This window comes from Panthera leo, chromosome A1 (assembly GCF_018350215.1).
Source record: "Panthera leo isolate Ple1 chromosome A1, P.leo_Ple1_pat1.1, whole genome shotgun sequence".
Classification (NCBI taxonomy): domain Eukaryota; kingdom Metazoa; phylum Chordata; class Mammalia; order Carnivora; family Felidae; genus Panthera; species Panthera leo.
Genome location: NC_056679.1, coordinates 1,889,683 through 2,027,384, shown reverse-complemented (window position 1 = coordinate 2,027,384; position 137,702 = coordinate 1,889,683). Strand labels below are relative to the sequence as shown.

Sequence of the window (137,702 nt, the reverse complement as noted above, 5' to 3'; positions counted from 1 at the left end):
GTGGGGAGTTCATCCAAATTTCACACACCCAGCACGGCTGGCCACTCACGGAATGGCCAGGAGGACCCTTGTCCTAAGAGTTTCTAGAAGGCGAAGCGAGGGAAAGAGCAGCAGTCTTCCTTGAGTCATTTGAAGGAAATCATGGGTCATGGAGTAGAAAACGTTACTAAGGCCCAGGGATGGCAGGTGCAGATCATCACAGAAGCCCGTGTCCGGCACCTGTGTCCTCACAAGGGCAGGTGTGTCCACATCTGTAATTTACTTTAAAATACTTCGGTGCAGGGCGCCTGGGTGGCTCAGTCGGTTAAGCGGCCGACCTCGGCTCAGGTCATGATCTCACGGTCCGTGGGTTCGAGCCCCGAGTCGGCTCTGTGCTGACCACTCAGAGTCTGGAGCCTGTTTCAGATTCTGTGTCTCCCTCTCTCTGACCCTCCCCCGTTCATGCTCTGTCTCTCTCTGTCTCAAAAATAAATAAACGTTAAACAAAAATCTTTTTTTTAATAAAAAAAAAAATACTTCGGTGCAATCACGTGTGCTGATCAGCCTCCAATTGAATTTTAAGACTGTCCGGCCAACAGCTTTACTGTCAGCAGTAAAACGCTGCTCGGCAATAAAAGGAATTACTAATAACGTGGTTGAATCTCCAATGTAGTATGCTAAGTGAAAGCCAGACAGAAAAGGTCTCATGCTTTGTGATTCTGTTGCCATGACATTCCGGAAAAGGCGAAACTATCAGAGTAGAAAACTGATCAGCGCTTGCCAAGGGTTGGAGGTGTTTCCTACAAGGGGCTTGAACGTTTTATACAGGAAAACATTTTGTATAGGAGCTTGAAGAAACATTTTATATCAGAGAAAATGTTCTGTATCTTGATCGTGGTGCCTAACTATAGATATCTGCCAAACTCATAGAACTATATACTATAAAGAGTGAATTTTACCATATGTAAATTATATTTCAATAAACTTGAGGAAGAAGGAGACCACACGGTCCAAATTTCACCATATGTAAATGTTACTTGAAAAAAAAAAATCCATGACGGGGAGCCCGGCTGCCTCACTTGGTGGAGCATACGACTCTTGATCTCAAGGTTGTGAGTTCAAGCCCCACATTGGAGATTCCTTTGACGTTTATTTATTTTTGAGACAGAGAGAGACAGAGCATGAATGGGGGAGGGTCAGAGAGGGAGACACAGAATCTGAAACAGGCTCCGGGCTCTGAGCTGTCAGCACAGAGCCCGACACGGGGCTCGAACTCACAGACCACGAGATCATGACCTGAGCCCAAGTCGGCCGCTTAACCGACTGAGCCACCCAGGCGCCCCTGACGTTTATTTATTTTTGAGACAGAGAGAGACAGAGCATGAACGGGGGAGGGTCAGAGAGAGGGAGACACAGAATCTGAAACAGGCTCCGGGCTCTGAGCTCTCAGCACAGAGCCCGACGCGGGGCTCGAACTCACAGACCGCGAGATCATGACCTGGGCCGAAGTCGGACACTTAACCGACTGAGCCACCCAGGCGCCCCTGGAGATTCCTTTGAAAAAACTCCATGTGCAAGTACTGGAGTCTAGTTGATGTGCATGTTCAAGAATTTAGGGATAATGTACTGATGCCTGCAACTTACTTTGACATGGATCAGAAAATTGGATGGATGGATGGACAGGTAAGTGGATAGACGTGTGGCCACAAATATCTCGGCGTGTTCACGGTAGAACCGGGTCTGTAGTTCTCAAAGTGACGTGCAGGAACTGGCACCATCAGCATCACCTAGAAACTTGTTAGAAGGTGCACGTTTTTAGGCCAGACCCACCGAATCAGAAACCATGGGAGTGAGGCCCAGCCATGTGTGTTTTAACAAGTCTTCGAGGTGATTCTGCTGTATGCTCAGATGTGAGAATTATTGACATAGATAGGGATCACTGTACAATTCCTTCAGTTTTTCTGTAAGTTTAAAATCTTTCGTAATAGAAGGTTGAGACAGAGAGAGGAATGGAAGTCCAGGAGTGGTCAGTAGCGTCACACAGGTGGCTTTCACAGGTGGCTACTGCCAGTCCCCCCGCGCCTATGTCTCCATCAGCAGCCCAGGCCTTTCTGAGAAGCATACCGGCTATCAAAAATGGGTTTTTATCGGTAAGACAGTATCTTGTTTTTTAGAATGATAAATGCCAATAATGGGCTCCCATGGGTGACCTTAAGGCTAATCAAGTAGGCGTTGGTTAAAACAGTTTGGACTTTCTCTACCCTCGTAAGAGCAAGTTATAAGAATTTGGAGGCCTGCAGCCTGCACCCTTAAGGTCGGGCCTGGGGTCTGATGACCTTTTAGTTGGGGGTCCAGCTTTTGCACCTCGGGAACGCTGCGTCTGCCATGTTGAGGGTTTGGGCAGAGCAACTGAAGGACCGAGAGTTGGAACTTCTTGGATCTTCCAGAACCGGTTGTGTGAACTGTCTTGTGCTCGCTTTGCTAATAAATGTCTGTCTAATAAATACCTGTTTGTATCTGATTTTGGTCGGAGATTTGCTTTCATTATAACCCAATGGTGAGATGTGGGAGGGTATCTAACCCTGACCACTTCAAAACTCTCTGTCAGCTATCATCACCCATGAAAATGAACCGAGCAGTTGCGTGGGATCAAATGAACTCCGGTCAGCTATAACACCTAGGGGACAGATTATTTGGTGTCCACGTGGTTCAGGAACATTCACGTAGTCGCCTTACCTGAGGTTTAGCTGTTTACCATCAGTACTTTAAAATTTCCTTTTTAAGTATTCATTGCAGAAAAGTACACCTTCTAGGGTTCCTGGTTAGGTTCATTAACAGGAAATGTGATGTATATTGGCATGTATATTGCGATCACGGCTAACACTGAATGCTGTGTTAAGCCTTTGAAGGCTTCATATGGGGGATGCTTTCTGTAGGCGATACTAATCCAGCGTTCTTCACCTGAGGTACAGAGATCCCAAAAAGTCTGTGGATAGAGCTAAGGGGTTTGTGAACCCAGATAAGGACAAGTTACATCTTTATTTTCTCTTCTAACTGAAATTTAGCATTTCCTTCCTTTATGAATGTAGACAACATTCTCAGTAGTATGAACAGAACCTGTGACTTTGTCTCCAGTAGAAATACTAGAATCTTCCTATCACGTGGCAATTGTAGTTATTCTTGAAATACCACTTATGGTCATTACTACTTTTTAACTTTTTAATGGAAGTTGTTAGATCTGATCTTAACGCATGAGTGAAGAAACACATATATGACTAAGTCATCAGACTTTTAAACTATTTGATACTTGTATTTCAACAAAATTGGTTTCCTTTGTCATTATGTGTATTTTATTTCACACATTAGAAAATTTCTGAGAAGGGGTCCTCAGGCTTCCCCAGATGGTTAAAGAGGTTCATCCCCCCCCCCCCCGAAAAAAAGAGATTCAAAAACCCTGTTTAGCCAGACTGAGAGATAGCTGTTCCACTGAGACTTATTTCTGAAACATGCAAGCATTGGGACGTCCCCCAAGCCCGGGCCCTGCCAGCCAGATTCAACAATTACTCAGAATTCCAGGGAGCTGGAAGGAGGACGGATAGCAAAGTGCAGGCTGATGGAAAACAACACTTGCCTAAGAAACCAGACCGGCAGAGGACGCACCCGCCTCAGTTCTTTTCTGTTCCTTCCTTCCATGGTCCTCCCATCTGGGCCTGGTGATCTGCTAGTGATCCGTTGTTACGGTGACAGCCTTTGCTATTAAAAATAATAATCTTCAAATTCCTCGCTTTTGGTGTGAGCTCCGGTATTTTCAGTGGCACCAAAACAAAAGTAGATTTATTGCAAATGTATTGCATAGTTTTCAGCGAAGCTCAACCTTGGCCCACTGTACAGAAACTTACGATGAACGGCTTCTGCTCTGCCGGCTGTAAAACTCAACTAGAAGCTGTTCCCAGCTCAGGATGAACACAGTGTTTTTAATAAAAAAGAGGAGGAGGGGAGGGGGAGGGGGAGAGGAGGAGAGAAAGGTCCCTGTTCACTTCATTAAAGTCACTTGGAATGAAAGGTGCCTGCTGATTGACACCCTCTGGTTAGTGTTAATGGCGATGAAATTGTCCACTTAGTATAAAAATGAATTTAGATATGCATGTGAAACCCGGTTTAGCCACTGACTGTGAGACTTTGGACCAGTTAAAGCCTCCGAGCCGCCTCCTCCTCCCTGCGGAATGGAGTTGGTCGGAGTAGCTGCCCGTAGAGTGACCCTGAGGATGCGATGAGAAACATACTGGGAGGAATTTACCTGGCGCTGGACGTGGTGAGCGCCGATTCTCAACCTTGGGCCCCACGCTGGCTGCAGGGAGTGATGGCGGGAGGTGGGGCAGAGGTGTCTACTGTGGTAAAATACAGATGACCTAACCTTTACCAGCTCACGACTTTTAGAGGCGCAGTTCAGTAGCCTTGAGAACACTGACAATGTACCACAATCACTGCCCATCGCCGGAACTTTTTCACCTGCCCGAACAGAGACTCTGCCCCCGTGAAACAATAATGCTCACCCGAGGAGTTTCCACATAATGTCCGGGCTACACCCCAGACCCACTGAAGCAGGGCCCCTGGGGGCAAGGCCCGGCAGCAGTGCCTTTAAAACTCACAGCCATGGTGTTGACCATTGAACACAGAAGGTCCCACTCGAGTGGCTTTCCGGCTTCCCAACCTTCTTCGGCCACCTCAACTCCCCGAACATAGTAAGAGGGCAGAGGATGAAGAGGTCGCCAGGCTCTGGGACCTGGACGTGGCTGCCCCCGCCCCCCCACCCCCTGCCCAGCCCGAACCCTCGGCTCCTTTGGCACACCCTTTTCGGTTTTTCCAAACAGAAGTTTATTGCTGTTGTTCTCTGATCACAGAAGCAACATCTGGTCCCGAGAGAAAAATCAGAAAACACAGGTGATCAAACAAGAAGATTGCAGTTTCCATTTTAAAAACAATCCTGTTGCAGTCCCTGATTCCTTAAGCCGTCTGAGCTCTTTCTGCCAGCTGGCTGCCATTGCCCGTATGTCCTGAGCCTACACTGGATTTTAGTAAAGAGTGTCCTGTATAACTTTTAGTCCATGTTCACGATTTCTTGGAACGATTTTTGTAGAGGTGGAAGGTTTCTTCCCTGCCTCATTGATTTCACCCACTGCACCTTGCTTTCCTGACTTCCATACTTAGTTTGAGTGGGAAGCAAACTTAATTCAGCAACGTCAGTGCAGTGTCCACGGACGTACATGGTGAAAGGGACTGTTGACTTGAATCATTTTGCTGTTTAGCTGTTTTAGCAAAGTTTGATTGGCTAAGATGCTTTTTATAATCAATGTACTTTACTACATAGGGCAGGTAGAAATCAGCAATGATCATGGATCCTGAAGGAGCTTTACGAACCGTAGGGACACCTCTGCTCAGGAGTGGTCCGACGTGGGGGGAAGTTGTCATCGTTCAGGAAAACCGAGGCTCTGACTCCTCTTCTCGTAATGCAGGCTCAGGAAATGGAAGCAGGGCTCCTGGGCCTCAAAATACCTGGCCACACTTCCCATCAGCAGAAGAGCTATTTGAGCCAACAAACTTCAGTTTTAAAATGCAATGACCTCCTTCTAGATAATAACAATGAAGCAGCAGAAAGAGAAATTAAGAAAACAATCCCATTTACAATTGCACCAAAAATACTAACGTACCTAAGAATATACCTAACCAAGGAGGTGAGAGACCTGTACTCTGAAAACTCTAAAATGCGGGTGAAAGAAATTCAAGATGACACGAACAAATGGAAAGATATTCCATGCTCGCGGATCAGGAGATCAAGTATGGATCTGTATATGTTCACACCACCCAAAGCAATGTCTAGATTTAGCACAATCTCTGTCAAAGTACCAACAGCATTTCACACAGAACTAGAACAAATAATACTAAAATTTGTATGGAACCACAAAAGACCCCGAACTGCAAAGCAATCTTGAAAAAGAAAAACAAAATCGGAGGTGTCACAATCCCAGATTTCAAGATACACTACAAAGCTGCGATAATGAAAACGGTACGGTATGTCCACAGAAATAGACACATAGATCAATGGAACAGAATAGAGAGCCAGAAATAAGCCCACAGTTATATGGTCAATTAGTCAGCGGCGAAAAGACACTCTCCTCAACAAACGGTGTTGGGAGAACTGGACAGCAACACGCAAAAGAAGGAAACTGGGCCACTTTCTTACACTCTACACCAAAATAAACTCAAAAATGGATTAAAGACCTAAACGTGAGAACTAAAACCATAAAAATCCTAGAAGAGAGCACAGGCAGTGATTTCTCTGACATCAGCTGTAGCAACATTTTTCTAGAGATGTCTCCTAAGGCAAAGGAAGCAAAACCAAAAGTAAAATATTGAGACTACATCAAAATGAAAAGCTTCTGCACGGTAAAGGAAATGACCAGAAAAACTGAAAGACAATCTATTGAATGGAAGAAGATGTTTGCAAATGACATATCCAATAAAGGGTAAGTATCCAAAATACATAAAGAACTGAGCACCAAAAAACCAAATAACCCAATTAAAAATGGACAGAAGACATGAAAATTTTCCCAAAGAGGACACCCAGATGGCTGACAGACACAGGAAAAGATGCTCAGCATCCCTCATCATCAGGGAAATGCACATCCAAACCACAATCAGATATCATCTCATATGTGTCAGAATGGCTGCAGTAGAAAACACAAGAAACAAGTGTGGTGAGGATGTGGAGAAAAAGGAACCCTCTTGTGCTGTTGGTGAGAACACAAACTGGTGCGGCCATCGTGGAAGACGATATGGAGCTTCCTCAAAAAATTAAAAATAGAATTACCGTATGATCCTGTGATTCCACTACTGCATATTTACCCAAAGAAAATGGAAACACTGATTTGAAAGGGCTTATGCACGCCTGTGTTTATTGTGGCATTGTCTACAGTAGCCAACTTATGACAGCAGGCCAGGTGTCCACGGACAGATGAATGGATAAAGACGATACACGATGGAATATTGCTCAGCTGTGAAAAAGAATGAACTCTTGCCATTTGCAACAACATGGATGGATCTAGGGGGAATTATGCTAATAATGCAGGTGGAGACAGAAGAATGCCATGTGATCTCACTCATAAGCGGGATTTAAGAAACAAAGTAAACAAGAGACAAACCCCAAAGCTACAGAGAACAAAGAGATGGTGGCCAGAGGGGAGGGGGGTGGGAGGGATGAGTGAAACAAGTGAAGGGGTTAAGAGCACACTTATCATGATCACCGAGTAGCGTATGGCATTGTTGAACCACTCTATCATATTCCTGAAACCAATCTAACACTGTCTGTGGACTACACTGGAATTAAAAAAACAACAAAAAAGGGCCCTCCTACCAATGACTTCACAGGATCCTCGCTTCAAATTCCCGTGGTACCAAACAGCTCTTCCTAATGCCACGGTCAGCCTCACTACGGGGCTGGGGGTTCCAACGAGACTGGAAGCACCGTGGGGGCCCCCACCTCACACCGGCCTTGAAGGGACTGAAGGCTGCTTAGGGACACTTGCCAGCAAAGACCACATCAGCCTCAGTTTCTTTGTCTGCAAAATGGGGTGATGTGAGAGGGCCTATGTGAAGACTGAAGGGAAAGAGTGTTTGTCAAGCCCTTCACACGGTGACAGGCACATCGCAGGCACAGAGTAACAGGTGGCTGCTACTGTCGATATTGTCAACACCATCGTCGTCATCTACACCACCTCCTTCGGCACGGGTGTGGCAGGTCGCCGATGCCAGTGTGGACTGATGTCTCCCCAGAAAAAGAGAGATAAGTGTGAGAACTTTCATCTCTATAATTCTATGGTGTTCGTGGACACCACTAGCCAACAGCCACTACTAACACGACCCCCTTTAATTAGTCCAGACAAGCATGTCATTAGATAAAACACAAGCGATCTTGTTGAGGGTAAGTGACGTGGGCTGAAGCTGGAGAAACTACTGAGGTTCGTGTGTTTTCAACTGTGGTCCTTAGACCTCCCTTACGAGAACCACCAAGACTTGTTGAAAAGGAACTTTCCTGAATGTGCAAGGTGAACTTGGAACATCAGGAAAGCAAAGAAGCTGTTCAGAAGGACTCAGGAGGCGATGTGCATCAGCATGCGCTGGTCGAAATGGGGCAGTGTGAGAATAAACACGTCGATGGGGCAAAATACATCCTGATACTTTCAAACGATACCAAAAGCAAAACGAACACTCATGGGTAACTTTCACAGAATGCTAGAGAAACAACTTACTCCTCTGGAAACCGATAAAATAAAGGGAAAAAAAGTCAAACATGTATTCTCCCTCTTCTATTAGAACTGAACCTCAGGAGAACCAAATAGTTCTCAAGGACATTTATTTTTTTTTTTAATGTTTATTTATTTTTGAGAGAGAGACAGAGTGTGAGCAGGGGAGGGACAGAGAGAAGGGGAGACACAGAATCTGAAGCAGGCTCCAGGCTCCGAGCTGTCAGCACAGAGCCTGACGTGGGGCTCGAACTCATGAATGGCCAGATCATGACCTGAGCCAAAATTGGACGCTTAACCGACTGAGCCAGCCAGGAGCCCCTCAGGGAAGTTTCTTTTTATAAAAGAATTCCAACTGATCAATGAAGGTGGAATGATGGAATATTGCCACTGTGCAACCCCCTAATGCAGTAATGGATTAGGTACCCAGCATCAACATCTCCTAACACAATGCAAGAGAAACAATCATACTAGGTTGATACTAGGTGCCCGACTATGGGGGTATATTACATCCATCTTGCCAAAAAATCGAATCTGGATCTGATCAAGCAGCTTGGTCCCACCACCCATTCACACGATATAAAAGGGGTATCGGAACATGTTAAATGGTGCCAGGGATGCAAGCAGCCAAATCTAGACGGCAGAAGCTCTGCGGGACATGTAGTCTGGTTTCTTTAGTGAATATACTGCGAGGGGGGAAAGAAGGAAAAAGAAAAACAGCAGGGAGCAAAACTATAGATTAAAAGGGACTGAGGCCTATTGGCCCTACTGCAATGTATAGACTTTACTGGAATCCTGGTTCGACCAGAGGGCAAGAACCATATTTTTAAAGAGAAAATTAGAAATTTGAACAATGATTCTATTTGGTGATTTTAAGGGATTCATGTTAACTTCTTAGGTGGGAAAATCATATCATGGTTATGTTTTCTTTTAATTGAGGTATAATTCACACATAACAAAATTCACCATTTTATAGGGTATAATAATTCAGGGCCTTAGCATTTCACAAGGTCGTGCAAACATCACCACTATCGAATTCCAGAGTGCTTTCGTCAACCCAGAAAGAAACCCATACTCATTAGGCTGTCACTCCCCCTTCCCTTCTTCCTCTTGTGTCCTGACAACCACTAATCTACTGTCTCTATGGTTTGCCTCTTATGGACATTTCATAATGTTCACATATACGATCACATATACAGACTTTGGAGACTGGCTTATTCCACCCGTAGGCTTTGGAGGCTTATCCACGTAGTAACACGTATCAGTACTTCATTCATTCCTTTTTATGGTCAAGTAACATTCCGTTGACTGGATGATCACATATGGTTTATCCATTCCTAAGTTGATGGACATTTGGCTTGTTTCCACTTTTTGGCTATTATGAATACTGCTGCTATGAACATTTGTGTACAAGTTTTCGTATCAACATTGCTTCCACTCCTCTAGGTAGATATTTGGGGGGGGCGGGTGGATTGCTGGGTCATGGTGACTCAAGGTTTCATGCTTCATAGAACTGTCAAACTGCTTTCCACAGTGACTGTCCCGTCTTTGTTTTCACCAACAATGGACGAGGACTCCAATTTCTCCATATCCTAACGAACGCTTATATGTCTTTTCTTATTATGGTCCTCCTAGTAACTGGGAATTAATATCTCATTATGATTTTGATTTACATTTCCCTAATGACTAAGGATGTCGAGCATCTTTTCATGCACTTCCTGGCTATCTGTATAGATTTTGGGGGGACATGTCTCTTTGGATCCCTTGCTTGTGTTTTATTCGTCTTATTGTTGAGTTATAAGAGTTTTTTTATATATTCTAGATATATTATTAGATATATAATCCTTTCAGTAGATTTTTCTTTATTAAGAGAAACTTCTTTTTTTTATGTTTATTTTTGAGAGACAGCACACTAGTGGGGGAGGGACAGAGAGAGAGAGAGACAGAGAATCTGAAGAAGGTTCCATGCTGAGAGCAGAGAGCCCGATGTGGGGCTCAAACCCATGAACTGTGAGATCATGACTTGAGCTGAAGTTGGATGCTCAACTGACTGAGCCACCCAGGTGCCCCAATCCTTTTAGTAGGTATATGATTTATGAATATTTTCTTTCATTCTGTGAGTTGTCTTTTCACTTTCTTGGTACTATTCTTTGATATGCAAAAGCTTTTAATTTTGATAAAGTCCAATTTATCTATTCTTTCCTTTTGCTGGTTGTGCTTTTGGTGTCATATCTAGGAAAGTACCAAATCCAAGGTGATGAAGATTTACACCTATGTTTTCTTCTTAGAGTTTTATCATTTTAACTTTTACATTTAGGTCTTTGATCCATTTTGAGTTAATTTTTGTGAATGTGTGAGGTAGGGATTTGCCTGTGGCTATCCAGTTGTCCCAGCACAATTAGTTGAAAAGACTATTTTTGTCTATTGAATTACCTGAACTCCCTTACCAAAAATCAATTGACCATAAAAGTATGGGTTTGTTTCTGGAATTTTATTTTATTTTATTTATTTTATTTTATTGTGTGTGTGTGTGTGTGTGTGTGTGTGTGTGATATAATTCATGTGTATTTCCTTTCTCTGTTGTGGAAATGATCCTAGTTTTTACAGTTTATGTAAGGAAGAAGTAAGATATTTTTAATTTTTTTAATGTTTATTTTTGAGAGAGAGAGAGAGAGAGAGAGAGAGAGACATGGAGTGTGAGCGGGGAAGGGGCAGAGAGAGAGGGAGACACAGAATCCAGAGTAGGCCAGGCTCTGAGCCATCAGCACAGAGCCAGACGTGGGGCTTGAACTCACGAACTGGGAGATCATGACCTGAGCTGAGGTCAGACGCTTAACCACCCAGGTGCCCCTATTTTATTTTATTTTATTTTATTTAGGGACTAGTAATGATTTTTTAAATTATTTTTATTATTATTATTTTTTAATGTTTATTTTTGAGAAAGAGAGATAGAGAGAGATGGAGTGCAAGTGGGGGAGGGGCAGAGAGAGAGACACAGAATTCGAAGCAGGTTCCAGGCTCCAAGCTCCAAGCTGTCAGCACAGAGCCCGATGCAGGGTTTAAACTCACAAACTGCGAAATCATGACCTGAGCCGAAGTCACATGTTCAACCAACTGAGCCACTCAGGTGCACCTGTTTCTGGAATTTTAAATCAGTTCAATTGATTCACATGGCTATGTTTATGTCAGTATCATACTTCCTTGATTACTGTAGCTTTGTGGTAGGTTTTGAAATTGGGAAGTGTTGAGTCTTCCAACTTTTTTTTTTCTTTTCAAGATTTTTTTTAAAGTTTGTTTATTTTTGAGAGAGAGAGAGAGAGAGCAGGAGAGGGGCAGAGAGAGAGAAAATCCCAAGGAGGCTTCATGCTGTCGGCACAGAACCCCACACAGGGCATGATCCCACGAACCGGGAGATCATAACCTGAGCCAAAATCAAGAGTCAGATGCTTAATCGACTGAGCCATCCAGGCACCCCCAAGATTTTTTATTTAGGTAGGACCCACACTCAGTGCAGAGCCCAATGCGGGGCTTGAATGCATGACCCTGAGATCGAGACTTAAACCGAGGTTGGATGCTTAACCAACTGAGCCACCCAGGCACCCCAGGAGATTGTTTTATCTATTCTGGTCCATTGAAATTTAGGGTTAGCTTGTCCATATCCGTGAAAAAGACATTTGGAATTTTGATCAGTATTATATTAAATCTGTAGTCAGTTTTAACAGTATGAAATTGTCCAATCCGTGAACACAGACATGTTTCCATTTATTTAGGTCTTCTTTCATTTCTTTCACCAATATTTTGTAGTTTTCAGTATAAAAGGCTTGTGCTTCTTGGTTAAATTTATTCCTAAATATTTTCTTCTTTTTGATTCTATCATAGATTTTTAAAATTTCATTCTCAGATTGTTCATTGCTAATGTACAGAAATAAAATTGATTTTTTTATATTTCTCTTGTACCCTTTTACTTTGCTGAACTAATTTATTAGGTCTAATAGTTTTATTCATATGTATTTTTAGGGTGTATATATATATGTATAAATATATATATTTATTCATGATCATGTCATCTGTACACGGAGATAATTTTATTTCTCCTTTCTAATTCAGATGCCTTTTACGGTTTTTCTAAAAAGTGTCCTTATCTTTTAAAGATATTGAAAAATTTACAGAAAACATGATGTCTGAGATTTGCTTCAGAATAATATGGGGGAGGATACAAGAAGATAAACAAGATATGCTGCCATGTGTTGAAGCTGAGTGATGGGTACATGGGGGCTCATTATACGAATCCCTTTCTGTTTGTAAATACTTAAAAAATTTCCATTATAAAAACCAAAATGAACATGCCTAGAGTTGTCACTTTGGACTGACTTTTGGACTCAGAATCTCTGGGGTAAGTGAGTAAGAAGTCCACTTTTTTAACAAATTCCCCAGGCTATCCCTATAGACAATATTGGTTGAGGGTTTCCAGCCCGGTCTGTGAATTACAAATGAACCTGACCCCAGAAACCCTCCAGGTTTCCGCCACCTTGGTGCTTTGCCAAACTCAGGTCTGTGTTCGAGAAGCTATGATGAAGGATGCGCCTTGACTTTCACGAAAACCTGTGATTTTGCAGGTCGTTTATACGTTGACTTGGTGAATATTTTGGTTGCTTCCCACTCAGGCCACTTCCTCACAAAGAAGGTCTGTGAGGCCAAGCATACATGATCGAACCCAAGTTTTTACATTAATATTCCACTTGTTTATACGTTTTCGTCTTATCACTACCAAGTGCCAGAAGTTTAAGAATAAACGGTCTTCAAACCAAGTATCAGTTAACTGTGTAGAGTCACACAAGCCAATTTTTACATGAGAATAATTTAGCAGTTCAGTAGAAGTAGATAGTCTTATTTTTTAAATAAAATAAGAAAATATATTTAATTCTGCCTTCTAGATTTTGAAGGTGAAATGATAGCTCTCTGAGCCGAATTCCTGGGCACCGTGTAAAAACGGGGGCGCCTGGGTGGCTCAGTCGGTTAAGCATCTGACTCTGATTTCGGCTCCAGTCACGATCTCACAGATCGTGAGTTCAAGCCCCACATCAGGCTCTGTGCTGGTGGTGTGGAGCCTGCTTGAGATTCTCTCTCTCCCTCTTTCTCTCTGCCCTCCCCTCACTCGTTCTCTCTCAAAATAAATAAATAAACTTAAAAACGATTATGTTTCCCAGCCCACAGACCTGTGTTTAGACCACACGGTTTGCCCCCCGCCCCCAGAGCTGTCCCTTGTCTGCTTCATTTGTTGTTTTTCATTGCTGCACTCGTCTGAACTTTGGATTCCAACTGAGCCCTGGATTTCGGCTTGACACCCCGGGAGCACTCTAGCCCTTGCTTTGTTAGTATATTACGTTGAACTTCTTACTGTTCTGTTGCTCCATGAAAAACATGCCAGTCGTTATTCCTCTTGTCTGTGGGGCTCCCTCCGTCAGTCTTTCCTGTTCCTTCTCTTCACGGTTCCTGGCACAAAAGTGCTCAACGGAGGCTATTGGCTGACATCCAGTCCTATCTACCCTTACTGAGTAGCACACCTCCAGAAACTCAGCACTACACTACTATGGTGTCCTGGGCATTTGAAAGAACATCGGAACGTTCACTGCCCTGATTTGTGGCTCGCGTTCAGCAGCGGAGCAATGAAGGCAGCCGTAAATATGAAATTCATTTGCAGCTGAGCAGACGAGTCCTTGTTTTTCGCACAAATGAAACCCCAGTCTTGCCAGCTGTGCTTGTTTCGTGGAACTTGCGTGTAATGACTGCATCACCAATTAACGTCCAGCACCGCCGGGGAATTTTCAGGGCTGAGCCCCTCGTGTACTGACGTGTGTCCTCTGTCAGCCCGTTTGGTGTTTGCGATAATGCCCACTAGATAGGAGAACGATTTCCTGCAAGTGAGAGAGCAAATTCCTCGGAGCATTCCTCATGGTGTCAGGAATTGCTTCTCTCAAGGAAGGAATTGAAATCATTTGACCATCTCTCTGTACCCATAGTCTCAATTTCCTGACATTCAGAGAGTTTTTCAGTGACACATTCTGTTGGGCGTGTGAACTGACCAAACAGGGTGTTGCCTCACGGAACAGGCGGTGGGGAGCAGCCTGTCTGACCTCTTGTTTCCAGCTGAGATGGGGGCCATTGTGTGTGTGTGTGTGTGTGTGTGTGTGTGTGCGTGCATGCATGCTTATTAAAGGATAGGGGTTGATTTTGATCAGTTCAGGTAATTTTGTGATGAACGTAAAAACAAACCTTCAAAAAAGGTGAAATGGTGACGTAAGACTTTGGGATATCAACAAGTTTAAAGTCATCTTCTTTATGTTTCCAGTCTAACCTGTAAATCTTGCTTCTTCTCTCTGAATAGCAGCACTAAAGGAAAAGTAGGGTTATCCACGCATCAGAACCCTGAGTTTCAGAGATCCACCGTAACACATTGCTCTACTCTTGCCAAATAAAATACTTGTCAGGCCTTAAAATGGCTTAGAATTAATTCCACAGCTGGCATTTATGATGTTCGACTTGTGGCATTCCTTCCTAAGGTTAGGGAAATTCCATTCAAAGTCCCCAAATTCTTTTAGTCTTTTTTTTCAGCATGTACAGCATGTAGAGTTTAATATGGCTAAATAGTTTTATATAAAAAAAAACAATTTAGTATCTGCAGGATGTTGATCACAACTGTGCCTTACTTAAAAATCATAAATGCCTTTTTTAGATGTTCTGTTCACGATTCCTAAGAAAGCACAGCTATGGGCTATAAGTGGTAGCATATGGTGCTATTACCTTCTGTAGAAATGCATTTCCCTCCCTAAATTTGATGTTAATAATTTGATTCATTAGGCTGAAGACTCACAGAAAGATTATTGACTTTATCCTCCCTTCTAGGATGTTCTTTTACTCTTTTGAGATTTGGTAAGCTCTCGCTCTTCAAAAACTTTCCTTGAATCGAAAATTTACTTCTTCGACAACCACCTTGCATCTGCGGGGGGCTCCGCATACGTTGTGTCGTTTGGTCTTCCAATACCGTGAGACAGAAGTGAATCCCTGCTTTATAAATAAGAAAACCAAGGCTCTGAAGAGTTTTGAAGAAATTGGTCAAGATCTCACAAATAACCAGATACGTTGGCTCCACGGACAACACACTCCGCTGCCTCCTAGAGCAGAGGTTATATGTGTGCAATCCAGGTTCGGGAAAGACTCCGTGGAGGAGGATGGGAGCTCTTTTAAACCAGGGTGATGGAAGCTTTCAAAGCAACGAGTAAAGCACTAAGGATCAGAACCATTTGGAAAATAGACACACGACACAGTTACCCGAAATCGTTCTACAATATCCATGCCTCACCTCTTCTGTGCCAGCCGTGTTCTAGGTGCTAAGGACCAACGAAGACTGACACAATCCCCGTCGTGGCTCAGTTGACAGTGGCAGGGTAAGGTCTCTCCTTCCTCCCCGCCTCTATTCATTCATAGCTTTCTCTTCCCGGAATCTCAAAAGCACATCCAGGGGACAAGACTCAGAGAGAAGTCTGGGGGCAGGTTCTGGCTGGTGGAGCATCTCAGAGCTGCACTCGGGCATCGGTTCCCCAGAGTCTGTCTGGGTCCGGCCTGGGTCCCATCGCAGACCGGAGGGGACGTGCCAACAGGCCGGCAGAGGTGCAGGGGGGTCTGTTGGGAAACAACCCACTTACATCCGAACCACATCCTGGTCTTGTGGCCTCGGTCTTCACTTCCAGTCTTCTCACGCACCTGCACCTGCCTGCCGTGCTCCTCTTACACGGGCAGGAACCAGCCTGGAGGAGAGCTCTTGACGGGCGAGGAGGGCTCCACACGGGCCAGGGTGCAGGAGGGAGGGAGGGGGAGAGGCCGCGGGAACAAAGGAGCTCCGAGGCTGGGTGCCGAGGGCCTGCAGGAGAGACAAAAGGTGGGGCACGCGCGGTGTGGCTTAGACCCCGAGGTGGACAGGGGGCTGTGGGATTTGACGGATGCGAGGCCCCACCTTTCTCCCCACGGGCCCCACTGGACTCGGCGCATCAGCCTTGTAAGTGGGAGCCATGAACCAGTAAATCGGCCTGCGTTTGGTTTCCAGACGTGTGTTGTTTCACCAGCATCGTCTTCACAAAAATCGACTGCGAACTTTTAGGCGAGGCACGCCACCCTCCCCCACCCCCCCATAAGGCCCCGGTGTTGGTTCTTTCTTATGGGGGTCCACGCACAGGGTCATTTCACTCACCTTGTTGGTTTGCGGAGGCGTTTGCATATCCTGGACTCTGCGGAGATCTCTGGGGGAGGTTCCAGGAAAGCAGGACTCGTTGATCCCCCTCCCTTTCAACCCCCGTGTAACCCAATGCCAAGTTGTGTCAGTCTTGCCTCCTCCACAGCCCCATCAGCCAACCAATTTTTCATGCCCACTGCTGTGGCTCTGGGGTGAGGGTTGGCAACCTTTTCCCGTAATAAGCCAGATAGCAAATATTTAGGCTTTACAAGCCATATGGTGTCCATCAGAACTACTCAAGTCTAGTGTAGGGCAAAAGCAGCTACAGGTGGCACACGATTGCATGAGTGTGGTCGCGTTCCAATTAAGCTTTATTCGTGGACACCGAAATACGGATTCATAAAATACTCATGAATCATGAAATATTAGTCTTTTTCTGGCTTTCCCCCTATTTAAAAATATAAACACCACTCAGCTCAGGGGCCACATAAAAACAGGCAGTGGCTTAACAGACACATGAAAAGATGCTCACCGTCACTCCTCATCAGGGAAATACAAATCAAAGCCACACTGAGATATCACCTCACACCGGTCAGAGTGGCTAAAATGAACAAGTCAGGAAACGACAGATGCTGGCGAGGATGTGGAGAAACGGGAACCCTCTTGCACTGTCGGTGGGAATGCAAACTGGTGCAGCCGCTCTGGAAAACAGTGTGGAGGTTCCTCAAAAAATTAAAAATAGATCTACCCTATGACCCAGCAATAGCACTGCTAGGAATTTACCAAAGGGATACAGGAGTGCTGATGCATAGGGGCACTTGTTCCCCAATGTTTATAGCAGCACTTTAAACAATAGCCAAATTACGGAGAGAGCCTAAATGTCCGTCAACTGGTGAATGGATAAAGAAGATGTGGTTTACATATACAATGGAATACTACTTGGCAATGAAAAATAATGAAGCCTGGCCATTTGCAGCAACGTGGATGGAACTGGAGGGTATTATGCAAAGTGAAATAAGTCAGAGGACAGATATATGTTTTCACTCATATGTGGATCTTGAGAAACTTAACAGAAGACCATGGGGGAAGGGAAGAGGAAAAAAAATAGATACAAACAGAGAGGGAGGGAGGTAAACCACAGGAGACTCTTAAATACAGAGAACAAACTAAGGGTGGATGGGGGGTGGGGGAGAGGGGAAAGTGGGTGATGGGTATTGAGGAGGGCACTTGTTGGGACGAGCACTGGGGTTGTATGGAAGCCAATTTGACAATAAATTATACACATAAAAAAAACCTCAAAACAAACAGGTAGTGCCTTAGATTTGGCCCATGGACCATGGTTTGCTGGCTTTGTTATGGGTTGAGTTGTGTCCCTCCAAATTTCAAACGTTGGAGTCCTAACCCCCAGTACCTCCACTGTGTGACCTTATTCAGCGATAGAGTCTTTGTAGTGGTTAAGATATAGAGAAAATCAATGAAAAGTTAATTCGTTCTTTGAAAAGATCAATAAAATTGATAAACCTCTGCCAGACTGATCAAGAGAAAAGAGAACACAAAGCTACCGGTATCAGGAATTAAAATGTGGACATCAAAACCACAGTTGTTGTTTTTTTAAGTTTATTTATTTTGGGGTGAGAGAGAGAGAGGGAGAGAGAATGAGTGGGGGAGGGGCAGAGAGAGAGGGAGACAGAGAATCCGAAGCAGGCTCCACACTCAGTGCAGAGCCCAACGTGGGGCTCAATCCCATGACTGTGAGATCATGACCCGATTTGAAGTGAGGTGATCAGGTTGGACCTTAACCCCGTATGATTATATGTCCTTATAAAAAGGGGGAATTTGAACACAGTCGCATACAGAGGAAGACCGTGTGAAGACACAGGGAGAAAATGACCACCGACAAGCTAAGGAACGCCTGAAGATTCCAGAAGCTCCTGGAGAGGCCTGGAACACATCCCCCCTCACGGCCCTCACTAGGAACCGACTCCATTGACATGTGGATCTCAGATTTCTACCCTTCCTGACCAACCATGACAACACATTCTTGCCGTTTATTAAGCCCCCCGGTTTGTGGTAGGTGGTACTTTGTTTGGCAGCCTCAGCAAAGCCCTGCAGCCCTGCTCGGAGGAAGCACCATCATCTCTCACCTCTGCGAGCCCAGTCATGGCTTAAGCTCCTTCCCGACGGGCCCCGCCGTCTGCTCTCCACACGGTGGCCAGAGTGATCATTTTACAATCATGTCAGTCCTCAGCTCAGAGCTCCTCAGTGACTGCCCATTGCTTTGGGGTAGATACAGTCCCACAGCCTTACACTTCCCAGGAGTCTGGCCCTGCCTGCCCTCCAAACCTTTCCTTTCAACTTCCCCTCATACTCCTGCCACAGGCCCGTCCCAGGGCTGTGGTGTGGCCGCTTCCTCCATAACAATTAAAAGGGTATTTATGACTGTGTACAAAGGCAAATATAATCTCGGCTAGATTTATTATTACATTTGCGTTTTTTCCCCGATTTTAAAAGAAGTTAAGGGGCGCCTGGGTGGCGCAGTCGGTTAAGCGTCCGACTTCAGCCAGGTCACGATCTCGCGGTCCGTGAGTTCGAGCCCCGCGTCAGGCTCTGGGCCGATGGCTCGGAGCCTGGAGCCTGTTTCCGATTCTGTGTCTCCCTCTCTCTCTGCCCCTCCCCCGTTCATGCTCTGTCTCTCTCTGTCCCAAAAATAAATAAAAAACGTTGAAAAAAAAAAAAAAAAAAAAAAAAAAAAGAAGTTAAAATTAAAACGTTTTTCTGGGCCTGATGAGGAGGTTGCCCTGGCAGTGCCCTCTGCCTAGTGGTGAGGGGGACAGAAGAGGGGTTTAGGTCACCCACATCTCCTTCAGCCCCTCCAAGAAACTTGGGTGGCCCCAAAATCACTCCTATCAGCATCACCAAGAGGCGGTTGGTTTGGTGAAAACAATGAGGGTCCTTGCAGCAACAGCAGACTGGCTACAATCTTCACAAGGCATTTGTTAGCACAGCACCCCACCCCCCACCCCTTCCTCTGCCCCTGCCCTCTGCCTGGTTACCTCCCACTCACCCTTCAGCTCTCCGATGTCATTCCTTCAGGAAGGGCAGCCCTGACTGCCACCTGTGCCCAGTAGGTAAGAGGAATTAGATTATATGACACTTAATACTGTTTTGACCATGCATTTGTTTTGATGATGATTGATTTATGCCCCCCTCCTCCTCCTCGGCTGTAACTTCTATGACGATGGGGTCCTGTCTGAGTTTGGTCACCATTATGATCTCCATGCCCAACACTGGGCCTGGAATTCAATATACATGCGATAAATGAATGAATGACAAAGTATTTCTAATCCCCGAGATTCCACTTGAAGAGATTCGGCCCCGAATCTTAAAGGCTTTTCACCCCCTGAGTTCCCTTTAAAAGACAAATACTCAGTGGTTATCAGTTGCAGAGGAAATGCAGCATCAGAATGGGCTCAGACATGGCTTCCTAAGGTGACCACACCTGGGACTAGCACTGTCCTGGGGACGTGGTGACATAGCGTTGGTTGCCTTCCATGAGGACCTCAAAGGATCTCCCCTCTTTTGACTTCCTTTTAGGTCCCACTCATAAAAAGGACTTGGGCTCAGGCACCTATGTGATCCTATAGTATTTCTATTGCACTTTCTCTCGCTAGAGAGATCTTCAACTCATATATAGTATACTATCTGCTAAATAAGGGCATACTGGGAGGGTATCGTGGAAGCTTAAAATCCAGCAAGAGCCTGGTAAAAACAAAATCTACCATTCTGACCTCTCAGTGTAAAAATCTGTTAGTTCAGCTCTGAGTTGTGATTTTTAGTGGTTTCAACTGTTCAGACAATATTTGCCTTTCCTCTTGACTTCTTAGGTTTCTAGTTCTGGGATCTGTGAAATTCATGTATCCATTGTCAAGGGAGCAATCGTCTCTAATATCTGAATCTTGCTTTATGCTTTCGCAGTGATTCTTTGAACACTGTAGCTTCACATCTTGGGATTTTTAGTAGTGTGTAAATGGTCTATCCATCTTGCTATTTTCATCGTGGCATTTGTTCAGTATAGATGGATATGAACATGTCACTTGATCTGGGGGAACTTTTTTTTAACACAGTTTTCTCTTTCTAAGTTTAAATATAATTTATATTCACCATTGTACTGTTTCCTCCCTCATAATTCCACCCTGGAAAAGAAACATTAAAATGCAGACTTAGTTCTTCATAAGGAAGCCAAATACTATTTGGCGTGAATGTAACTGATTATAATCAGCAATATTAAGAAACATAATACCTCGGGGGGTGCCTGACTGGCTTAGTCAGTAGAGCACGCGACTCTTGATCTCAGGGTCATGAGTTCCAGCCCCAGTTGGGTGTGGAGCCCACTTAAAAAAAAAAAAAAAAAAAAGAAAGAAAAGAAAAAAAAAAAAGAAACAGAATACTTTGGCTGCCAGCAACCATTTACAGGTAAACATGTCTCTTTATCCATTCTTATTTATTAACTCCCTAAAGTTCCAAGGTCTGCTTCTGAGGAAAGGCATGAAATAGAACTAATCGCAATTAATTATGTGATGGGAGTAATATTTTCTGTTAACTAAATATCCAAATGGTTTTGGGGTCACTGATGATAGTAAAGGAAAGGCCTTCGATTTCCGAGTTAAGATAATAATATTTAATGTAAGGGGAAAGAGAAGAGAAAGGGTACACTTACTATGGTTACTTTTCTTCTGCCGTCTTTATAGGGTTTCCATTTGTTTAGTGATTACGTAAAAACAAAGCAAAAGAAAGCGAACGCAATGGTTGAGAAGCTCCTATGAACTGGGCAAGTGGCCACGCACTGTGGCAGCTCCTTATACACACCGAAACCCACTCACCTCGAGGAGCCAGAGGTCTAACGGGAGAATTAGGACCCGTCTGCAAATACCCAGGACGCCAGACCATTTCTCACCGAGAGAGAAGTCCCACACAGTGCTGCTGGGAGATGAAAAGAAAGGAAAGTGGTCACTTCTTGCTTAAATGGTCAAGGATAGCTTCTCGGAGACACTGAATCAGAAACTGTGTCTAATGAAGGAGAAACCCCACGAAGGAGAGCGTGGCACTTTCCTATTGCTGCCACCACGAATTCCACAAACTTAGTGGCTTAAAGCAACACAAATGTCTTGTGTGGTTCTGGAGGCCGGCACGGATCTCAATGGCAAACACCAAGGCATTATCAGGGCTGAGTTCTTTCCTGGAGACGAGGTGGGGGAGTCTGTTTCCCATCCACTTGGGTTGTTAGTGGAATTCAGTTCTTTCCAGTTGTGGGACTGAGGTTCCTGTTTTCTTGCTGGCTGTAAATCGGAGGCTTTGCAAAGCTTCTAGAGGCCACTGCATTCCTTGGATTGTGGGCCTTCCTCTGTCTCCAAAGCCAGCTGCAGGTCAAATCCTTCCCATCTGCCTTCTTCCACTTCTTAGGACCCTTTTAATTACCCTGGGCCCCACCTGAATAATACAAAATAATCTCCTCATCTCAATATCTGTAACTTTAATCACATCTGCGCTGTCCCTTCCACCATGTGGGGTGACACATTCTCGGGCTCCAGGCATTACGGTGTGGCCATCTTGGGGGGGGGGGGGCAGGCATTCCGCTACCTCCCATATGGGGGTCGGATTTCAACCAGGAGAGAAACTGGGGAGAAGACAGCCAAGCTTGGCGAGACTTGGCAAGACACGATGTGGAGCCAGATTCCAAGCAGGAGGTCTAGGGCACACCTACACGCACACACAGAGTCCAAGAGTGCAAGAGAAGCCTGGAAGCACCTTTTTCCACTTCATCGCGGAGGGCGTCGACTATCACAGAGTCTAGGCCTTGTTCGGTAGGCAGCGGGGAGCCCCTAGAGGTTTCGGAGTAGGCTGTATGTTAGGAAAACTAATGTGGCTTCGGGCTGCGAAGAATGGGTGGGAGACAGAAGAAACTGAAAGTAGGGGAGCCCATGTAGGCCCAGGTGCTGGCCTACAAAGGAGAGGGAATGGACACGCTGGGGTCTCCTGGCCCATCCTGCCCCTGTGCTGCGGGCGTCCTCTTCTGCCCCGCCAGGTGGGAAGGTAATAACCCTGTGCTTCCTCAAGTCACTAATTGTGTGCTAACCTGTTACAGCAGCAGACTTCCCCGTTGAAAACCAGCCCCGCCCCCGCCCCAACGTTCCTTGTCCTCCAACTGCTTTCACTTCCTCACCTTTCCAACTGCATGTCCCAGAATCTTCTTTGTTCTTTGCTGCCTCACTCGCGGGAAGTGCTCCCATCTAACATCTTCCCTTAGCCTCCCAGCAGAGCTCTCTGCTAAGCTTCCAATGACTGCTGGGTCTTTAAGTCCAATGGGCATTTTTCACTTCTCATTTTACCTCCCTTCTGAGTAGCTTATATCTTTGTTGATCCCTCCTTCCCTGAAACACTCTTCCCTTTGTTTCTGTGAAACCACGTTTACTTCCGGCCCTCTGGCAGCTTGTCGATTTCCCGTACAGGCTGACCCTGCTCTACATCACCGTGAAATGTTGCATTTCCTCAACGGTCAAGTCTCCTTCCCCTCTCCCTCTACACGGTCCCCGGGGGCAAATTCTTGTACACCTTGAGCTTTAGGGGCCACCCGCAGTACGCGCAAGAAACTCACCAGTTTGGACCTCCTGATCGGTTTTCTCCTGAGTTACAAATAGGTGTCTACAACTGCCTTCATAACACCTCCATTCACTTCACTCCACCTCAAAGGTGGTGTTCCTCCAACACCAAAGCCCTGATCTCAGTCCATTGGATGGACACGATGGCCCCCCAGTTTTGGAAGTTAGAAACCTAGGAGCCACTCCCTTCTCAGCTCATCCTGTCGTCCTTTCTCCATTTCATCTACTCTTTTCCATGTCCATTGCTACTGTCTTAGCCCAAGCTGTATCACTTCTCACCTCAACTAGTTTTGCCTCCTTTCTCTCAGCTCCCACTCATCCTTTCACTTGGCAGCCAGAATGATCTTTTGGAAACTAGTCAGATCATGTCATTCCATCAGGTCATTATGACCCTTTCATGACTTCCCATTGTTCTGAGTATAAAGACTAAATTCCTTAAAACGACCTGCAAGGCCCGATGTAGCCTGACCTCTGCCCACCTCTCTGTCTTTACCCCCACCCCCTACTTCTGCATTCCGATAACGATGGCGTCTTTAATGTTCGAAGTGGTATGTGCCGATCTTTCCCCCCCAGGGCCTTTGCATGGGCCGTTGTCTCTCTTAGAATGCTTTCCATCTTGTTAATTTCTTTGCATCTTTTACATCTCAGCTAAAGTGCTTCTTGATTTTTTTTAACGTTTTATTTATTTTTGAGACAGAGAGAGACAGAGCATGAGCAGGGGAGGGGCAGAGAGAGGGAGACACAGAATCTGAAACAGGCTCCATGCTCTGAGCTGTCAGCACAGAGCCCGACACGGGGCTCGAACTCACGGACCGCGAGATCATGACCTGAGCCGAAGTCGGCCGCTTAACCGACTGAGCCACCCAGGCGCCCCATTGCTTCTTGATTTCTTAGACCAGGTCACACCCCCTCTTTTATAAAATCTCACGGATACATTTGTGTTTTTATAGTACAAACCAGAATCCACAATTTCCGTTTGTTTATAGCGTGGGCCTGATTGTTATCTACCTCTCCGGCTAGACTTGCAAGCTCCGTGATAATGCCCATTTTCAGTATTTTGTCCCAGGTGCCTAGCACATCTGGGCACCCGGTGTTGAACCCTACGTTGAACAAATTAGGTACTTGTTGGAGAGGGTGACAAGCCTAGCATATTGTAAATGCTCAATAAATATGTGAATGAATGTATGTGTTCCATTTGAGACCATTTTGACTTTGAAAGGTTGTCAAGACACATACGTGGAAATGTCCAGCATCGCTTGGAAGTGTGGAAACGATGTGGGACTTTCAAATGCAAACTGTAACCTCTGTTAGCCATGAACACACCCAAAATTCCTCTTTAGGCAAAACACCAGAGAGAAATGGTAGGCAAACTCAAGATCTCATTTTTTCTTTAAGGTTACCTTTCGGTGTAGACATAAACCTTGCTCTGTTCTTTCATTGTGTGAACCCTGGGCACCGTGATAATTCCCACGAGAGCGTTATCCACTCTTCCCCTCCCTCTACCTGAGCTCAGTTTAACTTTCTCTCACCTCCCGTGATATCGCACCAATATTCTTTCAGCTCCTCTCTCCCACTCAGATATTAATTTGACAGAGCGATGCCATCTGGTCTTCTCCACTTCTCTGTTTACTTCATGGCCCTATTTCTCTAACATTCTCCCTACTCTCTTCATTCTGTCCATTCTCCGCATGCCTGGAATACCAGACTTTCCCATGACTTTGCTGCCGCCCTTCTCCCCTTCCGAGTATCTTTACCTCAAACTTTAATTCTTTCTGTCGCCTCTTCCTGAAGGGTATTAGCTCTGGGACATTTTTCAAGTTTCGACCCCAAGCCAAGAAACTCTTTTTGTCCTGGGGTTACCAGCTATCGAATACAATCTGCGTGAGTGCTTCCAGACTTTTACAGATTTCCCTTTGCTCTTTGAAATTTGGCCGCCTCTCCGTCACTGGCCTCCTTCCACTTCTGCATGTGAAATCGCCTTATCATCATCTCATCGTGGTTTTCACGATCAAAACCCATTTATCAAGCATCTGAAGATAACACACTCAATTGTTGTTTTGTTTTGTTTTTTCAGATCTGATTAATGAAACAAAATACATGGTCTTAAAAGCAACTGTTCAATAACAACCAAGATGACATTTAGTAGTTAATTTTAAAGTTAAAAATAGACCATGAAAATGTTTCTTTTACAATTACCCACTTAAATAGTTATTGTCAGTGTAGATTGGCTCAGATGTTTCCCTTTGAGAATGTTAATTTCGTTACCGAAATTGATTTTGTGGAGATCAGTTTTGAGCCTCACACTTTTAGTTCTTCCTAAAGCAAAATTTGCCAAGGTTCACTGCAAAAGATTAAATTAAAAATTTGAACGGAAGGTTTTAGAACATATCGGAGCATATAGACCTTGTCAGTGGGATTTGTATTTCAGTTACAGACACAACAACGTACTGCTCGTGTCTGCAGAGAAAATAGAAATCGCAGCCAACTCTACACGTAATGAGAAATAAGTAAATACATAGCTGGTGTTGCTGTCATAGCTCACTCGGCATGAAAAGTAAGCTAACGGGGGATGTGGTAAGAAAAGAAAATTTGTTTTAGCAACTCGTCTCTTAATAATGTGAAGTGTCAACATAAGAATTCTCTAAATGCAGAATGTGATTTTTATCTTGACAGTGTTTCTTTGAGGTCTTCTGGGAACAAATCTTCTTAAAGTCTTGAGCAATCCTGACTTATGCAATCGCATACTTCATTACTCATCTGAGCAGCAGAGCGGCTGCTATGCGGAGAATGAAGCTGTGCTCGGTGGCGTTGGAGGGCTGGAAAGGCAGGTCTGTGGATCCTGGCCAGGGGGCCACCCTGGGAGCCTTGCTGGGACCCTGGGCCTTCCCCTAAAGATGCCCTAGAGAGTTTCATCAAGTTTTCCAGGAGGTCCTGTTTTGGAAAATGGTGAAAGCAATTAGAAATAAGCCAGAATCAGAGAAGATGATTTTAATATTAGAAAACACACATAAGAATGCAAAATGAAAACTTAATACTGGGGATTTTCCCCTCTGGTATCAGAACTGTTTTCATTATTGTGAAACATAAAAGTTTGTACACTAAAAAAGTGGTGAAGATGGTAAGTTAGATGTATTTTACCAAAATTATTATTATTTTTTTAATTTGGAAGAAACCAGAGCACTCGGGTGGCTCAGTTGGTTGAGTGTGTCTGTTGATTTCGGCTCAGGTCACGATCCCAGGGCCGTGGGTTTGACTCCCACATCGGGCTCTGCACTGAGCATGGAGGCTGCTTGAGATTCTCTCTCTCTCTCTCTCTCTCTCTCTCTCTCTTTCTCTCTCCCTCCCTCTGCCCCTCCCCCCATACTATCTCTCTTTTTTAATTAAAAAAAATAAAAAATTTAAAAGAAAATAAAATTTAAAAGAACCCTGGTGGTAGAACCCATCAAGTAGGTTTGTATTAAATAAAGGCTTTTACAAAATAAGATATGAAACATTACTGGTCATTCATCTACTGCCTAGCAATCTATTACTCTCTTAAAAACAGTAATAATCTACTTGTATCGAAGTCTGACTTTCTACAATATAAACCCTTTGGGAAATGTCCAGAAACTGAAGAAGCAAATGGCCTTTTAACAGTTGAAACAGCCATCACAAAGCCCTCATTCCTCCCTGCAGAGGAAGACTTCTAGGAATAAGTTCTATCAGCTGTTTCTGTACGTACAGGTTTGATAAGCTAAGTAATCTTCCTTACCTAATAGCAGATTAGCAAAGCAATCTGCTAAAGCAGAAACCTAAAAGCAAAAAAATGAGTAAGGTATGGTACGTTACTAGAGACTGGGGTCTCGACAGCAGAGTTAAAATACAAGCTGCTCACCTAACAGAAGCAAAACAATTAACTGCAAAAAAAAAAAAAAAAAAAAAAAAAAAAATCCCTCAGAACAACCCAAACAAACAAGGAGAGGAGGAATGGGACTTGTTTAATGGGTAAGAGCTTCAGTTTGGGACGATGACGTTCCGGAGATGGGTGGTGGTGATAGTTGTACGACGTGGAGATAATGTCACTGAACAATACACTTAAAATTGGTTAAAATGATGACTTTTATATTATGGATATTTTATCATAATTACAAAAAAGGGTAAAAAAAAAAAAGAGTTCATCATTGAAACAGAGTCCCCAACTAACAGAGCTGAAATGGTTAATCCTTTCTTTGGAAGTTGCTACAAGTTTGTAGAATGGAACAATCCAACCAACAACCAACCAGAGATGTCCTTGGCTGACCCAAAGTCCTTGGTTCGGAGAAAAAGGTGGTACTTACACTTTGATATTTGAGATATTAAAGTGCATTCAAGAGCACCTGGGTGGCTCAGTCGGTTAAGCGTCCGACTTCAGGTCAAGTCATGATCTCACAGTTTGTGGGTTCGAGCCCCGCGCCAAGCTCTGTGCTGACAGCTCGGAGCCTGGAGCCTGCTTCGGATTCTGGGTCTCCCTCTCTCTCTGCTCCTCCTCCACTCACACTGTCTCTCTCTCTCTCTCTCTCCTTCAAAATTAAATAAACATTAAAAAATTTAAAAAAAAAATTCCGTAAAGGGCATTGAATACATTCAAATCAATAGTTAAGACGTTCTTTGCATGTCTCAGGGGAAGAATATGGTTCCTGTTCCTGTGGAATTTATAAACTACTCAAGGAAACAAAATACCTGGGTATAAAACAAATTACATCAGTGTGCCTCATCTTCCAGTTTTGTAGGCCTTTTAGGACCGGATGCTGCTTTCCAGGCATTAAGGCATAAAGAGGCTGAGCCATAATCATTCAGGTTTCTTGCATTCAAAGCCTGGGGAAGGGGTGGCGGGCAGGTAGGTAGTCTGATGGCATCCTCCTCGGGTGCCTCAGTGAGAACCTCTAAAACATCCTGGCCTCACAACCGTCGGGGCCGTGCCTGGGAGTGGATTGCCCCTTGTGCTCGTAGCGGCTGCTTCTCTCTGCTCTGGCTGCTGCTGGAGACATGCCTTTGAGTTCTTGTTCCTCCCTCTAGAACGCCCGCCCCTCCTCCCTCAGATGAAGCATAAGGGAGTTATTTGATTTCAGCTTCCTTCTTCATAAGTACACTATAATCAAGACTTCCTGAGACCCGTGTTTTTAAGCTTTGGAGCCAGATCTACCAAGGTTTGAATCCCAGCTCTTAGATCTTGGGTGAGTCACTGGGACTCCGTGTTTTAGGATCCTCTTCCAGAAAATGGGGTTCATAACATAGTTGTCTAGAGGATTAAATGAGATAATACACAAATTTAGGGCAACAGCTGGTATGGAGTAAGGACGCACACATACATCTATATACATGGGATGTTAATTATCTACACATTGAAACATTGCCACTGCGGTAGGCCTCGTGCTCAGCTGGACTTGTGTTCTCTCCTTCTCCTCTTCTCAGCTCGATGAATTGTGTGGATGTACTTACTTAGTTGATTATTTAATTAAACACAATTTTTGTTAACTATTCTATTTAGAAGTATTAAGAACTATCAGACAGAAACCACCTAAAAGGGTGAAATAGGTGACCGAGATTAAAGAGTACACTTATCATGTTGAGCACTGAGTGATGTATAGAATTGTGGAAACACTATATTGTATACCTGAAACTAATGTAACACTGTGTGTTAACTACACTGGAATTTAAAAACTTACAAAAAAATTTTAAAAAATGGGGAACTGGGGTGGCTCAGTTGGTTAGGTGTCCAACTTCGGCTCAGGTCATGATCTCATGGTTCACAGGTTCGAGCCCCGCGGCGGGCTCTGTGCTGACAGCTCAGAGCCTGGAGCCTGCTTCAGATTCTGTGTCTCCCTCTCTCTCTGTCCCTCCTTCACTCATGAGCAATCGTGAGCATGCACGCACTCTCTCTCTAAAATAAAAACTTAAAAACATTTTTGTTAATTAAAAAATTTTTTTAAATAAAGAAAAATCAAGTACATAAAAAATAATAAAATAAATGAAACAAAAATCACCCAAAATCACTAAATCCAGAAATTACAACTTTTAACATTGCTGCATATTTTTCTGGACTTAAAAAGAAAAAAAAATACGTATGTACGTATGTTTAAGTTTTTTTGTATTACATGTTATATAATAGATATTTTTGTATATAGCTTTTGAAAATAAATATATATACTTATATTATTTTACAAAATTGGATAGTGTACTCTATTATGTCACTACAAGGCTGTCAGCTCCAGCAGGGGATAAATCATGTGGTTTTGCTCTCCATGGTATCCCCAGTGCCTGCTTTTAGCCCATGACTCATAGCAGTACTCAAAAAATAAAAAAACAAAAAACCCAAAGGAATGAATGACTCCACATCAATAAACACATACCCAGAAAAACAATAAACATGACCATTAATCACAATATCCTCCTGCATAGGTGTGTCAGTTTCCCTAAGCAAGCTTCCATTTAGAAACTTACTTATTTCCACTTTGTTTCCCATATATATTTGAACATTTTCAAAAGATTTTTTTCAAAGAAAGGCACAAAGGATAACACAGCACGCATGATTGAACCTACTTGCCCGGAATCCACAAATTTTAAGGTTTTGACAGTTCGGCATCGCTTTTTTAAATACAAGAAGTAACACACTGGAGGTAAAGTTGAAGTCCTCATTCTTCCCTCCTCAGTCTGGTTTCCCTCCTTCCACGTAGGCAACAGCTGTCCTGAATTGGGTGCATCTTCTTGAAGTCTCCATGTCTATACTCATAAAAGTACGGGATTAGTATAGGTTCTGTGGTATTTATTTATGAATACGGTATCATAGTATATATATATATAGTTCTGCAACTTACTTTTTTCCACTGTCCAATTGAATTCTCATTCATCCTTTGAAAAGTATACAGCTAGTTCATTCACTTAGCTCTATTGTCATGTGAATATCTACCTTTTATTTTCCCACTATTCCCTATTGCTGGATATTTTACGTTCTTCTGGATTTTTCACTATTGCAAACAATGCTGTAACTAATTACAAAATTTTGTAAGGGTTTTTACACATAATTTTAAGGTCCACTAAATTCCTTTTATTTACAATATTTCTTTGACCAAAAAAACAATTTTTTTAAAAATTTAATTATGTTGACATCTTTGAAGACAGCAAGGGCGGGACCTTAAAACACACGCAAAGAAGAATGTCAACCAGCCCAGCCCGCTGGGGGCCAGGGAGGAAAAAGTAAGGTCGCTGTGGGAGTGAAGAGGTACACAGGTGAGGGCAAGAGGGATGTAATTACGGAGTATCCTTGGGGGACTTAACCGCGCAAGATGCCTGGATAGAGTGCGGGACAAGACTGAAAAATAAAATTGAATTCTAAGTTGCACAAGAATGGTTTCATTACCAGAGCTCAAAGCGGAGGGAAAACAGGAGGGCTATGTGGGAAGATCCCCTGGAAGAGCTAAGGCAGAGGCAGGGCTGGAAGCCTAGGTGGCAGTGAGAGAGGCGAGAGGCAAGAGGACAGGAGGACAGACGGGGGACTGGTAAGGTCGTGAGAAACGTCCGGACACGATGACCTTCGTTACCGTTTCTTTTCAAATTAAAATTTAAAAACTTCACAAGAGTTCGTTAATGAAAAAGGAAACTGGATTTGCTTTTACAAGGATCCTAGTCCCTACCATCACCTGCCGCAGTCTGTGGGTGGCAGGCAGGACGAGCTCTCATCTCCGCACAATCCCCGCCTAAGCCCTGTACCACATCCAGAGCTCACAAATGGAAAGGCAGTCGAGGGGCTGAATTGCACAAGTCACTGGCTGGTCTACGAGACCGTCCACATAGTCTTGAAACACGCGCATCGCGAGACACTTCCCGCAGACAAAATCGCCACAGCAGGGGGGCTGCACTGAATTCAAACTGATTACATTCGGATACACATCCGGACGTCCTTCTTTAGTACTCGATGCCACGGACAAACGGCTGTCTGTCCTCTTCTGCCCTTACTCTCAGCAGCTGGCGTCTGCTCGGTAACTCGGTGGCTCCTTCAGGCCTGTTCACTTACTTTCTCCACCAAGGCTGGTCTGAGATGCCTAACGGCGGCTTTGAGGACGGAGTTACCAACTTTTATACCAGCGCAGTCGAAGGGGCAGTACTGGAGCCGGGGGCGGGTGACAGAGGGGCAGAAAGGTCCGCGAGCGCCGGCGGGGAGGCCGCGGGCAGGTGGCGGCGGGCTGGGGCGGCCGCGACCGGGAGGCAGGAAGCGGCGGCGGGGCGGAGCGGGGCGGGCCGGCCGCCGAGCAGCCAGGGCCGCAGGCGCCCCGCCCGGGCTGGTATGCGGCCGAGAGTGACGCGGGAGGCGGGGTCACGTGACGCCCGTGGAATGCCAACAATGTAGCGAATGTCCCACTTGGGTCTGCGCGCTGGAACCTCGGCGTGAGCGCCCCGCTAAGATGGAGCAGCCGCCGCCCGCGTCGCCGCCGCCCGGGGCTCCCCCGTCCCCGCGGGGCCAACAGCAGCTCCAGCCACCGGCGCCCGGTCCCCCGGCGCGCGAGGCCCCGGAGCCGCGGGCGAGGACGCCCCGGAGGGTGTAGACCGCGCCCCAGGAGGTGAAGGGGCAGGGGCGGGGGGCGTGCGGCCAGGGGCCGCGGCGGGGCGGCTGGAAGTTTCCGCGGGCCGGCGGGGCCCTGGGGCTCCCCGCGCCCACCCTCGGGCCGCCGCGGGCCGCGGCTCCGGGAGGGGCGCCCGACTCGGCGGGGCGGCCGGGCCGAGGGGCGGGGAGCGGGGCGGCCGAGGAAGTTTGTCCCGAGCGAAGCCCTGCGCCCTGCCCCCCCCCCCCACTCCCCCGCCCCGGCCCCCGCCCGGCCCGGGCCCGGAGCCGCCTCCGCTGGCGGCGCGTCGTCGCGGGCCGTCCGGCGTCCGCGGGGCCGGGCAAGTTGCGAGCGAGCGCCCGGCCGGCGGGGCTGCGCCGCTTTGTTGTGCGCCGGGCGGCGGCGGCGGCGGCGGCGGCGGCGGCCGGGCTCCCGGCGGGGCAGGGGCGGCCCCGGGGGGAGCTGGGCTTTTACCCCCAGGCCGGGCCGGGCGCGGCCGCGGGGCCCGACAGCGCCGGGATCCCGCGTCCACCGCGCCGCCGTCTACGGGGGCCGCGCCGTCGTCCCTGCACAGGCCTCGGCGTCGTGGCCTCGCGGGCCGTGCGCCCGTCCCCCCCCCCCCCTCCTCCCAGCGGGCCGCGCCGCCCGCACGGCCCCCGGCGACGCCCGGCCGGCGCGCGCCCCGACCTCTCCGAGTGTGCCTCCGGGTCCTCGCGGGTCGCAGCCCGAGCTTCAGGGGCGCCTTCTCGGCCGCGAGAGCGGCGGCCGTTGCATAACACGCCTTTCCTGCGCCCTAGTTTAGCCGACTTTCTGGAGCTCGTCTTTTCTGATGCAACCTCACGTGCAGTTGGCTCCCCTGCCGGACCCCGGAGGTGCGGATTCTGAGTTAAGGCGAGTTTTGCCAGTCGCTTCTGCGCAAGCCTGCCTTCGGAACCTCTGGAAGAGCATCTCCCTCGGGGTGAAGTCTGGCGCGCGGGGTTGGGCGGGAGTGTCAGCCTGGAGCAAACCTGTAGTTTGTTGATTCCGAGTCCTCAGTGCCCCAGGGGGAGGAGGGGAAGGCCGGTCCCCGAAGGAGGTGCAACTCACCTGACGGCGCGGGGGGGCCCCGGTATTCGAGGGCTGCTGGCCACCTGATCTGAGCCCTTCGAATTAGAAGTGTTTTTTTTTTCTTCTTGCAAGCGTAACGGTGAAAGTACCCTTTATTTGTAGCTTTGTGATGACAAAATGTTAAACAAGAACTTTTACATTTTCGCACTATGTAGGGTATAAGTGAGCGTGCTCTCAATATAGTTGTAATCTAGACTTTAAAAAAATCGTTTAATAGTGCTGTTAAGCAGAGACTATGAGTTTGCAGGTAAAAATTCAGGGGCCAAAGAACGCATTTCCCAAAGTATTCGGCAAATACGTTACATTTTTACAGGAATGTTTACCCACATTTTACTAAGAAACTTAAATGTACTGAAATTTGACATGAAAGTCACAAAACGTGTGTTGTCTTTGTACAAGTGTTCGGTTTAAACTTAAAGTTTAGTAGATGAGGGGCCTTCCTTTAACAATGGCTTATTGTTAGGAAATTTGTATAAGTACATCTTGGTCCATATATTTAGTTGCATCTCGGGGTAAATCCCTCCACGATGGACCACCGATTTTGAGGGCTAAATCAAGAGACTAAGAGGCTTTGTATCTTTTAATTTTTTGTTTAGCGGCTGTTGTAGTAAGGTAGTAACAACAATCTTACAAAATAAGAATGCAGAGACTGTTTAAGAAAGTCTGTTTTAAATTATAATTAACAAGACACTACGTTATTCAGCGTCTCCTAAAATTTGGACTCATTATCCAGGTATATAGAACACTGTTTAATGAATACACCAGCATTCCTTTGAAATTAAAATTGCCGAACATTTAGTAAATCTCCAAATGTCAAGCCGTTTAAGATAGTATCTGCAGAAGACATCATGCAAAATTATTAAGGTCAATTACTAGAATCATGAAATTTTAGAATTGGAAAAGATTCTACTAGCCTCTGCATCTAGTTGGAAATAGTTTTGACCTGAGTGTAAATTGAAACTGTACATGTTTCTTTCCTTAGCAAATCACAGGGTTGATGGGAGGGACTTTCCTTTGGTGGGAGGGGAGTGTTTCTACAATAATATGACTTGTTATTTTAAATGCTGTGTTGTAAATAGCCAGCCCTAGGCTCCTAGATCCCACTATTCTGGGGGGGGGGGGGGAGGTGTTGAAGCTGATAAATTCGCCACAAACACTGGGTAGGATTTGGAAAGCTTGGGGGCGGGGTGTTCTGCTTTGTATTGGAAAAACCAGACCAACACAGTTTCGAAAAGCCGTTTTTATATTTTATTTCATGGTGATGATGTAAAACTTCTCAACAGTATTCCTTCCTGACCTCTAAAAAATGGCTTGAAGAAATACAGAAGATAACTCAGCGCATTTAATTTGTCTAGACTGTAAATCTGTTTAAAAAGGAGCAAGATATCCCGATAGGCAGAGTAAAGGGGTCGGGCTTGATAATCCCTAAAGTGACTGACTTCCAGCTGAAAAAAGTCTCTGAATCTCCTTCCCTTTTAAAAAAGCCTATTGCTCAGTAATTCCTCTGGACAGATCTGGGCCTCTGTGGCACAAGTCCAGGGGTCACCGCTCCTATTGGATGTCGGGTGGATGATGCTCTAGGAAGCAGGCCATTATTACACACGGCGCCTTTGAACGGCTCTTGGTATTTGACCGTAGCCCTGCTTGGACCACCAGTTTCATTAAGTGTTAGCTATTCTCTCAGGATTGTTTTTTTTAAAGCGACTGTTATTCGATTTATCGTTTCATTTGGAAGTATTATTCAAACGGGTTAATAGTGGAAATAAAGATAATGTTGGCGATACTAAAATTAGGACAGAAATGTGACATTGCTGAATGTTGGCCGGTCACCACATGAAAACAAAACCTGATGTTGCTTACCATCTAGACCATGGCCACCTAATGGTGACAAGCAGTTTTTTAAGCTAATTAAATACTTCTCGCTCATGTGCTAACGTTTGACATTCAGAGGAATTTCTCTGGAGGACAAGTGAAACATCTCGTATTTTGTAGCAGTGGTGTAAGTTTATGGACAGCTAGTTATTGTTCTATTTTGGCATAGTGTAGATTCTGTAGCCTCTAAGTTAGCAAGGATGGCAAAGATCTGACGGATGTAAGTTGGCTTTTGACTGGAGTGGGCCTTTGTTGGAGTATTGGCCTCCCTGCCTCCAGGCAGTTTTCCTGATCAGGAATGCTAAGGACCAACGGGTTCCATTACTAATTAACCTCATCCTCCCTCAGGAGTCTCACTCCTGTGTTTTCATTAAATGTACCCAGACGGTACCTGCGCCCTCCCCGACACTGTCTGCCAGTTCATCTTTCTCTTGTATGTTTGAGCCTTTTCACAGGAAGTTCCAGGCTCTAAGAATAGCTTCACACTTCCTTCATCAAATCATAGCCCTTTAGCCTTTCCAGTTTTGCTGAAATGATCCTTTCTGTAACAGATTTTTCCCAAACAGGCACATGTACTCGGATTCTTTGCACAGTCACAGTGTTACCTCTGTCCATAGCAGGGGCTCTCAAATGGGATGGGTGTCCCGACTCCCTAGCTGGCGTATGTCTGAAATTTGGAGGGGGAGGAAGTAGGGCCTTCCCAAAGATTGAAAACCCTTGCTCGGGTATGGAGTTGAAGATAAGGAGACCCATCCTGTACAGCTGCTTGCTTGCTGTTAGGAATGCTGCAAATAACGGATAATAAATTTATCTACAACCTGGTCGCTTGAGTAATCTTGAGTACAGACTTCTGTGGTTCCATTTTTTTTTATGCCGTTGCTCATAATGCATACGTACATATCCTACAGATATCGGGTGCAGAACTATAGAGAATGTGATGGTTTGTTTTTCTTCTAGATAGTAAGCTTATTTAGAGGTGAGACCTTGTTCCATCTGGGTGAGACCTCATAATATCCAGCAAAGTTTTTGGCACACCTATGGCACTTCTCAGCCCACTACAGCCTTGTGATGGCACTGTTTTGGGGGGAGTTTTCTTGGATCCCCAGAGGAATGTAATCATTGATTTCCTCCAAGACCCTCGTTATGAGGGGTATGGCCCCCGTTGTGTGGTTTCCTGGCCTGGACACAATGGAGAGGCCCATCAGCGTGGTGGTTTGTGATTCTGACGTTCAGCATCTGGTTGGAGGCCTGGCCCGGCTGTCTGATGTAGTTTCAGCTTTGCTAGTTAATTATGAGAAGGATATGATTTCAATTATAAGTGGAATTTTAGTCCCAAGAAATACCATTTAAAAAAAAATGCCAATGTTTATCATTAGTGTGGGTCTGGTGGATTCTGTGGTTGGTGCTTGACAGGCGTTAAGCAACCGTGGGTCTACGAAGCACTAAGAGAAATCAGACTAAAAGTTCGTGAACACCTTTAGCACTTTCCAGGATCGGGATTGGATTTGATGGCACCAAATTAATAGATGCTTCAGATAATCGCTCGTAACAGTTGTCTATGAGCCACCTGTACTGAAGTAGTTGTCTCAGCTCCAGGTTTGAAAATGAGGAGTTTTTGTTTTGTGGGTTGTGCTGTAGTTTTAAAATTCTGGAGTCTTATAGTTTCTTTTAAAGCATGTTCAAATCGATTGATGATACCAAACAAATTTCTAAAACCAGATCTACCTTGCCTGGTACCCTCATTTCTTAAAACCCATATCCACGAGGCCCTAGGGTCGTCGTGTTTAGGAAATTCTTGATGAAAGAAGTTATTAAAATGATATGGCGGTGTGTCAGAGGAACTAATTTCCAGCTGCAATCTTAGTTTACTGAGTATTCCCACGAAAAATTCTTTCCTAAGTTCATAATTTGGCCATGAAATCAATTGTCTTCAAACTAAAACCTAAAATACAAGGTCTCAGGCTGCGAAAATACTTTCGTTCTTTATGAGACTGAAGGAAAGTTTCCTGCTTTCCAGATTGTTCAGGCAGGAACACAGTTTACCCAGAGGTGCTATTTTACATATTGGCCTACGGAGACAGGACAGTGCCTGTGGTGGTCGCAGGGCCAGCGCTTGCTGTGAGACGATGGTGGAAGATGGAAAGAACATGAGAAGAGTGGGTGCTGACCTCCTTCCCTGCCACGCGGAGGGGCTCTCCTGGGTGGTGGGTTTATGGGGTGTCACCGAGTCATTCTTTCCACTTCTCTGTAGTTTGAAAATTTTCATAATAAGCTGTTGAGGGGCAAATAAGAAGAAAAGAAACCAAGACCTCTGATCACATTCTGTTTAAGGGTTCATCCACTTGGTATTTTCGGCTCAGGAATAAATATGGACGGCAACACAGAAATGCTGGTCTCACCTGTGCTGGTTGGCTTTATAACTGGAATGTTTGTGGGAAGCTCGAGTGCCTAAATAGCTGCCAAGTGTCTTAGGAGCATGGCTCTGCAGAAGCTGTTCCCTGTCATGTGTTTCAGCGTCCTGATGGCAGGGTGGGGGGGACGGTGGGGGAGACGGGGGGGGGTGGCCAGCATCCTGGCAGTGAGGGTGACGGTGGGGGTGACGGTCAGCATCCTGGCGGTGGCGGTGGGGGTGGGGGGGTGGTGTCCTTGCATGGGCGTGTGTGCCATCGGCAGATTAGACTTCACTCCGGGAGGGGACTTTGCCCTCCTGTCAGCGCCCCATCCTGAGGTCCAGTCTCTGCATGTGTAGCTGTGTTTAGAAAGGGAACCATTCTCCAAACGCTAGTTAGCTAAACGTGAATAGTTAGATGATTTTTCCCCATTTTTTATGAAAGTGAATTGTACATAGTACGTGTCATTTTAGCCACTCACAGTGTATAATTCAGCTGCATGAGGTACATTCACGTTGTTCTTGGAATCGTCACCTCCGTCTGCCCTCCAGGCTTTTTCATCATCCATACAAACACTCTCCGCACTAGACGGTAGTTCCCCATTGCCCTGGGCCCTGGTCATCTCCATTTCCGCTTTGTGTCTCTCAGGTTGCCTGTTCTAGATGCCTCATTGTAAGCAGAATGATGCAGTATGTGTCCTCCTGTGTCTGGCTTATTTCACTTAGCATGATGTTCTCACGGTCCAGCCATGTAGTGGCCTGTGTCACAGCTGCGTTCCTGTTCTTGGCTGACTGACGGACTGTAGTTGTGCGACTTTGATCATAGTTATGTGTGAGCTTCTCTCGGGGATGTTTCGTTGGGGCCGCGTCTTAAGTCCCGGGGCAGAGCTCTGCTGTTTCCTAGGGGCCTCCCGTGTGCACCGCCTTGTGCCAGCCGTGTTCCTGCACTGCCTGTACCCCACCGCAGGTGCTCCTGTCCCCCGGAGCCTCCCGGGGAGGTGACTCCAGGGGAGTCCCGCACTATACGCTGTGATGGCACTGTGGGAAGGCTGGGAGTGGACAGCAGGGTCTCTGAGATCGGGTGGGCAGGAAGGTCCTTCTGCGGAGGGGAGTTTTAAGCTGAGAATTCTGGGAGGCATAAGTGAATCGGGCTGGGAATGGTATTTGTTCCTAGCAGAGACAACGGTCTTGCCAGGTTCCAGATGTAAGGAAGAATTTGTTGCTTTTAAGTTGCCCAGAGTCCTATAGATTGAACCGGATTCTGGCTGGTCGGGAAGCAGTCGGCTTCTCGAAACTCAGGTACTGCTCAGAACTGAACATCCTGGGCCCAGCTGAAGGCACGTGTTTTAAACATGAAGTCAAATGACTTAAGTTTTTCTCTCTCTGTGCTTTTCTTTTTTTTTCTTTTTTTTTCTTTAAAAAGGAAGATACTTTAACTTTTGAAGCACGGTTATCGAATATTTAAAGAGGAGGCACACAGAGTGAGCATAAAATACCCGTGTTTCTACATTCAGTTTGGTGCCTTTTCCACTGAGCCCGTCTGCAGTTTGCCCTGGTGTGGTCTCTTGACTTGATTAAAGCCGTTTTTACTGATTCTGAGTCCTGAACTTACTAGTAACTCTAATAATTGGCCAGGGTGTTGTGCGTTACAGAGGAGAGTGATGTCACGGGCGGCTTTACCTGTGATCTCCCGAGCAGCCCTGTCAAGGAGACAGAGGGAGGCTTGTTGCCCAGCCGGAAACCGAAGCTCCAAGAGGGGAAGTGTTGGCCCAGCTCACGGAGCCAAGTGCCAGAGCTGGGGGCGGGAGTCCGGCTTCTCACCTCCAGCTGCTGTTTCCTTTGCACCGAACGGCAGTCTTCTGAATCAGCCTCCCCAGACGTGTCCTCACTTCCCGATAACTGCCCTCCTCCGTTCCCACCAAGGCTGCTTTCTTGACGGTGCTCCCTGTGCCGACGGTTGTCGTGGCTCAGAGGACGGTCCTGCCATCAGCTCTGGTTTCCAGACCAAAAACCTGGCCGCCTCTTCCAAAGCAGTCCTCTAGTGAACGTCACCAACCCTGCAGGTTCTAGTTCTTAGCTGCTGTTGAACCCACCCACTTCTCTCCGTTCTCCGGCTGCTATTCTGTTTCAGATCCCCATAATTCTTTGGGAAGACTTTTACTGTCACATTAGGTAAGTAACCAATGCTCCCCTCTGTCTCCCATCTTAGACTCTGAGCGCCTTCAAGTCAGAGGCTTGTCATTATTTTCTGCTTCCCTAAAACCTAGTAATAGGACCGCCTTGTGTGAGTGTTCACGTTGTGCACGGTTCAAGGGCCTTGCACGTAAAAGGGCACGCCTCACGTCGTGTAAGTGCTCACTTCCGTGAGGGCGTGTGCAGCCTGTGTGCAGACTCTGGGGCACTCGCAGATTACCTGAGCGGCAGCAGGGAGTTACCTGCCCGGATAAAGTCACGTGATGCACACGATACGCACATATTCTGGACAGTACATACGATCACATCTCTCCTCTGTCACCTGCCTTGAAGAACCACCCTCCTTGTGGTTCAGACTTTACCTGCCCCCCTCACTCGGGGTGTGTGATAGATCGTGACTTGTGTCCTCAGTATGTTTAAGAGCGAGCCGGGCCACTGTCCACAGAGCTCTGGAAAGCTCCCCAGGGCAGGAGCTGCTCGCGTTGTACGACAATACAGGCGCAAAGAACTTACTTGACAAAGGGGCATCTTTTTATGGCCCCGCAAAAGTACCGCATGAACCACCAAGGCTCTGCCCGCAGCTGCGCAAAGTACTTGATAGGGCGGTGGGAGCAGTGTCGTAGAGCGGGCCGCGGACTCAGCGCCTCAGATCTGGGGCCGGGGCCGTGGGGGCTCAGCAGCCTTAAGGCAGCAGCACAGTTTGCCGCAGCTCCAGACCGGGACCGACCCACACGTCCTGTGGTGGCAGAGTGGATGGCCAGGATGTTCACACAATGGAACACGACACGGCAGTGAAAAAGGGGCCCTCTTGCTGCATACCGGGTATGTGAATAGCCAAACGGTGTTGGCCCAGATAAGCTGGACAAAGAGTACGGAGCGTGGAATGCCGCGGACATGAAGTTCAAACACTGGCCAGGCTGATCCTTGGTGCTGGAAGTCGTGACCGCGGTTCCCCTTGAAGCGTGGGTCTGTGGGAGGCTGGGGGCTTCTGGAGTTGTCGTGACAACACTCCTTGATCTGGATGCTACGCATCAGGGTGTGTTCTCTGTGAACGTTCGTCGATCTTACGAGTTGTTTAGCTTAAGAAGTGATGTCAAACTTTACCCCCGCCCCAAACAAAGCCTTACTTCTTCCCCAGCTTTCAGCAGCTTTCCGTTTTTTTTCTAAGTTTTATCATTTTGGGAGAGAGTGGGGGAGGGGCAGAGAGAGAGAATCTCAAGCAGGCTCTACGGTATCAGCACAGAGCCTGACGTGGGGCTCCGTCCCACAAACCACGAGGTCATGACCTGAAGCCAAGAGCCGGATGCTTCACTGACTGAGCCACCTGGGAGCCCCAGCTTCCCATTTTGAAAGTAAATTCCAGAGGTGGCTCTTAAGCCTCAGGACCAGCCAGGGCCTCCCTCACCTGCGTCTGGCTCCCCTTCCCTCTGCCGGTGTGGTTGGGCAGAGAGGGCGCCTTGGTTTGGCTTTCTCACGGCTCCTTTTTCCTCAGTCTGGACCATCTCTTGCGGCCCTCGCCCTTCTTAGCTGAGTGCAAAACACCTTGTACCTTCTCCTCACTCTGCTGATATCGCCTGAAGGTAAAATGAGGCTTATTACAGACCGCTGCTCCCTAAGACATGCCAGGTGGGAGGGATACGAGCTCTCCATTCACTCACCTAACTGCTCTCTTTCGTGGACAGTCACGAGCTACGTAAATGTCCCACCTGCTGGTGGCTCTGTTGATGTCTTCAAGCCCTGACACCTGGCCAAGGTGTAGCTAGCTCCGAGCCCTCTTCTCCTCTCTCCCTGGGGTTGCTGCCTCTCACCCAGGCTTTCTTCGTCTACCTGGTGTGTGTGGTTGTCCCTTCCAGTTAGATTCCAGACTCAGTTCTTTAAAAGGGCACTTCTGGCCATGTCCCTCCCGAGCTCAACCACAGACAACGGCTCGCCACCATCTGCAAGGAGTGCAGACAACGCGTCCACGGAGGTCCTTCAGATGGAGCCCTGTGCACCTCCAGGGTCTCAAGCCTCCATCACCCTCCAGGAAAAGCCTCCACCCAGACGTGAATGTGAGGGCGGGGCCTGCACACTTCCTGTCCCTCTGCTCCTTTGCAAATGCTGTTCCCTCTGGCTGGAGTTCCATTCCTCCCTACACTCAGGTCCAGTTGTCTCTGCTTCAGAGCTTTTTCTGGCTTTCTCCTTTCTTCACCCATTTCTTAGATGGTTTCTTTTTTTTCTCCTTTGGGCATCTCTTGTCCTTTGAAGCTGTTTATTTGGCTCCCTCACCCTCACCTTGCCGAGGCGGAGTTTTGTTCTTGTTTGTCCCAGCAGTGCCTGAGAGTTCGTAGGCTTTGGATGAATGTTTGCCAGGTGGGCAAGTGGGCGGATGGCACAGAGATGAGTCGGTGGCAGAGGAAGCTTGAGTACATTTCGACTGCGAAGAAACCCTCCCTGATTATGTGTTGTGAGAAGATAGTATGATTTACGTCTTCTGTATTTTAGTTTTCAAAGAAAGGGTAAGAAGACCCTAGAGATGGGAAACAAAGTGATCTGTGTAAATTCCCACAGGAAAAGAGCTAAGTCTCCTGCCTGTCCTCAGACATATCGAATCACTCGGGACCCTCCATACGTGCTTGGCAGCTCCCTGAGAACCTCTCTATTTTTGCTGGAACGGGAACCCCTGGTTTTAGAAAGTTAGGTATTTCAAAACAGATGCTTAGACCACGAAGTCACTGAAAATGAGTGTGGTTACAGTATGCCCCATTTTACACCAATTAAGCAGAGCTCTGGGTTTCTGGCTCCCTGCCAACACTGTGGTCCAGGCCCGGGGGAAATCTCAGCAGCTCTTGGATCTAATTGTTCCCTGTCTGCAGAGTCTTACAACAGTCGTGTCAGGGACTGCTGTGTGAAACGTTGTGTATCAGAACATGAATTCCATGTTGGAAAATGTGTTGAGTCTGGTTCTTACTTCGTAAATAGACTCTTCCCTCAGTTTCATTGAGAAAGTGATAGAACTTTTCAGACCTTCCACCTTCCCACCTGTAAGAAAAGAATAGTAATTTTGATGTCGTTTCTTCAGGTTTACGGCCATGTGTGGTTATGAGGTAGATCTACGTAAGTAAATTCACATAGAACTCTCAGAGCCCAGCACCTAGTAGATACCGGATAAGTACTGGCCATCAGTTTTTCTTCGACGTGCAAGTGTCTGGGAAGCAGACTTCCATTTTGCAGTTCTAAAATTCCTCGATGAAACAAAAAGTTCACATCCCGCCGCTCCTTTCCCTTTAAAGGGTGCTCTTTTTCGAGTCAGTTTTTCTTTGCTGATTAAAATGCAAAATGCTTATCCTTTACAGTTTGCTCCCCGAGTCCTATGGGCTAAAAGGAGTGGAACGAGTGAAGGCAAAACAGGAAGGAAAGGGAGCGGGCCCGCCGGAACTTGGGGTGTGAGCCCAGCGGCCGCGCGGGCCTTCGCTTTTGCCACCGTGGGCACCCGCGCTCGGGTCGCGAGAGCTGACGACATAAGCCGTACTCACACGAGTGGCAGCCGGCGCGGTTCCCCCAAGACCGGCTGTGCCGCCAGGGCTCCGGGGCCAGACGCATGCGCGCTCTTTCTCGCGCTCTTTCTCGGCGCCCCCCACCGCCCTCTTGCCAGGCTTCGTGCTGTGCCTCGCGCGGGGAGTCAGAGGACTCGCTCAAGGTCACCCAGCCGGCAAGTGGCTTGGGCTAGATCCTGCTTCCGGGGGAGCTGGCCGCCAAGGGCAGCATCTTGTTTTCTGAATGCAACAACAACGGAGTCAATTAGGCCTGGGGGAGGTCTCGTTCACTACCGGAAATGGCTTTGGGGTCTCTGGCTCTGCGCGTGGGGGCCGCTTCTGTGCTCAGGTGATCCACACGGATCACCTTTACCGGTACAGCCGCTTGTCGGTACGGTCGCAGTGCGCTCTGAGAACGGAATCACCCTCGTGATTTTACCAGCCCCCGTCCGCGTAAGGATCAGTGTCTCCAAGAAACGTATTTTTATTTTGGCATTTAGGTCAGAATGCTGATAAGAAGGTGACCGTTTTATAAAAAAAACCCAGGGAGTTGTTACCTTCAAAGTCTCATAACACATTGTGTTAGAACTTCTTTCACTTGCGATATAGGACACTTTTAATGTGACAAGTTTGTGGCGTCTTTCAGGAAGTCCGGGAGGGCTTTACACGGCAAGCTTTGCAAAGACATGGAAGGACCACAGGTTCAGGTCGGGGGAAGGGTTAGTAAAGCCACAGAGATGAGAGACAAAGGTGTGTGCTACGAACTGAGTGGTTATTAGGAACAAGCCAGAAATCCCAGACCTCACGTGGCAGGTTTAACCCTAAATACTCAAGCTGCAGGTTTCAAAGTGAAATTCTGTTATAATGAAGTATTTCGAGTGAACGATCCGTTAATACTACTTACTGTTCTTACTCTGAGGTGAATATTTGTAAGTAATATGAGCTTGTGGAGATTTACTTTATTACAGATTACATGTTACAGGAAACATCTTGGGACAGCCCTAGAGGTCATGGGCGCGGACTAGAGCTGAACACTATTTTTATCATTTCTGAGAGGTGATGTGTTCTTTCTTAATCCTTTCAAGTGGAATATTTTCAAGATCATTGCCCGTTTCTGAAAAGTATTGTCAACAGTATGTGAAGACCATCAATGAGTATGTTCTTTCCATTTTCTTTTTCAGATAGTGATGATCTTCGGAATGAAGTCTCTGGAAAATTTTAGGTTCTCCATAGGAACTACAAATATTGAAGGAAAGAAAATTTTCAAAAGGAAATTGTTTTGAAAGTATGTTTACAACTAACTGATACTGTTGACAGTTTTTTTTTCTTTTTTCTTCTTCTTTTTTTTTTTTTTTATAACAAAACACTTTAAGAAGATTGTATTTATGGTAAAAGGAAACTGGACTAACAATGAGGCCAAAGACTTTTCCTGCCACGACTTATTCTGGAAACAGCCGCCAGCGACTGCAGGAGATCCGAGAGGGCTTAAAGCAGCCGTCCAAGTCTTCCGCTCAGGGCCTGCCGGTGGGACCAAACAGTGACGCTCCCCTGGCCGCCAAAGTCCTGGGGGGCAAGGATGCTGCCCGGCAGCAGCAGACGAGAGCCACCCCGAAGTTCGGACCTTACCAGAAAGCCCTGAGAGAAATCAGATACTCCCTGTTGCCTTTTGCTAATGAATCGGGCACTTCCGCAGCTGCAGAAGTAAACCGGCAGATGCTGCAGGAATTGGTGAACGCGGGATGCGACCAGGTGGGTGCACCCGAGGCTCCCGTGGGGGCAGTCACAGTAAGCCCGCCGTCGGAGCACAGTGGAGGCAGCCGAAGGTCCTGCGGTTGCCCCTCCAAGGCCCCGACTTAGCTACTAAGAAAAGTGTCTCCGGGTCAGAATCCAAGGCCCTTCCGGGGTGCCATTGTATTGTTTTCCGCCTTCTCTCCAGAAGGGTCTCTTGGCTGCTTTTGCTTTGCAGGCAGGATCCAGACACTTGTGAACTCGACTGCAATGGTACCACGTGCATTCTCGGTTCTGTCCGTGTAAAGTGGTGAAGGGCTTTCACACTTGCCCTTTCTTTGGGGTTTATTTGGGCTTATTCTGAACGGTCATGGGGAAGACACTGGCTTCCCTTGTTTTTGGTCTGTGCATTTTTTTACTTAGTGAAGGGGAAGGTTGATTAACATGAATTGGCTCTTCTTAGACTCTGTTTTCTCCTGGTGTGTATACTGGTAGAGGAGATATGGCTATGTTAGGGAAGTGAGCAGGCTTGAGAGGTCATCAGACTGGTGGCAACACGTGTGGTCTGACTGTTCGGTTGCTTAAGAATAAGAGACACCTTAATAAGGAAGGAGGTGGTACCGATAACATATAAGCACACAACCGACAGCTATGCATTTATGATCCTGTCGTGATTGGTATAGCTACGTAAAACCCAGGTTGAGGGGCAGGACCATGTAAAATGGAACTAGTGTCCGGCCAGGTAAAAATGCCTTTAGTAAAATGGAACTGGTAAAAATGTAATTGCCTTCTAAAGGGACGTCTGAAGGCTAATGCTTTGTTACCATCTGTCGTCTTAAGAGTCACAGTTGCATGAAAATGGAAATAAGCTAGGCATTTTTGCTGCCTTGGAAAATTAGTAAGATTTCATGCTCAAAGCATATCAAGATGGCTTGAGCACTTTTAGTTTCTTAGAAATAACCTAATTACCTACTCCTGGCCTCACAGTCACAGGAAAAGGCTAACAATGCCCTCTTATTTCCAAAAGCAATCTCAGCCTTCTGGTTGCAGGTGATTACCATAGAACTGAGCTAGAGAATTTACATTTTTCAGATGATATGTTTGTGAAACTAATCGTGCTATTTTGCAGGGCACTTCCTTGACACTTTGGGATATACTGGGATTAACTTGTGTAAAGCAAGCATTGTTGAGTTGAAAGTTGCTTTTATAAAGCACAGGATCATGAATAATGTGGTGCCGAGTGTTTTAGCAGTGGAAGCTGACAGCAGAGGCATGACCTTTCTCATTGTGAAAATATGAAGTTAAACACGCTGCCAAGTGCTATCCCCTGACAAACAGAACTTGATGGTTTTGAAAGTAGGAAGCAGCAGTCCTGGGGAAATACCAGTAAGATCGCAGAGACTTCTGAAACCCAACAGCAAAGCCTAAAATCTTCTGTAAATCGCTTGCAAACAAAGGAGGTAATCAGAGCAGGGTGTTCTTTGCAGTTGTGTTTCAGCTGTGGTAAAAAGAAACAAGTGAAGCAAATAATCCAAAATACAGGTGGGATCTCATTATGGCAGAATCCATTAGTGATAATTACAGTGCAAGAAATAATGGAGCCGGTGCTGTATCCAAGACAGTAAAATACAAATATAGTAAAATTAAGGATCGTGACACCAGTGAAGTTCCCATCAACATTTAAGTTATGTTAATTGCTGGCAGAAAGGACTCCATTTGCCGTATTTAATGCTCCCGAAATAATTCAATCACTTTAGTGTGTAGTGTTACTTTGTAAAGTGAAACAGTTCTGCCTTCACCCTCACAGTCCACTTTGGACCGTTTTTGGTCTGTATACAGGATGCATTTTGCTTTTAGAGAATTCCGGTCAGAAAGTCCTGACGGGAACCCAAGTAGCATGTGTGGAAGGGACCAACAGTAGCTCTAGAGTTCGGTCTCCCACAGCTCAGATGATCAGATCCGGTGTAATAGGCACAGAGACTTCTAGTGTTGCAGCTGTCCTTTTTCCTTTGTCTCCTACTATATTGCCTTTTAATGTAGGTTCGGTTATGTTCTCTTGTATTTTGAGTTTAAGTGTCATTTTTAGTCCTAATATTAATCAGAATGGCAGTAAACTCCAGGTTTTCCCGAGGTCTTACACACTTTTATATGCACCATTTTATCCATCGTATATGCATGCGCACACATTTTTCCCCATTTTACTTGACCTGAGACTAACTGGAAATATTTGCCCGAATGTTTATAAGGGAGTGTTTTCTTTTAGGCTTTTCGTAATAAAACAAAATTTACATAAGAGAAGTACATGATTCCTAAGTGTACAGCTGGGTGAATTTCACCCAGTGAATTACACCCATGTAACTAACTAGCATGTACTGGGTATATATTTTAAAAAATTACTTTTTTAATTTGAGTTATCTCTGCACCCAATGTGGAGCTCAAACTCACGATCCCAAGAGCAAGAGTCGCATGCCAGCCAGGCGCTCCTGGGTATGTTTTTAATTGAAATATCTTTAAATGGAAATTTCTAGAAAAAGACTAAGTATTTTCTGTGTAATGATATAGTGTATATGTCAAATGATAGTGTCTAAAATATTTCACACATACATGACTAAAGGCTTAGGAAAATTTCTATACAAAAAAAGGCCAATAGATTAATATTCCTTATGCAAGGAGCTGTTCTTTTTTTCTTTTTCTTTTTTTTTTTTTTAGAGAGAGAACACGAGCAGGGGAGGGGGGAGCAAGAGAGAATCTCAAGCAGGCTTCAGGCTCAGCACAGAATCCAATGAGGAACTTGATCTCAGGACCCTGGGATTATGACCTGAGCTGAAATTAAGAGTGGATGCTCAATTGACTAAGCCACCCTGGCACCCCTGTTCTTTAACTATAGATTTAAGGGGTGCTGGGGTGGCTCAGTTCGTTAAGCGTCTGCCTCTTGATTCTAGCTCAGGTGATGATCCCAGGGTCTTGGAACTGAGCCTCACTCCCTCTCCCTCTGCCCCTCCCCTGCTTGCACACAAATGCTCTCCTTCTCTCTCTCTAGAAACAAATCAATTTAGATTTAAGGAATTGTAAAGATAAGTTTTTTGGTTATGAGTGTCATGTTTTGTATCATTGGATACTTTTAATATTGGCATAGGTAATTAAATTTAGCATTTACTTTATCTTATAAAATTTAGTTTCAGTTTTTCTTTTAATGGTTTCAAGTGATGATATATATTTTTTTAATATGAAATTTATTAAATTGGTTTCCATACAACACCCAGTGCTCATCCCAACAGGTGCCCTTCTCAATGCCCATCACCCACTTTCCCCTCTCCCCCACCCCCCATCAACCCTCAGTTTGTTCTTAGTTTTTAAGAGTCTCTTATTTTTTGGCTCCCTCCCTCTCTAACCTTTTTTTCTTCCTCCTTCCCCTCCCCCATGGTCTTCTGTTAAGTTTCTCAGGATCCACATAAGAGTGAAAACATATGGTGTCTGTCTTTCTCTGTATGAGTTATTTCACTTAGCATCACACTCTCCAGTTCCATCCACGTTGCTACAAAAGGCCATATTTCATTCTTTCTCATTGCTGCGTCATATTCCATTGTGTATATAAACCACAATTTCTTTATCCATTCGTCAGTTGATGGACATTGAGGCTCCTTCCATGATTTGGCTATTGTTGAGAGTGCTGCTATAAACATTGGGGTACAAGTGCCCCTATGCATCAGCACTCCTGTGTCCCTTGGGTAAATTCCTAGCAGTGCTATTGCTGGGTTGTAGAGTAGATCTATTTTTAATTTTTTGAGGAACCTCCACACTGCTTTCCAGAGCGGCTGCACCAATTTGCATTCCCATCAACAGTGCAAGAGGGTTCCCGTTTCTCCACATCCTCTCTAGCATCTATAGTCTCCTGATTTGTTCATTTTGGCCACTCTGACTGGCATGAGGTGGTATCTGAGTGTGGTTTTGATTTGTATTTCCCTGATGAGCGACATTGAGCATCTTCTCATGTGCCTGTTGGCTATCTGGATGGCTTCTTTAGAGAAGTGTCTATTCATGTTTTCTGCCCCTGTCTTCACTGGATTATTTGTTTTTTGGGTGTGGAGTTTGGTGAGCTCTTAATAGATTTTGGATACTAGCCCTTTGTCTGATATGTCATTTGCAAATATCTTTTCCCATCCCGTTGGTTGCCTTTTAGTTTTGTTGATTGTTTCCTTTGCGGTGCAGAAGCTTTTTATCTTCATGAGGTCCCAGTAGTTCATTTTTGTCAAGTGATGATATTACCAGGTTTTTCCCTCTTTCTCTCCCTGACAGATTTTAATTAATTATTTATTTTTTAATGTTTATTTATTTTGAGAGTGGGGAGGGACCGAGAGAGAGGGAAAGAGAGGGTCCCAAGCAGGCTCTGTGCTGTCAGCACAGAGGCTGACACAGGGCTTGTTCCCACGACCGTGGGATCGCGACCTGAGCCAAAATCAAGAGTCGGACACTTAACTGTGTGAGCCATCCAGGTGTCCCTCCTGACAAATTTTTAAAAACCACTGATTTGATTTTGCAGTGGTGTGAATACGCGTGACACGTCTGCTTCTCAGAAGCATGTGATTTGTGTGTTCTTACTGAATTGCGGCGGGTTAGCAGGTGGAAGCGTCTGACGGGGCAGGCTCGCCACACTCCAGGCTTCTCGGGGCGCACGGATGGACGGATGGCATGGGGGCCTCGCGGTGGCAAGGTTCCTGTTCAGTAGTAGCCTGCGCTCCGTGGAACAGCGAAGCATGGTATCACCTTGTGTCGTCCAGAGGAAGACTTCGATGAGAATTTTCTCTCAGAAGCGAGTACCAGGAGACATTTTTTGCTTCTCTGCAGCATTTAGCACGTGCACTTTCTCTGGGGACCGCCCCATATCCTGACCTTCAGGCACCTCCCTTGTTGATCCCCTGTGAGGGTTGCCAAGTCTGGCAGCTTCCAAGACTCTTTTAGGGCCCTGGCTTTTTATCGCTATATTCTTCTAGGCCTGAATTTCTGTGTTAGCATCAATTTCCTAATCCTGACTTAATCCAGTTTTTCCTCACTTTATTGCGAATGTTTAAGTGACTTAAATCTTTATTGGAATGAAGGTACGAAGAAATGTAAACAAACACATTGATTGATTACACCAAATTTGGCCTAAGAAAAAAGCCCACGGTCAGGCTGTATATTCAGAGGCAGGTTTCCTGAGAATAATGATCACAGCGCCAAATAAATCTGAGGTGATCTGGTTAATAGGGAAGGGGGGGGGGGAGTGAATTTCTTTGCATTCTCAAGCCAAAAAGTGTAGAAAAGTCCGGTTTCTCAACCCATTCCACAAGTTCTTCCGGGACCCTGGTCCTTTTGCCACAAGAGTGGCGCTGCACAGGGGCGGGGCCTGGGGGGCCTGGGGGCCTCAGGGACGAAGGGCAGACACTGGTGTGGACCCCTACCTCCTGGCCAAGTACTGCTCCGAGCACTTGCACAGCTAACCTCGCTGAAACTACACAGCAAACATTCGAGATGCATTCCCGTGGACCCCAGTACTGCCCAGGACACTGTGGTACGTGATTGGAGGTCTCTCCTCTGCCCCCCTCCCCTCCGCCCCCAGCTCCTACTGACCTTGTATCTTCGGTAAGGGTTGTTAGACGTGCTTATGACACACACTGGAGAGGACAGACTTCAGTGTTCCCTTAGTGTGGTCATGCAGAGCTCTGGCTTTAACTTGCGTGTTGCTGGCCATTTTCTGTGTTGGCTCCTGTGCGCCCGGTCCTGGTGGGCGTTTCTGCTCCGTGACTTGGCCCTCTCCTTTCCCTCGTGTCCTCTTGCTCTCTGGGGCTGGCGGCACTTGCTCAGCCCTTCCTGTCCCCAGGACCCCTCGCCCACCGGCCACAGGCCCCATCCGATCCTCTCCAGGGACGCCCCGCCCACTGTACGCACCGGCCCCGGATCCCTGGCCCCCGGATCCCTGGCCTGGCCGCCGCCGCCCGCACCTTCTGCTTCGCGTGTTCCGGGGGCCTTTCCAGCTTTTCTGTTGGCTGCTGACACCGGCTTCCACCTTCCCCTGCCTGGATCCGGGCACCTGGCGGTACGGTTCAGCTCAGAGCCCTCCTGCAGCGGCTTGAGTCTTCCGCCTGGGCTCCAGCTGGTCCTACTCGGACCTCCATAGTTACGCGGGGGCTCGATGCCTACCGTTGTGCGGCCAGGTGGTCACGCTGTCGTTGCACTTGGCCTCTGGGGGCCGCGTCCGCCGGGCGTCCCGGTGCCCGGGGCCGTGCGCGCGGGGCGAGTTTGCGCACGCGCCGTGGGTGCAGCCGGGCCGCTTTGCCGAGGCGGTTCCCCCTGGGCCGGCCGCGCAGAGCCCTCGCCGACTCGGGACTCGTCGGGGCTGGAAGAGGACAAACACCACCCGGCCTCGTAGCGTGTTTCGCTCGGACGGGAGGCGTCCTCCGGAAAGCGCCAGACGTTGACCTAGAGAAGTGTTAACCCCGGAGTGCTGTTCTTTATCCTGGTGACAAGCCCTGCCTCGAGATCATTTCTCTGTAATACAGGGGTTTTGCTAATGAAAAAAGAAGGAGTTTAGATAACATGCACATTTCCTCCTTGTCCCTTCCTCTGGGAAGGGAACCACTTTTCAGGGTTACCAGCACCCACCCGGTACTGCCCAGAAAGGTCAATAAGAGGAGAAGGAAAAAAGAAACACTTAAGTTTAGGAATGCCAGTAATGTGACAGGAAATTGTATTACAATGGCTTTTGGGTGTAGCAGTTCCTTGCTTTCCCCCTCTTTTTTTTTTTTTTGCCTTTGCCTCTCAAATTAAATGTGGCCTTGCGAAAGATAAACTGTATATTTTATTAAAGTCGGCTATTTAAAATTCATTTGACAAGACGCAAGCACATCATACCCTTGTTTTATACCCTCCCCCCCAACACACCACACAGGCCTCCCCCTAGTTTTGAAAGTAGTATGTGTTCGTTGTGGAAGCTTGAAAAATACAGAAGAGTGTAAGAAGAAAAGAAAAATTGCTTGTAGTTCTGACAGGTCAGATATGATCACTCTGAACATTTTGGTATAAAAGTGACCAAGTTTTTTTCCGACTAAAGGAATTTAAGGAAAGGAGGGACGTGCCAGGTGGGAAAAACAGTATTTGCAGGATGATCCCACTTCTTCCTTTACAAAAAGCATACGGGTATAATCTGTCTCTTCTCACCCTCCTTACCCATCGTCGCGGCCAGTCAGTTCCCTGCCAGACTGTGCCCTGCGTGTGCACACACCCCCGCCCCGTCCCCCCACCTGCCAAGCCTCCGCCTTTGCCTGATGGTACTGCGGTACCTCCCGGCCCCTCCTCATCTGTTCCCTGCACAGAACCCTCCCCGTAGTCATTCTGAAAAGGAAAAGATCCTGTCATTTCCTTCTCGAAACCTTTCCACTTCACTTGGGATGAATTCCTGACCCGCAGGCAGGGCCCATGTCACAGCCTCCGGTCACACCCCGCGTCCTGCATTTGGTGCTGTGGCCCCAGGGCTTCACTGCCTTCCCTCCCACTTCCCAGCACCGGCCCTGTCTGGCCTGAGAACTGCCTACTCCTTTTGAAGCCTTGCCTTGCTGTCACAGATTCAGAAAAGTAATTTCTGACCCCCCTAGTCTAAACCAGATCCCTCTGTTTTATTCTCTGTCATTCCAGCAATTTCCCTTCATAGCGTTTATCACAATTTGTTCCTGAGTGTTTCATTGTGTATGTTGTGTAATATCCATTTGTCTCTTCAGAGTTAAGCCCCGTTAGGCAGTGGTTTTGTTCTGGTCTTCATTCTCCTGGACCTAAGACTGCAAACTCTCAAAAACATCTGCTGTTTAAACGGAGGGATGGATGATTTGTTATAAACGTTTCCATTTTCAACACCTATATTGTATTCCACTGTCCAAATGGAAGTTTTATAGCTCATTGTAAATAAATGGTGTGCACGGGTAAACCGAAGCACGTTAAACATTTTGGAAGGTGACCCGAGCAAAGATGACTCCGGTTGGCGGCCGCAACTCCGAAGTGGCTACGAGTGCTCCACCGACAGGTGCTCAGGGAGAGACTTTCGTGGGGGAAGAGGCTTTCGTGGGGGAAGACGCAGAAGCAAAGCAAGAGGAGTATTTGCGTGGCACACTTCAGCGGTTACCTTGTTCGGGAAAGCCCGGCCGGCTCTGGATGGTCAGTTGTCCTTAGGTTCCGATTCCCTCTCCTGGCGGCATCACGGGCACGGGTTTGCTTTGCTCCCATCGATGGAGGCACAGGAGCGCCTCGGTGTGATGGCTCCTCGTTCAGTTAAGGCTGTGATGAACAGCCTTTTGCATAAACCTCCATAGATATCCCTGACTGACTCAGAAAACATTTTAGAAACGGAAGGATTAGGACAAACGAGTACTCGGACAACTGGCAAATTCCGACGGTTTCTATTTTGCCAAGTTTCTTTTAAACATTTTTTAAACTGTTTTTCTGTTTCCTACCCTGCCAACAATGAGTTCTGCGACTCCTACAAAACGACACCTCTGTTTGTCAGGTTGGTGGTTTGTTCTGCATTCTTAACACTGGCAGTAGGCGTGTGGTAATAGACAGTGGTGACAGTTTTGCAGACGTGAGTGCGCAAAACTGCCATATTTTGAGGGGAGGCCCTTATTTAAGTGTCTGAGATTGGATCTATCGCCTTCTTTTTTTTTCTTTTCTTTTCTTTTTTTTTTTTTTGCCATTTACTTATTTTGGGGGGAGACCAGACAGAGTGTGAGTGGGGGAGGGGCAGAGAGAGAGGGAGACACAGAATCCGAAGCAGGCTCCGGGCTCCGAGCCATCAGCACAGAGCCCGACACGGGGCTCGAACCCACGAAGTGTGGGATCATGCCCTGGGCCGAAGTCGGATGCTCAACCGACTGAGCCCCCGGTGCCCTGGTCCATCTTCCTCTTAAAACAGGATGCAGAGTCTAGTACATCAAGACCAAAATACATCTCTTGAGGAACACCATGTCTCTCCTCCCTGTGCGTGGCCCACCTGCTAGCCGACTCGGGAACTTGTCGTCCTGGAGAGTAGTTGGCGGACAGGTCGGCGAGGCCTGCCCTCTGGGGAGAAGGACAGGCCGTAACAAGCCCAGGGCAGCAACATCTGGACGTTCAGCTTGGTGTGTGCCCCACAGTGTGTTGCGTGCCGAGCGGAGCTCTCTGGCTGGGTTTTGGGAACGACGGGCTACGAGTTTGCGCAGGTGTTGGGTCTGGCTGCCCTCGGGGGCCCCGGTCCTGGCCTCCTCTTTGCACAAGCTTTCCCCTTTATCCAAGCATGCGGTACAACTATTCGTGTTCTCCATATGTGCCATAATGTGAAGAATGTTGGGAGTCACAAATAATTGTTTACCTAAAGCCAGCAGTTTCCTACCGGGGTGGTTATTTACCGTTACAAATATGGCCGTGGCCATTAGATGGCTCACGCCACCCTAGTAGGTGATCAGTGAGCATTTTAATATGTTCCATTGCATAGCGCTTTCCCCCGGCAAGTGCCGGAGATACGGCAAGTGCTACAGAGGATGTGGGATAATTCTACGGTCCTCCTTTTCCCTGTGCCCCATGCGTTTCCAATTTGGGGAACGTTGGAAAAGTACTGCTGCCCAAGCCCCAGCATTAGAGATTGGATTCATTTGGTGAGGAGTGGGCCCTGGATATGAGCCCTTCCTGAGGCGCCCGGATGGCGACGAAGGCACAGCCACTGCCTGCAACCTCAGCTCTGCGTGGAACTCGGTAGAGTGGGTCCTAGGAAGTGGCTCCGACATCCGAGTCTGGTGTTTGCGTGCAGTCCGTTCAGGGCTCCCTCAACTGTCCCTGTCATTGCCAACCCGTTGTGAGATAACTCAACAAGGAAATTGAGGGCTTTTTTACGTCCTTTGACTTTTCACGCAGTTATTATAAATTTCAAACTTAACGACAAAAAAGCCACATTCGTTATCATAGTCACTACCCAGCTGCTCCTTATTTTGGTGTTAACAGTTACCACCAGGGTTTCGTAGTTCTCAAGTTTAGCGCAGAATACGTTCATCATGCAAGTTGTATGGAAGTTCTACTCATCTTGGATTTTTAGAATTTTCTTTAGTAAGTATGTTGGGAAGGGAGATGTTTTTCATAATTGTTTTTCAGATTGGTGATTTTGTATAATTGACTCATCTTTTCGCGCAACAATTTGAATTTTTGTAAGTGTACTTGATGTCTTTCCTGGAGATACGGGAAACGGTAGGAAGTTTCTCTTCCCTTGATGCCATTCTTTATGCCCTCCCCCTTACCCTGAGCGTCTAGCATAGCTGTGGCTAAACGGTGAAGGCTCAGCAGAGATCTCCAGCTATTAGAGTTGGACAGACTGGATTTCAGTTCAGACGGAGCTTGCTCGGAGTATGGTTTGGGAATCGAATTGAGCTGCTGGTGACAGATCCCTAGCTACAGAGCTTAATAGCCATAGGGGACATGATGAAGGCTGGAGGTTGGTAGGACACGGCCAGCTTGGTGGTTCTGCAGTGTCCTCAAGGACCAAGCTCCTCCCCTCTTTTGGTTCTGTTCTCCATAATTCAAGCCTTCCATCTCCAGTCAGCGATGCTTGCGGGAGGCAGGAGCACAGCAGCCAAGATGCCCATCTGGCGCTGGCTCTTCCTTGAGGCGCGTTCCTCCACGCCTCACCTGCCAGAACCTAGTCACTTGGCCACAAGAGGTTAAAGCAGCCTTGGAAATGTGTACTTAGCTGGGCACATGGCTGCCCCTGATAGAACCGGGCTTCTGTTAGTAAGGGGGAAAGGATCTCGGTAAGTCAGGCGATGGGTTTGGTCAGGAGGCCAGAACATAGCCACGTGTCCCGCTGGCCGTCACCACAGGCTAACAACTTACTTGTCTGAGCCCACGGCTCTTCATCTGTACGCTTTGGGTAACCATCAGTCCCGGGGTAGGAGTTGTGCTGCAGACCAGAAAGAACGTAAAGCACCCGGCCCGTGGTGGGCACACAAGGGAAGGTGGCTGAACCACAGTGCTGTGTGTCATCGGTCTGGGAAGTGTGTGAGGTGGCTGGAGAGCAGGGTTTCAGGGAGCTTCCCGGGGACGGCGTCGCCCTCTCGCCAGCCTTAGTGGTAATCACACGGAGGAGGTTTGCTCTGAGCTGTGCAAGGTGTGTGCTCTTGTGGCTTTGATATCTATCCGGTCAGTCACGACATTAGAAGAATTACCTTGGGCAGAAATAAAGGTTGTTTCAAAACAAGTGATTAACGGTACTGACATTTCTCCGGCCAACAAGTAAACATTCATTGTAAGTTTAAAGCAATTTCGTTGGGTTATGAAAGCTTCTACTGCGCAGAGGGCCGTTGTAAAGCTAGTGGCGTTTGGCATCTAGAAGGCCCAGGCATGAGTGGGGTGCACTGGAGCAGATCGGCTTCTGTGGCAGCCGTCAGCCTCCAGGGCCTTAGAGGAGGCTTCTGGAAAGTGCATGTGCCCCTGTCACCTCCTCCTTCTCCCTGGACGCCACGTGGTTCATTCAGCTCTGCTGCTCTGGCGTCCCCACTGTTCCTCCAGTGTTTTGGGCTGGAAGTGTTCACGTAACAGGCCCCCTCCTGTGTCTGGCGATCTGTTCCGAAGTCCTGTGTGCTTGGTTCCAGTCTGCCATATTTGGTCTCCACCTTTTGGGCCAAGGGTCCTGAGATCTCCAGTAGAAAGAGGACTCAAGTCAGCAGAGATGCAGCCTGCCCTTCCTTCAGGATTTCACTGGTACTTTCAGAACTCTTCCTCCTACAACATGAAATGTGTGCTCTCTCTCCTTTTTCCTCTCGCTTTCTCTCAAGAAGGTCTGGGAGTGGTTCATCAAAAAAGTTGAGACCTCCGTCGTTGACTTCTCTTTGACTATAATCTCTACTTCAGTCACCAATGAATACTTTCCCCAGTTCCTATTTTTTTCTCCTGTGTAGCTTTCACATCCTTGTCTTTTCAGTGCTAACACCCTGCTCTCTATCTAGATTCTTCTAATAGTCTCTTTGACCCAGTATCTCTTTCCTAAAAGGTGACAGTCAGCCACTCCCTTGGTATCCACTCCCGTCTTCTTCCTGCCGTCTGATCTCCACTTAACTTACCAGACTTCGTTATCTCTCTCGTTACCGTACAGCCCGCCTGCTCCAGCTGTGTTTGCCTCTTTACACAAGAGGCAACTACCACCAAGCGGTGCGACTTTCTCCCACACTGGCTTCACTCGCTGGCTTCGCACTCCCTGCCAGCCCAGCCGCGTCTACCCACTCCCGCCCCACTTCTGCCATGATTCATCGTTGTGGCCTTTCCCAGCACAAGCGGGGCTCTCCCTTTTCTGAATTCCTGTTTCTCTCAGCACCATCCAGGGAACCGTGGTCTACACGGTCTTAGGGACTATCTAGCCCACAGGACTCTCTACACAGTTGAATTAACGGAGACCCAGAAAGATGATGTGGTCAGTTTAAGGCTATACAGCAGGTGAGGGGCAGACCCAAAGCTAGAAGTCTCTCAGTTTTACCCATGAAACTTGAAAGAGAAAGAGAGAAATAACTGTCACCCTGCCATTTATAAGAGGAAGACATTTTCATATAGTAGAGTTGACCCATCAACCCACTGTCCAGGGATAATCACTGTTATTTGGCCATATTTTATTTATTTATTTATTTATTTATTTATTTATTTATTTATTTTATTTTATTTTATTTTTTTAACGTTAATTTATTTTTGAGACAGAGAGACAGGACATGAGCAGGGGAGGGGCAGAGAGAGAGACACACACAGAATCTGAAACAGGCTCCAGGCTCTGAGCTGTCAGCACAGAGCCCGACACGGGGCTTTCAGTTCACAGACAGAGAGATCATGACCTGAGCTGAAGTCAGATGCTTAACTGACTGAGCCACCCAGGCGCCCCTACCATATTATATTTCTTTTTTGTTGTTTTGGTTAACTCTTTATTTTGGAAAAAATTTAAAAGTACATTAATATTTATCTCTGGACAACTTTTTAGAAAGTACGTTACTTAATTGAAGTATAGTATCTAGGATATTTAATAAACCTATCAGGCATCGTTTCATTTATCACTCATATATGTTTTTATTATTTTTAAAAAATGTTTATTTATTTATTTTGAGAGAGAAGAGAGAGCACGGGTGAGCAGGGAAGGGGCAGAGAGAGAGGGACAGGGAGAATCCCAAGCAGGCTGTGCACTCAGTGTGGGGCTCGATCTCACGACCATGAGATCATGCCCTGAGCTGAAATCAAGAATCAGACACTCAACCTACTGAGCCACCAGGTACCCCTATCACTCATGTATACTTAAATGTATCTCTAAAAGACAGAAAAAGATACAAAACACAACAATAAAAAACATAATCACAATACTGTTAACACATTCAACAAAATAAACATGTAGATTTAATTTTAACATAATTTTTATGACTACGTGGTTGGTATTTTAGAACTACTTTTTTTTTTAAGACGAAATTTATTGTCAAATTGGTTTCCAGACAACACCTAGTGCTCATCCCAGCAGGTGCCCTCCTCAGTGCCCATCACCCACTAGAACTACTTGTCAATGAAACTAGTATATTTGAGCAACTACTATGTGAATATCGCTTAATCCTCTCATCAAGCCCATGCGGAAGGTTCTGTCACTGCCAACGTTTACAGAGGAGAAAACTAGTTCGCAGGTTACCGTGCACATGGCAGATAACATGTCTACTAAGTAGTGACACTAAGAAATCCAGATCTGGCTGTTCCTTGTTTTGCGTCCTGAATTCTTTTCCCTCCACATTTGTTTACAAAGCATTTCTTCATATCAATGAAAACATTAGTCTAAGACGTTTATATGCCGTCGTGGTGGACTGCCATCCGCCAGAATTTAACAGTTCCCCAGTTTTTGGGCAATGAGATTATTTCAAGGTTTTCGTTATTATCAACAAAAATCTAACAACGTTAGATTTTTAAAAGTGAAATCACTCCAGGAGTCTTGTTCTGTAATTGTTTCATGCAAGTTAGTTTTGCCCAGAGGTTGAGTAACATTCAGTAGTAGTAAAAGGCAGAATCAGAAGTGAACCCAAATCATGTCTGCAGTCCTTTGAGCACATATTTATTGAGCACCTATAAGGTGTCATGCACTGTGCTAAGCACTGAGGATTCCGAGAGGCCTGAGGCCTGAGGCCTGAGGCCTGAGATCCTTCCTCTCAATGCCTGGTTGCTTCTGGCTGGACTCTCTCATTTACCAGAGCATTGAAGTAAAAAGAAAATCTGTCCACTGAGAATTCTATATGTAGCAGAACTGTCCTTCAGAAATGAAAGTGAAGACCTTTCTTTGGGGCGCCTGGGTGGCTCAGTCGGTTAAGCGTCTGGCTTCGGCTCAGGTCATGATCTCACGGCACGGTTCGTGAGTTCGAGCCCCGCGTCAGGCTCTGTGCTGACAGCTAGGAGCCTGGAGCCTGCTTTTAGATTCTGTGTCTCCCTCTCTCTCTCTGCCCCGCCCCTACTTGCGCACTCTCTCCCTCTCTCAAAACATTACCATTAAAAAATTTTAAAAAAATAAAAAAAGTGAAGACATTTCCAGAGAAACAAAACTCTGAGAAAATTTGTAACCATTTGCACTAAAAGAAATACAGGATATACAGGGAGGAGTGAAGAGCACTTGGAATACTAAATATCAACAAGTATGAAAGACTAATTTATTCCTTTCTTTCTCTTAATTTCTTTAAAAGACATCAGTATTTAAAGCAAAAACTATACTGTATCAGTGGGTTTATCATACATATAGATATAACAGTACGTATGGGACAAGGGACTGAGTGGAATTGTATTATTTTTTTTAACTTTTTTTTAATGTTTATTTATTTTTGAGACAGAGGGAGCCAGAGCACCAGTGGGGGAGGGACAGAGAGAGGGAGACACAGAATCCGAAGCAGGCTCCAGGCTCCGAGCTGTCAGCACAGAGCCCGACGTGGGGCTCGAACCCATGAACCATGAGATCATGACCTGAGCTGAAGTCGGACACGTAACTGACTGAGCCACCCAGGCGCCCTGGAATTGTATTATTTATTGCAAGGTTTCTGTGTTTCGTCTGACATAATTACAAATTAACATTTAAGTAGATTGTGATAAATTAAAAATGCACATTGCAGTTTGTAGATTGCTCTAAGAGCAATTCAAAGAGCTAAAGCTAGAGAGCCAATTAGGGAATAAAATGGAATACTAAGAAAATTTTGATTACCATGAAGGTAATCATGAAGGCAGGGAGGGAGGAACAAAGGAACAAACCACAGATGAGATAAATAGGAATGACAGGCTTACATAAAGCCATGTTAATAATTACATTTGCTCAAAGGGGTTAAGCACTCCGATCCAAAGTTAGAGGTTGTCCTACTGTATTAAAAAGCAACTATATCCTGTCTATAAGACACACTTCTCTCTCTCTTTCTCTCTCTCTCTTTCTTTTTCTTTCTTTTTTTCTTTCTTTCTTCCATCCTTTCTTCCTTTCTTCCTTCCTTTCTTCCTTTCTTTCTTCCTTCCTTCCTTCCTTCCTTTTTTTTCTTTCTTCCTTCCTTCCTTCCTTTCTTTCTTCCTTTCTTCCTTCCTTTCTTCTTTCTTTCTTTCTTTCGTCCTTCCTTTTTCCTTCCTTCCTTCCTTTTTTCTTTCTTTCTTCCTTTCTTCCTTCCTTTCCTCCTTTCTTCCTTCCTTTCCTCCTTTATTTCTTCCTTTCTTCTTTCTTTCTTTCTTTCTTTCTTTCTTTCTTTCGTCCTTTCTTCCTTCCTTTCCTCCTTTCTTTCTTCCTTTCTTCCTCCTTTCTTCTTTCTTTCTTTCTTTCTTTCTTTCTTTCTTTCTTTCTTTCTTTCTTTCTTTCTTTCTTTCTCCTTTCCACATGTTTATTTTGAGAGCAATAGAGCACACATGTGAGCACGTGAGAGGCAGAGAGAATCCGGGCAGGCACTGTGCTGTCAGTGCAGAGCCTGACGCGGTGAACGAAGATCGTGACCAGTGCTAAAATCAAGAGTCAGACACTTAACTGACTGACCCCCGGTGCCCCCAGACACACTTCTTAAATACAAGGACGCAATTAGACCTCAGACAAAAGTCTGGGGAAAGATAAGCCATGCAAACAGTAAACATAAAATAGATGTAGTGGCAACATTAATATCAGAGTAAGTGCCCTTCAAGATGAGTGCTACTTGAGACAAGGAGGACCACTTTATAATAAAAGGGCCCGTATATCAGGAAGATGCAGTAACGAGTGTGCATTTAAACACGAAGCTTCAAACCATGTGAGGTGAAGCAGACAGAGCAAGAGCAAAGGAAAAATCAGCAAAGCCCCAGTCCTATGTGGGGCCCGGCCCGCCTCTCAACAGGTGGTGGGGCAGGGAGACGAGTATCAGTAAGCGTGGAGGAGACCGGAACATCGTCAACCACTTGAACTTCGTAATTGACATTTGTAAACATCACAGTAAATGCAGAATCAGTGTTCTTTTCTAGTGCGTGTAGAATGTTCACAGGTGGACCACTTGTTGAGAAAGAAGTCTCCGTAACTTCTCAAAGATCGAAATCTTAACAGTATGTTCTCTGACCACAATGAAATTAGATTAGAAAAAAGTTGGGGCGCCTGGGTGGCGCAGTCGGTTAAGCGTCCGACTTCAGCCAGGTCACGATCTCGCGGACCGTGAGTTCGAGTCCCGCGTCAGGCTCTGGGCTGATGGCTCGGAGCCTGGAGCCTGTTTCCGATTCTGTGTCTCCCTCTCTCTCTGCCCCTCCCCTGTTCATGCTCTGTCTCTCTCTGTCCCCAAAATAAATGAAAAACGTTGAAAAAAAATTAAAAAAAAAAAAAAAGAAAAAAGTTAAAATCTTTAAAAGCCCTGAATATCTGGATGTTAAACAGCTCCTATCTAAACAAGTCATGACTTAGAAAAGAAATCACAAAGGGGGGTGCCTGGGTCGCTCAGTCGGTTGAGCATCCGACTTCGGCTCAGGTCGTGATCTCACAGTTTGTGGATTCGAGCCCCGCATCAGGCTGTGTGCTGACAGCTTGCTCAGAGCCTGCAGCCTCCTTCAGATTCTGTGTCTCCTTCTCTCTCTCTGCCCCTCCCCTGCTCATGCTCTGTCTTTCTCTGTCTCAAAAATAAATAAATGTTAAAAAATTTTTTAAAAAAAAGAAAAGAAATCACAAAGGAAGTTGTAAAGTACTTGTTCTGAATAACTATATATCAAAATTTGTGAGATTTTGCTAAAGCAGTATTTAGAGGGAAATTCATAGTTTTAAGTGTATATTTTAGAAAAGAAGCCTAAAATCAATTATCTAACCTTCTCCCTTGGGAAGATAGAAAAAAAGAACAGTAAATTAAACCCAAGGTAAGTCAAAGAAAAGAAACAATAAAGAAAACAAACTATAAGAACAAATAAGTTGGTTAAACGTCCGACTTCGGCTCAGGTCATGATCTTACAGTTTGTGAGTTCGAGCCCCGTGTCGGGCTCTGTGCTGACAGCTCGGAGCCTGGAGCCTGCTTCGGATTCTGTCTCCCTCTCTCTCTGCCCTTCCCCCACTCACACTGTGTCTCTCTCTGTCTCTCAAAAATAAATAAATGAAAAAAAATTTTTTTTAATTAAAGAAAAAAGAACAGTTGAGAAAATCAGTGGAGCCAAAAGCTGGTTCTTTGAATAGATCAATAAGATTGATAAATTTCTAGTCAAGCTTACCCAAAAAAGTAAATAAGAAAAAAACACAGAGGAAGCAAATGACCAATTTCAGGAATGAATGAAGGGATATTACCAAGGGGCCTAAAGACACTAAAAAGATTGTAAGGGAATATGTAAACAATAAATTCATGATCTAATAAATGTGACTTAGATGAGATGGATGGACACATTTGTTGGAAGACAAAAACTACCAAATTAAAACCAGAAGAAATAGAAAAATCTGATAACCTAATACCTGTTTAATTCATATTAAAGTCCTTCCTACAGAGGGATGCCTGGGTGGCTGTTAAGTGTCCAACTTCGGCTCAGGTCGCGATCTCATGGACCTCACGGTTCGTGAGTTCGAGCCCCGTATCATGCTCTCATGTCAGCACAGAGTCTGCTTTGGATCCTCTTCCTCCCTTTCTTGCCCCTCCCCCACTGGTTCTCTCTCTCTCTCTCTCTCTCTCTCTCTCTCTATCTCAAAACAAATAAGTAAATTTTAAAAATAAGATCCTTCCTACAAAGAAAACTACAGGCTCAGATGCTTCACTGGTGAATTCTCTTAAACAGTTAAGGAAGAAGTAATAGTAACATGAGCCAAACTTTCTCACAAAAGACAGGAGTAGGGAGTGGTTCCTGACTAATCTTATGAGACCAATATTGCTCTGATATCACGACTTGACAAAACCACTGAGGACAACTATAGACCAATATTCCACTATCTTTTATAAATGCTATATAAAGGCAAACATCCTAACCAAAGTATTAGCAAATGCCATTCAGTAAAAATATATTAGGACTGAATGGAATTTATCCCAGACATGCAGGATTGTTTTAACATTAGAAAATTGATGTAATTCACCATGTCAACAAAGTGAAGAGTAAAGCCATCTCCATAGATGCAGAAAAAGCATTTCACAAAATCCAATAGCCATCCATAACGAGACTGGGGATAAAAGAGAACTTCCTCAAATTCCCAAGGGGCACTTGTGTAAAATCTATAGCAAACATCACATTTAATGGTGAAATTCTGAGTATATTGCCTCCAAGATCAGTAATAAAGTATGGATGTCCACTTCTGTCTTCTATGGAGGTCCTGGCCAGTGCCTAAAGAGCAGTAAAAGAGAAAAGTACACATGGGTGCCTGGGGGGCTCGGTCGGGTAAGTGTCCGACTTCAGCTCAGGTCATGGTCTCGTGGTTTATGAGTTCAAGCCCCATATCGGGCTCCATGCTGACAGCACGGAGCCTCCTTGGTATTCTCTCTCTCTCCCTCTTTCTCTATTTCTCCCATGCTCTCTCTCAAGAAAAAGGAAACTTAAAAGAAATAAAAGTACACAGATTGGAAAATAAGTAAAATTGTCTTTATTTATATTTGACATGGTCCTTTTGTAGGAAATCCTAAGGAATCTATTACCAGAACTAATAATTTCCTGCAAAATAACTTAGCATGGTCACAGGAGAAAAGGTCAATATGTCAAAATCAGTAGTTTTCTAGCAACACTGGGAAATTGAAATTTAAAATGTGATTTCATTTACAATAGCATTTAGAAATACGAACTACTTAGGGATAAATTTAACAAAATGTGTATAAAAAATATAAAACAGCACTGAGTTAAAAAAGATCTAAATAAATGGAGTGAGATACCACGTTCATGGATTGGAAGATTTAACATTGTTAATATGGCAGTTCTCCTCAAACTTATCTGTACATTCAGCACAATTCCAATAAAGCCACAGCAGGCTTTTTTTTTTTTTAATTGAAATTGACAGGCTGATTCTAAATTCATATGTATTACAAAGGACCTAGAATAGCAAAAGCTATATTAAAAAGAACATAGGTAGAATACCTAAACTATGTAGTTTCAAGACTCATACTAGTTAGAACTTTAGATTATAATAGATTCTAGAGCTATACAATAATCAAGACAGTGTGGTCATAAGGGTAGATAACACAAATGAGTGAAACAGAATTCAGAGTCCAAAAGTGGGCTCACACTTACATAGTGAACTCATTTTCAACAAGGTTACCAAGGAAATTCAGTGGGAAAGGAAAGAAGTTTTTTGTTTTTTTCAGCAAATGGTCCTGGGATAAATGGATAATCTAACGGACAAAAATGAATGCTTAACTCTACACCATTCACAAGAATTAAGTCAAAATGGATTATAGACCTAAATACAAACTACAAAAACTTTTAGAAGACAACATAGGAGAAAATCTTTGCAATCTTGCAAAAGGTAAAGATTTCTCAATCTAATATAGAAAGCATGGACCACCAAAGAAAAATTGATAAATGTGACTTTTCTGAAATTAAAAACCTTTATTCTTCAGAAGACATCATTTAGAACAACAAAAAGTCAATCCACGGGATAAGAAAAAATATTCCAAGTTCATATATTGGATGACAGACTTATTTTGGGAATATATAAAGAATTCTTAGAATTTTTTAAAGTTTATTTATTTTGAGAGAGAAAGCATGAGCGGGGGAGGGGCAGAGACAAAGGAAGAGAGAGAGAATCCCAAGCAGGCTCCAAGCTACCAAAACAGAGCCCAACACAGGACTCGATCCCACAAACCTCAAGATCATGACCCAAGCCGAAATAAAGAGTCTGATGCTCAACCGACTGAGCCACACAGGCATCCCAAGAATTCTTACAACTTAATAATAAAATGACAAGCCTTTAAAAATGGGCAAAGATTTGAGTAGACACTTCACGAAAGAATATACAAGAATGGCTACTAAGAACATGAAAAATACTCAACATTATTAGACATCAGAGAAGTGCAAATGAAAACCACAATGAGATACAACTACATATTTGTTAGAAAGGATAAAATTTTACTTTTTAATTTTTTTCATGTTTATTCATTTTTGAGAGAGAGAAACAGCATGAGCAGGGAAGGGGCAGAGAGAGGGAGGGAGACACAAGAATCCGAAGCCGGCTCCAGGCTCTGAGCCATCAGCACAGAGCCCGACGCAGGGCTTGAACCCACAAACCACAAGATCGTGACCGGAGCTGAAGTCAGACATTTTACCGACTGAGCCACCCAGGCGCCCCCAAGGATAAAATTTTGAAGTCTGATAACACCAAGTGTTGGTGAGGATGTATAGCAACTAGAATTTCCTTAAATTTACGGTGGAAATGTAAAAGCATTTCTTAAATATATACCAACCATACGTCTCAGTCATTCCTCTCAATTATTTCTCAAAGAGAAATGAAAACCTACGTCTACAAAAAGACTTGTGCATAAATGTTCAGAGCAGGTTTATTTGTAATAGCCAAAAACAATAAACAGCTCAAATGTCCATCAACAGGCGAATGGATAAATAAATGCTGGCACGTCTGTACAGTGGAATACTATTCACCAATTAAAAGAAGCCTGTGGGGACCACTTACGTACACAACACTGTGGGCAAATTTCAAAATCAGGCTGCATGAAAGATGCTAAACACGAAGTAGGATTATATAGGATTTTCTTTTCATAGTTTTTTTTTTTCATTGAAACACCTTCAATAATTTTTTAATCTGTATGTTTACAAAGCTCTTGCAGGAAAGGAAGCCCTAACATATTTCTGTTTGGCAAATGAAGAATACGAAATTAGGAGAGGTAAACAAATTTAGCCACATAAGCTCCAAAACATAGTTGTGTAGTTTGAACCTAGTTCATACTGAAACTAGAGTCTGAAACTAGAGTCTGGGCTTTTTTTTTTTTTTTTTTTTTCTTTTTTACTGTAACACACTGCCCTGTGCAGTTTAGTGAGGATTTGGTCCTGAAACTACGTGTTGGGTTTCTTTTTTTTTTCTTTTTTTTTCTTTTAACTTGTTTTATTTTTTAAAATTTACATCCAAATTAGTTAGCATATCGTGCAACAATGATTTCAGGAGTAGATTCCTTAGTGCCCCTCTCCCATTTAGCCCATCCCCCTCCCACAGCCCCTCCAGTAACCCTCAGTTTGTTCTCCATATTTATGAGTCTCTTACATTTTGTCCCCCTCCCTGTTTTTATATTATTTTTGTTTCCCTTCCCTTATGTTCATCTGTTTTGTCTCTTAAAGTCCTCATATGAGTGAAGTCATATGGTATTTGTCTTTCTCTAATTTCACTTAGCGTAATACCCTCTAGTTCCATCCACGTAGTTGCAAATGGCAAGATCTCATTCTTTTTGATTGCCGAGTAATACTCCATGGCATGTATATCTGATATCACATCTTCTTTATCCATTCATCCGTCGATGGACATTTGGGCTCTTTCCATACTTTGGCTATTGCTGATTGTGCTGCTATAAACATGGGGGTGCCTGTGTCCCTTCGGAACAGCACACCTGTGTCCCTTGGATAAATGCCTAGTAGTGCAATTGCTGGGTCATAGGGTAGTTCTATTTTTAGTTTCCTGAGGAACCTCCATACTGTTTTCCAGAGTGGCTGCACCAGCTTGCATTCCCATCTTTTCATAATATTTTAGAGAAAGAAACTAATTTGTAGTGACAGAAAGTAGATTAGTGGTTAATTAGGGTGGGGTGGAAGGAGGGAGTACCACAAAGGAGCACTCAGAAAATGTCAGGAATGATGAAAACACTGTGTGTCTTGTGATCATGGTTTTACAGTTGTATATATCTGTCACACTTACTGAGTTGTCCAGTTAAAATGAATGCAGTTTGTTCCTTCTCCCCCTTCCTACAGCCTAAAAGACGGTGGGGCAGCAGATGTAAGTTCCAGAGACCGTTATTGATCTTGGGGGCACTGCTGGTTTTGGCCAGTACTTTCAGAGGTGGCTTAAGGATGATCAGGCCAATTCTTGGGGAGTGGGGGTGGTGACAGGGAGAGATGGAGAAGCTCTTCCAAAATGTCAAGCAAAATTAAGGGCAAAAGCGAGCTGTACTTTACAAAGCTTAAGGACAGGGGCACCTGGGTGGCTCAGTCAGTTAAACACCCAGCTATCGATTTCCGCTCAAGTCATGATCTCACGGTGGTGAAATCGAGCCCCTACATCAGGCTCCACACTGGGTGTGAAGCCTGTTTAAGATTCTCTCTCCTTTTCCCTCTGTCCCTCCCCCACTCGCATGTGCAAGCTCTGTCAAAAATAAAAATAAAAAAAAAATAAGAAGCTTAAGGATAAAGCCCTAATCCAATCCTTGCTGGAGTCAAGACTGATGGAAAAGCCCACCCCAGATCTACAGGGCCACATGGCCATCAGGGGCATGTCTCCACAGCTCAACACCCCTCTAGCCTGGAGCATTATGTGAGGCGTCATGGCAAGAATTTCAGTCCATCCTCCTCACCGTCCTGCCACCTATGAGCCAGCTGACCAGCATACATTTACTACTGTTCTAGATGCTGCCATGAACGATGTCAAGACCCAAACCTAATTTTGAGTCCAGAGCTCACAAAAGCCAAGCAGAAGAATTTCATGGTATGCTACCTCATACATATGTCATGAATTAGAGGGAAACACCTAAATAATCATACATGGAGGAAGACTCTGAAAGGTAGTTATTGAACGAGATCGTTCCACTCATCTGGGTCCCTGTCCTCTCCAGGAACCCTCCCATAGGTGTTCCTGCCAATATGTCCATGCCTCACCCCCCACCCCCACAGCCACCAACAAGAAACTCTTCTCTGCCAGTGTATGTAAGTTATGCTTCATTAAAGATACAGGGAGTAACATGTATTATCAATATTAACAATATTGATAATAGTTGATAAGAATCTGTTAAATAAATAAGAACCTGTGAACAAAGCAGAACCAAACCGCGACTTGGGGAGAGTAGTCTGCTGGGTTCTGCGTAACTGTTGAGTGGCCTAGTGGACACGGCTGGAGCTCTTGGGCCACGCTGCCTGGGCGGGGCCTGAGCCACTCACGGCCGCGGAGCCCCGGGGGTGTGCCCTATCTGAGTTGAGATACGTGAGTCAATATATACCCGATTTGCAAGACTTCATGAGAGAAAGAGAATGTGAAACCTCTCTGTGTTTTTAATATTGGTTACATGCGGAAAGATATATTGCACGAAAGAACACACGTTAGCATTAATTCCATTTGTATTTCGGCTTTTCTTAAATGCGGCTACGAGAAAAATGGAAATTACCACGTGACAGTGCGGTGCTAGTCAGTGGTAACAGCGAGGTGGGGCATCCTTCGGTCACGCCGTGGTCGGGGCCAGCTCCCTACGGCGCTCTTGCTTTGGACATTCTCCGCTCGGACCGCTTGCTTATAAGTGTCCTCGCTAAAAGTTCAACCATCTTAGAAGGGGCAGCTTTTATAATTTTATTGTCATTTCATTACTTCTAAAACGGTAATCTCTATTAATTGTAGAAAACTTCAGGCACCGTAGGTGAATAAGACAAAAGCCATTGAAAACTTTACTTCTGACAAGCAACCACTGGTCAAAGTAAATTTTTTACCATTAATACGTTGATTTATCCCTTCAGTCTTTTCGTATGTATGCATTTTATAGAAAAACAGAGAAACTGGAATCGCATTGTTTCGCGGTCTCAGTTTATCATTTCATGAGCTGCTGCTTCTCTCCATATTCTGCTTCCTTTTCTTCTTGGGTTTAAATCTGTTTGTGTTTTTTTTTGTTGTTGTTTTTTGAAACCGACATTTTATTTTTCACGGTTAAAGATTTAACTTTTCTCTGTGAAAATCTATACATTTGCCGTGGGGGCCCCTCCCTCACAAGGTGCCAGGCTGCCTGCTTGCCCTCTTCCCAGGCCCCCTGACTGTTTTCTTTCTGCCAGCAGCACAAAACGTGTCGTCCGCTGGACCTCCTTCCAGTCCTTTTGGAATTTTAAGATCTTGTTTCATTGTTGACCCCCAACTTCAGAAGCCCGAGGGACCGGACGTTCTCCTCGGGAACGGCGGTTCGCTACCTGATGTGGGTTGGTTACGCCTCGCAGATGGTTCTGGGTGGTTCTGGGTGACGTGCTCACACCCCGCAGTCAAAGTCCGGTCAGTGAACTTGGCAGCTCGGGTTCCAGTCTGTAGAAAGCAGAGGTCACAGAGCGGAAGCCTAGGGATCTCCGTCTTCAGCAGTGGCGTTTTTCTTCTACTCCCACACACTACCTTACAGTTAAAAAGACAAAAAAAATCGGTTTCCAACTTTCAGAAACCAGGATGCTCCACATTAAAATTTGGAATTTTCGCTTCCCTGGAAAAGGAGAAGCCCAGGACCTGTCTGTCTTGTACAGAAGCTGGTCCAAGGGCTTCTGGGTGACCTGTGAGCCCTCTGTTCAGTGTTGAGCTCTGGGTCAGTGTTGACACGGCCGAAGTGTGGTCTAACGGCATCGAGACACGAAGCCTCAGAACGGCTGCTCGCCGGAGACAGCAGCGGGGGCGGCTTCGAGGCGGCACTGGCCACCGCCGGCCACCTGCAGTCCTGCGTCAGGCCCCCTCGCTGGGGCCGGGCCAAGCCCTCTTCCCTCTGGCGGCTCCCTACTCCCCTGCCAGCGGTTCGAGGCTCAAAACCGGCCGCTCCGCTGCCTCCTGTGTTTGCTAAAGAGGGGAGATCAGATGCCTGGGGGGGATGTATGCCATCAGCCGTTGGCACGGCATGCAGAGTAAGAAGGGGAAAGTTCATGGCTTATCATGTTTTTAAGTTTTTTCTTAATTAGTACTTATTTTTTAGAGAGAGAGAGAGACAGAGCATGAGTGGGGGAGGGGCAGAGGGAGAGACGGAAACACAGGATGTGAAGCAGGCTCCCGGCTCCGAGCCGTCAGCCCAGAGCCCGACGCGGGGCTCGAACCCACAGACCGCGAGATCATGACCCGAGCCGAAGTCGGACGCTTACTGAGCCACTCAGGTGCCCCATGACTTTAATTTATATGTGATCAAAATGATAGATGCGTCTCAGAAAAAGTGATTATTTCTTTTAAAGCCAGGATGTTATGGCCCCTCCCGCCTCCCTGAAGAGTAGCTGGAAAATCCCTTCGTGAATATAATGAAGACCTTTTACTCTCTATCACGGTGAATAACTCTGTTTGTTTTTATTTTTGTTTTTTTTAATTTTTTAACGTTTATTTATTTTTGAGACAGAGAGAGACAGAGCATGAACAGGGGAGGGGCAGAGAGAGAGGGAGACACAGAATCTGAAACAGGCTCCAGGCTCTGAGCCATCAGCCCAGAGCCCGACGCGGGGCTCGAACTCACAGACCGTGAGATCATGACCTGAGCCGAAGTCAGCCGCTTAACTGACTGAGCCACCCAGGCGCCCCAATAATTCTGTTTATATCAAGTTCAGTTTCCCAAAAACCGGCGAACGAAACTCCCATTTTCATATCTAAATTGGTTGATTGTTTAATATCTTCAATACCTCTCATCTCTGACCCCCGCTTGCTCAAATGTTCAATTTCTCGGAGTCGGGTGGCAAGCCCGGGATTCCTGGAAGCACCTGGGATGAAAAGCTCAGTTTTGACTTTGGCAGAACTCACTTTGCCTCTCGGGAAGGGGACGGCGGTTTGGACTGGGGCACAGGGGAGCAAGGGCCACGCGGCGCCTGCTTTCCGACAGTGCAGTCTGAAGGTGGGGTGTCAGGGAACTTAGCTGCAGCGCCAGTGGGAGAGAAGAGGTAGAGGGTGTGTTGGGGGAAGGGTAGAACCTCAGGGCAAATGCTGGAAGCAACAGTTCTCAGCCCTGAGCAGTTAGACTCACGGGGAGCTCTGGGAACATGTGCGAACACTCGCTCTCTCTCTCTCTCTCTCTCTCTCTCACACACACACACACACACACACAGGCTCGCACACCCAGCCCCAGAGGTTCCGATTTCACCCGTCTTGCATGGGTTCCGGGCCTTGGTATTTTTAAAAACTCCTCAGCAAGCGTGGGCACCCACGGGGCTAGTCTTCTCGGCGGTCCTCTGTTTCCCGCCGGGCTCAGCGCCCTTTGCTCTAATCGCTTTAGTGTCACAAATGAAGTCCGCTCTTCTGATGTGGGGACGGCAGTGTGGAAAGGCAGTCCAGGGGCGCATTTTGGCTATCTCGGTGTGTGGAGCTGAGAAGGCTGGGAGGAAGGACCTTTCACCTTGCGCTGCTTGGTACCCCGGCTGGTTTCTGGGGTGCTGTGCAAGGCGCCCTGGAGCCCTGTCGGAGGCCGGTGGACGGGTGTGTGCGGGGTGTGTGTGGGACCAGAGCAGGCCGTGCCCCGCCAGCCTGCTTTCCGGGCCCAGCGTCGGGGGCCCTGGGACCTGGTTTCGCTTTTCCGGGTCAGTGCCTTAGCGCCCGCTGCTAGTGAGTTCCTTCCGCATCATTGCAGACCCCACAGGTCACAAGAGGCTCCAGATAGGGTCGTCTGTTCCCAATCAGGAAGGAACTCGCTTCCCTGTTTCTCAAATAAATCCTCACTCTCGCTGACCTCTTAAGTCCTTGTACGTGCCCGAGGGAACGTCCTAGGGTCCACAGACCTTTCTGCCCTGTGAGTTTGCAGATCTGCTGACCGACTAGCTGATGGTGCTCCGCGGGAGTAAAATTGATCCTGGAGAATCGAGCCAGCCCAGCCGACGCCTTCCCACTTCTACGTGGCGGCTCGAACGTGAGAAGATAGGAGAGGACTGTGGCACCGACACTGAAGGGAGGGCATTTTCAGAAGTCTCACATCACTGGTATGAAGAAATGACTGCTCCTTTTGGTGGAAGGGTTGCTGATGGCCCCCAAGCGTTTTTGGTCAAGTGTCTTTCAAACTGCAGAGCGAGATCCTCGGATGGATCAGACAAGCATTTTGTGGTCTGTGAATCACAATGCGGAGAATCGCATCACACGTAGATAAGGGCACCTTGTCGTGAAATTGTGAGTCCCGGTGTAAACAAAATGGCAACCATACGCACTTCTGTGTAGAGTGCGGACGGTGACGCGGGGACGGGCTCCGTGTTTTACTCCATCACCCAGCTGCTGTTCAAGTGCTGGGCACTCTGCTAAGGGCTTTCCTGATGGTTTGTCCCCTCCCGTGACTACTCCACTGCTTCACTTTCCTTAGAAACCTGAGAAAGAAAGAAAGAAGCCCTTCCAACGAAGACGAATTTGTTTCCGGTTTTGCTGTATTCCACAGGGCGTGTTTCTTTCTCCGGAGTAATTTGGTGTCCCACTTAGGCTTCTCTCTGAGAACAGATACGTGGCCAAGGGCTGGGCAGGTATTGTCCTTTGTCCTGGGGTCCCTCATGTCAGGGAGGTGGATTGGACAGGAAGCAAGGGGGCAGTCATGGGCCCTGCTGTGGTAGACAGTTACTTTAGGTTTTCTTTTTTTTTTTCTTTTTTTAACTATTTTTTTGATGTTTTACTCATTTTTGAGAGAGAGGAGAACAGCGTACGAGCAGGAGAGGGCAGAGAGAGAGGGAGACACAGAATCCGAAGCAGGCTCCAGGCTCCGAGCTGTCAGCACAGAACCTGATGCGGGGCTCCAACCCACAAGCTGTGAGATCATGACCTGAGCCAAAGTCGGACGCTTAACCGACTGAGCCACCCAGGCGCCCCTACTTTAGGTTTTCTGTGGGGTTTTACGAGCAGGAGGTTTTCGGCTCATTTCTCAACTGTGAAGTGAACAAACCAGTCATTTGCTATTGGTGTGGAGAAACACTTGTTTTTACTCGAGGTCACAAGAGAGGCTGTGCTTAGTGTCCTAGTATTTATGGCAGATTGCTGATATTTCCTGGTTGTAGGACAAGGGTGAAATAAGAAGAAAGATCGTTTTTTTCCTGGCTACTTTTAAAGGAATGAACTGGTATAAAAAGGGAAACTGCTGATCCTAGAAAATTGATTTTTTTCTAAAGATTTTATTTTTAAGTAATCTCTCCACCCGACATGGGGCCTGAACTCACAACCCCGAGATCAAGAGTAGCGTGCTCAACCTCCGGAGCCAGCCAGGTGCCCCCAGAATTAATTGTTGACAATCCCCGGAATTCTGTTTATAGCACCCACCTTGGAAAATGTTTAAAGTTGGGCGTCAGCAAAGCCAAAGGTATTTTGCTTGTTGTCCTCTTCCAGAAGTTTATAAGTTTTATTTGGGTTTTAGGTGAGTTACTGTGCATCATGTGGATTACTGTGCAGGTCTGCTAGGTGTCTTTCATTATGTGTGGATGATTCCTTCACCACGTCTCAGAAGTTGTGCAGAAGAGAGGGTACCTTGTCTGCTCTCTGCCAGAGTCCTGGTCCTTGCCGTGTGTGAAACACAGACCTTCATCCAGGGCAGGGTCCTAAGGGTTACAACCACCAGCACGAAGTGAAACGCACCAAACACAAGCACCCTCCCGCGGTCGGTCCTCCGGCTGGCTGTCCCTTCATCTCTACAGCCGACGTGGACTTTTTCCTACCAGCATCTGACGTCTGAACTCCGACATGAAAGAATAAAGAAAGTGCCAAAACCACGCTTGCCGAAGTTCGCTATAGGTCATTTCACGGTAACCTAGATGTTACTGGACCAAGAGGGTTAGACAGTTTTAGCTAGAACACCAGGTGTTTGAGCCTGAAAATAAATTCCTAATGTCACTGATGCAGCGTGTATTAGGGAGGGCCTGCTGTGTGCCAGGCACTGTGTTAGGCCCCCAAGGGTACCGTAGTGAACATACTAGACCTGATGGCCCCTCTTCGGGCTTACAGCCAGCCAGCCGACAGATGCATTTTCAGTAACTTTTTCAAAACTAAACTGTCACCGGGGCGCCTGGGTGGCTCCGTCAGTAGAGCGTCCGACTTCGGCCCAGGTCGTGATCTCACAGTCTGTGAGTTCGAGCCCCGCATCGGGCTCTGTGCTGATGGCTCAGAACCTGGAGCCTGCTTCCGATTCTGTGTCTCCCTCTCTCTCTGCCCCTTCCCTGCTCATGCTCTGTCTCTCTCTGTCTCAAAAATAAATAAAAACATAAAGAAAAAAGAAATTAAAAAAAAAACTCAACTGTCACCAAACAGACGAGATCTTAGAAGAGCTCAGATTGCCCAGCTGGGTAAAGACTGTTACGTGTTGTTTGTGAATTTCTGAGAAAGGAGTGTTCATGTGGTTGAGTCTCTAAAGTTAAACCACTCCACACACATTTTTTAGAGGATCGTTTTCATCCCTTCCCTGGCCCCGTGACGTTTGTTTGTGTTGCTCAGCTTGGATAGCGGCAGAGCTGGCTCCAGAAACGGACCGTCCCAGTTCAGCGAGGCCAGCAGGACGCACATGAGCGGACGAGCTGCTGGCGTGTGCCTTTCTGACGCCGTGACCGCGACCAAGGCGGGCATCGCTGGCGAGGGTGCTGCCTCCACAGCGCCCTGAAAGAGCTACCGTGAAACCCTCCCGGCGTGGAATTTTGTAATACACATCAAACATATGCCTTTCATCCGAAAATACTTCCTTCGTGGCCGTTCCTTAGCAAAGGTTACGCTGTATTCATACTCGCGTCTCGAGCTAAGCCAAACCATACGGCAGTGCAAACGGGCTTTTTTGGTTTGTCGAAGCGGACTGCGTGACTGCTTTCTTTGGCTGCTGTGTCTCAGTCCTGGAACTTGTTTCAGATAGATCATTTGACCTGAGAGGATAGCCGCTTGAATTGCTAATTGTCCTCTGCGGTTTGCTCCCATCTGAGAGCACAAGTGAGAAGGAAGGCCGCTGGGCTCACGAGCGCCACACACGGCCCATCCGTGTCCCCGTCCCCGTCCCCGTCCAGGGAGTGTCCAGGGATGCTCACCGGCATCACAGACCTCGTATTGTCCTGTTCTGGTTTTTTAGAATAACTCTCTTCTTATCCGTTTGCTCCCCCTAAAGCGTTTAGCCTTTTAAATCCGCTCCCTTATTTCATTTTTAAATGAGCTACACAAACTTCATGGAGGACAAGGACAAGGACGTTTCAGAGAGTAAGAGGAAAGAGCATTCCAACATAAATGTGAAAGGCGAACCGCTAAAATGGAACTCTGCTGCGGCCTTGAAAAAAGGTCAAGACTTTGTATCACAGACTTCCGAGTGCAGCTTTTCAAACAACCCCACCTTTACCTTTTGCCTGCCTGTTTTAGATCTTGTCTACAGAGAATTCGACTCTTTCCATGCGTTTTGGAATTAGCACACGCTGGGTTTCGCTTTTCCGAGGTATGATAGTCCTGGCTCAGGCTCGTTGCTCGCACCCTGAGGATGGGCCTAGGACTTGGGCATCAAGTGAGGACAACGGTCCAGGTCCCACCTGACCAACCTCATGCTTCCGTAACTCTAGCGAGTAGTTACCAGTAACCCCTAAAAGCAGACCCCACCGCACCTAAGTGCTACAGCTGGTTGACGTAACTGGCCTGAGTGAGCAAGCAACGAGAATCGTTAGGTGTAGGAACGTTCCCCACCCCCAGAATGGAAGTCCCATGAGCAGAGGGACTTTGGTCTGCTCTGTCACTGCTGCAGCCCCAGTACCCAGAGCAGGGCCCCTTACTGGTTGGTGGTTTAGTAACTGTTCTGAACAAACGAAACGTTAACAGCTGAAATCCCGAAGTCGTTGGCTTGAACAAAACCCTGGACCTCAACTAGTTGTTCTGTAACAGAAACAGCACCAGCTTCTGAACACCAGCCCATCCACGATCAGGCAGAGAGCTGTGTTGTCTCTGTCACTCTACGTGAATTACTGATCTGTTGTAGTCTCGGTTTTTCCGTCTCGGAACCGTGGTGGGTAATTCTCATTTCACAGGGTAGTTGTGGGGTTGACGGGAGATGATTTAGGTAAAGGGTCCTGTACGGCACGTGGCCCTCTGCCAACGTCATCCTCTCAAGCTGCCCATTTCCTTCAAAAATCCGCCAAACTGCTTATAGTTGTGGGCTGTGGCCGGTGGCATAAATGGCATTTCCTAAGAATTCACTCTGAGGGTCGGAGCACTGTTAGGTAGAAAACAGGAATAGAAAATTTCCTCGTGGGAGGGCTGACGCTTCTGGCAAAAATTAATAAGTGCAGTGTTCTATCATTTTTGGAACTCTTAGCCCTGTCCTAGCCTGCTGGTGGTATTTTGCCCCCAGATTGTCGAGACAGAAGCACAACAGATCTTGAAATTCCTGGACGGGGGCAGAGCCTCCCAGCAGTAGTGTGTACTGAGAGCTGTTTCATCATCCATCACATGGGGTCACCTGCCGTTCAAAACCGCTGTTTTCTCAGAGAAAATGTTAATGCGCCTAAGAAGTTGTGCATTTGCTGATTTTTTTTCATCTGCTTTCTGCCACTTGTGGGTCCAGTGACCAGTTTAAGAACACGATCCTCCCTGAAACGAGAAACATTACTTCCAGCCACGTCTTTTGCAGCCAAGGGTCAGCGTGCCTTCGCATTTGGCGAAGGTCTGAGACCCACGGGGGGGGCGGAGACGATGTGGCGATTCTTTCAAGCAGAAGTTGACACACGTTCGCCGCGTCGACAAGTCCGTGTCGGCCTTTGATGGGCTGAGTGAGGGGGAGCAGATGTTTCAGAATAGTGGCCAAAGGAGAAGCGAGAGGAAGCAGGAAGGGTCACGGGTCCCCCAGGGGGTGTTTGGCGCACGTTTATGGAGAGTCATGCTGTTGCCACCGCGAGGCGGCTACCGTGAACGTGTGGGATAAGCTGTGATTTCGTAAGGTCTCACGAGAACAGGGTCCTGTCGCAGGTACTGTTTGATTTGTGTTGACTTCCTGTTGGAAGACTTTCCCGAGGGTCTGGTGATCGGGGGCTGTTCATATTTGGGAGTGACGCACTGAGATGCTGAGTGGAGGGACTGTGGGGTGGGGCCTGTTGATGGGCTCTTCACTGTAGGGAGATCAGGCAGAGAGCCAGTCCCTCAACTGTCTGTTTCTGGAGGCTCGTCTCGGGGACACTTGGGTTTTTCCAGGGGAGCCCCTCAAGTCTGTGAGGTGCAGGGGGGATGGGCAGTGGCTCTGGGAGGTCTGTCCACAGGACAGGAGAGGGTCGCTGACGGGCCATTGTCGATTCAGCATGTGTGGCCCAGTCTCTGCTTCCTTCTGGTGCTTCCTGTCTGCCCCTGGCTGCACTACGGTCTCCGATGCCCGTGCTTCTGGTTCAGTGCCTCCTGCCCAGGGTGGGGACCTGAGGACACAGGTGCCCTGCATATGGACCTCCAGCAGAGCACCTGCTTTCTGCTGCACACCTCACCCTCCCCTGCCCTGTGGGCTCACGTCACGCGCTTGGGCATCTGTGGGGTCCGTAGCTCTTCTGCATTTAGTTCTGTGTTCTACCAGCTACTGAGATCCCTTCTTCACCGTGATTGTCGTGTAAGAGCTACGACGAGAACGAAACGTAAACCAAGAGCAACCAGACTTGCGGCTAATGCACCAAGCATGAGCTGAAGTCGTATATGTATCTTTGTTACCATTTTTTTGTTTGTTTCTAATATTTATTTATTTTATGGAAAAGGTGGGGGGGGGGGGAGGGGGCAAGGGACAGAGAGAGAGGGAAAGAGAGTATCCCAAGCAGGCTCCCAGCTGTCAGCACAGAGTCAGACGCAGGGCTTGATCTCAGCAACCCTGAGATCATGACCTGAACCAAAATCAAGAGTCAGACACTTAACCGACTGAGCCACTCAGGAGCCCCTGTTGATTTATTTTTACTTGGCAGTATAGTATAAATGTTTTCCCATGTCATGAAATTTTATTCCCTCACATTATTTTTTTTAAAAACGGTGTTGTAGTTCACTATATGAATGATAGACATTAGTTTATTTTGGGACACTCAGTCCATTTGTAATTTTTCACTCCATAGGCAACACCCAGATAGATATACTTCTAATTAACTATTTCATTCCTAGACATTATTTGCTGGGCCAGTTGTCCACAGACAATTTGAATTTGAACCAATTTGCAAGAGGGATTTCAGACAGTCGCCTGAGAGGAGAAGGTGAGAAGATAGGAGCAGGTGCAAAGGAAGAATGGGTTATTTGAAAAGGTCTCAAGGACACTGACTCAGATGTGAAATGGTGCTTTTTCCTGCCTTCCAAGAACTTGCAAGGTGGGGGGGAAACCACGGGATGAAGGGCTGTGCTTTTGCACATGTGTTCGTTCGCTCGGTACTTAACCAAACAGTGAGCAGTCCCTGTTTGCTAAGCACAGTGGAATACAAACATGAATATGACTCAGTTTTTGGCCCCGAATGCTTACAGGATAAGGAGGCAGGACTGTGAAGAAAGACCGTGGGACAAAGAGAAACTGGGTGTTGGTTTTATTGTTCAGTATATGTGGTGATGATTGATGATGATGATGTAATCTTTCAAACATTTGTAAAAGGAGAATAAGAGAACATTTCCCCCCATTTGTCTCAGAGCCTTTTTTTTTCTAGTTTTTATCTTAATTCCAGTTAGTTAACATACGTGTAATCCTAGTTGCAGGTGTGTCGTCTAGTGCTTACCAGTCCCATGCCTCACGCAGCGCTCATCGCAGCAGGAGCACTCCCCAGTCCCCTCGCCTGGCGCCCCGTTACCCCACCCCACTCCTCCCCTCTGGCAACCCTCAGATTGTTCTCTGTAGTTAAGAGTCTGTTTCACGGTTTGCCTCTCTCTGTGTTTCCCTTTGCTGCTTTGTTTTGTTTCTTAAATTCCACACAGGAGTGAAATCACATGGTATTTGTCTTTCTCTGACTTGTTTCGCTTAGCACCATATTGTTGTAAATGGCAAGATTTCATCCTTTTCTACGGCTGAACGATATTCCATTGTGTGTCTTTGTATATGTGTGTGTGTGTGTGTGTGTGTGTGTGTGTGTGTGTGTGTCTATCCATGATAGATCACCTCTTCTTTATCCATTCATCTATCGATGGACACTTGGGCTGCTTCCAAAATTTGGCTATTATAAATAATGCTGCTGTAAACATTGGGGTGCCTGTATTCTTTTGAATTAGTGTTTCTGTATTCTTTGGGTAAATACCCAGTAGTGGACTTACTGGGTCATGGGGTAGGGTAGTTCTATTTTTATTTTTTGAGGAACCTCCATGCTGTTTCCCAGAGTGGCTACGCCAGTTTGCATTCCCACCAGCAGTGCAGGGGGCTCCTTTTTCCTCAGTATCCTCTCCAAGACTTGCTCCTTGTGTTGTGGGTTTTAGCTGTTCACAGGTGTGAGGTAACATGTTGCTGTGGTTTGGATGTGCATTTCCCCAATGGTAAGTGATGTCGAGCATCTCTGCATGTGTCTGTGGACCATCTGTATACCTTCTTCAGAGAAATGTGCGTTTGGTGTCTTCTCCCATTTTTTAATTCGATTATTTGTTTGTTGGGTGTGGAGTTGCAGAAGTTTTTTTCCGTATTTTGGACACTACTGCCTTTTAGTTTTACTGATTGTTTCCTTCTCTGTGCAGAAGCTTTTTTATTTTGATGTAGTCCCAATAGTTTATTTTTGCTTTTGTTTCCCTTGCCCCAGGAGACATCTCTAGAAAAATGTTGCTATGGTTGATGTCGGAGACATTACTGCCTGAGCTCTCTTCTGGGATTTTGATGGTTTCCTGTCTCACATTTAGGTCTTTCATCCATTTTGAGTTTATATTTGGGTGTGGTATAAGAAAGTGGCCCCGTTTCATTCTTTTGCGTGTTGCTGTCCAGTTTTCCCAGTACCATTTGCTAAAAAGACTGTCTTTTTCCCATTAGATACGCTTTATTACATATTATTCATCTAATAATTGTGGATTTATTCCTGAGTTTCTATTCTGTTACAGTGTGTCTGTTCTACGTGTCTATTCTTGTACCAGTACCATACTGTTTTGGTTTCTACAGCTTTGTAATAGAGCTGAAGTCTGGAATTGCAATACTGTTTCAGAGACTGTTAAAGGAACCCTGCATTATTACATATGTAGTCAAGCTTCTCTGGCTTCTCCAACCTTGATCTGTCCCCTCCCTCCCGAGCAAGTACTGTCCTGAACCCATCTTCTCATTCCCTCGCACACCATAACCGATCTACGCTGTTGTTTTACAAATTCAAAACAACTCTATACGATATGATTTTGCAACTTGCTTTTTTTATTCAGCGTGTTTTTGAGATTTTTCCTTGTTGATAGAAGAGGCTGTAATTCATTTTAATTGCTCAGTATTGCACTGTGTAATTAGATCACCCCTTATCTATCCATTACTCTGTTGATGGACATTCAGATTGATTCCAGTTTTCTTTTACCAACAGAAGTGCAGTGAGCATCTCCTTATGAACGTGGAAATTTCTCTGAAGGATGTTAGGATGTTAGGGTCACAGGATTTGAGCATCTTTAACTTTCCTGGATATCGTCAAAGTGTTCACCTACATGGTTACACCAATTCGCACTTCTTTCCTCGGTTTATCAGGGCAGGTCTCTGTCCTTGCCAATACCTGGTGACATCAGACGTTTTGTAAGTGCCACGCGCTAACCAACTGCACCACTGGAGCTCCCAGACATTTTAAATACATGTCAATCTGAGGGGTGTGAAATAGCCCCTGGTTTAAAAAAAAATGCAGTTTCTGTGATTACTAAGGACATCGGACTTTTTGTTGACTGCTTGGGTTTTGAACCACCGATGGCATGAACTTGAGACGTGATTACTCATTCCGAGCCTCAGTCTCCTGGCTTTCGTAAGACGTGAGTGCCGACATTTTGGAGTCAGTCTGAGGGTTGGAGACCACATGCACGGTTCCTGGCTCTGTTTGTGTCTCAGTCTTGAGTCATCCTTCCAACAACACCCAGAAGGCTGCCCCCACTTTGAGGAGGACAACCCCCCCCCCCCCCCCACCAAGGGCTGCGGTCTGGAGCCAAAGGAGCCGGTAACCGAGGCCCCTGTGGAGCTGAGAGGACCCTCCTGAGAGCCCAGCAGGAGGCCCAGCGGAGCCCCTGCCGCCGGGCAGAGCATGTGGACAGCCAGTCGGGTCTGGGGTGTCGGCCGACCCCCTCTCTCCCTGCGTACCGTTAGAGTCCGTTCGCACAGTGGCCGCAGCGACCCTTTTAAAGCAGAAAGCAGGTCTCGTGCTCTCGGGTGGCTTCTGATCTCACTCGGTGAAAGCCAGGTCCTCATCGTGGCCTGTGTGCGCGCAGATCCTGCCCGGTGCTTTGTCAGCGCTGAAATGCCGAGATGAGCCTGGGGGACCAGGTCCCGCACGTCGGAACCACGACGTGGAGGGGAGGGGAGGGGAGGGCAGGGTGCCGCTGGCAGCTGGGGTGAAATCAGTTGGGTCGGCTGGTTTCACGTAAACGCACTGCTTCCTGTGAGCAGCGTCCCAGTAACTCGGGGCCTGAGTCTCAGCACCCTGACCCCCTGCTCTGTTCCAGCCACCCCGAGCCTGCGTTGTCCTCAACAGTCTTTCGCCTGCCTCAAGGCCTTTTAGTCACTGTGCCCCCTTCCTGCAGAAACCTTTGGGCTCCCTCCCTCCCTTCCTTCAGATCTCTGTCCACATGTTGCCATAATAGAGAGGTCTGGGAACATCCTTTACTTATTTTTGAGATAGAGACAGAGTGTGAGCGGGGGAGGGGCAGAGAGAGAGGGAGACACAGAATCCGAAACGGGCTCCAGGCTCCGAGCTGTCAGCCCAGAGCCCGACGCGGGGCTCGAACCCACGGACCGCGAGATCGTGACCTGAGCCCAAGTCGGACGCTTCACTGACCGAGCCATCCGGGCACCCTGAGCATCCTTTATAAAATAGCAACCCGCTACCTCTGACCTGACCTCACACACTCCCCATCAGCCCCACTACCCTTGACCTGACGTCACCTTCTCCCCATAAGCCTCATTTGACTTTTTCCCCTTAGCGCTTGTCACCGTCGCAACACCTACACATTCGGTCGTCACTTTGTGATCTTCCTCAGTTTTGTTCACCTCTGTCTCCCCAGGGCCTACGATGATGCCTGGCATGTGGTGGGCTCTCAGTAGGTACGTTTCTCGAAATGACTCAGTAGTGGGCTTTCGTTCAATGTCCCCACAGTCCAGTAGGGGCAGACGGCATACGAACCAGTAAGTGCAACTCAGGGGCATCAGTTCGACGGTGGCGTGTACAAGGCATTCTGATACGAGGAGACAGAAGTCAGTTCTCCCGGGTGCTGGCTGCAGGGTGAGGGGACGGGCGTCGGGGAGTGCCCATGCTGGGATAAGGGCTTGAGCCCGGGCCGCAGAAGTGTGTAGGCAGTTGTGAAGCTGGAGCTGGGGGCGGGCTGACACTCCCGCATCGGAAGCCGTGTGAGCAAGGGTCCCAGGACATTAAGCCACAGGGCAGATGTCTGTGGTGCATTTCAGAGTGGCCCGCCACTGAGAGTACAGCCCACGTGGTGGATCGTAGCTTCGGGGGGAGGGGACAGAGGCCAAAGAGGGCAGGAGTGTGCAGGCGGGCCCTGCGAGGAGGAGATTCCAGCCAGAGTGAGAAAGGCCAGGGGGAGAGGAGCACCTGAGTTCAGGCATTACCGGTGGGGTGTTTGCGTATATGTATGAGAAGGTGGGGTTGATGCATTTTTAAAAAATTTTTTAACGTTTATTATTGAGAGACAGAGAGAGACAGACCGTGAGCAGGGAGGGGCAGAGAGAGAGAGAGAGGGAGACACAGAATCTGAAGGAGGCTCCGGGCTCCGAGCTGTCGGCCCAGAGCCCGACGCAGGGCTCGAACCCACGAACCGCGAGATCATGACCTGAGCCGAAGTCGGACGCTTAACCGACTGAGCCACCCAGGTGCCCCTGGGGTTGATGCATTTTTATTGAGACTTTATTTTCTAAATACAAAAACAATGCAAAGTCATTACAGATTTGCAAAGTGTAGGAAAAGTATGAAGGATATAAAATTCACACCTGATCCTACCACACAGAGATAAGATGCAGTGTTAACATCTCAGATTGTTTCCTTCACTATGTAGTTAATTATATATCCTCACTAATAAGGATAATTTTTCTCCAATTACAAAGTTTTGTTTTGTTTTTATTTTCGAGAGAGAGAGAGCGAGGAGGGGAGAGGGGCAGAGGGAGAAGGAGAGAAAGAGGGAGAGGATCTTAAGCAGGCTCCACGCTCAGCATGGAGCCCAGTGTGGGGCTCAGCCCTATGACCTTGGGGTCATGACCTGGGCCGACATCAAGAGTCGGACCCTCTATGGACCGAGCCACCCAGGCGCCCCACAACTTAGTTCCAGTTACGAAGTTCTGTGAGACGATTAGGCCGGCAGGATTGAAGGCGCTGAGGGGTGATGGGGACAGTTACTGGCGTTGAGAATACTGGAACCGGAGCTGTGTGTTCTTGAGTCCTTTTGCAATTTGAAAGGAAGGCCCCTTTTTAGGTTTTGGGTATTTAAAGATTCTACATATATGTGAGGCCATATAGTATTTGTCACTCTCTGGCTTATTTTTTTTATGGCCGAATAAGATTCTGTGTGTGTGTGTGTGTGTGTGTACGTAGATGTGCACACAACATTTTCTTTATCCATTCATCCATCAGTGGATACTTATGTTGTAAATAATGATGCAACAAACATGGGGATGGAAATATCTTCTCGAACTAGTGTTTGTATTTCCTTTGGATAAATGCCCTGAAGTGGAATCCCGGGCCATATGGTATTCCTATTTTTAATGTGTTGAGGAACCTCCGTGCTGTTTTCCTCAGTGGCTGCACCAGTTTGCATTCCCACCAACAGTGCACAAGGGTTCCCTTTTCTCCACATTCTCGCCGAACAGATATGTATTTTGTTAACATAAAATTTGTAACGCTATTTGGCAATGCATGTCCTGGGATTTCACTGTCAGCAGCATAGAATCCAGAAAAATTATAACTGGTAGTCACAGCCAGATTTGAAACAAAATGAGTGGATTTTAAAACATTGTTGGAAAATGAAAATTGTTACAGAGCTTCTGAGCCCTTGAAGATGTGAATTAAAAGTTAACTCTCCAATATGTATCCATTTCAAAGTTATACTGTAACTTTTTGTGAAAAATACATAAAAAGTAGGGAATTTTAGTTTCCACTACCATGTTTCATATATATTTATACATTTTAGTAAACTATAGTGTATTTAATATCTTACACTGTATCCTTCAAGGGTACTTTGTAAAAGTAGCAGATTACTGTCTTCTTTCTTAAATGAACCTTAGCTTTCTAGACCTTCCCATTTACTTGGTAATATTAAAAAAAAATAGTAACCACAGGGAGGAGAGCTGTGGGTACACGGCATGAGACACCCCTGCCCTTGATGCTTGTGGGCCGACCGTCCCCAACAACGTGAGACAGAGGCATTGAGGGCCCGGAACACACAAAAGCAAAAACAGCTACTGACTCAAAAAGCAGAGGAAACAGGCTGCAGGTTCTGTGACAGAGGCATGTGCCAGCGAAGTAGGCCCATGTGCTGCCTTCAGGTAGGTGGGTCGTGCAGAGACAGACCAGGGGAGAAGTTCACGGGCAGCATTTGTCCGCAAGTGAAGAGAAGCCAGGCTTCCCACGTATTCCGTGGACTTAATTTCAAGAGCCAGGACTGGCTTGGAGCCCAGGAGAAGAAATCTGTTCTTGCAGAATCACGTTTAAGCTGTTTGTGCTTCAGCTTCGGTGACTCCGGCTCATCTGTCGGCCGGCTTGATGTCCAGTGCTGGCACAGGCTGGTCCTTCGTCACAGCACGGAAACTTTGGTGGCAGACGGTCCTTCATAGACTCGAACCGGCCACCCACTTATCCTCTTCAAGTGTGTATACAGTGGGCGTTAGAGACCAGGGATGGGTAGTGCCGTCTTCAGCAGAAATGTGCACATCTCGGGCAACAGTTTTCTTTTGCTCACTCATGACAGGTTTCCATGCCTCACTCACTGGTCTGTCATCATTCTTGCTCTGATGTTTCTTCCTAAAGCTTCACGGGTTGAGGTAGAGATTGAGTCTTTTCCTTTTTGGAGACCTTTTCCTCTCAAGGTAGAGTTCCCACCAAGAGTGTGAATCAAAACTCCAAATTACCGGGGCGCCTGGGTGGCTCAGTTGGTTAAGCGTCCGACTTGCGCTCAGGTCATAATCTTACAGCTCGTGGGTCTGCGTCCCACATCGGGCTCTGTGCTCACAGCTCAGAGCCTGGAGCCTGCTTCTCGGGTCCTGTGTCTCCCTCTCCCTCTCTCTCTGCCCCTCCCCTGCTCATGTTCTGTCTCCCTTAAAAATAAATAAACATCTAAGAAATTATTTTTTTTAAAAATCTCCAACTTACCTTCCTTCATCCTTCTCTTTACCACTGAGCAAGGCTCCTCTAGGCCGCAGAACATGCGTGACAGGTGGCCTTTTGTCTTAACTTGCCTTTGGTATCTTACCTCCGTCCCTGTCAGACCGTGGTGGAGGTTCAGAGTTAGGTCTGTGGGCGAACTGCACGCACGGCAAGCCCTTCCCACTGCACCTTCGTCCTGACGTCTGAGCCTACCTCGAAAGGAAGAGAAAGGCACGGGAGAGCCTGCGGTCGGTGCGGCCCAGGCCAGCCTGAGCCCTGTGCGGCCGCGGGAGTCGGGAAGGCCGGCTTCGGGTCTCGTAGCCTCTGCCCAGCCCTCCGCCCTGTCTCTGCGCATCACCTTGTCCTGTCTCCCGCACAGTTGCTTGATCCGTCTTCCCAAGGCCACCTGCACCCAGCCCCACCCTCCGCCTGGCAGCCTTCAGCTCGTCGTTTGAACGTGTGTGGCTCCACTTAGGTCTTCTTTTGTGTTGGGAAAACGTGGACCTCTACCTGCCTGTGACCTCAGACCCTCTGGCTAATGGTGCCCGGAGCTGTCCCTACAGTTCTGCCTTGTGTGGGGCTCCCGGCCTCATTGCTTCCACCGCACCGTTCCTGGGCCGTCGGCCAAAGACGTCTTGCTTCCCCAGGCACGAGAAACACTGGGGTCTGTGCTCTGGAAGGGGCCGGAGCCAGTTCTGCCTCATGAGGCCCTTGGGCGAGCTCTCTTGGGCCTTGGCTCTTAGTCCTTGGATCAGGATGCTGCTGGATTGTTCCGTGGCGCTTCCTGCCAGAGCTCAGGGGTGCCCGCAGGTCAGGGGCTGGGGCTGGGAAGCCCAGTGCAGTACTCATTTCCTCAGCCCGGGCGGCGGGCTGTGTGCACACACAAGTTCATGCCTATGCCCACGTATGGTCGGGACCCAGGAAGCTCTCCCACAGCAGACACTGACACAGTCGCCCGGGGGCCCCTGGCTGACTCAGTCGGCAGAGCAGGCAATTCTTGATCTCGGGGTCGTGGGTTTGAGCCCTTCCTGGGTTAGAGATTACTTAAAAAAAAAAAAAAATTCATTGGCCCATTCTTTCCTGAAGCACTTTAATTCTCTTTAATGTTTATTTATCTATTGAGAGAGAGCACGAGCACAAGCGGCTGAGGGGAAGAGAGGGAGTGAGAACCCCAAGCGGAGTCCGAGCTGTCAGGGCAGAGCCCCGCGAGGGGCTCGGCCCCGCGACTGTGGGTGACCTGAGCCAGAATCAAGGGTCGGACACTCAACAGACTGAGCCACGCGGGCTCCCCTCCCAAACACACTTCGTGTGTTACATCTGTTTTCCTGTTACTTCCGTTACCAAAAAAAATTGTATATTTTTTCTCAAAAAGGGATTGGACCTAAATTATCATAAGTCACACCCAGGAATTTAGTACCCTTGAGAGAACAGAAACATTTAAAGGTATAATAATAATTTTGTGGTCAAATAGTAACCCAACCAAATATTTATTTGAGGGCCTACAAAGTTACAAGACTATGTAAAAAGGCAGTACTTACTGCTGAGTATGCAGCCCAGTTACGATAACCAAATGCAAAACAAGTATTTTATTATTGGGGCCATTACAGAAAACTAGACCGACCTAAGGGGATATACTAAAATAAAGATGTTTACGGAAGTTCTCAAACTTCACTAAGCCTACCAGCAATCAGTATTGAGATCATCTCGTCTTCTGATGAAGTTTTGTTTCTTGGCATTTTGTTAGGTCCCCGTTAATAGTAATAATCTTATATTTCTGCAAAGTTAAACTGTTTAAAAGTTTAGCAGACCAAACCGCTCAAAGTTTAAGGCGAATAGGTAAACATACTTTCTCAGATTACACGCTGCAGAAGAAGTAGCCTCGGACCCAGTTTTTTACTGTCGTGTAACAAACCATCCCAAAAAGTAATAATGTGTTACTTATGACGACCGTCTGGCTTGGCTGGCCTCTGCTGGACAGTTCCTCTGCTCCGCGGGGCTTCTCCCGGGGTTCAGTGTAGCTCATTCCGCTGGGGGCTCAGCTCAGGCTGGAGCATCCGAAACGGCGCCACCCACACGCCAGGGCTGCGGCAGGACAGCTGGAGCCACTGAGGCTGGACGGGGCTCTCTCCAGCTCCACAGGGAGCCACAGAGTCAAGACGGAAGCAGCCCGGCCTCTTAAAGGCCAGGCGAGGCTCGGGACTGGCACGGTTATCGGTGGTGGTTCATTCACTGGAGCAAATCCCAGGCCGGCCGCGACCGGAGGGGAGGGCGAGGGACTCGCCTTCCTCCGGGAGCTGCAGCCCGCGTGTCCAGGCGACAGGCGGCCGTCGGTGCTTACTTCTGGACACAGTCGCCGTGTGTGCGTGTGTGTTTGAAAACCAAAGGGAGTTTTGCTATGTGACGTTTCCATGGAGTGTGTGATACCTCTCTCCACCTATCTCCAAAGTGGCAAGATTAAACATCTTTAGCATTTTAGCAAATATCCCTCAAAACCGAGGGATTCCCTTGTGAAATCTTGCTCTTTCACTGGACTCAACTGGGATCTGAAGAATTCGGTCATCTGCCCACAATGATGTAGCTACATAATACCGGCACTTTTACTTTAATGGAACATGGCTTAGGCATAAATAAATATTCTTACTGTGACCTGTCTTTAACAAAAACGTTTCAACATAAAACAAAATTAAGTCAAAACTTTTTTTTCTCATTTTTTTTTTAATGTTCATTTTTAAGAGAGAGCATGAGCAGGGGAGGGGCAGAAAGAGAGGGAGACACAGAATCCGAAGCAGGCTCCAGGCTCCGAGCTGTCAGCACAGAGCCCGACGCGGGGCCTGAACCCACCAACCTGGAGATCATGACCTGAGCCGAAGTCGGCCGCTTAACCGGCTAAACCGCCCAGGCGCCCCTAACTTTTGATACTTATTAACAAACATTCACCTCAAAGGAGAATTATGGTTTCTATTTCACTGGCCCATTTATCTTTATAATGACTTGTTTTATTTTGGTGCTAGCTCTAGTTATCAAATGCTATTGTATTCATGCTTCTTTCATCATTGGCTGGGTTGCAGCTTTTTCGTGTTTGTTTAGTTTTAGGCTAAATTTATTCTTCGTTCCCTACTCCAAGTTTCTTTTCCCTCTAACGTGCTGAGCAGTTACCCTCCCCGGAGGCACTTGCTGTGTAACTAAGGTGTAGGTGCCGTGGCTTCGTCCAGCAGACCTTTAAGAGGCCACCACCAGGGGCTGATGTTTCTGTGAGTCACACGGATGTGCGGTAGGACTTGATTTTCTTTTCTTGTACACACATCACCTTTCTAATCTAAAGGTTGCTCCCGTTTGTTCCGCGCCTGACTTTCCAGCCGTCGTTGGAGCGCACACGCACAGAAGCTCTCCTAAGCCCGCGGAGAGCGTGCTTCCTTCTCTGGGAAGTACATACCGTGCAAAGAATGGTGGGAGGTGGGAGGCCGGTCCGCGGGGCTGGCTGGTGATTCACATCCATCCCGCCCCAGGCCTGTGTTTCTGATTAAGGCTTGACAGACTGGCGGCCGGATGCGCTGAAACACTGTGTTCCGCTTTGTTTCCAGAAGAACTCTTGGAAGCATCTGGTTCGGGGAGTGAAAGGCAACAGCAGACCCTGCTGCAGTGTGTGGGCCTCCCGGGCTGCCTCCTGGCGCTCCCAGGAGCGGCTGTCGCTTCCCTGCTCACCCAGGCACCTTCCCTCCCCTGCGGGCAGGCTTCTTCCAAGGCTACCTACCCTGCTAGCATTTCTGGATCTTCCTCCCGCTGTTCTCTCAGGAAATCGAGTCTTCTGGATCCCATTCCTTTTTAAGGTGGAGAAGAGGAGTACCGCCCAGTTTCAAAACTGGCTGTGCTGTCTCCTTCCTTGGCAAGCTGAGCAAGTGCCCGTTGGACTTGGGGAGAGAGCGGGTGTTGGAGTCCCAGGACAGCAGTGCTCGGGTGGCCAGAGATGGGGCCTTCAGTGAGCGACGGCCAGACCCTCTCTCCCTCCGTTTTAACTTTGAACTTAAATTGATAGTGGGTATGGGAAGGACTGAGACACAGGCCCACATAGACCCAGCAAGGCCCGAGTTCTACATTTCTAGTTTTTCAGCCAAAATTCATAGCTGGAATGTTAAAATGTTGGGGATATGGCTTTGCTAATGTTTCAAAAATGCTTCCTTACCAGGAAGGAGGTGGGGGAAAGATCTCCGTAGGAAATTCCTTCCTTCATACATAATAACTTTTCACTGAATTTCAATTACTCTCAGTCTTGTGTCGATGCCCATAAAATAATCGAGCTATATAGAGTGTGTGAACCCAACTTTCGTCTTCCTATGAGTTACGAGTCAGAAATTGCAGGAGCATGACTAGGTTTGCAACAGCTCTTCCCCAGAGGACCTGTGAGTGTGAGTGGTGGAGAAAATGCACCCATTTGAGGGTGACCAGGTCAGGAGAGCAAAGGCAGGTGGGGCACATACCTGGCCAGACCACAGCCCCTTCCCCGGACCGAGAGCCCATGCGTCTGGGGCCGAGGGACAGCAAAGCTGGTTGCCAGGGAGCCGGTCCCTGGGCAAGGCTGCTGGGGAGGAGGCTCAGAGGGAGGGGCAGGATCTGGACCAGGTGGCGGGGATGTCAGGTGGCCGATCCCAGCGGACGCCGTGGGACGGTCCCAGCGTGGAGCCGCCCCAGGTCCTGCCGGGGCAGTGGGGGAGCGGTGTGGCCACGTGCCCCACCCTCACCCACTTGGCCGCTTGTTAAACTGCCTCACCGCAGCCCGTGGCACATCAGACAAGATGTGGGAGATTCCCCCTTTCCAGAATTTGTTGTGGCTAGACGCCGTTTTCAGTTCTCAGCAGTTTGCTGGTAAAATGTAAGAGGAGAAACCCCTCGGGAGAGACGCCTAAGGTGGAATGCTCTCGCCTTCAGAGCACCGAGCGTCCACCACCCTGGTGTGGGTCAAGCAGACAGACAGAGCTTCTAGACTGGGTGCGGGACGCGGAGGTCGGGGGGAGGCCTGGAAGGGGCAGGTCGAGTGCGCACAGGTTGGGTCTGCAGCAGGGGGCACGGAGCAGTCGCCGTGAAGCTCGTGGGGACCCTGGAGGCGTCTTGTGCCGCAGCTAGCGCGCCTCGTACGACGGCTCCCATCCCAGCACGCGCGGCCGTCTCGAAGGGAAAACTTCGTCCCTGCTGGCGGAGCGTGCCTTTCGTGTGAGACGTTCAGCCCTAACTGAAGCCTTCTAGAGTGTTTTCGGAGAATTCAGTTGTACGTAAGATCTTCTTGGTGCGTGGTGATGGGTGACATAAAGGCATCAAAGTCTTGTCGACGGACGTACCGCTCCGTCTGCGAGTGTTAATAATCAGTGAGTGGTCAGCGGTTCAGAGACACACAGTGGGACAGCTTTAAGATTTGTGAACTTCCGTAGCAGACAGAGGCTCCTGAAGAAGGGCCCAGGTATGCAAATTGGGTCACAGAGTAAAACTAGGGAGACAGGTTGATTATCACATTCCCAGCCTGCGTTTGGGGGTAGCCCTCGTTGGCGCTTTCCCTGTCTTCCCACACAGCGGGAGGCAGCCCGCCTGGGGAACCCACGGCCTCTCCCGTCTGTCTCCCAGCTGGCGGCTCCCTCCTCCTCGACTGATGTCACGTCACAGTCCCACTCGGCCGTTCCATCACTTAGCCGTCTCTTCCTAGTGTCAGATACAGGACCGGATGCCTGACTGTCCTTCCCCTTAAACTGGGGCCACGTGCTCGCTTCAGGGCAGGGCCACCCAACCTCGGTCTCATCTCCGCACCCACAGAACGTAGTTACTTTTGAGGGGCAGCCCGAGGTGAAGTGGAGTGGAAGAGATCGGAAGTGTCCGTCGAGACTTGCTGAAAAGAACGCGTTCCCTTCCCCTTTAGAATTATGGGAAGAAGAACAAACGTAAAACCTTGCGCTTTATACTTTTATATCTGTCCCGGGGCGGATCGGTAATAGGAGCACGAGGGACGGAAGAGCACGTGGGGTGGGGCTCAGGGGTGGCGTGGGGACGGGTAAGAGGAAGAGACAGTTCAGAGGCCCCTGGGACATGCGTGTGTGCTGCGGGAGGAAGGGCCAAGGAGGGCCCGTGTGCGCCAGCCCGTGCAGGATGCTTGGAGGTGCAGGCACCTGGCGCACAATATGCTGATGTTTGAGCGCGTACCGTCCCGGAGAAGTGCCCGAGCACTGGGGCAGGATTTGGGCATTCTTGGGGGCACTTTGGTCTGCTGTTGGTGGAATGCAAACTGGTGCAGCCACCCTGGAAGACAGTGTGGAGGCTCCTCAGAAAGTTAAAGAGAGAACTGCCCTATGACCCAGCAATTGCACGACTAGGTATATATCCAAAGGATACAAAAATCTAGACTTGAAGAGGTTGCATGCACCCCAAGGTTTATAGCAGCACTTCCAACAATAGCCAAATTAGGGAAAGAGCCCAAGTGCCCATCAACTGATGAATGGATAAAGCAAATGTGGTTTATATATACACGGGAGTACTACTGAGCCATCAAAAAAATAAAATCTTGCCATTTGCGGCAACGTATATGGAGCTAGCGTGTATTATGCTAAGCGAAATAAGTCAGGCAGAGAAAGAAAAATACCATATGATTTCACCCGTGTGGAATTTAAGAAATACAACAGATGAAAATAAGGGAAGAGAAGGAAAACCAAAATAAAATCAGAGAGGGAAGCAAACCATAAGAGACTCTTAGCTCGAGAGAAAAAACAGGGTCATGGGGGGGGGGGTCCAGACGGGTGATGGGCATTAAGGAGGGCGCTTGTGGGGAAGAGCACTGGGTGTTGTGTGTAAGTGATGAGTCTCTGTGTTCTGCTCCTGAAGCCAAAAAAGGAAACAGAAAAAGAAATGCGGTATGTAATGGCCCCTTGGCTCCACTCTACCCGCTGACCTGTGCCAGGAGGGGCATCCGACCTGCAGGGCAGAGGCCCAGGCCTTCTCCCACCAGGCAGCCCGTCCCTCCCCTCTCCCTGCACCTGTCCCCGCGCAGCCCCAGGGCCACTGCCCGTGGCGACGTTCCAAGCTGCCGGCCTGATGTCTGACAAGCGGAGTCCCCTAGAGCGGGCGAGAGGTCACACAGAGCGACCGCGCGGGCAGCAGGCGGTGCCAGTGGCTGCGTTTAGTGCTCTCTGGCTGGCGTCTGCTGGGGTCTGTTCGCAGTCCGCGGCTGACACTGAGGCTGGAGGAGAGACGGCGCGCGTGTCCCGGTGGGTTCGGAAATGACCCTGGATCTCCCGCAGCTGTGGGACCTAGCGGTGCCTGCACGCACGGTGGCGTCTCCGAAAGTTGGTGTCGAGGCACCACTGACCTGCTAGGTGAGCACAGGGAGCAGACGTCGAGGACGGGACACAGCCGAGCGGGATTAGTTGGTGGTTCTTGACAAGCAGGTTGTCTCATCGGTGTCGCTTGGGCTTTACGAGTTGAAGTACTGCTGTGACCACAGTCGTCGTTTGTGGTCTCCCGTTGATCTTGCTCGGTTCAGTTCCTGGATTCAGAGCTCGGTAAACATTTAACCGTGGGAGTCGCGAGTGCCCGGGCAACGGGCACAGGTGGAGAACGTGTTCATTTGGACTCGGTCGACGGGCAGGCACCGAGGTGGTGCGCGTGTCTGGGGTCCCCCTGAAGGGCGCGGGAGCCGGCGCCCGCGCTTCTGACCCGGCAGGTGGCGCGGTCGGTGCTGACCGAAGGGCTGCGGTTCGGGTCGGCTCCCCCAGTTTTTAAATGGGTGCCAAGAGCTCCAGGGTCATCCTGAGAAGATGCGGCCCTATACCGTGTCTCTCTCCAAGCCGCCGAGAGCTCTCTGCAGCCATGACCTCATCGCATAACATAGCTGTGAAGGGGGGGGGGGGGGGGCAGCGTTGCCTCCCGTCTGCGGGTGGGGCATCGCCGTGCTCACCCCGCACCTCTCTCTCCGCAGCCCCGCCGCACGTCAGGCACTCGCCCTGTCGGTCCGAGCTCTGCTTCTAAACCGGGAGCTCTGTCCTTACTGCCGTGGCCCCGTCTGCCTCGCCATGTCTCTTCGGGCCCCTCGGCCCCGGACGCGGCCCCCTCACACGCACCCACACGTCCCACTGCCCGTCCTGCTCTCCGGCACGGCCTCGCTGGGCCCCCCGTCTCGGCCCCTCCCTCCCCCCACTGTCTTGCCGAGTCTCTTGGCATCACCAAGAACGTAGGCACAGGTTACAGCCAACGTGTTTTGTCCTGCCACGCGCTGGGGATATGGCCAGGAACGGGAAACTTGATTTTGCTGTTACGCAAGCACTCAAGTTGTCCCGGCTGATGCGTTGGGTGGGTGGCTACAGCCACGAGTGACGTGGAATGCAGGCCCCAGCGGGTTCTCCCGGTCCTAGAGGAGGAGGAGGCAGACATTCAGACAGACAGATGGGGCCGGTAAAGGTCACGGGTGTGTGATGCCTCGTTCCCGGGGCCGGCAGGAGCACAGATCTGAGTCAGCCTGGACAATGCTTGGCTCGGAGGGCAGGGAGACTGGTGCATTCTCGGTGTCGGGGACAAGTGCTGTTTCCCCAGAGTGGCCCTTGGCCACAACAGCCGCTCTCTGCCCACAACAGCCCCAAGCTGCCTTCTCACTGTCCTGGGGTCTTCCTGCACCCTCAGCCCTTTTCTCTCCTGTCTGAGCCACGGGGTCCCCTTGGCCATGCTCTCCCGCCCCTGAGACCCCCTCTGTGTGTTCCGCCCTCGTCTCCAGGAGGCTGGCCTCCGAGGTGTTCTCTCTCCTGTCCCGTCCATCCTGTTTGCCCACAGCTCTGCTGAGCCGACTCACAGGTGTGTGTTCCCTCCTGTCTCCCGTGCACTCTGGCCTGTCTTACGCCTCCAGTTCTGCCCCAAACCGATCTCGTGGCTCTGTGTCCCTGCCTTCCAAGAGGGCCAAAACCCGGGGACAGTCGGGCCCAGCCTGTGGCTCCCTCTCTGCTGTCTCTCATGTCCCTGCTGGCCCCTCAGCCTGTTCTCCACGCACCCCCCCCCCCCCCGCCCCAGGCCTCTGCTGCTTTGACGGTTCCACCTGCCAAGAATACCTTTCCTCTGCTGTGCCTTCCATCTGCCCAATTTCGGGCCGACCTTGGGGAGCCAGCTGTATTGCCGTCTGTTCCACGAACAGTCAGTCCCTGGTGCCCTCGCTCTGAGCCGGAAGAATCCGTCTCCTCTGACCCTCTTTCCTATTCCCCGACCCTTGTCCGCTGTGTCTCCCGTGGCGGGTCCAGCTTGTCTCCTGTTCATCTCGCAAGCAGTTTTCGGAGGCCGTGTCCTGTGCTGGGCACTGCTCCAAGGGCTCTTTCGGGGTCTGTCTCTCTTTCTCCCACTAGACCAGGGGCCCGGCCGCAAGTTCCCAACTACCAGAGCGAGCACTGGGCACTGCCAACAGTAGGCCTTCAGCCAGCTCTTCATAAATGACTCTGGCAACCCTCCCCTCCCCTCCCCTGGGGGCGGGTCACTCCCTCTCCCGGTTAGCCTGCGGGTGGGCTGGAGTTGCAGCCAGGGTCCCTGACTTCAACTAGTTTTCACGCTAAACTGTTCTAGTCATAGGTTTACCCACAGAGCAGAACTTATCAGTGCAACCGGAAGTTTCCTAAGGAGAAGCAGAACTGAGATTCTTTCTGGTCCACCGTCAGAACACCTGTTTGTCCGTCACATACTCTCTATAGCCCGTGGTTCAGTGTGCGTGAAGCATTTGTCGTGGGCACCTGAGGGCATCTCATGCAGACATTTCACGGTGCAGGCCCCCAGCAGGCACAGAGGGGTGAACATTGCAGCATCGGAAGTCCCCGAGGGGCTCTGTGGGAAGATGTCATGCGTTTGTACCTCCCAGTGAAGCATCTGTGTGCTTCCCCCCGCCCCGCCCAGGAGATGGCCGGCAGGGCCCTCAAGCAGACTGGCAGCCGGAGCATCGAAGCCGCCCTGGAGTACATCAGCAAGATGGGCTACCTGGACCCCAGGAATGAGCAGATTGTGCGAGTCATTAAGCAGACCTCCCCAGGTGAGCTCAGACCCGCAGCCCTGGGGGAGGGAGATTTGCCATCGAAAAGCACAAATCCGTTTGCAGGAAGGGAGGTTCAGTGTGGCCCTGGTCAACAGATTGTCTCTTGGCACGTTGCCCTGCTCTGCACTCAGGGCCTAGAAGGGGAGGCAGCGGGGGCAGATCCTGGGACTTCCCTGGGTGCTCCCTCTCCCCGTGTGAAGTAATCTGGGGTACTTCCTGCGGCCGGTGGCTGCGGACAGGTTTTGTGTTACAGAGGTTGGAAAACTCAGTGGATATTAAAGTTAGGCAACGCGCAGAGTGAGACCTAAAGTGGGCTTTTTACTTTCTCTTGGGCCTGTGAGGGAGTCTGTTTATTAAAAGGAAGGTTTATTTCACGGATTTTTAAAACACGCCTTTTCTCACACCGGAGCCTCAGAGCAGGCTGGCAGGTGCCTCCCTGGGCTGGACGCCACGGGCAGTGGCGCTGGGACAGCCCCCTTAGTGACCCCCGGGAAGGGCCAGAGGCACCAGCACCAAATGCTCTACCTCACTGGCTGTCAGTGAATGTTCCTCTTAGAGGATGAACAGATGGGAGAATTTTTGGTAGCTGAGGTCCTGAGTGTGATAAGGGACTCACGACATTCAGCCAAAGGAGCTTTCCCACTTCGTCTGTCGAGTGAGAAGTTGTGTCTTCGTTGTTAAACTTTTGTTTTCTCGTTGATAGGAGGCTCGTATTAAACTGCTGCCTGCTGGCAGTCCATTTCCAGATTCTTGGAGTCCCAGGGTCTGTGTTGCCGCAGAGCCCCAAAGGGAAACTGCAGACCCACATCTGTAACGATTCTCTCCTACGTGTGCCTTTGACACATGTTCTTAGCCCAGGAAAACAGGTTGTGGGCTCTGCCGGGTCCCCCCACGAGGGGCTCTGACCCACAAGGCAGCCCGGGTTTGCCAGAGCGGAGTTCAGCCTGCGTCGGGCGGCCTCGAGCGGCAGAAGAGCCTGCGCAGCGGTGTCCGCCCCCAAGGACGCGGCTAGCGCCGGGAGCCGGCCCGCGAGAGCCGTTCCCCTCTAACGCCGTGTCCGCGTTCTTTCCGCTGCAGGGAAGGGCATCGCGCCGGCCCCCGGGCCGCGGAGGCCGAGCTTCGAAGGAACAGGCGACCCCTTCCCGCCCTACCATCAGATGAGCGGGGCAGCCTACGAGGGCAGCGGTCCGCTGGAGGAGGTGCCCCGGCAGTACATGGACTTTCTTTTCTCCGGAAGCGCGCGCAGCGTGCCCGGCGGCCATCAGCACCAGCCCAAAGGCTACGCGGCCAACCTGGAGTCCGCGGGGATGAGCTTCCCGGTGGCCGCGCCGGCGGGCCAAGCCCTCCCGCTGCAAGGCCCCCCCTACAGGCCGCACCTGCTGGTGCCGGGGGAGCCGCTGGGCTACGGCCTCCAGCGCAGCCCCTCCTTCCAAAACAAGGAGGCGGGAGCGTACGCGAGCCCGGCCGCCAAGGGCCCCGCGGTGCAGGTGCAGGTGCAGGTGCAGCCGGGCGCCGGCCACGCGTTTCCGGCCGCGGGAGCGGCGGCCGGTCTGTACCTGCCCCACCCGCACCACAAGCAGGCCCACCAGGTGCACGTGATGGGCTCCCGGGGCCAGGTGTTCGCCAGCGACAGCCCCCCCCCGAGTCTGATGGCGCCCTCCAGGAACAGCCTCAACGTGGACCTGTACGACCTGAGCGGCGCCCCCGTCCAGCAGTGGCCGGCCTCCACCCTGTCCCGCCGCGACTCTCTGCAGAAGCCGGGCCTGGAGGCACCCCCCCGCCAGCACGTGGCCTTCCTGCCCGAAGGCCCGGTCCCCAGCAGGACCAACTCCTTCAACAGCCACCAGCCGCCCGTGGCCGTGCCCATGCGGGCGGGCGTGCCCGGCAAGACGGAGCCCTCCGTGCCGTCCCCCAACACCATCACGGCCGTGACGGCCGCCCACATCCTGCACCCGGTCAAGAGCGTGAGGGTGATGCGGCCCGAGCCCCAGACGGCCGTGGGGCCCTCGCACCCGGCCTGGGTGCCCGCGCCCGCGCCTGCGCCCGCGCCCGCGCCCGCGCCCGGGGTGGAGGGTCTGGACTCGAAGGACGAGCACTCCCTGCCGCTGGGGGGCGCCGGTGCGTACCCGCTGGACGTGGAGTACGGCGGCCCGGACCTGAGGTGCCCGCCCCCGCCCTACCCCAAGCACCTGCTGCTGCACAGCAAGTCCGAGCAGTACGACGTGGACGGCCTGTGCGCCGGCGTGGAGCAGAGCCTGCGGGGGGGCCCGGCCGCCGAGCCCGCCGACCGGAGCGACAAGAGCCACAAAGGCGCCAAAGGGGAGAGGCCGGGGAAGGATAAAAAGCAGATCCAGACCTCTCCTGTCCCCGTTCGGAAAGCCAGCAGGGACGAGGAGAAGAGGGAGTCGCGCATCAAGAGCTACTCACCGTATGCGTTCAAGTTCTTCATGGAGCAGCACGTGGAGAATGTCATAAAAACCTACCAGCAGAAGGTCAACCGGAGGCTGCAGCTGGAGCAGGAAATGGCGAAAGTAAGCTCTCCTCGGGTTCCCGCCGCCGGCCCGGCTCTTCTCTAAGTTGGCGGTGGCGCTCACAGCGGAACCTCTCTTTTGCTTCTGCTTTGCCCCGTTATTACAAACGGTTCGCGTCCCGGGGCGATGGTGAGGTTATGGGGCCAACAACTTGGAGGGATGACCGATGGTGCAGGCTCCCTCACGGGTCCCCCCGGCTCTGTGGGGGGGCCGTGAGCACTGGCCTGACCCAGCCGGTGGGCACGTGACCACGGCGATATTTTTATTTCATTTTCCTTCATTTCATTTTACTATTTTATATTACTTATTTGTTTTACTTCCTTTCACTCATTTTATTTTATTTTTTGAGAGAGAGAGTGGGAGAGCGTGCATGCACATGCAAGCAGGGGAGGGGCAGAGGGGGAGAGAGAAAATCCTAAGCAGGCCCCGTGCTCCGGGCCGCAGCCTGAAGCGGGGCTCAAACCCACAACTTTGAGATTATGACCTGAGCCGAAATCAAAAGTCACACTCAACCGGCTGAGTCACCCAGGCGCCCCAGCAAATAGTATTTTAAATATACCTTAGTTGACACTAAACTGCTAGAGAAGGTAATTAATGAAATGATTTAAATTAAAATCTTACAGTAAATTTAAATCACACAAAGCCAGCGATTTCAAATTCTAAAAATCAGATCTGTGCTCTTACTTTCTGCTGCCCCATTTTCATTGACTTTTCTTTGTTCCCATTTTCCCTGAGCTGTTAAAATATTAGATTGCTCTGAGAGTCCGGGGAATGCTGTGGTCTGCTTTGCCAACGGTGTTTGTTTCTAGAGGTTTCCTGAGAGCCTAAAGTCGCCGGTTTTGTCCTCCCTTTAGAGTCCAGATTTGTGTCTACATAAGTAGATGAAGAGCAAACCCAGTTGTTGTCTTGCTTGTAGTATACTGGACCCATACGTGTTCTTGGTTCTGTAAATCGAGTCAGGACCCTCGCGGTTCTCAGCTGTCTCCCGCCCTGGCTGTTTCCTCCCGTGGGCTCCTCTGACGTGACTTCCTTGTTCCCCTTCTCCACAGGCTGGACTCTGTGAAGCTGAACAGGCACAGATGAGGAAGATCCTCTACCAGAAGGAATCTAACTACAACAGGCTGAAGAGGGCCAAAATGGATAAGTCCATGTTTGTGAAAATCAAAACCCTGGGGATCGGTGCCTTTGGAGAAGTGTGCCTTGCTTGTAAGGTGGACACGCACGCCCTCTACGCCATGAAGACCCTCAGGAAGAAGGACGTCCTGAACCGGAATCAGGTGGCCCACGTCAAGGCCGAGAGGGACATCCTGGCTGAGGCAGACAACGAGTGGGTGGTCAAGCTCTACTATTCCTTCCAAGACAAGGACAGCCTGTACTTCGTGATGGACTACATCCCGGGGGGGGACATGATGAGCCTGCTGATCCGGATGGAGGTCTTCCCCGAGCACCTGGCCCGGTTCTACATCGCAGAGTTGACCCTGGCCATTGAGAGCGTCCACAAGATGGGCTTCATCCACCGAGACATCAAGCCAGACAACATTTTGATAGATCTCGATGGTCACATCAAACTGACGGATTTTGGCCTCTGCACTGGGTTCAGGTGGACTCACAATTCCAAATACTACCAGAAAGGTATTGTCCTAGATACGCCGCACCCACCTTCTACGTCTAGATAGGACCAGACTCAGGCAGCTGTTTCGCATCCTGGTGGCTCCTGGTCATTTTGAAATTATCTGTTCAATATAACTTAGCGTGACCTCCTTTTCTCCCTAAAGCAGTAGCATGGTACGTGTAAAAGAAGTTTTTTGAAGTTAACGGATTTAAGTTTTACTGTAGCATTTTTAGGACAATAGTCTACGGGGTGTCATGGGAACGTGGTTAGGAACCATCACTCTGCCCTTATAAAATGAGCCTTAAAAGTCTCACCACCTCGCAAAGAGTCCTAATAGCGAACGTGAATGTGTCTATAGGCGTCAGTAAGTCCAGGTGAAGGTATAGACTAGGCAGGTTGGGTGTAACTCCATCTGCTGTAGGTCTGCCGGCCGTTATCTTATTTATGGCTCAGTTTCTGGAAATAGTGCTCTTAATGCTATGGCTCAGGCTTCTGTTACTTTTTTTTAACCTTACTTTTTTTTTCTCAGTAATCTCTACACGCAACGTGGAGATCAAACTCACAATCCCAAGATCAAGAGTTGCACGCTGTACGGACTGAGCCAGCCAAGAGCTCTTCTATTTTTTAACTCAAAACTAATTCTATACGTTTAACTCGTTCCCATTTTCTGGTATTTCAGTCACTTTTGTTTATCTTTTTTAAATCCTCTCATGCTTTTCCGTGGTTCTCTTGAAACACGTCCTGTCCAACAGGTAGTAGGCTTCTGAGACTGGCCTGAGTGTTACGCATGACGTCCCCAAGTTACGTGAGCCTTTCTTCCACAGCATCACACTGCTACCCCGCGTAGCACCCAGCTCGTCATCGCTTCATCTGTCTTTTTTTTTTTAAGTTTATGTATTTGTTTTTGAAAGAGAGAGGGAGAGAAAGAGAATCCCAAGCAGGCTTTGTGCTGTCAGCGCAGACCCCGACACGGGGCTCGAACCCACGAACCGTGAGATCACGACCTGAGCTGAAACCAAGAGTCAGATGCTTAGCCAGCTGAGCCACTCGGGCGCCCCTCGAGTATTGTGTCGTAGTGTTTGTGTTTCCTCACGGCTCCTCACGGCTCGAGTCTCAGACCCAGGAATCACAGGCCACCCCTGCAGAGCAGTTGGGGAGGATTCTTTCTCTTAACATGCCGGGAGCTGAACCGAATTACTTTCCCCTTTGAAGTTGTGGATTTGCTGCGTTGTTGAACAGTGCAAATTCACCTGGGTTTTTATTCTTTTCTTTGACTGCCGCTGATTCCGGGGTGAAAGGGAGCCACGTCAGACAGGACAGCATGGAGCCCAGTGACCTCTGGGACGACGTGTCTAACTGTCGATGTGGAGACCGGCTGAAGACGCTGGAGCAGAGGGCCCGGAAGCAGCACCAGAGGTGTCTGGCCCACTCCCTGGTTGGGACCCCAAATTACATCGCACCGGAAGTGCTGCTGCGAAAAGGTACGCGCTTCCGGCCACAGCCACGACCTCTAAGAGTCTCTAGCTCCAGCTCTCTGAGACTCCGAATAGTCTCGTTGTATGTTTATTCTCATGGAAGCCTGAGAGGGAAACGATTTCCTTAACAAGCAGGCCTCCAGCGCACCGCGCGTTGGTTCTGTAGCTGCTCTTGCTTCCGGCGTGAAAGACGACGTCCACCATTAGGCCTGCCTCGCTAGCCCCTCCTTGGGCCGGGAAGGGATGGAGTGGGTGTAGGGTGTGGAGTGGGCGTGGGCTTTCCGTCTAGACCCCAAGAGAAATCTCTTGGCACCTGGTTTTTAAGAACCAACCGTGAGGTCACCCGGACGCTTCTCGGTCTGCCTGAGCCATACTCTCGCTTTGACTCTTCCTTGCCCGGGCTCCCAGCTGCTCCTACCAAATTCCACTGGTTGTCCAGTATGTCAGAACACAAATAGTGTGTCCCTCCGCTTCTCTCTGCTAGTCCAGGATCGCTGGAGGGTGACATTTGGGGACGGTGGTGCGCATAAAAGTACAAGTGTTCGGTAAATCGGCCTCCGTGTGGATGCTGTGTTCTACCAACGACGGCATTTGGTTGAGTACAGGAGGAACCTTTCAGTGATCAGTCGCGTGGCTCATGGCCACGGTGTGATACGTCCAGGGATCGGTGACCTGTCCTTTCACACGTGTGGTTTCGGGTCTATGGAGTCTGTTTGGACCCGAGTTTTCTCGGTCGGCCGTGGAAATCCAAGGCAAATCACCTAACCACTCACTCAGAGCCACTGGCGTCACAAGAACTGCCTTGAGAGGTGGTTGTGATGATCAGCCTCACCGCCCAGTAACGGCCTCATTCTCTCCTTCCTGTGGTGGCGTCTCCCCCATCCCCTTCCCACTGTCTGCAGCACCCCAACACGTGCAGGAGTCCGGGAACTAGGGGGCAGATTTCCCCTTCTCCCCCACCCCCACCCCCCTGCCTCCAGTGCCAGGCTGGGGTGGAAGGCGTGGGACGGAGGGAGAACAGAGTTGGCAAATGCTGCTGGCGGGTCCCAAGGCCCAGTTCAGGTTAGCGGGGACGAGGTGACACCAAGACTGGAGCATAGCTGGGACTGGGATGCAGAGCTTTGAAGGAAAAGTGAGAGAAGATCAAAGAAAAATGAGCCTGTCCTCCTGCCTCGGTGAGGCTGGTCCTGTCCAAGCCGCAGGGTGCCCCGGCCTCAGCTGCCGCGTCTCGGGAGCTCCGTGACCAAGGGCCTGGCTCTGGTAGCGCCTCATGCTGGGTCTCAGGGGACAGTTGTTTCCTTTGCCAAAGGGCACTCTGTCTCTTCCCCTTCTCGTCCCTCACCTCCTTCCAAAACTGACTTCGCCAGCGTCCCCGGGAAGCCCTCACGACTGGCCGCAGCTGACCGTTCACCAGTGTAGCACTGTTTTTCAGTCAGTACTCTTTTCATTTGTGTCTTTGTGTCCTTTAAGAACCTAAAATCCCGGTTGCAATGTTACTAACAATAATAATAATCTTTTAAGATGAAGAAGTCTTATTACAAAAGCATCCCGTGTGTATCACAGACGAATGAGAGAAAATAAGAGGAAATCTGTCAGGTCCCTGGCAGGTGTCCCATCCAGCCTTCTGTTCTGAGCCACAAAACATGTACGCTGCGTGAACGCGCTTTCCCCTTCACAGCAAATTAGTATTGGAGACTTTCCCCAAATTCTTCTCTACGAGTCATGCATGCCCGTGTTGGAATTGAGTGAGCCTTTGTCTTTCAGGGTACACGCAGCTCTGTGACTGGTGGAGTGTTGGCGTGATTCTCTTCGAGATGCTGGTGGGACAGCCACCCTTCTTGGCCCCGACTCCCACGGAGACCCAGCTGAAGGTAGGAACGAAGCAGCCCCGTGCCGGAGGCATGCACCTGCTTGCTGCAAACACGCGTGGTTTTCTGTTGAAGCCCCGAATGTCTGGTCAACGTTGGACCTTTTATTCTGAGTAGCGTAGGAGTGTCAGTTGCATGCTGTCAAAGTGTTACTGTTATCAGCTCTATAAAATTTTTGTTTAATCAAGTGAAGCCACACCGTTAGACCCGTGTACCTCCATTTTCTGTCGCCACCTGTGCCTACCGGGCAAAAGACACTGAAACCTTTAGGAACTGGATTTAAAGAAATCAGTTGTTTGGATGTTTTATCAACAGTAATCTGTTCGCAGATTATCAACTATGCGGTCAGGCTTGCAGTACGTATTTCTAATATTAATTTGAAATAATTAAGTCCTCTGTCCATCATTTAATACTAAATAGTTTTAGAATGGTAGCTATTTAGGAGCACCTGGGCGGCTCAGTCAGGCATCCGACTTCGGCCTGGGTCATGATCTCACGGTTCATGAGTTCAAGCCCCACGTTAGGCTCTGTGCTATCAGGGCGGAGCCTGCTTTGGATCCTGTGTCCCCCTTTCTCTCTCTGCCCCTTCCCTGCTCGCCTGCTCGTGCTCTCTCCAAAGTAAATAAGCATTTAAAAGGAGTGATAGCCATTTGTCCTCTGATATAAATGAGTTGATTACTTAAGAAGGATTGAATTGAGAATCTGATGGAATCTTTGGAACCTCTTTTTTTTTTTTTTTTTTTTTGAGAGAAGAGCATGTGTGTGTGAGCAGGGCAGGGGGAGAGAGAGACAGAGAGAGAGAGAGAATGAATCTTAAACAGACTCCACACCCAGCACAGAGCCCAGTGCGGGGCTCCATCTTGAGACCTTGAGATCATGACCTGAGCCAAAATCAAGAGTCGGACACTTAACCGACTGAGCCGCCCAGGCGCCCCTGGTACTTCTTTGAACTTACCCACCAGCATGCGTGTTTACTAACAATTCCGTGAAGTATTCGTGTGTCCCAGAGTCTGTGTTAGACCCTAAGTTAATGATCCCTTATTTAGCAAAACCCTAAATGAAGGCTTAGTTTCCACTCTGGTAACAATAAAATTGGAATTTGACATTATCTGCATCCTAATTGAATTGCCAAACCAGCCACTAATTTACTAATTTGCCTGCGTGATGATAACCCAATATTTTTATTGTGATAAAATTTACCACTTTAACCAGCTTTAATTTTACAGCCCAGTGGCATTAAGTGCACTCACAGTGTTGTGCGACTCTAACCGCTACCTGTCTCCAGATACTTTGATCCTCCCAAACAGAAACTGTACCCAGGGAACAGCAGCTCCCCATTCCTGCCTCCTCGGACCCCATAACCCCTCTTCTGGTCTCTGGGAAGTTGCCTGTTCGAGGCACCTCATTTCACGACTGGCTTCTTTCCCTGAGCATCATGTCTTCAGAGTTCATCCACGTTGTAACATGTGTCACAACTTCCTTCCTTGCTGAGGCTGAGGAATATTCCGTTGTGTGTGTAAACCACATTTATTTACCCGTCATCTGGTGGTGCACACTTGGGTCGTTTCTACCTTTCGGCTGACGCGAAGAACGTATTCAGGAATCTGCGTCCCTGCTCTCATTTTTGCAGCTTTATACCCAGAAGTGCGATGGCCAGATCACAGGGTCATTCTGTGTTTAACATTTTGAGGAGCCACCAAACTGTTTGGTACAGTGGCTGCCTGATCGTACACGTCCGTCACCAGTGCACAGGGTTCCAGTCTCTTCCGTCTTCATCGACTTCCTTTAAGTTGTCATCCTGTGGGTGTGAGGTGGTATCTTATTGTGGCTCTGATTTATATTTCCCTGATGATTAGCAACTGAGCCTTTGTTCGTGTGCTTATTGGACATCTGTACATCTTCTTTGGAGAATGTCTATTTAAGTCTTTTGCCCTGTTTAAATCGTTGTTTTTGTTGTTGAATTGTAGGAGTTCTTTATATATTCTGGACATTAATCCCTGATCAGAGAAACACTTTGCAAATATATTTTCCCATTCTGGGAGTTACCTTTCCACTCTGTTCATGGTGTCCTTTGGTGCATAAAAGTTTGAAATTTTGCTGAAGTCCGTTTCAGGTACTTTTTTGTTGCCTGTGCTTTTGGTGTCTTCCAAGAGATCATTGCCATATCTAATGTCATGAGTATTTTCCCATTTTCTTCTATGACTTTTACAGTTTTCTGTTACAGTTCTATGACTAGAACATCTACTCAAGTTCAGACCAGCCCCCTCACCTATACACTCAGCTACCTCCATGCCTCACCCAGTGCCCCCTCACCCCGGCCCGTAGCCCATTAGTTTGGCCTTGCTTTACCCCGACTCTGAGTATAGATGATAAAGAAGGCCCTTCAGTTTCCTCTTCACGGTAGCCACGTTTCGTAACCAGTATATTTGCCGAACATGTCGATGGCTAGTCTGTGCAGTTGACTGTGAGCATGAGGCGAAGGCCACAGGGCCAGCACCTTTATTCTCCTTCTCTGTAGGGTTGCCTTGTTTGTTTGTTTGTTTGCTTAACTGACACTCCAGCTGAACATGTCTCAGCCGGAAGTACTGAATGAGAACCGTGATGATTCTCCCAGAGGGTCAGCCTCTTCGTTCTTACGGAAATCACAAAATTCTCCCGCTGACGTGTATTCCTGATCCAAGAAAATCCGTGTCTTTTGGTCTGTATTTGGCTTCATGCCCCTCTGCCTCAGCCGGTGAGCCCCCTCCTCGGCGGCACTGGCCTTTGACAGCTGCTCAGGGTGGCGCCGGTGCTCCTGTTCTAATCGTTCTCCCATCACGAAGGTGAAAGTATTTAAAAGCCACCTCGTCACGTAGGCTCACAACGGCCTCACGTTGACCGTGAAAAGCGCCCAGAGAGGAAAACTTTGGTTCTGTCGTCTCTGCAGGTGATAAACTGGGAGAACACGCTCCACATTCCAGCCCAGGTCAAGCTGAGCGCCGAAGCCCGGGACCTTATCACCAAACTGTGCTGTGCTGCTGACCAGCGCCTGGGGAGGAACGGGGCCGACGATCTGAAGGCCCACCCCTTCTTCGGGGCCATCGACTTCTCCAGTGACATCCGGAAGCAGCCGGCCCCCTATGTGCCCAAGATCAGCCACCCCATGGACACCTCCAACTTTGACCCCGTAGACGAAGAGAGCCCTTGGAACGACGCTAGCGAAGACAGCACTAAGGCCTGGGACACGCTCACCTCTCCCAACAACAAACACCCTGAGCACGCATTTTACGAATTCACTTTCCGGAGGTTCTTTGATGACAACGGCTATCCCTTTAGGTGCCCAAAGCCTTCGGGAGCAGACGCTTCACAGGCCGAGGACTCTGACGTGGAAAATTCCGATACGGGGGATCAGACCGAAGGGTGCCAGCCAGTGTATGTGTAGACTCCGCTCCGCCGACGCCCTGCCTCCGCGGGGGCCCGGGGGGCCCGCGGCCGGTCTCCCCGCACGCCCGGTGGACAGCTGAGCTCAGCCGCGTTCAAGGTGGGTTGAGTCTGGCAGCGGAAGTTCTGGTCTTCGCCAAAACCCCCAAAAGAAACAAGAAAGCTTTTTACGTGAGGACTCAAGCCTAACAGGTTCCGAATGATGGGGGTGGGGGGCGGGTGTCAACATTGCTTTCAATTGGCTTTCGAGGACCTTCACTGCATTAAAACAATATTTTTAAAACTTAGTACAGTTTAGAAAGAGCACTTATTTTGTTTATAGCCATTTTCTTACTAAATTATAGGGATTAACTTTGACAAATCATGCTGCTGTTATTTTCTACATTTGTATTTTATCCATAGCACTTATTCACATTTAGGAAAAGACATAAAAACTGAAGAACATGTGATAAGAAATCTCTGTGCAATAACGTGTAAAAAAAAAAAAAAAGATAACACTGTTCTGATATTACTGATGCCATTTTATTCACACAATGGTTTTTGTTTTATATTTTTTCCCACATTTCAAAATTGTGATATAATGTTAAAAGCTGCTTTTTTTTTTTTTTTTTTTTTTTTTTGCTTTTTGCATATTATAGTATAATAGAAAGTGTGAGCAAGGTGATCATGTGGGTGTGATTTCAGATGTCTGGTGTGTAGAGAGTACTGCATGAGCAGGGTTTTTCTATTATAAAATTACCATATCTTGCCATTCACAGCAGGTTCTGTGAATATGTTTTTACCGAGTATCTTTAAATGAGATGTTCTAGACAGTGTGCCGATAATGTATCGTGTGGGTGACTTCTTCGCTATGATTGTAACCCTTACTGTTTTGTTAAAGAAACGCAGATGTGTAACAGAAGCGATCTTTGTGTGTGTGTCTTGGGGGGCAAACTTCAACATTTGTCATATACTAAACTCGTATACATCAAAAGGGATTAATTTAGCCATGCCAAAAATTTTAAGTTCATCCTGGGGCTGTGTCCGTTTCGCTCGTCCGGACACTCTCACTGGCATCGCTGACACGTGGAACCCAGTGGCTGCGACCTACCGCCACTGAGAGGTTTCGTGACGTCGTTCCTCCTGTGGTCTTGGACAGCTGAGGTGTTGCTACCAGGATGAAATTTAGTTCTTCCACATTTGTGTGTGTGTGTGTGTGTGTGCGTGTGCTTTGAAGTATCAAACTTAACTGGGTTTTAACAGTACATTTTTCTAATCTTTGTAAAACAGCAAGGATTATTCAAAGTGACATTGGAATAAAAAAAAAAATGAAGCCATACATATTTTCTTAGAAGTGTAGATGTATATATAACTACATAGATAAACACACCAAATATTCCTTTTTTCAAATTAGTATGGTTCCTATTTAAAGTGATTTATATCTGAGTTAAAAGTTCAATTCTTTTTTGCTTTTTAAAAACCTGACGCATCGTATTTTTCATTATATTATTCCACATATTTTTCCTCGAAGTTTTTAGCATAACGTATCCATTATTTAGTGTATATCTAGGCAACAACACTTATAAGTTTATCAGTGTCTAAACGAAACAAACAAACAAAACTGTACTGGTTTACATTGTATGAATGGCAAATTCTGAAGTCTGCTGTGCTTGTACTGTGACTCAGTATTTTCGCTATTTTGTAGTAAAGCCCGTTATTTACAGCGCTCTGACATACTTTCATGTGGTAGGTTCTTTCTCAGGAACTCAATTTAACTATTATTTATTGATATATCATTGCCTTTGAAAAGCTTCTACTGGCACAATTTATTATTAAAAGTTTGAATCCAAATCCCTTGATGTCACGTCGTGCTGAATTTGTAACTTCCCGCTTTAATCTGTGACTTGCTTCCCAGTGACCCGTGTGCGGCAGGGTTGCCAGCTGCTGGAGGCACTGTCACGAGAGGGGAGGGACGGGCGCCGCCCAGACCGGGGTTGGGGGGGGGGGGGGAAGCTGGCTCAGGAAGGAAGGGTCTGAGGTGTGGCAAAAATGGGCTTTCAGTTTATACACAAGAAGCCGAAGCCCAGCGGATCGAGTGAGATACTGAATGTGTCTGGCGGGTGATGAAATCAATCATAATACGAGCCGATCCCCCTGCATGAAGTGCTCAAATGGAGAGGGAACGGTGTAGTGCCCTGACCTTAGGTTTAAAATGGTTGGTGGAGGGGCGTCCGGGGGGCTCAGTCGGTTGAGCCTCCGACTTCGGCTCAGGTCATGATCTCGCGGTCCGTGGGTTCGAGCCCAGTGTCGGGCTCTGGGCTGACGGCTCGGGGCCTGGGGCCTGCTTCCGATTCTGTGTCTCCTCCTCCCTCTGCCCCTCCCCTGCTCATGCTCTGTCTCCCTCTGTCTCTCAATAATAAATAAACGTTAAAAAATAATAATAAACATTTAAAAAATTAAAATAAAATGGTTGGTGGAATTTCAGAAAAGATAATAGTTTCTTTTCTTTGGGTTAATCTTTTGAGTAGGTACAATCACATGATTTAAAAATCAAAACATGTGGGAGCACCAGGGTGGCTCAGTCGGTTAAGCAACTTACTTCGGCTCAGGTCATGATCTCATGGTTTGTGAGTTCGAGCCCTGCGTTGGGCTCTGTGTTGTTGGCACAGAGCCTGTTTTGGATCCTCTGTCCCCCCCTCTCGCCCCTCCCCCACTCGCACAAGGGCGTGCACTCTCTCTTGAAAATCAATAAACGTTAAAAAAGGAAAAAAAATCAAACGTGTTAAAAGGATATACGATGAAATGTCTCCTACTCCTTGTCTCAGCCATTGAGTTCACCTCTCAGTTTATCGTGTCCTTAGAGAAAGGACACCTGTCACGCACACACAGCGCAAGGAAACACATATGCACGTATATTTTGCCCCACCTGCACAAATGCGAGAACGTTTCGTGTACTTTTCTGCATCTGTTTCCTTCACTTGGCAATCCGAGCCCGCACTTACAGAAACTTGTCATGCTTTATTATACCGCATGGTACTTCTCATCACAAGTGTACTGTGAGTAATAAAGTCCTGTGGGTCTGATCCTGGAGTCCCTTGTCTGATTTCAGGATTCATGAAGGAGTAATAGACTGACTTCTTAGCTCATAAGTAGGGTAAAAGCAAATCTTTCACCTGCCAACAGGTATTATACCAGTATGTACTCCCAATAAAAATACACAAGAGTATTTACTTACTGCCTTGCCAAATGCACTGTGTATTACCAACCTTTTTGATCTTTGTCCATTGACTAGATTAAAGTGTGTGTGTGTGTGTGTGTGTGCCTTTGATAGACTTTTGCTTGATGTTCCTCTTATTTTGAAAGAGGTAGAACATATTTGTGTATGCTTAATATTCATTTGAATAGCCTTAAAAAGCAGTGGTCCTAATATTATGCACTTTTCGAGTGGCGGCCCCTAAGGGAATCCCAGAAGATTTCCATTCGCTTCTCACTCTTCAACTTCTCCTTCCTGCTCAGCTAAAGTGAATTGTTTAACTGGGCTGATGGCCAGATAACAGATTACCGCGAACAGACCGCTTCAGTGTTTTTGACAAATTCCATAGGAAGTGAATACTCCGCTCAGGATGTTGCAAGGACACAGCCAGGCCCGGCTTCAGTGCGTCCGTGGTCATTGCCGGGTGTGATTGGAGTGCATTGAGGGAACAAATACCACATTCCTTCGAAGTTTCCTTCTTCGCACTTGGCACGTTATGTGTCCCTTGGTAAATCTAAACACAAATCACGGAGAGAAAGACGCTATCCAGCGTGGCAGACTTCCTCCGAACGTCCTGTGGTCCAAACCATTATTCAGTTGGAAATTTTTAAGGTGGAGTTTATCAAACTCATCCTACGTCTTCCAGATTTTACTTACAAACCACCTTTAAAGCCCCGGTACTTCATTAATATCTTATTTCCACTGGCAAAAATTCAGCATAATATAAAAAAAGATCTTTGTGCATGTTTGTAAGTAGTACTATGCTGGCGTTATTAACCATTAATTATATCGTTTTCCATCAGTAAAGAACTTTTCCTTAGTGAGAGAATTTCAGTTTGCAAAAATGGCAGCTTAAAGTTATGGGGCAAAATGTGCTTATTCATTGTAGAAAGGAAGAAACATTCTATTGTTGAACATTGAGATGAAATACATAGGGCCCACGGTTAAAGGGAACACATTAGCTTGAATGGCAACTTTGTTTTTCTTTTGCAACTCACATCAGACAATTGAAAACTGTTTTCACCATCAAACATACTTTAGAAAGCTCCAGAAGGAAAGCCTGCTGCATTTACCGATAGTTTTGCTGACCGTGTCTTTCCTCCCGATGTTCTGAGGTTTTTTTATTTTTTCCTCTCTTGTTAGAAAATGTCCTTTATCCACTCTTTTAGGGTTAGGTCAACTGGCGACATATTTTCTTGTTTCCTTCGTCTGAGAATGTCTTCCTTTCCCCTTTTGCTCTGAAAGATATTTTAGGTATGTCTAAATTCGAGGTATAATGCTATTTTGGATGTAGGATTCTAGATTGATAGCTGTTCTTTCAGCATGTGACAAAGAGCGTGTCACTTCCTTCCAGCCTGCATGGTCTCTGATGACAATCTGTTGTCATTCTATTTTCCTTCTAGACACCAGGTGTTTTTCTCTGACTGCTTTCAACATGTTTTCTCTGATTGCTTTTCAGAAGTTTAATTATGATATGTGTTGGCTTGGATTTCCTTGGGTTTACCTGGTTTGTGGTTCACTCAGATTTTTTTTTTTTTTTTTTTTTTTTTTTGAGAGGGAGAGAGGGAGAGAGAGCTGGGGAGGCACAGAGAAAGGGAGACACAGAATCCGAAGCAGGTTCCAGGCTCCAAGCTGTCAGCACAGAGCCCCGCGTGGGGCTCGAACTCACGAACAGTGAAATCATGACCTGAGCCGAAGCCAAAGGCTCAACTGACTGAGCCACCCAGGTGCCCCGCGCTCAGATTCTTGAGCATGCAGGTTCATTTCTCTTGCCAAAGTTTTGAGTTCCTGGCCATTGTTTCATTGGTTGCTTTTTCATCCCTGCCCCACTTCTCATCTCCTTACAGTTCTCCGAGGACACAAGTATTACATCTTTTGTTATCCCCGAGGCTCTGTTCCTTCCCCACCCCCATCTCTGTGCAGTTGTTCAGGTTGGATAATTTCTATTGTTCTATCTTTTAGTTCACAGGTTCTTTCCTCTGTCCTTCCATTCTACTCTTGAGCCCATCCACCGAGCTCTTTATTTTAGTTATCGTATTTTTTAGTTCAAAAAGTTCCGTTTCATTCTTCTTTATATCTTCTACTTTTTTGCTGAAGCTTTCATTTTTTAAGAAGCGTGGTTGCTCTTTGAAGCGTTTATTATCTTAGACAAGTCTGATATCTCAGTGTTGTCGTCTATTGATTTTTTTTTAAAGATCTTACTGTTTCTTGTTGTGATAAATGATACTCCCCTGAAACCTGGCCATTTTGCATCATGACCCGAGACTTTGGATCTTCTGTGTGGCTGTCATTGACACTGCTCTGGTAGGAAAGAGGGCCATACTGCCTCCTTATTGCCTGGTGGAGATAGAAGCCGCCACTTGGCCTCTTTGGATGCTCAGGGACAGAGAAGTCTCATCGTTACTGCTGAGCAGGGGTGCAGTACCTGCCGTCCAAGCTGTGTCCGCTGACGTCACGTCAGGGTGGCCTCATTAACACCAAGCAGTCCTGTCGCCGGCAGGAGGCCTTCTCTGACACCACCCTAGTGACAGAGAGAAAAGGGTGCCTCATTATGGTGACATAGGTATCGAAGTCCAGTGTCCCCACGTTTTCCACTTAGACTGCCAAGTTGGGGAAGGCGTTGGGACAGCCAACGGGGATGAACATCTCAGCATCCTGCTAGGAGTTCTCTGAAATCACCCCAGCAGGAAGCCTCATCTCAGTCTTGCGAGGGTAGAACTCCAGGCTCCCCCACTCTGCCTTTGCTGGCATGGCATTTTAGGATAAGTATGTGGTGCCACCGTTTTTTCTGTGGCAGTTGGCTGGAGTAGAGCAGTTATGGTGTAAAAGCCGTCTTGCTAGTCTACCCTATTCTTTCTCCTTTGGTGGAGAGAGCAGGTCCTCGTTGGGACCCTTTTTGTCTGTGCTTGTTGGCATCCCAATTTGCTGACTTCTTTAGCTTCAAGTCTGGATCATTGAGGCAGAAGGAAAACCAGGGAATTCACCACTGTGTCATTCCTTGGGTACGAGGTCCCTAGCTGTTCTTCCTCCTCCTTTCCTCCTTTCAGTGTCTTTTGTTTCTTTTATATATAACGTCTAAGAGTTTTACTTGTACTTAGTGGAAGGAGTAGGGAAAAGTATGTCTACGCCATCTGGAAGAGGAAGTGGGTTGCAATTGCAATTTCAGTTTCAACCAATGAAAACTCGGTATCCAGTTCCTCGGTCACGCCAGCCACATTTCACATGCTCAGTAGCAACGTGTGGTTAATGGCTGCCATATTGGATAGCTCAGATCTCTAGTTTTGCATTAATCCCCGCATGGACAAACATCTTGCTGAATTTTAAGATAGGTAAGTTGCCCTTCATCTCTTGCGTGTCATTTACACTTGGGCAAGGGAGAGACCACATTATTCCTCAAGGAGCAGAGTTAGCTAAAAATCTACAGTGCGTCCCAACTTGTCTTTGGTTCGTCAGCATCATTGCCTATTCCTTTGCTGCTTTGCTGCTCTGACTATGTGGTACTTCCCAGCATCGCTGTTTTCCTATTTCTTGAAGCTGGTGCCTAATGTCTCCAAAAGGATCATGACAGTTTGTAGAAATAAGACAAGAATAGCAGATACGTAGCACATCTACCACAGCAATCTCTTACTTTTCTTGCCAGACGTCACTAATCAATCAAGATACACCTTCCAGCTGAACCCAGACTCGGCCTCAAAATCCAACTCAGTGCTTGGAGTAAATCTTATCGATTGATCAAACTAGGTACTTGAGATAATACCTAGTTGCCACTCTCGGCGTAATAACGCCAACCTCTTAACTTCCTCTCTTTCTCCTTTGACCTTATCGTCCCTTACCTCTTGTGAAAGCCTCGACACTCATTTATTTCTTTCCACTGGCCTCTAACTCCTACACCAACAGGATTAAAGGTGTCTACATTTTCCCTGTCTCTAAAAATGAACTGGCTTTAATTGATGCCTCTGTCTCTTTTGTTTTTAAATTTCTGAAGCAGGACCATATACGTGAAAGAGTCTTAGGTAGGGAGTCTGGGGTTTTTTGATTCTAAAGCCCAGCTTTGTATAACTTTGGGTAAGTTAGAACTTCTGCAGATTTATTAGTAACATGGGTCAGAGAGAGTCCAATTTTTAAATTCTTCTTAAGAATGAGTGGCTTCTAAGAGTTGTCTCAGAGGCTGCTAGGGCAAGAGGGCCTCTGCCCCCTGCTTCTGTCATATATTAGCTGTGCTTTTATCTTGCATGAGATTTCCCAAAAAAGCAGTCTAAACAAAACAAGTTTTAAGACCACTGGTTTCAATGATGAGTACTGTCTTTTCTTTTTTGTTTAAAGCTAATTTTAAATTTTATAGACAATAAATGTGTATAGTTTTTAAAAAGTTGTATGACTAAAAAAAAAGTCTCTGTCCATCTCTTGCCATTTCTTGCTCCCCAAACACAACCCCCATGTCTTCCATGTTATTTCTTCTAGCATTTCCATCATTTGTAATAAACTTTTAATGCTATTGCTTGACTTACTTATTTCCACTGTTTTTTATCAATAGCATTTCCTGCTGATTCTCTTACAGTCCTCTTCCCAACCTCTGTTTCCTAATAGAGTTCGATCACAATTTTTAAATCAATTGTCAACGGAAATATTACTACTAAGACTACGCTAAGTAGCCTTGGAGCCGAACACTATATTGTGACTGTGTTTCTCTTCTTATAGAAATTTTGTCCCCTCTTGTTCTTAATAACTACCTCATCTTTCCATTTGCTTTGTTTTCTTTGAACCTACAGGTGTTTTTGTCTGTCCATCCGCCCTTTTCTCCTCCCTCCCTTCCTTTCTCCCTCCCTCGCTCCCTTCCTTCTTCCCTTCCTTCCTTCCTTCCTTCCCAGTCACTGCAACAGATCTGCCAAATGCCAGCCTGTGTTCCAGGAGCACAAATGCTTTGTCCACCTCCTCCCAGTCTGCACCGGCTGCTCTCCAAACCCGACAAGCGGCTGTCGTCTTGGGAGTTCTCTTTGTCACTTTCCTGTGCCGGATCCCATTTTTGCCAAAAGCTGTGTCTTCGTTTTGCAGGATTTATACCTAAAAAACGTTCAGAGTCCTTGCTTGTCTGAAAATACCCCTTTGGCACTTGATTGAAAATATGGGTACGCATAAAATTCCAGGATGAAAATTCACACGCATTTGGAAGGCGTTCATCCTTTGTTTCCTGCTTCAGCTGTTGCTGTCAGCAGTCTGATGCCGTTGGGATTCTCAGTCCTGTATGAGTGGCCTTCTATCTCTGTCTCTGGAAGGATTTAGAGTCATGTCTGTATACCCAGCGCTCTCCACTTGATGATGACGTTCCTTGATATACGCTGTTTTTCATTGATTATCCTGAACACACGGAGCTTTCAACCTAGAGGCTTGTGCCCTTCAGTTCTGGGAAGTTTCCTTGTGTTACTGTGAATTTTATTCACTTTGTTCTCGAACTCCCATATGTTGGGACTCCTCAATTTATCCTCCGATTTTCTTGTTTATATGCTGTCATGTCTTTTGATTCCACTTTCTAGAAGAGTTCATTGACATTATCTTGCAGATTTCATATTAAACTTTGGGGGGGGAGGGGCAAGCAATATCTTTTTAATTCCCAAGAGTTCATTCTTAATCTCTAAGAAACCTTTTCTTGTTTTATGTCTTCAGTATTAGTGTTTTTTTCTAATGTTTATGTTTGACACAGAGAGACAGAGCATTAGTGGGGGAGGGGCAGAGAGAGAGGGAGACAGAATCCAAAGCAGACTCCAGGCCCCCAGATGTCAGCACAGAGCCCAACGTGGGGCTTGAACTCATGGACCACGAGATCATGACCTGAGCCAAAGTCGGACGCTCAACCGACTCAGCCACCCGGGTGCCCCTCAGTATTAGTGTTTACTAGCCCTCTTATTATTCTCAGGGTTTTCTGTGGTTTCCCAAGCTGTCTCTGGGTGCCTTTTTGCTGCTTGCTTCTTTGTTTTCCTCTATTCTTTCTCTTTCATGTTGGAAGCTTTCCTTCTGACTCTGGCCATCTTTTTTTTTTTTTTTTTTTTTTTTTTAAGTAGCTTTAGAGGCACCTGGTGGCTCAGTCAGTGGAGCATGCGATTCTTGATCTTGGAGTTGTGAGTTCAGGCCCCACAATGGGTGCAGAGACTGCTTAAAGTCTTTAAAAGCAAGTCCCCCTTAATGAAATATAATTCACATAAATCCATAAAATCCACCCATTTAAAGTCCAAAATTAACGTTTTTAGGATATTCACAGTTGCACAAACGTCACCATAATTTCGTAACATTTTAATTTTCATCGCGAGGGAAACCCTGTTCCCTTTGGCGATCACTCCCATTTTTTGTCCCCATTCAGGTGCCCACGCTCGGCAATCACTAATCTGCTTCCTGTCTCTACGGCTTTGCCTGTTCCGGACATTTCATGCTAATAGAGTCATACAATCTATGGCTTTTGGTGACTGGCTTCTTTCACTCAGCGTAATGCTTCAAAGGTTCATCCATGTTGTAGTACGTGTCATTCCTTTGCATTGCAAATAATGTTGCATTATGCAGATTTACCCCATTTTATTTATCCTGTTTATCTATCAGTTGATGAACATTTGGGTTATTTCTACTTTTTGGCTGTTTAGAATAATACTGCTATGAGCATTCGTGAACAAGTTTTTGTGTGGAAGTGTGGTTTCATTTCTTTTGGGTATGTGCTGGTGGTGGAAAGGCTGATGCAAACGGTAAGTCTGTAATTGACCTTTGGTGGAACTGCCAGACTGTTTTCCAAGCCACTGCGGGGTTTCACGTTCCCACCGGCAACGTATGAGGGCTCCAGCTCCTTTGCAATGTCATCAATACCTGTGACTATCCATCATTTTTATTATAGCCATCCTGGCAGGTGTGGAGTAGTATCGTTGTGGGTTTGATTTGTAGTTCCCTAGTGACTAAGGATGTTAGCCTCTTTTCACGTGCTTAGTGGCCATCTTTTTATCTTCTTTGGAGAAGCGTCTCTTCAAATTTCTCGCCCATTTTAAAATTGGACTATTGCTTTTTTCTTATTGAGTTGTAAGAGTTCTTTATTATATTCTAGAGACAAGAGCCTTATCAGAAATACGGTTTGCAGATACCTTCCATTCTGGGAAATGTGTTGTCTTTTCACTTTTTAAAAAAATTTTTAATGTTTATTTATTTTGAGACAGAGAGAGAGGGAGGGAGGGAGAGAGAGAGCATTAGTAGGGAAGGGGCAGAGAGGAGGAGACACAGAATCCGAAGCAGGCACCAGGCTCTGAGCCGTCAGCACAGAGCCCAACGTGGGCTCAAATCCATAAACTGTGAGCCCATGACCTAAGCCGAAGTCGGACACTTAACCATCTGAGCCACACAGGTGCCCCTGTCTTTTCACTTTTTTGACGGTATTCTTTGATGCCCCTAAATGTTTCATTTTGACGAAGTTCAATTTATTTATTTTTTATTTTGGTGGGTTTGCTTTTGGTGTCGTATCTAAGAAGGCTTTGCCTGGCCCAGAGTCATGAAAATTTACTCCTATATTTTCTTTAAATTTTTTTTTAATTTAGCCCTTACATTTCGCTCTATGATTTATTTTCAATTTATTTGTGTGTATGGTGAGATGAAGGGGTATGATTTCATTCGTATGCTTGTGAATGTCAACCATTTGTTGAAAAGACTATTCTTTTCCCATTGGATTGTCTTATTAGCATTCTTGCCAAAGATTAACTGACCATAAATTTAAAGATTTATTTTTGGACTCTCCAGTATATTTAAAGAACGATGCACCTTTCCTTTTGCTATCCATTCTTGTTCAAAGTATCAAGCACTCCTGAAATCATTGTTGCACCATGGGCTAACTTGGATACGGTTGTAAAAAGAAAAATGTTTTATTTATTCTAAATTATAGGAAGAAAATTAATTCTAAATTATGGGAAGAAAAAATAAAATAAAATAAAGTATCAAGCACAGAGGGTGACTAGGAGCTCCACTTGGGGTGTGTGTGTGTGTGTGTGTGTGTGTGTGTGTGTGTTATTTATGACTCTGAGGTTTTTCTGTATTTGCAGAAAAGGCTTCACTTGCCTTGCCTGTTGGTGGTTATACAGCCAAGTGCAGGCATTCTGTGGACCTAGAACCTAGCAGAGATGGCTCAGAATGTGCGCCTCTCTCTCTCTCTCTCTCTCTCTCTCTCTCCCTTGAGATCTCTACCTCTGTTGCATGTACATTGGCCATATTCTCCCTCCTGGGTCAGGAATCTTTTGCAGTGAGGAAGCTTGAAGGCTCTCCATTACTCAGCATCTGGCAGGGCCAGGATATTTATTATCCTGGATTCTCACGCAAACCATCGGACCCTCTTTAGTGAGTATCTATTCCTTTGCCCTCAGCTTGTACCAAGAGGCCTAGTTATTCCCTCAGGGCCAAAAGTAACCAGCTTCTTAGTGTTTTCCACCAGCCATCGCTCCTTCAACACACTTCTCGGTTTCGGTGTAGCATATTGATTTAGGCATCTAAGAATCAGCTCTGACTGTGTCTACGTTTTCTCTCTCCCCTGACACCACTAAAATGGCAGAAAAGAGATTTTTTTAAATTAATATGCTTTTTAAAAAATTTTGATAGAGAGACAGAGCACAGGTGAGGGAGGGGCAGAGAGAGAGAGGGAGACACAGAATCCGAAGCGGGCTCCAGGGTCCGAGCCGTCAGCACAGAGCCTGATGTGGGGCTTGAACCCACGAACTGTGAGATCATGACCTGAGCCGAAGTCAGACGCTTAACCGATTGAGCCACCCAGGTGCCCCTAATATGCCTTTTTTTTTTTTTAGAGCAGCTTTAGGTTCACGGCAAAATGAAATGGAAAGTACAGAGGTTTCCCATACACCCTGCCCCCACGCATGCATAGCCTCCCACGTTATCAACACCCCCACCAGAGTGCATTTGTTGTAATCAAAGAAGTCATGCTGACACGTCGTTCTCATTCAAAGTCCATGGTTTACATTAGAATTCAACTTAGTGTTGTCCATTCTATGGGTTTTGGCAAATATCTCGTGACATGTATCCACCATCACAGCATCATACACAGTAGCTTCACGCCCTGAGAATCCTTTGCTTCACGGACTTAACCTCCTTAAGCCTCTGGGAACCACTGGCTTTTTACGGTCTATAGTTTTGCCTTTTCCAGAAGGTCATAGAGTTGAGATCGTACAATATGTTTAGTCTTTTAAGACTGGCTTCTTTCACTTGGTACGCGTTTAAGGTTCCTCCGTGACTTTTCATGGCTTGATGGCTCATTCCTCTTTGGCACTGAATAATATTCCATTGTCTGAATGTACCATGGTTTATTTATCTACTCACCTGCTGAAGGACATTCTGGTTGCTTCCAAGTTTGGGCAGTTATGAATAAAACTGTTTTAAACACCCACGTGCAGGTTCTTGTGTGGACATACGTAGTCTCCCCTTATCCATGGGGGACGTGTCCAATGTCCCCACTGGATGCCTGAAGCCTCAGATAGTACGGAACCCTATATATGCTATACTCTTCCCGTACGTGTATACCTGTGATACTGTTTAATTTGTCAGTGAGACACTGTAAGACATTAACAAGAACTAACAATAGAACACTTATAACAATATCCTGTAATGACAGTTATGTGACTGTGGTTTTTCTCTTTCTCAAAATACCTTACTGTACTGTGCTCACGCTTCTTGTGACAGTATGAGGTGGTAAAATGCCCATGCAGTGGGACCGAGTGAGGTGAACGACCTAGGCATTGGTGGTGTAGAATTAGGCTAATGCTAACCTTCTGACAATAAGTTGGAAAGAGGATCTTCTGCTTTAAGCCGGTGGTTGATGGTGGGTAACTGGGCCGTGGGAAGTGAAAGCACAGATAAGCGTGGACGGCTGTACTTTTCACCTCCGGGTAAATTCCAAGGAGCACGCTTGCTAGATCATACGGTGGGAGTATGTTAGTTTTGTGAGCCACTGATGTGGCTGAACCATTTTGCATTCCTATCGGCAGTGAATGAGTTCCCATTGCCCCACATCCTCACCAGCATTTGGTGTGGTCGGTGTTTGGGATCTTGGCCCTTCTAACAGGTGTATAGTGTGATATCTCACTGTTTCAATTAGCGATTCCCTGATGACGTATAATGTTGGACATTTTTCCATATGCTAACTTGCCATCTGTATATCTTCTTTAGTGATGCTTCTTTTCAGATCATTAGCCTATTTTAAAATCAGAATACTTGTTCTCTTATTGTTGAATTTTAAGAATTCTATGTATATTATGTCCTTTGTCAGATGTGTCCTTTGCAAACAATTTCTCCCTGTCTGTGGTTTATCATCGCATTCTCTTGACATTGTGTTTCACAGTGAAATATTTTTAATTTCAATAAAGTTCAGCTAACCAATTCTTTCTTTCTTTCATGGGTCATGCCTTCAATGTTCTATCTAAAATGTCATTGCTAGGGGCGCCTGGGTGGCTCAGTCGGTTAAGCGGCCGACTTCAGCTCAGGTCATGATCTCGCGGTCCGTGAGTTCGAGCCCCGCGTCGGGCTCTGTGCTGACAGCTCGGAGCCTGGAGCCTGTTTCAGATTCTGTGTCTCCCTCTCGCTGACCCTCCCCTGTTCATGCTCTGTCTCTCTCTGTCTCAAAAATAAATAAAACGTTAAAAAAAATTTTTTTTTAAATAAAAAAAAATAAAATAAAATGTCATTGCTAGAGGTGCCTGGGTGGCTCAGTTGGTTGAGCATCCGACTCTTGATTCCAGCTCAGGTCGTGATCCCAATGTCATGGGATCCAGCCCTGTGTTGGATCTCCCCCTCTGCCCCTCTCCCCTACTTGTGCACATGCTCTCTCTCTGTCTTTCAAATTAAAATTAAATTAAATTAAATTAAATTAAATTAAATTAAATTAAATATAAAATAAAATAAAATAAAATAAAATAAAATAAAATAAATAAAATGTCATTGCCAGACTGTGAGCCCAACACCTCTGCAAACATGAGAACCCGGCACTAGGAGCAGTGTGGAATTTGGAGGCTGCGACCCTGGGGGCTGGGGGCTGGCACCATCGGGGAGCAGTGTGCGGGCTCCGCTCTGCTCTGCATGCATAAATTCACAGACAAACACGAATGGGTAACAACAGAAAATGGAACCGGAACAGGGGGAACCAGCAATTTTGCACAGGAAGCTTTGGGAGATGTTGTTTACTGTAGTCTGCCTGAAGTTGGGACAAAATTGAACAAGCAACATGAGTTTGGTCTTTAGAAAGTGTGAAAGCTGCTAGGGAACTCTATTCTCCTCTATCAGGAGAAGTAACTGAAATTAATGAAGCTCTTGCAGAAAATCCAGGACTTGTCAACAGATCTTGTTATGAAGATGGTTGGCTGATCAAAATAACACTCAGTAATCCTTCAGAACCGTGTGAAGTAACGAGAAGTAGTGAGAAGCATATGAGAAATACATAAACCCTACTGAGGAGTGAAAACGGAACCCTAAACAAACTACTGTGAAACAACTTAATCTAGCATGGATGTCTTAAATTAGTGGTACATAGAGGATTTTAAAATAGCAATTTTTAACGATACCAATGGACAAAGAACGTACTTGCAACAATGCTAATGGAAGAAAACACCCCTTACCTCTCTAATGACTGCAGATAAACACAGCGTGCATTTATTTTTGCAAAACCTTATGAATTTTAGGCTAGGTTCCGTTTATAACATTCAGAGGCCTGAAGGTATCCGTGCTTAAAAACTAGTTATAAAAATTATGTAATTCGAGGATAACATTGTTATCTTAAGTCTCAGGGAATATTGTAACTTGCTTACATGTATTCCTGGATTGGAGTGGAAATATCTAAATGATCTTACGCTTGGAAATAAATGGCCATGGAGAAAGGTTTCTTAGCTGTACAGTGTCAGATAAAGAGCAATTTGGCAATATACTGCTTCCTGGTACCATTTTTAACATTTTTCTTTATTTTTATTTTTGAGAGAGAGAGAGAGAGAGAGAGAGCATGAGTGGGGGAGAGGGATACAGGGAGAGAGAGAGACAGAGACAGAGACAGAGAGACAGAGACAATCTTAAGCAAGCTCTATCCTCAGCATGGAGCCCGATGGGGGGCTTGATCCCATGACCCTGGGATCATGACCTGAGCCAGAATTGAGAGTCAGATGCTCAACTGACTGAGCCACCCAGGTGACCTCCTGGTGCCATTTTTATACAACACAGCAACAACCTTGCAGGAAGATAAATAGTTTAATGCTAAAACATTTAACTTTTTCTTTAATCGTGTTTTTTGTTTTGCTGTTAATATTTCATTGAGTGACCCTGTTAGTATTGGTAAAAATGCTAATCGTAACTTACGGAAAGTTATTTTTTAAGAAGAAATTTAAGCCATCACAATGACAAGTTCCAAGAAAATGTTCTCAATAAATAAATAAATAAATAAAATGTCATTGCCATGCCTCAGATCACCTAGGCTTCCTCCTGTTCTAGGGCTTTCCTAATTTCGTGTTTTACATTTAGGTTCATGATTTTTTGTGAAAATATTCTTTGTGAAGGGTGTAAGGTGTGTGTCTAGAGATTCTGCCTGCGGATGTCCAGTCGTTCCAGCACCATTTGTTGAAAAGATTATCTTTGCTCCAATCATCTTTGTTAAAGATCAGTTTACGATATCTGTGGATTTATTTCCAAGGTCCCTATCTTTTTACATTGATCTGTTTGTCCACTTTTTTGCCAGTATCATACGGCTTTGATTACTGTAGCTTTATAATAAGTCTTAAATTCAGGTCGTGTCAGTCCTCCAAATTTGTTATTCCCTTTCAACATCGAGTTGGCTATTCTGGGTCTTTTACCCCTCTATGTAAACATTAGAATCAGCTTAAAAATACCTACAAAATAACTTGCTGGGATTTTGATTTGGATTGTGTAGGTCCTTTAGATTAAGTTGAGAAGAACTGACACCTTGATAACATTGTCTTCCTATTCACGAACATGGAATATTTCTCCATGTATTTAGTTCTTTCATCAGAGCTGCGTAGTTTTCCTCTGTAGCTCTTGTATATGTTTTGTTAGATTTATACTTATGCACTTCATTTTTTGTGGTTCTATTGTAAATAGTAATGTGTTTTTAAATTACAAATGACAGTTTACAAATTATGCTTGTTCATTGTTGGCATATAAGAAAGTCATTGACTTCTTTTGAGATATAATTGATATATATGCATATATATAATTGACATTTATACATTGTATTCATTTTAGGTTACAACATAATGATTTGATATATGTATATGTTGGGAAATGATTAACACAAAAAGTTTTGTTAATATCCATTACCACACATAGTTACAAATGTTTTTCCTTGTGATGAGAACTTTTAAGATCTATTGTCTTAACAGCTTTAGAATATGCAATATAGTATTGTTAACTATAGTCACCATGATGTACATTACATCCCCAAGACTTATGTATGTTACAACTGGGAGGTTTTTACCTTTTGATCACCTTTACTCGTTGACTTTTGCATATTAACCTCGTATTCTGCAAACTTCTGTAATTACCATTGGTTCCACGAGTATTTGTATAGATTTTTTTTCAGATTCTCTACATAGACCATTGTGTCATCTGTGAACAAATACAGTTTTTTTCTTCCCAATCAGTATAAATGTATTTCCTTTTCTCATCTTTTTGAATTAGCTAGAAATTTTAGTATGATGTTGATAACCAATGGTGAGAAGAGATATCCTTGACTTGTTCCTGATCTTAGCGGGAAAGTTTTGAGTTTCTTACCACTAAATATGATGTTAACTATAGGTTTTTCGTAGATGTTCTTTATCAAGTTGAGGAAGTTCCCTTCTATACCAATTTTGCTGAGTGTTGTTGTTGTTTTTATCATGAATGGGTTTTAGATTTTGTCAAGTGGGGGGTTTTTTGCATCTATTAATATGATCATGTGATTTTTCTTTCTTAGCCTGTTTGTGTGATAGACTACTTTAATTGATTTTTGAATGTTGAAAAGGTCTTGCCTACCTGGAATAAATCACACTTAGTTGTGATGTATAATTTTTTATACATTGTTTGATTTAATATGCTAATATTTGTTGAGAATTTTTGCATCTGTGCTCATGAGAGATGCTGGCCTGTGTTTTCTTTTCTTGTAATGTTGTTGTCTGATTTTGGTATTAGGGCAATGCTGGCCTCATACAATAAGTTAGGAAATTTTCCTTGGTTTCTATCTTCTGGAAGAGATTCTAGAGAATTGGTATAATTTCTTCCTTAAATGTTTGGTAGAATTTACCAGTGAACCCCTGTGGCCTGGTGCTTTCATTTTTGAAGCTTAACTATTGATTTGATTTCTTTAATAGATATAGACCTATTCAGATTATCAATTACTTCTTATGTGAGTTTTGGCAGATTGTGTCTTTCAAGGAAATGGTCCATTTCATTTAGGTTACCAAATATATTCTTTTAATGTCCACCCTCTATTGATGTCCCCTCTTGCATTTCTGATATTGGCAATTTATGTTCTCTCTCTTTTTGTCTTAATTACTCTAGCTGGAAGCATACTGATTTTATTAACTTTTTTTCAAATAACCAGCATTTGGTTTTGATTTTCTCTTCTGATTTTCTATTTTCAATCTCACTGATTTCTGCTCTATCTAGTACTTATCATTTATTTTCTTCTGCTTACTTTGGACTTAATTGCTCTTCTCTGTCTAGTTAGGTTGTTGGTGTTATACTTTTTTCTTTTCTAGTACACACATTCAATACTCTACATTTCCCTTTTGCAACCTCCCACAAATTTTGATAAGTTGTATTTTCATTTTCATTTACTTCAAAATATGTTTATATTTCTGTTGATATTTCTTCTTTGATGTATATGTTATTTAGAAGTGTTCTGCCTAATTTCCAAGTATTTTGGCATTTTCCAGCTATCTTTGTGTTACTGATTTCTAGTTTAATCCCGCTGTGGTCTGAGAGTTATGATTTCTATCTATTATTTTAAATGTATACAAGTCTGTTTTATGGCCCAGATTGTGGTCTATTTTGATGAATGTTTCATGCTAAAATAAAGAGAATTGGCTGAAGGTTTATATTAAAAGCTACCTACGTCATCTTTCTAACTACCCTTCCCCCAACTGGAAAATGTCAGAAAATTATTCTCTGAGTATGACAAGCTGGAACGTTGTGAGGTTACAAGGCGTGGTTTTGGACAGAACCATGGGACCATCCACAGTAGGATGAAATGGATGTATGTCCTGTTCTCATTCGGTTCTCCAAATACTGGCCACGAAGCCATTGTCCTCTGGGCAGGAAATTGGTGGTCTTCTCCAGGTCCTCTGAACAGCCTGGAAGGAGAGACTTGAAAATATTTATATCAAGATTCTCCGACCAGAAAGCCAAGCCAGATTACAATGAAGCTTCACCACACACTCAGAGCTTCCAGTCAGCATTTTAGTGTTTAGCTCTCAGGTACGAACCTTTGAAGAATAATGTGAGCCTGAGGAAAGCTTATAACTTGGAAGATGCAGACGAAAACACACAGATGAAAAGGCAGCCTAAATAAGAGCTTGTGTGAATAAACTATCACTAATATTTTCAAAATGATGAGAAAAGATCTTGCAACCTTGAAATAAAAACATCATACTATATTTAAAAAAAAATTCAGAGAATAAAAGAGACCTCTTTGGAATTAAAAAAAAAAATAAGAGTGATAGCAAAAATTTCAAACTCAGCAGAAAGTTTGAAGAATAAAGTCAAGGAACTCTCCCAGGAAAAAAAAAAAGGAGCCCCAAAATGAGGAAATGGAAAATAAGAGTGAAACATAAGGGATTGGAGGATAAGTCCATGTCTAATTTCTGGATCATAGGAGTTCAGAAAGAGGAAAAAAAAAATTTTAATGGAACTGAGGAACTCCTCAGTGCAATAATTTAGGAAATTTTCCTAGAGCTAAACAATATGTTTCTAGGTTTAGAGGACCTGAAGTGCACAGAACAATGGATAAAAATAGATCTATACAAATGTACATCATCTCAAAATTTCAGAATATTTGGAACAAAGTGAAAATTCTACAAGCTTTCAGAAAGAAAAAATAGTTCATATACAAAGGATCAAGAATCAGAATGGCTTTGGGGTGCCTGGGTGGCTCAGTTGGTTAAACATCCCACTTTGGGATGATATCATGATATCAGGTCATGATATCACAGCTCTTGAGTTGAGTCCCATGTTGGGCTGTGTGCTGACAGCTCAGAGCCTGAAGCCTGCTTCAGATTCTGTATCTCCCTATCTCTGCCCCTCCCTCACTCGCACTCTGACTCTCTCAAAGTAAATAAACATTTTTTTAAATTAAAATAAATAAATAAATAAAAAGAATCAGGGGCACCTGGGTGGCTCAGTCGGTTGGGCATCCAACTTTGGCTCAGGTAATGATCTTGTGAGATCGAGCCCCACATTGGGCTCTGTGCTGACAGTTCAGAGCCCGGAGCCTGCTTTGGATTCTGTGTCTCCCTCTCTCTCTGCCCCTTCCCCGCTCACAGTCTGTCTCTCTCTGTTTCTCAAAAACGAATAAACATTAAAAAAAAAAAAAAAAAAAGAATCAGAATGACTTTGACCATAACACCAATTCTAGACATTAGAGAATAATGGAACAAGGTCTTCAACATTTGTAAATTAATTGTTTCCCATTTTAAATTTTATACCCAGATTATTAATCTAGTGTGAGGGTAGAATAAAGACAGTTCAGATAGTCAAGCATTCAAAAGGGGAGGGGCCAAGATGGTGGAGCAGCATGGAAATTCACTGCTTCTTTCATCCCTGAAATGCAGCTAGATCAGCACCAAACCATTTTGCACACATAGAAAATTGATCTGAGGACTAACACAACAGTCTGCATAACTTAAGCCACAACTCAGTAGGTATATGCAGAGGGAAGGTGAACTGGGGGAGAGAGAAGCCACAGAGGGTAGGAGACTGTTTTTGTTTGTGGAGAGAGGATGGAGACAGGAGGGGAGAGTTCAGGAAGAGCACTCCCCCCAAAAGCAGTCGGAGAGAAAAAGAATGGAAACACCCACAAGGAACTGAACAAGAAAGGGCGAAAGGAGAAGGGAGAAGGTTTCATTACCATTAGAACTCTATAAACAGATGAGCACAGAGTTGGAAACTCCTAGCTCTGTTGGGAAGGGTGAATCCCCAGGAGAAGACAGTGAGGTCCTCGGGGTCCTCGGGACACAAGGTGAGAGGCAGTTCCCTTGCCAGGAGGACATTTGGTAAAGCTATACATTTTATCCACAGGAAAAGGTCCCAGCAGACTCCAGATTACAGCCATGTTTTCTGGTGTTGGAACAAAGATGCAAGGATGTGGTGAAGCCTGGTGCCAGGTGTGTGTTGTGATTTACCATAGTCCCTGAACTGGTGCTGCTACACAATCACACAAAATTTTTCTGAGGTGGGCTGGCACCCAGCCACAGTCTCTGGGCCCCTGCCGTGGTGTGGTCGCATGAGCGCTCCCAGAATGGTCTGGCACCCAGTCATTGCTCAGGGAGACCATCCCCCAGATGGTCGTAGTAGGTTCAGCCGGAGGGCCTTCAGAAGTGAGGGGTTTGGAAAGAGAGCCCCATCTGAGATAAAATTTGGTAGGGAGGTGCCACTTGGCAAGCTGACAGTTTGGTTATGGACAGTATAGAATCGGGGAGAAGATGGAGAAGCTGAAGACAAAGGAAGGGTGCTTGATTGCTGGCCAGGAGAGCAGAATTCTACAGACTGGGTAGCTGGGTGCCGCCATTTCCACCTCCCCTGCACATGTGCATACAAGCACATGCGCACCACACTGATCCACCCCAGTAAGCTATACAGTGCCACCTAGTGGAGAACGGAGCCATTACAGTAAGCCCTGTCCAACTGCGCCAATCAAACCCTAAAGGATGACCACAAGTCTCCTTCATAGTTTGTGAAGTGCTTCATAGTTTGTCTTCTAGGGGAATCTGGATGTAATTTCAATCATATTTCATTCTGTTCAATGGTCCATATATTCTTTCTTTTTTCTCTTTTCTCATTCTTGTATACAGAAAGAGAAAAAACATTTTCTGTTTCTATAAAAAAGATTTTTCCTCATTTTTCTAACATATTTTAAAATATTTTTGTAAATTTTTTAGTCTATTTTACTTTCTTCATTTAATTTTGTTCTATTTTATTGTATGCTTTTAAAAAATTTTTAATATTTACTTACTTTACTTTTCTCCCACCCCCCCCCCTTTTTTTCTTTTCATTTTTTCCCCTTTCTTCTCTATTCTATCAAGCGTCTTTCAACAAGCAGACTAAAACACACCTTGGATCTTGCTTCCTTCATTTGAATGTTTTTGTGTTGTTTTTAATTTGTAAAATTTTACTTTTTATTCTATTAATTCTTTTTCTTCCTCCAAAATAATGAAATGAAGGAATTTACCCCAAAAGAAAGAACAGGAAGAAATGACAGTCAGTGACTTAATCAACACAGATACAAGCAAGATGCCTGAGCCAGAATTTAGAGTCACAATAATAAGATTATTAGCTGGGGTCGAAAACAGGCATAGAATCCCTTTCTGAGGAGATAAAAGAAATAAAATCTAGTCAGGATGAAATTAAAAATGCAATAACGGAGATGCAATCTCACATGGATGCCATGGCGGTAAGGATGGAGGAAGCAGAGCAGCAAATCAGCGATATAGAGGACAAACTTATGCAGAATAATGAAGCAGAAAAAAAGAGGGAGACTAAGGCAAAAGAGCAGATCTAAGAATTAGCGAACTCAGTGACTCATTAAAAAGGAACAACATCCAAATCATAGGGGTCCCAGAAAACGAAGAGAGAGAAAAAAGGGTAGAAGGTTTACGTGAATAAATCATAGTGGGAAACTTTCCTAACCTGGGGTAAGACACAGACATCAAAATCCAGGAAGCACAGAGAACCCCCATTAGATTCAACAAAAACTGACCATCAACAAGGCATATCACAGTCAAATTCACAAAATACACAGACAAGGAAAGAATTATGAAAGCAGCAAGGGGAAAAAAAAACTCCTTAACCTATAAGGGAAGACAGATCAGGCTCAGAGCAGACCTATCCACAGAAACTTGGCAGGCCAGAAAGGAGTGGCAAGATGTATTCAATGTGCTCAATCAGAAAAATATGCAGCCAAGAATTCTTTATCCAGCAAGGCTGTCATTCAAAATAAAAGGAGAGATAAAGAGTTTTCCAGACAAACAAAAGTAAAGGAGTTCATATCCACTAAACCAGCCCTGCAAGAAATTTTAAGGGGGGCACTCTTTAAGGGAGAAAAGATGAAACAAAACAAAAAAGACTAAAGCAACAAGGACTAGAAAGGACCAGAGAACACCACTAGAAACTCCAACTCTACAGGCAACACAATGGCAATAAGTTCATGTATTTCAGTACTCACTCTAAATGTCAGTGGACTAAACACTCCAATCAAAAGACAAGGGTAGGGGCGCCTGGGTGGCTCAGTCGGTTGGGCAACCGACTTCACCTCAGGCCATGATCTCATGGTCTGTGGGTTCGAGCCCCATGTAGGGCTCTGTGCTGAGAGCTCAGAGCCTGGAGCCTACTTCAGATTCTGTGTCTCCCTTTCTCTCTCCTTCCCCACTCTTGTGTTCTATCAAAAATAAATAAACATTTTAAAATTTTTGAAAAAAGACATAGGGTAATAGAATGGATAAGAAAACAAGATCCATCTATATGCTGTTTACAGGAGACCCATTTTAGACCTAAAGACACCTTCAGATTGAAAGTAAGGGGGTGGAGAACCATCTATCATGCTAATGGTTGCCAAAAGAAAGCTGGAGTAGCCATACTTATATCAGACAATCTAGATTTTAAAATAAAGACTGTAACAAGAGATAAAGAAGGACATTATATCATAATTAAGAAGATCTAACCAAGAAGATCTAACAATTGTAAACATTTATGCCCCAACATGTAGCACCCAAATATAGAAATCAATTAATTACAAACATAAAGAAACTCATTGATAATAATACCATAATAGTAGGGGACTTCAACACCCCACTTACAGCATGGACAGATTATCTAAGCAGAAAATCAACCAGGAAACACTGGCTTTAAATGACACACTGGACCAGATGGACTTAACAGATATATTCACAATATTTTGTCCTAGGGCAGCAGAATACACATTCTTCTCAAGTTCACATGGAACATTCTCCAGAATAGATCACATACTGGGACACAAATCAGCCTTCAACAAGTACAAAAAGATTGAGATCATACTGTGCATATTTTCAGACCACAGCACTATGAAACTTGAAATCAACCACAAGAAAAAATTTGGAAAGACAACAAATACTTGGAGACTAAAGAACATCCTACTAAAGAATGAATGGATTAACCAGGAAGTTAAAGAGAAAATTAAAAAGTACATGGAAGCCATTGAAAATGAAAACATGACAACTTAAAACCCCTGGGATGCAGCAAAGGTGGTCATAGAGGGAAGTATATAGCAATTGAGGTCTTCCTAAAGAAGGAAGAAAGGTCTCAGGTACACAACCTAACCTTACACCTAAAAGAGCTGGGAAAAAAAAAACACAGCAAATAAAACCCCAAACCAGCAGAAGACCAGAAATAATAAAGATTAGAGTGGAACTCAATGCTATCAAAATAAAAAACAAACAAACAAACAAACAAAACACAGTAGAACAGATCAATGAAACCAGGAGCTGGTTCTTTGAAATAATTAACAAAATTGATAACTCCCAGCCAGACTGACCAAAAAGAAAAAGGAAAGGACCCAAATAAATAAAATCAAGAATGAAAGAGTAGAGATCACAACCAAAACTGCAAAATACAAACAGTAATAAGAGAATATTATGAGCAATTGTATGCCAATAAATTGGGCAATCTGGAAATGGACAAATTCCTAGAAACACATACCAAAACTGAACCAAGAAGAAGTAGAAAATTTGAACAGACCCATAACCAGTAAAGAAATTGAATTAGTAATCAAAAATCTCCCAAAAAACAAGAGTCCAGGGCCGGATGGCTTTCCAGGGGAATTCTACCAAATATTTAAAAAAGAGTTAACACCTATTCTTTTGAAGCTGTTCCAAAACATAGAAATGGAAGGAAAACTTCAAAACTCATTCTATGAGGCCAGCATTACTTTGATTCCAAAACCAGACAATGACCCCACTAAAAAGGAGATCTACAGAACCATTTCCCTGTTGAACATGGATGCAAAAATCCTCAACAAGATACTAGCCAACCACATCCAAGAATACATTAAAATATTTATTCACCATGATCAAGTGGAATACCTGGGATCAAGGCTGGTTCAATATCCACAAGTCAATCAATGTGATACATCACATTAATAAAAGAAAAGACAAGAACCACACGATCCTCTCAATAGATGCAGAGAAAGCATTTGACAAAATACAGCATCCTTTCTTGATAAAATCCTCAAGAAAGTAGGGATAAAAGGATCATACCTCAAGATCATAAAAGCCATATACAAGAGACCCACTGCTAATGTCATCCTCAATGGAGAAAAACTGAGAGCTTTCCCCCTAAGATCAGGAACACGACAGGGATGTCCACTCTCACCACTGTTATTCAACCTTATATTGGAAATCCTAGCCTCAGGAATCAGACAACACAAAGGAATAAAAGGCATCCAAATCTGCAAAGAGGAATTCAAACTTTCACTCTTTGCAGACAATATGATACTCCATATGAAAAACCCAAAAGATTCCACCAAAAAACTGCTAGAACTGAACCAGGAATTCAGCAAAGTGACAGGATAGAATATCAATGCACAGAAATCGGTTGCATTTCTATATACCAATAATTAAACAACAGAAAGAGAAATCAAGGACTTGATCCCATTTACAGTTGCACTAAAACCCATAAAATACCTAGGAATAAACCTAACCAAAGAGGTGAAAAATTTATACACTGCACACTATAGAAAGCTTATGAAAGAAATCAAAGAAGACACAAAACAATGGAAAAATATTCCATGCTCATGGATTGGAAGAACAAATATTGTTAAAATGTTGATACTACCCAAAGCAATCTACATGGGTTTTTTAAAAAAAATTTTAACATTTATTTATTATTGAGAAACAGAGAGAGATAGAGCATGAGCATGGGAGGGACAGAGAGAAGGGGAGACACAGAATCTGAAGCAGATTCCAGGTTCTGAACTGTCAGCACAGAGCCCAACGTGGGGCTTGAACTCACGAATCATGAGATCATGACCTGAGCTGAAGTCAGACGCTTAACTGACTAAGCCACCCAGGCGCCCTCAGCAATCTACATATTTAATGCAATCCCAATCAAAATAACACCAGCATTCTTCACAGAGCTAGAACAAACAATTTTAAAATGTGTATGGAACCAGAAAAGACCCTGAATAGCCAAAGCAATGCTGAAAAAGAAAACCAAAGCTGGAGGCTTCACAATCCCAGATTTTAAGATGTATTATAAAGCTGTAATCATCAAGACAGTATGGTAATGGCACAAAAACAGACACATAGATCAATGGAACAGAATAGAGAACCCAGAAATGGACCCATAAACGTATGGCCAACTAACCTTTGGCAAAGCAGGAAAGAATGTCCAATGGAATAAAGACAGTGTCTTCAGCAAATGGTGCTGGGAAAACTGGACAGTGACATGCAGAAGAATGAACCTGGACCACTTTCTTACACCAGACACAAAAATAAACTCAAAATGGATAAAAGACCTAAATGTAAGAGAGGAAGCCATCAAAATCCTACAGGAAAAAGCAAGCAAAAACCTGTTTGACCTCAGTCACAACAACATCTTACTCAATACATCTCCAGAGGGGAAAAAGCAAAAATGAACTATTGGGACCTCACCAAGATAAAAAACTTCTGCACACCAAAGGAAACAATCAACAAAACTAAAAGGCAACCAAAGGAATGAGAGAAGATATTTGCACATGACATATCAGATAAAGAGTTAGTATTCAAAATCTATAAAGAACTTACCAAACTCAACACCCAAAAAACAAATAATCCAGTGAAAAACTGGGCAAAAGACATGAATAGACACTTTTCCAAAGAAGACATCCAGATGGCCAACAGACACATGAAGAGTTAATACCTATTCTTCTCAAGCTATTCCAAAAAATAGAAGAGGAAGGAGTGATTTTCATGATTTCATGGCCAGCATTACCCTCATACCAAAACCAGACAAAGCTAATACAAAAAATAAAATACAGGCCAATAGCCCTGATGAACATAGAAGTAAAAATTCTCAACAAAATATTAGCAAGCTGAATTCAACAATAAATCAAAAGGAACAGTCATCATGACCAAGTGCGTTTTTTAGTCTAAGGATTCAAGGATGGTTCAACATCTAGAAATCATCACCATTATACATCACATTAACAAAATAAAGGACAAAAATCATATGATAACAGTGGGTGCAGAAAAATCATTTGACAAGATTCAACATATATTCATGATTAAAAAAAAAAACTCTCAACAAAGTGTATATAGAGGGAACATACCTCAGCATAATAAGGGCCATGTATGAAAAACTCACAGCTAACATCATATTCAACAGAAAAGCCAAAAGCTTTTCCTCTAAGATGAGGATCAAGGCAAAGATGCCCATTCTCACCACTTTATTACACATGGGACTGGAAGTCCTGGCCACAGCAATCAGACAAGAAAAAGAAATAAAAGGCATCTGAATTGGTAAGCAAGAAGTAAAACTTTCACTTGACATGAAACTATATATAGAAAACCCTAATGACTCTAGCAAATAACTACTAACACTGATAAATGAATTCAGTAAGGTCTCAGGATACAAAATCAATATACAGAAATCTGTTGCGTTTCTATACACTAATAATGAAGCAGCAGAAAGAGAAAGTAATAAAGTAATCCCATTTACAATTGTACCCAAAATAATAAAATACCTAGGAATAAACTTAACCAAGGAGGTGAAAAACCTGTACTCTGGAAACTATAAGACTGTTGAAAGAAATTGAAGATGTCACAAGTAAATGGAAAGATATACCATGCTGTTGGATTGGAAGAATTAATATTGTTAAAATGTCCATACTACCCCAAGCAACCTACGGATTCACTGCAATCCCTATCAAATTATCAGTAGTATTTTTCACAGATCTAGATTAAAGAATCCTAAAATTTGTATGGAATCACAATAGACTTTTAATAATCAAAATAATCTTGAGAAAGAAGGACAAATTTGGAGGTATCACACTCCCAGATTTGAAACTACTACAAAGCTACAGTAAACAAAACAGTATGTTACCAACACAAAAATAGACACATAGATTAGTAGAACGGAATGGAAAGCCCAGAAATAAACCCACACTTATACAGTCAATCAATTTATGGCAAAGGAGGCACAAATGTGGAAAAGACAGTCTCTTCAATAAATGGTTCTGGGAAAACTGGACAGCCACATGTGAAGGAATAAAACTTGACCACTTTATCACACTATATACAAAAATAAACTCAAAATGGATTCAAGACCTAAATGTATGACCCCACACCATAAAACTCCTGAAAGAAAACATAGGCAATAACTGTTGGACATAGGTCTTAACAATATTGGGGCGCCGGGGTGTTGTAGTCAGTTGAGCCCGTGACTTTGGCTCAGGTCATGATCTCATGGTTCGTGAGTTCGAGCCCTGTGTTGGGCTCTGTGTTGACAGGTTGGAGCCTGGAGCCTGCTTCAGCCCCTTCCCCACTCGTGCTCTGTCTCTCTCTCTCAAAAATAAATAAACATTAAAAATTTTTTTAAAACAATATTTTTTTGGATCTGTCTTCTCAGGCAAAGACAACTAAAGCAAAAATAAACAATCAGGACTACATTAAACTAAAAAACGTTAACACAGCAAAGGAAACCCTCAACAAAAAGGCAACCTACTGAATGGGAGAAGATATTTGCAAATGATATATCTGATAATGGGTTGATATTCAAAATATATAAAGGACCCGTATGACTCAACAACAAAAACAAACAATCCAACTTTTTAAAAAATGGGCAGACGGCCTGTATAGACACTTCTCCAGAGAAGACATACAGATGGCCAATAGATACATGAAAAGATTGAAAAGATGCTCAACATCACTAATGATCAGAGAAATGCAAATCAAAACCACAACAAGATGGCACCTCACAGCTGTCAGAACGGCTTGTATCAAAGAGACGAGAAATAACAAGGTAGACAAGAATGTGGAGAAAAGGGAAGGCTCGTGCACTGTTGGTGGGAATGTGACTTGGTATAGACACGGTGGAAAACAGTATGGAGTTTCTTCAAATAACTAAAAGTAGAAATGCTGTATGATCCAGCAATTTCACTTTTGGGTATTTACCCGAAGAAAACAGAAACACTCATTCAAAAAGATATATGCACCCCTATGCTCATTGCGGCATTATTTACAGTAGCCAAAATACGGAGGCGGTCGGTAGGAGGATGAACAAACAAGACGTGGTGTACAGATACAAAGGAATATTATTCAGGCCTGAAAAAGGAACCATTCTGACACATGCTATGAAAATAGATGGAATGGGGGGCGCCTGGGTGGCTCAGTCGGTTAAGCGTCCGACTTCAGCTCAGGTCATGATCTCGCGGTCCGTGAGTTCGAGCCCCGCGTCAGGCTCTGGGCTGATGGCTCAGAGCCTGGAGCCTGTTTCCGATTCTGTGTCTCCCTCTCTCTCTGCCCCTCCCCCGTTCATGCTCTGTCTCTCTCTGTCTCAAAAATAAATAAATGTAAAAAAATTTAAAAAAAAAAAAGATGGAATGGGAACACATTCTGCCAAAAGACAAACACTGTGTGATTCCACCGATGTAGGTTACCTATAGTAGCCAAAATCACGGAGACATAAAGTAGAGTGGTGGTGGCCAGGGACTAGAGGGAGGGGACATGGGCAGCTGTCCCTTCCTGGGTACAGAGTTTCAGTTTGGAAAGATAAAAAATTCTGAAGATGGATGGTGATGATGGTGGCATAACCGTGTGGGTACACGTAAGAGGACCGACCCGTATGCTTACAAATGACTAAGGTGGTGAACTTTATATTATGTGTGTCTTAGGACAAGTAGAAATAAAATAAATAAATAACCCTCCAGGGGACACGGGTCTGGAGGAGGACTTGAGGCCACCTGCTTTTGGGCCACGCTCGTCAGGAGCCTTCAGTGGGGTCCGGTCGTCCCGGGTCAATGGGTCAGCGTTGCTGGTTTCTGGCGTCTGACACTGAAGGGCCACGTCTTTCTGAGCTGCTCAGTCCCACGCCCAGGCCCCTGCAGAAGCTCAGACCACATTTGTGCAAGAGCCACGCAAGGGAAGTGTCCCACACCACTGCTCATGAATGGGGACCCATCTGCTGTGACTTCATCAGGATTAGTGGGCAGCAAGGGGAGGCAAAGCGAGCAGAGAAGATGTGCGCGGGCAAGAGTGTGCTTTACGCTCAGGCAACGGCTATCTCAGTCTGTTTACCTCCTTGTTTTTCCCAATCAGCAGTGCCTATTCTGAGTGCAATACCAGAAAAGTCTCCCTACCTCCTCGCTTCGATCTTAGCATCCAACTGTCCAGCCAGCCTTCCTCAGTCTCTCCTTGTGTCCTTTCCTCCTTCCTTGGGGTTGATCTCAAGAGAGCAGCCTGTGCTTAACTGTGTGTCCTGAGAGGCAATTATTAAGGCTGTGTCTGTGTACAATAAAGAAGGAAGCATTTTCCTTTTCTAAACAAAATTATTGTGAAAGACGTTGGAACCAGGATATTTTGACTCAGATCTCAGATCTGCCACTTATTAGTTCTGATGCTAAGGGAATCACTCTATTATCAGAATTTTCTGTTAGCATTTTTGTTCATATTATTGCTTCTTTAAAATATCATTTTAAGGATATTCGTGTTTTCAGTTCAGTTTAACAAGCGCTTAATGATCACCTACTATGTGACTGGCATCACCCAAGGGAAGATGTCCTCCCTTCCTTTCTCCATTCATACAATAAATATTTTCTTGTGTGCCTTCTATGTGCCAGAAAGAATGCTATATATTGAGGACACCCATGAAGAAGGCAGATGTGCTTCTTGTCCCCCAGGATGCACAGTGGAGTAAAACATTTAGAAGATTACAATGGGACAGTCTATAAAAGGTGTGACGGGGCGGTACAGGCTGCTGTGGGAGCACCAACAAGAGGTACCTGGCACCTGAGCCAGACTGGAGAGGAGAGAGAAGGCAGCTCAGCAGAAGTGATGCCCGCGCTGAGACCTACTAACAACTAGATGATCAGGTAAGGGGGGCACGACAGGTGGGAGGCATTACGGCGGATTATAGCTGGAGCTCTATGGTGCCAACGGAGATTTAAGGCCAGAGACCTAGGCGGGCCCGGACCCTGCAGGGCGGTATGAGCTTTGTTAAGGGAACTGGGCAGGGTTCGCCAACACGGGTTTGTGTTGCCACTCGAGAACTCTACCGGATTCAGACTGAGTCATGGATTCATACATCTCAAAGCCAGAGAGGAATTCCAGACATCGTTGGTTTGGAACGCAGCCTTCGGGCCGGTAGACGTGGAGGGGCGGCTCCAGCAGAGGAAACGTGTGTGACCCGTCCCACGTCGCAGTGAATGAAGACAAAAACTCGGGCCCCAGTGGCTCAGGATGGAGTGCCTCCCCCCACCGCCAGCATTTATTCATCACATGTGTTTTCCAGGACAATACCTTGCTCTGACAGAGAATCATTTTAGTAGAGATAGTAATACAGAATTTAAGCATTATTTTCAACTGAAAATAATAGGAGAAAAACACCACATTCGCTGGTAAGAGAGAGAAAGTGCCAAATAGTACTTATTTGGAACAACATTTAGAACAATATTTAGGACAACACTTGGGAATTTTTTTTACACACTACCCACCCTCCGCACCATGTTAAAAAGATAGTTCTAATCTTTCTTAACTTTCCTTTTTTTTTTTTTTTGCAATTAATGCCTCCTCATAACCAAAAGATTCTTTTCTTGCGTTGAACCACCCAAAGAAAGTTACCCTCAAAGGACTTCAGCAGCTCATGCACCGTGAAGGAACCAAAGGCCCGGGGTGGGTCCATCTAGAAAAGCCTGGGCTGGGAGCCACCTTGTGGTCAGAGTAGTGCAGAACATGGCTGTTTAACGAGGCAAACGCTTTTGGTTTAAAAAGGGAACAGGCTGTAAAGCTAAAGCATTTTTCAAAGTAATAAAAATGTTCAAAGGAGTTGTGTGGTTTATAGCAACTCCCAGGACACCCTTTTTCAGACA

General features: G+C 46.3%; 1 protein-coding gene and 1 long non-coding RNA gene across 4 annotated transcripts; one reads left to right on the top strand and one right to left on the bottom strand.

The window, feature by feature from the left end:
• Nucleotides 1-29,693: 29,693 nt before the first annotated feature.
• Nucleotides 29,694-31,376, bottom strand: LOC122213628. Of its 2 annotated transcripts, none has more exons than XR_006199608.1 (2): nt 30,812-31,376; nt 29,694-29,900 (listed from the first exon to the last, which is right to left on the bottom strand). It is a non-coding gene; the product is annotated as an uncharacterized LOC122213628 (long non-coding RNA). The 2 variants fall into 2 exon arrangements; XR_006199611.1 differs by having other exon boundaries at nt 30,818-31,376.
• Nucleotides 31,377-31,526: 150 nt separating this feature from the next.
• Nucleotides 31,527-107,651, top strand: LATS2 (large tumor suppressor kinase 2). 2 transcript variants are annotated; one of them, XM_042927640.1, is made up of 9 exons: nt 31,527-31,735; nt 32,515-32,675; nt 43,975-44,542; nt 95,132-95,264; nt 96,345-97,798; nt 98,848-99,430; nt 100,709-100,891; nt 102,650-102,756; nt 105,680-107,651. In XM_042927640.1, exons 3-9 carry the CDS (start codon nt 44,204-44,206, stop codon nt 106,172-106,174), a joined length of 3,294 nt encoding a protein of 1,097 aa, XP_042783574.1. In that variant the 5' UTR covers nt 31,527-31,735; nt 32,515-32,675; nt 43,975-44,203; the 3' UTR covers nt 106,175-107,651. The 2 variants fall into 2 exon arrangements, with proteins under 2 accessions (XP_042783574.1, XP_042783537.1); XM_042927603.1 differs by lacking the exon at nt 32,515-32,675.
• The last annotated feature ends 30,051 nt before the right edge of the window (nt 107,652-137,702 follow it).

Coding starts and splice junctions, on each gene's coding strand:
- LATS2 (XM_042927603.1), top strand. CDS start 44,204: ATGAGGCCAAAGACTTTTCCTGCCACGACTTATTCTGGAAACAGCCGC. Junction 100,892..102,649: donor GGAAGTGCTGCTGCGAAAAG/GTACGCGCTTCC, acceptor TTTGTCTTTCAG/GGTACACGCAGCTCTGTGAC. Junction 102,757..105,679: donor CCACGGAGACCCAGCTGAAG/GTAGGAACGAAG, acceptor TCGTCTCTGCAG/GTGATAAACTGGGAGAACAC.